A 132,336-nucleotide genomic window follows, 5' to 3' on the forward strand; every position below is an offset into this window, starting at 1 on the left:
TGTTATAATCGCCACCCCAGACGGCAGTGTATTGATTATCGTGGGCATATTGGAAAAATTCTTCTACAAAAGAAAAGAACCGCTCAAAGTTCCCGTTTGGTGGTCGGTAAAAAACAGAGTATACAGTTATGGCACACAAAACGGATATCACTTCATAATCACTTGAAATGCAACTGTACTAGTCAATAGTGCTCGCATTCAAATTTTCCTTTACAAGTAGCGCAACACCACCGCCACGCGATGCTGTTCTGGATTTCGCAAAACATTGGTAATTGGCCAAAACCCAAGGCGTCGAGGCTTGATCGTACCATGTCTCAGACAGCATAATGAAATCAAATTCAACGGTTGGGCTAGTGAAAAACGCGTCTAGTTCATCGGTTTGATTTTTCGCTGACTGACAATTGATCGCTTTCTCATGTCGCTTTCTCATGTTGGGATCCAACAAACGACTGAAATGCTGCGGGAGACACCGAGTCTGCGCATGACCTCACATATGGAAGCAGTTTACCGTGCGTTCTTACTCATCCTACAGTAATCTGTCAAGGTCAGCAAGGTTTTTTTTTTATCCCGCATGCGCGGCCGCCTTCCTCCCTCTTGACGAAAATTTTGCCAGCACGGTGCCAGCAGAACCGAAAGTTATTCTGGTCTGCCCAATCTTTCGCAGTCTTTAGAAGTCGCCTGTTGTGCGCCGTCAGGTTTTCATTCATGTAGTGACCAGGCATCACATCCGGCAGGCAGTTCCTTTGTTCAAGCCACTCGTCTCGGGTTAGCTGACTCGTGAAGCGAACAATGACGCCTGGTATTCTATCATTTTTGGATGGAAGTCGATGCATGGCGGACACATCTTGCTTCGTCAAAGCGTCAATGTTTAGTGCGCTGGCGATGACATTGACCTTGCTGAGGAGAGATTCATTTTTTAGGGGCGAAGCTACTCTTGTTCGGCCCCTGTCCCGTCCCTCGTTGCTGCTGTACACGGCACGGCACCACGATGATGATTGTGGCAGGATCCCTCTAGTGATTGGCCAACCAAAGATTGGCCGAAGAGGTCAAAACGTTCAACGCGTTCGTTGCTACCCAACAAGGAGGAGAGGAAGAAGAAGAGGTTGTGAAACGCTTGGCGGTTGTAAAAAAAAGCCGCTGTTATGCGGGTGCAATACTAAGCAAACGATTCAGAGGCATCCTGCGTGTGGCGTTGCCACGCCACAGACAGCCGGCCACAGGCATCGTCTTCCCGTAGCGGTTATTCGTAAAAGCGTGCAATGCACTCCTCCGCGCGCCTCTACAAAGGTCAGTTCGCGGCGCGCGGCCTCGCCGAGACCGGAACAGCAAACAAAGACATCCACTTAGCCCACAACGCTCAGAAAGCCAGGCGAACCCGACGGCCAGTTTCCGTCAGGCTAGCGGGCAAGGTCGGTCGGTCATTTTTTTTTTTTTTTTTTCTCAGAAGATAACGAAAAATAATCGCGAACTCCTTTTTACTTGTTTCGCATTTTTCAACTGTTTTTTTTTTTCTTTCCCGTCGTAGAGGGAAATAGCGACGGGCTCGCGGCACAGGGCCTAGCTGCCTACGTTCGAGTAGGAGCGGGGATCGACGGTGACGCTGGTCTCCTTTCAAGGAGCGAAACGAGATCACTTTTGTAGTGTGGGACGACGCGTCCGTGGCGCCGGACAACCGGCAAGACACACCGGGCTTGTTTATAGCGTCATGGTGGTGTTGCGCCAACCGTGCCACCAAGGTCGCGCGTCAGGCCCCGGGCGGTTCGCTCCTGTGAATCAGACAACGCCGCCTACGCTGGTTTGAACTTCGCGCGCGCGGGAACGAGCGGCGGGTCCTTCGCGGCCATTCGTTTCAAGCTATAGGTGGCTTCAAGTGCGCCGCAACCTTCGATCCGCAGAGGTGGTAATTGACTCCCACTACGGCTGGCCGCATGATGAATAATCATTAGCGCGGACGGCGCGTGGCTTTGCTACACGGGGACGTGCACGGTCCGAGCGCTGGCCTCGGTGCGGCTTTTTGCGGGCGTCTCGAGAGAGGTAATGACTTGTGCAATGACTCTATCCCGCGAGGTGCAAGAAAATTCAGGGTTAGTTCCTTTTCCGATTGAGTTGATAAGAGCATTTAGTGTAATCGAGAGTTGTTCGGCGCAGAGAGGGAGAGACAGTAGATGTTTATTTGAAAAGGACAATAGTCGAGAAACTGATATTTGCCCTGCTACTTCCCACTGGGGGGAGGGTGCTGGGGACAAAAAGAGAAATGAATGATGAACTGCTCGGGCAATGCTGTTTCGTAAGTGGTTGATGTGAAGGGACCAGTCTAAATATTCATGAAAGACGACACCAAGAAATTTGTGTGATGTAACGGGATCAATATGTTGTCCATCAAAGCTAATAATCTTTTCGCTGCTATACGTTTCATTACGGGGCCTAAATACCATATACTTAGTTTTTTGGTGGTTTAAGTTTAATCGGTTTGCGCTTAGCCAACTAGATAGATTTTCTAGCCACTGATTGGCTTGCGACTTAAAGACGTCAATATCTGGTCCAGAGAAAAATACATTGGTGTCGTCAGAATACAAAGTAATGTCTGGAGTTAGAGGTATGTTTACTATGTCATTAATGTATATAATGAAGAGTAGAGGGCCTAGAATAGACCCTTGCGGAACTCCACATGTGATTTCGCCAAAGTGAGATGTCGCATTGCCAATTTTAGTGTATTGCATACGGTTTTCTAGGTAACTTTTCACGATGTCTAAGGCAATTCCTCTTACATCGTATCTGGAGAGTTTGATCACTAAAACGTCATGCTTGACAGAGTCAAAGGCTTTTTTGAAGTCAAGAAATAACCCAACAGTAAATAGTTTATTTTCTATGTTGTCAATTATTTTATTTTTAATATTCAGTAACGCCATTTCAGTGGATTTTTTCTTTTGAAAGCCATATTGATTTTGTACTATATTCTTCTTCTGCTGCAAGAAGTGAGTAAGTCGCGAGTTTGTTGTTTCTTCAATAACCTCAGAAAACATAGGTAAAACAGAGATTGGCCGCTAATTACCAAGATCGTTTTTATCTCCTCCTTTGAAAATTACAGCTACCCTTGCGATTTTAAGTTGGTTGGGGAACGTTCCTGAGCTTAGAATAAGATTGCATATGTGGGATAGAGGAAAACAGATAACATGAGCGACTGCTTTAGGAGGTGCTGCCATTATTTCGTCCACACCGCAAGCACTACTATTCTTTAGTTTATTTAACAGGCCATACATTTTTTGCGCTGTAGTAGGAGACATAAAAATTGATGCGTCCGAACAATTAATATAGGATGTACAGTTAACACTATTAGTCGATGCAGAGGCGCAGAAACCTGTCTTTAGGAAATAATTATTGAATTTGTTTGCTAGGAAAGTGCCCGAATATGGTATGCCCTCGATTACTATTTCTGATATTGTTTCTCTCTCGTTCTTGTTCCGTAGTGCATTTACGCAATTCCACACTTTTCTAGAATCATTAGAGATACTGACAAACCTATTCTCATAATACAAGTTACGTGCGTGTTTAATATCGTATGTCAACTTATTTTTAATTTGTTTATACTCAGCTAACTGGTCGACGTTTTTGGTTCGAATAAATGATGCGAACAGTTTGTCCGTCCTTTTATTCTCTTCAGTAAAGAGGCATCAATCCATGGTTTTCTAGATTTTTTGTCTTTTTAGCTGTTCTAGAGGAAATGCACTATCATATAGTTCCTTAAATAGTTTTACAAAAAAGGTCATAGGAAAGAGTGGGATGATTTGTCTGCATTACAGGGTCCCAGCTGGCTTCCTGAACTAAATGCTTAAAAAAATCGATCTTTTCTGCAGATAATATTCTGCACAGAATAGGTGCGTGGTTTGTATGTTTGTTGTGCTAGGTTATGTAGGGTGAAAAAAAAACAGAAAGAACGCCATGTGATCACTTATATCTGGTATTAACACTCCGGCATCGGATTGGTCAATTTTAAAATTCATAAAACATACGTCTAGTAACGTTTCGGACGTACTTGTTACCCGTGTCGGTATTTCAATAATACTCCGACCGCCAAAACAAAGAAAAACACCAAGTAGCTTTGGACAGAGGAACCCACCAAAAACAAATTAATATTGAAATCACCGGTAACGATGGTAGGTAGACCAACGCACGCACAACACTCTAGAATACGCTCAAGAAATTCTATAAATGGGGTTGTAGCACCATTTGGAGGTCGGTAAAGTACTACCAACATTGTATTCAAACACTTTACAAGCACACATTCGTAGTGAGCATCTATGAATGAGTATTTTGGAACCACTTCGTAATTGAAGGTGTTTTTTTTTTTTACATATATAGCAACACCCCCTCCCCTTTTGCTAGTTCGCGAAACTGAGATTCAGTTGTAACCTGAAAAATTTACAACGGGGCATTCGTTAGAAAACCAGGTTTCAGTGAATGTTAAAATGTCCAATGGATGACCTAAGGCATCTAAAAAAAAAGTTGACGGAATCATGCTTGTTCCTTAAACTTCGCGCGTTGAGATAAAGTAAAGAAAATTGCTTGGTGCCATGAAGAGAAAATACAAGTTGGGTTTATTAGAAAGACTGCTTAGTCCCGATAACAATGATACCAATATCATCGCAATCTTCGAAAAAATAACGGAGATATTAACGAAAACGTGTGAAGCCGTGGCGACCCCCTAGCCAATTTCCCGCAACTTTTCTATGACGTCACGGAACCTTGTTTGTGCAATTGGCGCCCCCCTAACTGACCTGTCGCGACGACACATGACTGGACGTCTGTAATGGGGTCTCTAGTTCCATTTTACCGCATCACTTGAATGCTAAGGTGCAGTTAACGGACTGAAAATTATGCTTTATTGTTGGCCCGTATGACGTCATCTCGCTCATAACACGTCACTGTGGCGCAAAATTTGAAAGTTATTAAATACTTCTTGCTTTTTTTTTTCGTTAAAAAACATCTTTTGGGGCTGCAATGGAGCTGAGTGAGATACTGTATCCTAGTTCTTTCAAATTAAACGAATTTGTATTTTCTCTTCATGGCTCCTTTAAGGCCCTGCGTTGTCTAAACTAAGCAGCATCATGATAACTACATGTTTTATCACGTGTAGGTATGTGCCTGTATGGCTTAAGAAAATTAGTGAAGTCCTGGTGCTATCTTATTTGGTCGAGGTGACTGGCTGCATTAATCCTTGGTATTCTGTCATGTTGACTGCACCGAACAAAGAATTTTCCGTCCTTGACCCACGTGAACTGATATTCCATTTCCCTTGCCTTTGTTTTCATCTGCCAGAACAAGCGTTTGTTTTGAGCAGTCAAGTTTTCGTTGATGAAAACCTTTGATTTCTTTCTTCTTAGTTCACTTCGTTTTGCAAGCCAAGGGTCACGGGTATAGCGGGCTGAAAAACCATAATAATAGGCTATGGCTTATCTTTCCCGTCTGCGCCTGACCTAGAACGCAGCCGGTGGGCGGCTTCAATATCGTTTTCAGATAGTCTAGGAAGTTCCAGTTCATCTGCCAGAAGATTCAGTTTTTCCATCACTTTTTCATTAGTTTGTTCGGCAAGTCCATGGATTTCTAGGTTAAGACGTCTGCTGTATTGATCAAGGTTATTAACTTCTTGCCTAAGCATTTCCACTTCTCGTTCGTTTGTCTGTTTTCCACCCGCTTTCTTAAACTGCTCACGTCAGCATTTTGACGCTTCATTTCGGCAAGCGCCTCATTATACTTCCTTCACATTTCCTGCATTGACCTTTCAATGGCATGCACAGTGGCAGCAACGCCTTCCAGAGCGTCGACTTGCGATTTCACCGTAAGTAGTAAAGACACTTTTCCGTGAATTTCACCTATTTCCTTCGTAAGGTTCATTCCTTTTTCCGTTTTTTTCGGGTTCAGTGCTCTGACTGCTTCGATTTTTTTGCCGTTTTACAGGTTGCACAGTTCCATGTGTTCTTCGCTGCTGCAGATTTCTTTTTGTAGGCTGCTTCTGTAACTCTTGAGCATGCACCTACCTGACAGCTGTATTTACAATCCGAGCACAACAAATGTGTCGTGTCCCTCACAGATTCGTGACAAGAAATACTCGTGTGAGCCATGGTAGTTATTCAGCAACAGTGGCGAACGTATATTCAACTGACACGCTAGCTTTTACATACAGGTAAGCACTAACCTGGGAAAAGGAAGACGGAAATTTAGGAGCCAATCGATGAAACACACGGCGCCACTGTTGCTGAATATGTGTGTGCCGGGATACACGATGTCTTCTGCTTTTATGCGTTATTGGCGATGACGCCAGGTTTGTTATCCGTCGTGGGCGCCACGGTCGTCGCATCGGTGGATATATGTCCAAGTTTGTGGATAGATTGTAGATTGAGCTCGGCCGGCCCTTGAAAACACTCGACAGTGGATCCCACTGGTGTCTCGCCGCATGTCGGAGGTGCATGCAAAGAGGTTCTTGCGCGAAGTGGACTTGGACTGGGCAGGCTCGAGCTTCTCCGATCGTCCCACATGATGATGTGCATCGAGGCAACGCCAGATTCGTAAGGCTTGTGCCTGGGCACTTTGAAGCACGCGTAGTGACGATCGCCGAAGGCTACAAAGTATAGGGGCGCTGTACTCTAAACAGCCTATAAAAAGCGCCTGGTAAAGGAGCAACAGCTACGAAATCGATGGGCCCCGGAGGAGTGTCTAAATAATCACACTGCCAGGTGGCGGTATGGTAGGTTGTATAAATTGCGGCCCACTCAAGAGGAGTGGAGGGGGAGGGGGGCGTGCATGGTATACAGCTACAATCGGGGCCATTGAGGGAGCTAGAGGGGTGAGGGGAGATCATCTTCGCTATTTTACCAAACTGAGAGCTACGATACACCACATTGTCTACATACCGTATTTAGTCGCAGAATTATGGCACTCACGTAATGATCGCACCCCTGAAGTCCGTCGTCAAAATACGACATTTTTATTTCCCGCGCAAAGATCGCACCCTGAATTTGCCGCAGCCATATGTGGTATGTGTGCCAAGTCTAGTTGACGATGGTCGTGCTTACCGATGCATCCTCCTCTTTCAAAGGGGACGTGGCTACGTTGTTGCCGCAGACTTGCCGATATTAGCGATATCGGCAAGCATGAGTTCATTATTGGTGCGGAACAAACTCTCACTAAATGCACATAATGTACTCACAAGACAAAGAGAAAAACGCGCTCAGATTGCTGCGTCGGCAGCCGTGTCTGCTTTGATGTCCCGCACTGTGACAGCAGAAGCCACTTATTGGTCGACCTGTTCTCACCTAGCAGCAAGCTCGTTCCGGCGCGTTCCGTAATTAATGAAAACACTGCATTTGGCGTCACTGACCTGCAACTTGCTTGCGTTTTCTGAGCTCAAACTGTTTTCGTGAAAAATTTACCTCGCATAATAAACGCACCCCTAAATCGACATCATATTTTTGGGGGAAAAAGTGCGATCATTACGCGAGCAAATACGGTACTTAGGCGCTTCGTTTGCGGGATTTCTTCGTTTCCGGGATCTCTTAAACCCTAGCGGAGTTAGTGCACAGGTAACTTGCGGCATGATCGATTTCGATGATTCGGCAAAAAAATTTCCTCGGGGCGGTTACGTAGTTTGTCTGAGCCTTATGACTTGGTTTGCGATCCTTGTGAAAGACTCGTGCACTGCTGCATCGTGTTGTATACGTCGGTTCGAAGATGGGGTGTGTCGGGCGCTTCGACGCACGAACTGGCGCGGGCCCTGGGGCGAGCAGCGCGGAAATGGAAAGCACGTGTGGCGCGGCGCTTTCGAACGCCGCGCATTCCGACAAAGGCCGCGCCTGCTCGCATCGGATGTCCTAACCACCACCACATGGGATGGCCACCGACGAAGATGACTGGCTTTTCCTTCTTCCCCGGCCATCAGCGAAATGAGGAATGGAAGATGAGACAAGAGAGACGCGGTCCGGGCGCAGGAGAGCTGGGCCCGTCGTCTTCGGGGTCCGCCTGAGCAGTGTTTTTTAGCCGCCCGCCGGGCTGTAAATAAATGTACAGTTTTGTATCGGAGGCCGAGTCTGACGGTTGAGGATAACCGGGGTCAGATCCTCAGCGCTACTGCGGCTTGGAGGAGAAGCCCCGGGGAAAAGAACACCCACGAAGATAACTGGGTGGCACTAAATTCCATGCGCAGGCCATTGTTTCGGTACGAGTCGGTAGGCCAGGCAGCCCACGATACAGGACTTTCGCGTAACGGGGCACACAATGCTTTCCCGCTGAGATACAATGGCTTTCGTAGGCGTTCAGTGTACCTGCATGGTGTCACGTGATGGACAGGGACAGATATGCCTTCCATCTATGTTAAGAATATTAAAACTGGGGCGTAGAGCGACGCTGTTCCCGCTGCTCTCAATACCACACGCGTAGCCACAGGCCTTTTTTTTTGTTTTTTGTTTTTTGCGAGAGGTTGCCTTACGGCATAATCCTGGGGCCAGGGTTGAGGGTCGCTCGGGTTTAGTCCTTAAGGAGAATGCGCCGTCCATTGCAAGGCTCGGAGGCAACAGCTGAAGGGCCTTCGAAGTTCCCGCCGCAATCTTCCTCCTCCCACTTCTGATCTCACATGCCGCGAAGGCACTTACATCCATTAGGCTCAGTCTCTCCCCCTCCCTTGTGACCTAATTCTTCACTATATAATGACCCGACATGGCACGCCAAACTGTCAGGTGCATGCTGCCTATCCCGACGTTAAACGTACTTACTGGACTTGTCCTCGCGCCGGGTGATCACCCCACTTTCTTCATCCACACCTTTTACCATCCCACATTCCATACTCATGGGAAAGCTGGGCCGCTCCAACGCCTTTTCCTTTGGCCTCGTCTCGTTCGGCACAATGACCACGTGCGGGGCCCTGGCACTTGCGGAATACCCGCCTGAACGCACTCCAGGCCCACCAGAACCCCATTTGCGGTAGCCCGGATATGGGCCGCTTTAAATAAAGTTTGATCTCTCTCTCTCTCTCTCTCTCTCTCTCTCTCTCTCTCTCTCTCTCTCTCTCTCTCTCTCTCTCTCTCTCTCTCTCTCTATGGCATAAGATAAAGTTTTCATAGGTACAACACAGCACCCGTTACGCGCAAAAGTCCAAGAGACCGGTGCTGGGGCTCCCATATCCAGCGCTTGAGATCTGGGGGTCTGCCAGGATGGAGCCCTGTGCCTCGGAGGTGTCGCGTTGACCGGGCAAGTCTACAACAGGTGTTCAACCTCAGCTCCTGACGCAGGAGTCACACAGAAGGGGCAGGTGTCCGCAAACGGCGTGTGATAACGGGCAAACCAAGCGCGGGTAACTGCTGGGGATAACGCCTCCCCAACCCGAAGCCTCCGAAGCACGATCTCCTCCCAGCGAGCGAGCCCACTGGGGAGATCAGTTCCACGCGGTGGAAGTAAAACACGCGTGGCGCGACGGAGGGTTTCCTTTTAGATGCGACTGCATCTCATTCACTCGCCTTGTCCCTCCATACGGCGTTGTTGTCCGCGTCCACACCCCTCCCCCATTCTCCTCGCCGTGCGAGCTGCGCTCTCCGCCGCTCACCCCCTCTCCTCTCCGATAGCGAACACTCTCTCGCGAGGGGCATTGGATTGGATTCGATTCGATTGGCTTGGCTCGGCTTGGCTTGGATTTGGATTGGATTAAAGTGGATTGTGTTGGATTGTGTTGCGTCATAGCCGCGGCAGGGGGTTCACGGCACGTTTCGCGCGATGGGAGAATCAACCTAACGGAAACAACAACGGAACCCCCTATGCGTCGCATCTACACAGGGGTTCCCGCGAGGGGAGGTTGGAGAAATTTTTCCACCAGCAGTTCTTCTATGGTGGATACTGGAAGAAGTGGTGTATTACACGGAGTCTTATTGACTGCGACTGTCTAAAGGCTTTGCCGAAGTGTCGGTAGGTAATGTTCGCTGTAAATAATGCTCCCGCTGCTGTGGCGAGCAATTTAGTGCTGGTTAGTTACGGCGGCAGACTTGAATAAACTTTTATTGACGTACAATTAGAGCCGGCGTACCGTGGAGAGAGAAAAAAAATGGCAGCCTATATTCTGAGCGTGAAAAAGGTATCATGGATGTGTATTGAAAAAAAAAATGGGGGGGTCCGAATTTGTAAGACTTGGAGCTACATCTACGTGTTACCGCCTGATCACCGGCCGAGATTCATGCAACAGTAATGGTGTTGGTAGCGTGTAGGCCTTATACATAAATGACCTACCCGACCAACCCGCATGTAATAAGTTCAGCGCCATGAATGTACCCGTGTGTTCACGAAAAGCGAGAACGCCCGTGTGTTCAGGATTTCAGCACACGTTAAAGATCCCCAGGTGGTCAAAATTAATACGGAGCCATCCACTACGGCGCGCCTCATCGTCTGTGCAGCGTCGGCGCGTTCAACCCTACAATCAATCAACAACGAAAAAGAACTGACCGGCCGCGAGTGGTAGAAAAGAAGGAAGACGTTGGTTTCTGCGCGCTATCTGCTTTGTGGTGACCGCTCCCCGTCGCGGGTTCCCTACGCAATGCCCGTTTCATCTGTAATAAAGCCCTATCAATGTAGTACATGAGACTGATTCGCAACTTCTCACCCATAGCAAGGTTCCGAATACTCTGGTCTGGCAACGAACGAAGACGAAGAAAGGAAAGCGAAGGAGACGCAAGCACGCTGTAACAATAAAGGAGGCTCTGTTAAAGGGGCAGTGAAGACAAAATACCAGTTTGGTTCTTTAGAAAGACTGCTTTGTCCTGATAACAATTACACCAATTTTATGGCAAACTTCGAACAAATAATGAATACATTAAGGAAAACATGTGAAGCAGTGGCGACTGCCACTTGCTGGCAACTTTTCTATGACGTCACAGAATCTTGGTCGTGCGATTGGTCGCCGCCTAACAAACACGTGGCTAAGTAACATGACTGGAAGATTGTACCTCTAGTTCCGTTTCATTCATCATTTGAATGCTAAAGTGGAGTTAGCAGAAATTGAGGGAAGATTGCACTCGAGCGCAAGACTTGAATGGCGAAGCTATATATGCATAGGTTAGCATTGCCGGACACGTAGTTAAGTTTCAGTATCATTGCTTATTTGCATAGTAGCGGTGCCAGTAATCGTCGTCATATGCATCGAAGGGGTCGACGTCTTCTATCACAGCGAGTGGTGGATGCAAAGTCATCCTCAACACTGTAGACTTCCACCAGCTCTTTGTCATCGACTCGAGGCAGCGGTGGCAGGTCGCCTCGGGAAGGAGTGGCACACTCGCAGCCACTTCTCCAATTATCTATAGCGGCTTTTAGAGAATGCGGCGGCCGCGGTGACCCCTCCCAAGCAGACTTTTCAACTTTAGCATTAGCGCTGGAGTTTTGTTTTTACATGCGCGCTAGCGCTTGACGACAGTGCCAGTTTTTTTCCCTAAAGCCACTGCGCGAGCCGGGGACTCGGCAGTCGCCGCGAGGCACGCGCTCAACGAGCGCAGGGCATTTTCTCGTTCCGGGAGCTCCTTGCCAGTTTATTGTTGTGCTAAAGCCACCGCGAATGCCGAAGGACGCTCGGCGGTTGCCGCGAGGTACGCGCTCACGGCCGCTCGGCATTTTCTCCCTCCCGGGGAGGGGGGGGTTGGTTCCAGCTTTTTACTTAAAGCCACTGCGCGAGCCGGGGACACTGCGGCCGCCGCGAGGCACGCGCTCAACGAGCGCAGAGCATTTTTTTTGCTCCGAAGGGGGGGGTTGTCAGTTTTTTTTTTTCCCTAAAGCCATTGCGCAAGCAGGGGCCTCGGCGGTCGCCACGAGGGACGCGTTCACGGGCGCTCGGCATTTTCTTGATTTTTTTCCTGCAACGGCGAACTTACGGCCAATAACAACAGCTCCGCTGGTAATACTGAAAAGTATGTGTCAGTGCTGGCTCACATGACGTCACTTTTCCCTATAACACGCCACGTAGCGCGATTTTTGAAAATTTTTAATATTTCTCGTTTTTTTTTTCAGCTAAAATGTCTTTTGTGGTTGGAATGGAGCTGGGTGATGTACTGAGGCTTAGTTCTTTCAAATAAAACACAGCCGCATTTTGTCTTCATGGCTCGTTTAATTAACCAAACGCATTTTGTGCTTATGGCCCCCTTCAGTCTCAAACTTCTAGCACAGGACGAAGCTGTATACCACCTGTCCAGTTGCCCTTCACCGCAATGTTTACGTGTGCTCACCAGCTTAGGTTTCCGATAAATTTGTCACAATAAAAGGCCCGCTACATTTCCCAGGTAATTACAAAGTGAAAAAGCTGCGTATTATAAAGTTAAGTTGGAATTACTTCGCCATGAAGTCTCAGCGCACAACCAGGAAAATGAGACGTGGGGGGTACTACAGATTAGTTTAGCGTGCCCTGGAAGCTGCGGCGTGCACAGAACACTGTAAATTGGGCTAGCGGCCGTGTGCTCAGCGGCACAGGCATCGATCCACCACTGCGAGTATAACTAATAAAGCAGTTTTAATGTGTTTCCTCGGCATGGTGTTACTGCACAGACAAGCAAACACGCTCCCACATCTATCCTTTCTTTTAAACGGTTAAAATGATTGCCTTCTTTTCTCTCTTTTACCGAAACTGTTGGTTTTATGCAGTTTGTATTCTCACTGAGTCATCAGTCATTTGCCCGCAACGAAGAGTCTTTTCAGCAAGTTTAATTAGAAGCCGTATTTTGTCACGATGCTGTTCGACGCTAGGCAATGAGGCGAAGAGGTCCTCAAGCGGTTTCGGAGAGAAATAGTCATTGCCTTGTTCTAACTGCTCCAATGCTGGAGCACACTGCGTCTCAAGGTTTATGTACATAGTTTAGATACAGTTTACTCCCCGTTTTCACTGCACCGTACATGTCTCATGGGAAAGTGACCTTGAATGACCCCGGCGTTAACACGAATGGTACAAAAACCCTAAAATCCACAGGGCCAGAAGCGAACCAAAGCGTGCCAGCAGTGTATGAAATTGTTAACGATTACCAAAGTTATTTAGTGATTGATTAGTGATTAATAATAGTGGTTTAGTGATTAGTAAGTTGGAATAGAGATGATAGCGCGACTTATATGTTTATGGGAGAACGTGTATATAAAAGGTACCCATCACAAAGTACCCATGCTTTCGCCTTTAAAGCATGCAAGAACATAAAGTCTATACGGTCTATACACACGGGTAGCAGAATTGCATGGGTAAATACCGGCCGTGCTTTATAGATTTACTGGTTAACAATTTGTACAGAGGGTATGGGCGCACATTTTTGTAGCGTGAGCTACACTGGCCGAGGTTGAGCAGTTTCGCGTGGCTCCTGGAGAGCCGTGCTGCGCATGCGCGAAGAGCAGTGACGTCTCACGGCGCACAGCTGGAGCGCCGGAGCCGCCACCGCCGCTGCGACTGGATTGGATTGAATTGAATTGGATTGTATTGAATTTGATTAAAGGCCAACTGCACTCAAACTTTCCACCTCTTGAAAACCATATTTCCGTATAGTCTGCTTAAAAACAAAGCGACATGCAAAATACAACAGCTGAAATGCGCGCGTGGACGCCGCAAGCGGTCAGCAAAAATCGACGATTTTGAAACCGAAACCGAGGAGAGCACGGCCATTGCAGTGACGTTGCAGTTGTCCAGCGAGCGGCCGGCCGGTCAGCCGCTCGGAAGAAAGTCTGCGCGCAAGCTCTATGCGCACACGGGGCAGCAAATGGGTGAAGCGTGCGCAGCAGAGGTCGGCCGGTTCACCAGATGCGTGGCTGGCCGGAGGAAGAAGCCCCCGTCGGCTGGAACGTCACGGGCGCGTCATGGCTGTTTACGCGATCCGCCGGCAGGTACAGCGCGGTCTGCGGCGGAGCTTTTTTAAACGCTTCTGGCTGATTAACGAGGCGTTTTACGGGGCTACCACTTGTGTCCCAGCTGATGTGGGGGTACTTACTACGTATTAAAAATAAATTTGGTCAAGGTGAAATTTGAGTGCAGTTGGCCTTTAAATTGGATTGGATTGAAAATCGTTTTAGCAGCAGTAAGCATGATAATCAGCTAATCCTAGACAACCAGGAAACCTAAGAATAACCAGCTGAACCTTAGCACACGCAACGTATATCTTGGCATAGCCGAGCTAAGCCACTGCCAATTTTTTAATTGTGTGCAGGTAACCACGCGTAGCTTAGTTAAAAGATGGGTTTTTGGGTGTATTTACAGATCACATAGGACTGTTAACATTATATATTCATAAAAAATGTGTATATTTTTATACGAAAGTTGACATTAATGCCAGATTTTTTTATTGTCTCACACGCTTGGGACATGCCCTAAAATAGACTCTCCAATGAACGTATAAAAATCCCCTGCACACTTTTTAGAGGAATAATATTTATTGCTAAATCCAGATTATAATTTGACTGCATTTTTTATTCACTTTTGATTTCTTGAAGATATTGCAGGCGGTAATTTTTTGTCATCGACTACGTAGCGCAATTGCACTCTGAAAAATTGATTGATTCATTAATTGCTCGTTGCATGCACCAAGGTTCTAAAACGTTATCCAATTCATTACTGCGGGTATGTGCTACTCTCTGAGTATGTATGTGTGCTAGACTGACAGCAGAAACTTTCGGGTACACGCCGGCTTAGGCCTAACTTTTAGCTTCTATAGACCTTTTAAGACTGGTGCCTGCAGCTTGATGTACAAAGAGTAGCACCTTTTTTTCAGTGGCACCAGCTGACATTAGATTTCAAAGCGTGATGTTAGGCTTAATGTGTTAGGCAAACTTAAAGTAGAGCCTTGCGACGTGAGAAACATCCTCATTTTGCCGCGAACCATGCATTGGGTTTGTTTATTTATGCTTTGCTTTTACTGGCCGGCTGGGCCGGTCTGTGTTATGTGTGCCAAGGGAAGCGCGTGTTCCATTCTTTCTTTCTATGCCGCATGTGTTATCTTTTCTAATAGGGAGAGCGTTCCGAACTAACGTGAACAGCCTAGAATAATCTCTTTTGTTCTGGATGTAAATGCACGGTTCGAGAAACAGTCGCGCCTAAAGATAAAGGTTGAGTCTCCTGCCACGCGCGTGGCACGAGCTGCGCCCCCCTGGTAACGGCTGCTGCCACGCAGAAGTGACGTCAAGCTAAACTAATCACGTGCTTTCCTGTGACGTCACAAACGTTTACGTCATTTGATATTTGATCATGCCGCTTTTTTTTGTGTTAACGACGACGGCAGCCGGGTGTTCACGTCTTGTGTCCCGATGTTCTCCGCCCGTGGTCCGAATGGCAGGCCTGACGCATTGTTACGTCCTTATCTCCCTGTACAGCGGCTGCCGCGGGGCGCTTTTTTCTTGTTGGGAGGTGTGCTTGTAATTATTTAGATTGGGTATTTTTTGCGAACTTGCTGTTGCACGTCTTGGTAAGCCTAACGCATTGTTTTCTGCACGCTCCTTCGCCCCGCTTTTTACATGCTCCTAGAACTGTAGTGTTGTCGATTAATATTTTGTAAGCTTCACGTTGTCTTGCAGTTCGCGTGCTATCGGCTTTAAGCGCCTGCATTCGTTGTCTACTTGTGCCTCGCTTCTTCCATGCCAAGCCTTGTGTTGTAATTCTAGAGTGGTGGCTCAATTATAAAACGTGGGGATCAGTATTTTCCATCGCGTCGCGCCGTGTCTAACGAGGTAGCTGTCTTTGATGACATGCCAACGCGAGCGACGTAGTGTCAGCGTGTGCACGAATCGAGTGTCGTCAGGTAGCGCACGGCATCATCGAACGCAATCCGACCTCGCATGTAGCTTCTGCAATTTTTCCCCCGGGGCAGTTGTACTATCGCCGAGAAATGTATCCTGACTATTCCGCAGAAACGATCTGTGCACGCGGCGCTGCAGAATCCGTGCAGGGAGCGCAGCTTCACTTCCGTGGGTAGAGCCCAACTGCCCGTCCAAAGATATATCTACTGAAGATACCACTGAAACCATTCGCTGACTGGCTGGCTTCTTGTGCAAGGAGGCTCAAGCTCCAACTGTGCAAGCATGGGAGAAGTGCAGCCGATAAGATCGCCGTGTGAGCCAAGTTTGGAACTTCTGCTAATAGTCCTTTAAAAGTCTGGTGTGCGCTAGGTTATCAAGTGACAGTTCAGTTATTGTTCATCTATGCTCAGATTTGTTGCTTAGAGTACCATTGTGCTTTCAACTTAGGAAGTCTTAATGAAATGATAGGCAAGGCTTAAAATTGCTGCTTGGCTTTTATTTCCCTTTCCTTTGCTCCAGTACCTTTCGCCTCCTCTAACGTGGTTAGGCAACAAAACTGCCTCCTGCATCTGCTTTGAGTATGTATTTTGATAGGCTCGTTCCCTCTTTACTCTTGTGTTTGGCTTGGTTGGAATTGAACATAACCAGCCACAATACTTCCATTCACTCTCAGCAGGATGGGCTAATGATGATGAGAGCTTTTCTCGGTGGCTTGCAGTCTATGCACAAATTCCAAGTGGCTGTGACATCTATATGTTCATCTCAAGCACTCTGCGGAGTCCAACTTGACACTAATGCTTGTATTCGCAACTGATGAAGCGTGCTTAAGCGTCTACTGTCCAAGCCTTTGGGGTAGTGAACAGGAAGAGTTTCCAATTGTGAGGGGACGTTTCACATTCTATTGCTTTTTAACTCCGCACTGTGTAAACTGTTTTGTAAAATTGCTCAAGTGAATTTACTTAGTGGTAAGGGGCATTATAAAATGTCCCACATTTCGTTCACAATGATGCAAGTCTCGTCAGAAGCCAGCTGCTAGAAAACACATTCACGGGTTGTGTGTTGTGTGTCCATTAGCTGTTTCTTTTTCTTCCACAAAACGGGCACTTAAACAATCCTTTAAGCCAACAGGCTTAAAAGATAGTTTATCAAGTACAACTTCGGGGTAATGGTTGGTGTCGAGCGTGACATTGCCCACTACCGAGAGTACTTCTTAATACCTTGTGCAAGAACTGGAGCCAAGGCCACGTGCGTGGATGTGAATGCCTGTCGGTGTTTGCGAAAGTTTCAGTACAGCTGGAAGGTGTATGGATCATGGGTGGCTTTAACAATAAAATGACTGCTGCACGTACTTTGGCTCTGGTATCAATGAGCAGCATGTGAGCATTGATAAGTGCTTCACTGTTGACATTTTTGTTATACAAAATCAGGCCATGTTAAGGCCCCCTGGCAAATATTCATGAAAAACACTGGTCCAAAAAGCTGCCAACACATAGAAACCATGTTGATCACGGCACCTTTCCTAGTACTTCAGTACCGTTTATCAGTGCTGCGTTTTCTCCCCCCAACTAGTAAACTATCCCAGCGTTGCATCTTAAGCCAGAAATCAAACACTTGCTTGTCAATGACAAGTGATCTGCCAAACTTCCGTGTCTATTCAAAAAGTGAGTAGCTCTACTTTCTGTGCACTGTTTGTGGTGTGAAGCTCCATTTCTAAACAAAATGTCAGGGTTCTTCTGGAAGATGCACAGCATTACAACCTCAACAAAAAAGGAATAAGCAAGCGATACTCTCTTGCACTATACTAAAGTCCTGCGGGAAAGCCAAACCAGCAAGTGATCTTTTTCTACAAAGCGCTGCAGACGAGCCAAGAAAAAGATTCCTTTTTGCGGACACCAAAGCTACGCTGAAAAGCCAAAATGTGTGGTGTCTGTTACTGCAGATTAGCTGCAAGACAAGCATGTTCATGCAAAGATTTATAAACCAGGCTGGCGGGGTAACAAAATCATTGAATGAGGTTACAACAAAATGTGTTATGAAAAATGATATAATACTGTTTGCTATAAATAGCAATTAAATGTATAAAATGGTTTTTACACTAGTTAAGTGGCCTGTTGGAAATCATTGGCAAAACCTAAAGAGCAACATTTCATACAGCTGCAAAAGTGAAATAGCAAAGCGTGGTTGGGGCCTGAATTCAGCAGGCATGCTCCAGCTGAGAATGTATAATTGCAGAGCAAAATAATTATAAAGGCCTAGGGTAAAGGTGAGCTTAGTTGAGTTACCACCAAGGTATTTGGTAGAGAGAATAGTTACAAAAATAAAGAAGCAACATGGGAAGCTTTATTTTCCCTGATTTAAGTTTATCAGCACTGAGCTTCATGTTCTGCATGTCCCCCATTGAAGAATGTTACACCTGCATGCACTCGGCACATCACATTTTACGGTATAACACAGTTTACTTCGAACATAGGTAAATAAGAGAATATTGCATAAGCAGTTCATTTATACGTGAAATAGAAACAGCAGGGTTTTTAAAACGAAGCCCGTAAGTGTGCAGAATGAAAGGGACCAATGATGAGTTTATGTTGTTACTAATAACAAATTTCAACGACCTTGTCCGAAACAAACCCCTTCTATGGAGGGACTGTGTGTAATTATAAGATTTTTTTTTATAAAAGGTTGTAAATGCCCTGTAAATGTATGTCAAAAGGTATTTTAATGCCCTAGTCGTGGCCTGTGAATCATCGGTGCTTTTTTATGGTGTTTAGATGATCAAGGGCTGTTGTACGGGATCCACCTTCTCTTCTCACTTTGGTCACCATCTTTCTTAGTCATTGCATTCATGTGTTTGGTCAGGGAGCTAGCAAGCGAGGACGACAGTCGGCACCAACTATCAGCCGAGTTCCTTCAGGCTGGGACAATTGCTGGAGAGGCTAAGCAATGTTTTTAAAATCCCTAACTGAGAGCTTTCACTTCTTGTTTTGTTAAAGAACATTTAGGCAACCCTTCAAGAACTGTCCGAAATAACAAAAATGACTATTGTGCCCATTAAATAGTTAATCTACGCACAGTGAACGATGGCATAAAATCTATCAATGCGAACCTACCCTTTGAACCTGCTTAATATTTAGCAGAGACACTCCGTTCATTAGCTATTTTATGGCACTGTGTGGGTGGGCTACTGGTTTCCACCTATGGAGCGTGTGGGCTGCGCTAGTTTCCAGTCGTCCTGTCAAATGTTTTTGGAGACTAGCACTACCCTGCAGTGTACGAGCCATGGATTCCTTGGGTTGGCCGTGTGAAATTCTAGTGAATCGTTACAGGCCACCAAAGAAAGTGAGCATTTGTTTATCGACCACTGTTTTGTGGCCACGAAAAGTTTCGTTCATTAAAAAGACTAACAAATGACATCAATTTTATTGCAAACTTCAAACAAATAACTGGTATTACAGAAAATGTGTAAAGCAGCTGGAGCTCCATAGCCACTTTCCAGCTATTTCTCCATGCCATCAGAGAATCTTGTTTGTGCGACTAAGATACCGACCTATTCCACTGCAAAGAAACATAACTGGGCGATTGTAGTGGGGCCTCTAGTTCCGTTTGATCATATCACTTTAGTGTTTACGTACAGTTAACATATTGATGACTGTGTTTATAGTGCATGCACATATAACATCAATGTAGTTTGAAATTGGGATCTTTTTCACCATTTCTTTTTGTTAAATTCGCCCCATGACAGCCTTGACGTTTGCCTATCAATTACATTTGCAGCATGCTCGCTGCTTATACCTGTTTACACAAACAATCCGCAGATGCTTTCACGTTCCAGGCACATCTTAAGATTCTCTTTGACGTTGCTTATTGAGCCTCTGCAGAACCCATAGGTTTTCATATGCTGGAGTGCATGTAGGTGTATTAGACATGATGGCCGGCCAAGCGTACACCCTTCCTATTACCGTCTGTACAGCCTCTTCTCTGACCCTATCGTCTGGGTGTCCTGTATTAACTTCCTTTGCATGAGGCACTCAGTCAAGTCTGGCCAACATAGCGTACACCACGGTACAGTGAGACGTGAAAGTTATACCAGTGCAGTAGCTATGAGATGAAGCGTCTAGCTAGTCTACCTTTTGAAGGTCGCAGGTCCTAAACTGTCGTAGAATCATGTATTCTACTACGAAATCTTTGGTTTCTACTAGGAAATCTTTTTAAGCGCTGAATATTACGCAATTATGATGCTTGTGGCGCATGCTCACAAGACTTTTCTGCTCATAAAACGTATCGTGGGTGTAAAACAAAATTTAAGCTACAATTTCGCAAACTAGAAAATAAGAACTTCCCGATTTTCGGAAGTTTTCCTTGCTAATATTTCAGAAGAGGAGATCTACTGTAGTGGTACGTACGTACGTGGTACATGTGTGGGGACACCAAATATTACCTTTCCTATTCTTGACGCAATTGTCTGTAATTGTAATGCGCACATGTGCCTTGTAAAAAACAGTTGCCGCCACTACCCTTCGTTCTCGGCACTGTACATTCTGATTATCTTTTGGAGCTGCTAAGTTGTCTTCATTTCGAGAACACACACCGCGATTTCAGGTCGCCCATTTAAGCATTCTGAACTTGCCGTGGTGCAAACTGTTGATAGCAGATGCCGCCGCGCCGGCATGCGTCGGAAGGTTCACAGAATTACGCTCGGACGATGTCTTTTCTTGTGTGGAACGTAGCTTGTTCGAACGGGGCCAGTCGGCTGTGCGATGTCGTCTCACGTACGCTGAAACTGTACGCAGGTACCATCGGCGTACACCAAGCATAACCAAGCGGTCACAGGTCAACATTACTCGAGAGCGGCTATTTTGCTGCGGTCTGGAAAGGCTGGCTGGGTCCCCACGCAATACATAATCACAAGCAACTTTCTCACGTTTTCAGATAGTGCTTCCAACAATATGAACTCCGGTTTATCTACGTTGTCGGCCCGAGAAAATCGGAGCTTCGTCCCGCTTTCGGATAGGCGACTCCATGTACGCGATACGGCAGCTGGCAGCAGCAGCAGCATCGCCGGCTGCTCCCGCAAGAACAAAAATTATTTGTTTAGAAAAGTTTTAGCAGTTCAATGGTGCGTTATTTTGTACTGCAAATAAAAAAAATGTGTATTTCGGACTACACTACACAAAATAATGACAATTAATAGTGTTATGACGTCATTCTGACGTCACGCGTGGCAGCAGCCGTTGCCAGGGGGGCGTGGCTGCTGCCACGCGCGTGGCAGAAGACGCTGCCAAAGATAAAAAGCCTGCAGAGCAGACGCCGCGGCATTCCCTTCCACTCTCCGACGCTCGCCGACGCACGTCCCTTTTTTTGCTGCTGTCTCGCCGCCCGTGTATTCTTTGAGAATTGTTAGGGGAGCACAAGTTCGCTCCAATAAACTCGTTTTCTTTGGAGACAACTGCGTCGTCTTTGACTTCGTGACACTATTCATACTAACTCTACATCAATGTGGGGACACCGCGGTTGGTAGCACTAGAACTCATAGCATGACGTTAGGCCTAACACGGGGCCATCAACACGCCTGCGTCTCCTCTTCCTTTTGCTGTGATCAACCTTTGAGCAAATGAGTTATAAACTGGAACATATGGGAGGCTTCCCGTATTTTATGTGAAACCATAAAAAGCATTCTGCTGTACCAACTTCATTTTCTACGAAGCTAAAAAAATAAAAAAACCGGCAGATGCAGTGGCATAGTGTGCGCTGTGTGTGTGCGTGTTTGTGGTTTGTGTGTCAGTGCGTGTGTTCGGGTCCCAGGTTGTGTACGCAAGCCTGACTAGGTATGGGCAATTCTGCCTTCTGCGGCCCTGTACGCCTGGTTCCACCCACCATGAGTACAAATAAGGCATTATTATTATTATTAAGTTGTCTATAAATCTATAAAATGCAGGATTACCATCTGTGCAATGAAAAGCACATATTTGTCTCCACATTCACACTACCTGGTGGGAAAAAGTCTACACATAAGTCGTGTACAACACAAGACGGGAAAGGCAAAACTGCTTGGCTCAGAGAGGTACCACTGCTCACTGCTTTTATACCTGGCACAAAAAAGATCACCTAATGGGTCAGTGACTTGCTGGCAAAAAGTAAAAAGATAAGAGCCAATTTTCACAATATACAGATGACTTTATGTGCACAATTTAGAATTTGGACATGTAATTCTTTCTAATAAAACGGAATGACTGCATGTTTACTAAAAAAAAGGCTTGAGACCTCCAAGTGAAGTAACTCATCGCTTATCGATTTTGTGTCTAATTTAGGGTCTTTGTTTGACGTTCTGTGGGTATTTAGTTTGTACATGAGCTGACACTATTCCGGAACCCAGAAACATACATCTGATGATGGATGTGCATTGTATGTCCACAAATGTATGTCCAAACAAGGACATACAGCTGTTTAAGCTCAGATTGGATGTTCTGTTGTTTTTCAGACATCTCTGGTTGCTTGGGTTCTTTTTGACATTTTACAATTTAATCTAAAATCTTTTGCTCGATGCACTCATTAAAAATAATCTTATCTCAACTAATTTTGTTACCAAAATGTAAAAACAGGATGAAATGATTCAGTTCACCCTGAATGATTACTATTACTGCCTGAAAAATTGAGCATTTATTATATTTTATTTCATCCTTTTGTGTGCATGCGACGTGGATGTGCGTTTGTACGAATGTCTAGGTTCATGATTTTGTGTATTCTACATTGCAGACTCACTTCAATTAATGATGTTTCCGTGAAGTTTAGTCCTACCATCCATCGCTACAAGCATAAAAGTTACGTCAATCGAGCCAGGCACACAGACTGGAAACCAGCGATGTTTGCGTTTTTTGGGTACGCGTTTTAAAAATTTTGATTAAAAAAAACTGCCATTTTGATTAGCTCAAGGGAGTGTTCTACACGAGACAAACAGTTTTGTGTATAAACTAGGGGTGTGCGAATATCAATTTTTTAATTTCGAAGCGAATTCGAATAATAAAAACAAAGTACGAATCGAATCGAATATTTTTCGAATATTTTTCGAATACGAATACTTATTGTTTTTTGTAAAATTAAAGTTTTCACCATCTAGAGATACAAAAACTGCAACTTTATTACAGAACAAATCACACAAAGTAAAATTAGGAATTACACAATACCATTGCACTCAACAACAGGTTAAGGTCTGCACTCACTTAAATGTTAACATGGAGAAAGGTTAACTGCTCGACATGTTCGGGGAGCAGTGACAGCTCGTCACGACTCCACCAGATACCGAAAACAGCCGCTCACTTGAGACACTAGTGGCTGGCATGCCCGAGCCCGTGCACATTTCTGCGCGCTGATACAGTAAAATCTCGATGATACTAATCTCGCGGGACCGCGAAAAATATTCGTATCATCCTAAATTCGTATGAGCCAACACAGACCAAAAAACTGAGCGCTGAAAAAAGTTTTCGTTTATTTCTTTTCTTACTTTCGCGTGAAGAAATTCGTGATTTTTTCTGCTTTTTTTTAACCCCCATGTCGCAAAGCAGTCCTTTCTGGAGCACGTAAAGCTTCGCGCTCGTCTCCTCACTCGCTGTGCCCAAGCTCGCTACACACCGCAACAGTCAAGCGTGAACCGCATGGTGCGTTTTTGCACGCGATTCGCTCGCCTCGGATCTGCGAGCGCCGTATTTTCACGCCCGCATCGACGATTTCGCGCCCGCGGTAGCGCCTACCTCGGTCAGAAAATGACGCACGACGCGCGCGACAGAATGGAGGAGATCGAGACAGCCGGCTTGGCTCCGCCGGAGATGGTTAGGCTTAGCACCCCGGCAAATATTTTATGGGCGCTTTCACTAGCGGCGCGGATGATGTTTTATAGTACCGTTTTCGCATGCATTATCAGCTCCTTTACCGCACAAGCAACTTCGTGTCTCCCTTGAGCCGCATTTTAAAGAGCGGTTAGAAGCGGTCGCTCGTGCGCCCGCGCCACTTCGCGGCTGGAGCCGACGCCATGTTGACGCCGCCGGCCGTGCTGCGCGCAGCGTAGGGGCGGTTTCGCGGCGGTGTCAGCGCGCGTTGGGCGTGCGCAGAGCGTTTTCGCGAGCAGAAAACAACAGCCCGGCCGTTTCTGGAGAAAGAGTGACAAACTGGGGAGCGAGAGCCGTCACTTGCCCGTTCGGCAGTTGGGTGCCTCGCCGGCTCGTTCGTATTTTCCGCCGGGCCGCGCAGGTCCGTTCGTAACAGCCGAAATTTTAAACAATGCAATTCCGCCGGGACTTTTCGGAAATTCGTATCATCCCGAAATTTGCACCCCAGAATCGTATCATCGACAGTCCACTGTAGGTAGCTACGAATAAACACCGATACAGTCTGCGAAAGCACGTACCGTTCGCCGTGTATATGCTTTGCGACTTTGCTGCTGAGACACGCTCTGAATTTTTTTTTTTTAGTTTTGGGTGCTTCGAATATTTCGAACAATAAAAGTGTCGTTCGAATCGAATCGAATACCAAAAAATTCGAATCGAATATTCGAAGTTTCGAATATTCGCACACCCCTAGTATAAACATTCAAGGCGTGCTCTTTTACTACTGGACTGGACTGGAAAGGACTTTATTCACATCGATCCTGCAGTGGGCGGGGGTTTGTTATGACCCCCGTCCCGACGCGGCCGGTCGTCGCATCGTCTTCACTACCCTAATAGGCGCAGGCCCCTTTACGGAGTCCGTGCTTTTGCCGAAGGAATCAACATCAAAATGTGACTAACTTTGTGTTCAAATATACGAATCTCAGACAGCTACGTGTTGACGGTGTGGAAGTATGAAGTGGCACAAACAAAAGATCAGATTAGCCTGACCAACACATGAAAAAACAAAGCTTGTTGCGTTATTAGAAAATATTGCCCTTACTGAATAGTGAGTGAAAGGCGAGGCCTGCTCAATCTTTCCCACAATTGTTTAACCACACTACATGATTACATAGGCCACTTTCAGATCAACATTTATTCTCCAGGAAAAACTGAGAATCGGACATACACACACACACACACACACAAAAAAAAAGAAATCTTGAACTTTCACATGAATCCCGTGTCCACAAAACTACACTCGGCAAATCTAAAGGCTCGGAGCATGTAGTCACGCAGAAAGTCACAACAGCTGCTTTTAGCTCGATTGAAGCGCTTGCCAAAACGTTTATGTCATATTTGAAAATCACCAAGCAGTGATGCGCCAACACGTCGCCAACACGTTGCACCATTACACTCACGCAAACGCATGAAGTGTTCACAAAGCCATCAAAAACAGCACCTGAGCTGGAGATGTCAAGCAAGTAACTTTGGCAATGGTCACTCCTGGCACTGTTTCGGACGTCGCGCTTACAGCAATCACTCAAACAAAGAACAGCATTGGGAAGTAAAAAAGAAATAAGTAGTAGGAAGAAATGAACAACACAAACATCTGTGTAACACTACATCCCAATGACCATTGTTCCTAAGCCCCTCACACGATACAATTGCGTGTCATTTTAGACAAATCGAGCTGCTGGCCTCCAAATGACATTTTTGAATAAGAAAAACATACTTTATCCGGCAATAAAAGTGGCAGGTGCGGGCAGAAGTCGCAATATTCCGGACATCTTTCAAATCTACATTCACGTTAAGCACAACTGCCAGTCCTTATTGACGTTTTTCGGTTGTTCTCTTTTAACACAGATATACAAAATTTTCAAAAAAAAATTTCTCGTCGAATATTTATGCTTTGTGTCATTTCAATGACCATCAAAAAAACTATGTCCTGATATACAAAAGCACATTCTGTGCTCCGTAACTCTTGACACAAACCGTGACTTTTAAAATTGCCCGCTCAGAGTCTTTTCCGGTATGACAAGGCTAATATGATGCGATAAATACTGAATTATTAACTGAAATGAACATACAAAGCCACAAACTGTAATCAAACAAAAATTCAACACAATTAAGAAATTGACTAACTGAGGCTGAGCAAACGCAAGCCACCCATTCATTCAAGTTAATTTGAATAACCAGGTTGGCACGTTAATGTAATAATTACAATCATAATGTTGCTCAAATCACAGCTTCTTTAGGTGAGGGGATAATCACAAAATTCAAAACTTGACTCTACGCTGCCCTTGTTAGTGGCACATATAATCGACCAGCAACACCAAGTGCCCTACGAAAATGACTAAAATTTTTTATAGGGTTATTGTTGCAGCTATGCAAGTTCTTGCCAGAAATGGGGTATGTATCAGCCATGTTATAAATCAGGAATCACAATCAAAACCAATCTAAAATGTGTCTTCCTAGTCCCCACATTGTATGTTTCCTGGTCTCATAGGGTGTATCAAAATTTCGAAACTGGAGAGAGATCGTGGAAAAGTTCCTTTCACACTCCATTCATTTTGTTCACTCATTCGTAACAAGACGGGGGGAAAAAAAAAAAAAAACTCTCCCTTCCTCTTTTTTTTCACAATAAGTGACAATAAGAGCACAAGACTGCTACTCGTAGCATGGAGGAAGCTGCTTTCAGAAACCGTGCAAAATAACAGCAACAAGAGGAAGTACTTAGGCTCAATAACAACTTAAAAAAAAAAAAACGAACAATTTTTCACCAGGTTTATAGGCAAAAGAAAAAAGGACCACACTTTTTCTAGTGCAGATAGTTATATACGTGCCCAGAAAACGTCTCATCAGATGTGCTTCATGAATCCCAACGAACGCAAAATGTGCTTACAAAAAAAAAAAAAAAAACAAACAAAAAAAAAACATGCAAAAACAAACAAACAAAAAAATTCAGTCACAGCATCATACACTCGCATGATGAATCAAGTACGGAAAGGAATACATGATGTGCGCAAAGACACGCCCCCAACGTACTGCTTTCTCTTGTGGAAAATCTGAAAAAACTGTAGCAACAACAACGCGTGATAGCTGGCATACACTTCGTCAAATGGCGTGCCAACCGGGGCATTAAGCAGTAAAACTGGACAAGGAGAAGTAACGGCACTTGACTAAGGCAATCCAAGCCTGGTCGCTCTGTTGGTGCCAGCAAAAAGTATCTCGATCAATCCTTCCTATTGGAAGAATGCTACAACATTCGGAGCGCTGCCGAAGGGACTACGCTAAAGAGTGGGGAATGTTTTTACAATGGCCCTATTTAGAGAAACGCGTGAAATCGGACGTTCGGTCACAATGAGGGAGGGAAGCGTGGACCCTCGAGTTTCGAAATCAGCGCTCGGCACAAAGCAAGTCCATCACACAGTGAGCCACACACCAGATTAAAGCTTGAGGCGTCTACCCAGTCCTTCCGTACAGCACATCTTTCTTCAAAAATCGCTACCAAACCTCGCTCCTTCCTCCAACCACATCACAAAGCACAAGTAAAGCACCAATCTTGAAGGATGTTTCAGCATCCCCTTTTGGACTGCCGCTCGAGAAATAGGCCCTTGGGAAGCTCTTGAAATCCCCAGTGCCTCCAATTGAAAAAGCTCAGCACTCCCTCCTTTGGCATCTTGTAAAAATCGTAGACAGTTTGGTACTTGGCGTGCGGGCACGGAAGGGGTCATGGTTCAAGAGTTGGCGGCCTCCGTGGGAAGGGCTTGCAGGCCAAAGTACTTGAGTGCTTCCACGGCGTTCTCCATGCCAATGTTGTACATGGGGTGAACTGTGACCTATTAGGGGGAGGGAGAGGGGGAGAGGGAGAATAGTTAACAGTATTAATCGCTGTGCAGAGATACAGCAAGATCGAGGGGGGGCATCTTGTGAAACTTGCGGTCGCGAACTGACGTCACGCGTAAAGAGACAGTCCTGGCCCTGAAACGTGCAAAATCCTTTTCTTTTTTTTCTCCAGCACCCCACTTTTTTCAAGGTGATTTCTGGCTACGTGGTCATCACTGACTCAATTGCAGGCAAGATAAACGCAGCTTGACAGCCACTAAAAAATGGAGGGCTAGCTCAGTACTTGCTTAGACAGTTAAGGGTCTTTGGTGAAAAAGTTCATTTTCACAGTGATGAGGATGAAATTGGGGGACATGAGTAGCGTTTCATTCTAACTGTAGATATGCAATTTGTTTTTGTGCAAAATGACTACATTCAAAGTTATTGAGAATTTTATACTTGATTTCTTACAGCTTTTGTGAAAAAACTGCTGTAGTGATGCAGCTGAACAAGGTACCAGTGAACTGCGCACAATTCAAAGAGTGCAATAAGACCAACATTCTTATTCTAGTCTGGCCTGTAGCAGAAGTTACGACCGTTTGAAGTTTGGGCTTCAAAGGCGGGAACCAGAAAAAAACGGTCGTGCCTTCCAAGCCCGAGGTTTACCTGGTCGTAGCTTCTGCTACAGACCACACAGAACGATGACCACACAGAATTGCACTCCTTGATTTGTGCACAGTTCACTGATACCTTCTTCAGCTGCATCACTACAGCAGTTTTTTTTCACAAAAGCTCTAAAAAAATCAAATATAAAAATCTGAATAAATTTGAATGTAGTCATTTTGTACAAAAACAAATTGCGTGTTTACAGTTCGAATGAAAAACTACATACATCCCTCAATTTTCATCCTCATCACCGTAAAAATGAACATTTTGGTTTAATTAAGACCAGTGTGCCCCCTTAAGCAAAGCAAGGAGCTTTCGCTTTTTAAAAACAAACCTTCAAACACTACCTTCGAATCCCCCTCAAGCATGAACAAGTCCCTTATTAAAGGGACACTGAAGTGATTTGTAAACACTGAGGGATTACTTGCGGAAATTGTAGTCTGTAGTCTCTAGGCCATGTTTCAACCCTTCATGCTGCATTTACGCAACTTTATTTAGTAGAAAATCAGTTCGAAAGTGCTGTCCTCCTCTCCGCATCCTCCTGTTTGCTGATTTCCTGCGACATTTTGTATGGCGCTCAAACGAGATGGCTTCGACTGACTGCACTACTGCACGGCTGAACGACCCTCCGACAGAATCAGTCGGCCCGGCGTTTAGTCGGCCGGCCACTGGCCGGTCGTCGCAATTCGTTCACTCAGTTGAAACTCAGCCACAAAACGATGTGCGCCTGGAAGAATGTGCCTTTAGTTTGCAAGTTTGTAGGCTGCATCAAGCTCCAAGTCCTAGTCGCTCCACACGAACGCACATGCGATGCTTTGCTGACTGGTAAGCTGTACTCGGTGACAACTTAAGAACGGCACCGGAAGTTGCCGCTGTGCCTTATCACCGTAGCCGGCTGTTTCTCCGCGCAGCGCAAGTAGGGCGTTACTGGGAATATTGTGAACATGGCGTGAGCCGTTCCCGTGATTTTTTGGACCCAATATGCTTATAAATGACTCCAGTGACGACAAACAAACTGCGCGAGACAAGGCAGACGATATCACGCATTCATAGCAAACCCCTTTCAAAATGCGCGTGCACTGACGTCACGGGTCCGGCGCTTCGGCGGAATGATACACTACATGAGGTGGTGCCGTTCTTGAGTTGCAACCGAGTATAGTAGAAAAATCTAAGGCCAATTGAAAGTGGAAGAAGAGTTAGCAAAGTTAATATGGGTACTGAGGAATCAAAAGCAACCAACTTTTATCGCACAGCGTACCATATTTACACGGCCGTAGGTCGGCCCATTTCTTCAAATTTGAAAATCTGAAGTTGAAGGGTCGACCTACAATCGAAACTGAAACTTGCACCATCGCCAATGGCATGCGAAACGACAAATTGGGGACGCAACGATGTAGTTGCAATGCCAACTTTGGCTGCTGGAGTGTGTTTTTGCATCTCGATTGGCAGGAAGAGAGCGACAGAAAATCATGCTCGCCAGAGAAGGACAGAGCGTGAGCTGCATGTATGCAGAGAGGGAAGCCGTCATAATCAAGCATGGAACGCTCACTTTAACCAGCACGGAGGAAAGGTTTTCTGCATGATCAACACGAAGGAAAGAGTGACTATCGGCATACAGTGCTAGAATAATATGCAGTGCGTAATATAAAACTCGGTGACGTCCCACAACCAGCATCTGCTCTTCGTTAACGCCGGATAGAGGTAGCTATAGTGATTCGAAAGCCGACAATAAATGATAAAAAAATTCAGCGTCCTTTTACTCCGCGAATCCGGGCGCAGTCCAAGAAGTGGACGAAACAAACCCCGTTTATTTCTAATGTGCGATCGAGCATGATGCATAATTATTTTATAAGGGGAACAAAACTTGGAAGGACGCTAGTTTTAGTGCAGTGGGCAAACACAGGCATGGCCGTTTCTCTCCCGTAGAGGCCTGTCTATTGACAGCAGAGGGCAATTTCCAAATATTTACAACTTCACTGTTTAATACGCAATCGGGAAAATTAAATGAATCTCGGCGTAGTGTGAGAGCCGTTTTAGCACTTAGCAGGTAATCGCTATAAAATGTTCTTCGGGATAGTTTTGATTACGGAAAAGTTGCAGCTGTTTTCTGTAACCGTTCTATCAGGATGCTTTGCATCGGTGAGTGTATAAAACCTGACTGCGCGTGCAAGCCCCCCACCCCCACTATGCCCCCCACCCCCACTATGCAGATAAGACCTTACAGGCAGACTGCCTGGCGGCAACGCCAGTGACAGAGACGGAAATTCGTGAAGCCCTTAGAAAAATGAAGGCCAAAAAATCATGTGGCCACGACGGCATCCCTAGCTTCATTGTTAAGGGCTGCGGACCGTTACTTACACCCTTATTGAGACACATCTTCAACCTCTGTATAAAATCTGGAGTCTTTCCAACCACTTGGAAACACTCAATTGTTGCACCCATATTTAAGTCTGGCGACCCTTCCCTTGTGGTCAATTATCGACCTGTGTCACTGATTTGCTCTCTGTCCAAAGTTCTGGAGCTTATTTTGTACAGCCGTCTCTACTCTTACTTCTCCCAGAAGCTGTGTACACAACAACATGGCTTTATTCCTCATCGTTCACCTGTGACAAATCTGTGTGCTTTTCTTAGCAAAGTGGTCCCTGCAGTGCATTCAAGACACCAAATTGATGTAATCTACTTTGATTTGTCAAAGGCATTCGACACTGTGTCACACTCCTTGCTGTTACAGAAACTGGACAACTATGGAATATGTAAGATGTACTTGATGCTTTTTGAAAGTTACTTGTCTAACCGTACAAACGTTGTGCGAGTTTCGGGCTGTTTCTCTGGTGAATTTCGCTCAACTTCTGGAGTGCCTCAGGGAAGCAACCTGGGCCCCTTGTTGTTCTTGATTTTTATCAATGACTTGGCTGAGCGCATGCAACACTCTGAAATGCTCCTCTTTGCTGATGACATTAAGATCTTTCGGCCTATAGACAGGGCTAGCGAGTGCTCGCTTCTACAGGATGACATCAACACCGTGTCAGCATGGTGTTCAGCAAACATGCTTCGCATCAACCCATCAAAGACCAATGTGATATCATACCATCGTCGACAGGTGCCGATTCAATTTTTGTATAAGCTGCACGGGGGTTCCATTACTCGAGCGTCAACAGTGCGGGACTTGGGTGTGCACATTGACTCATCACTAAGTTTTAAACACCACATTGAAAAAACAGCCAGCGATGCAATGAAATCCCTTGGACTCGTAACACGTGTCACGAAAGAGTTCACTGATCCTACCTGCTATTTGTCCCTGTTTCGGGCTATTGTACGTTCCCGGCTAGAGTACTGCTCGGTTGTATGGAACTCTGTTCCTCAATACTTGTCACTGTCTCTGGAACGAGTCCAGATGAGATTTCAGGAAAATATATTACACGTATGACAGAATACTTGACCACACTGGATTAAGCAGACTGAGTGACAGAAGAACACTCCTCGATATGTGCTTTCTTCATAAGCTCATTCATGGAGCTGTTGACTCTGCCGATTTGCTAACTTCCATCAATTTTCATGTCCCCACACGATGCCGTTCCTCGCCGCTATTTTATCCTGACGTCAATCATAAAAGTCCTGTCCAGAGAATGCAACTCCTTTACAACTCACTTGAAGTGCCTGATCTGAGTATCTTTGATCGTTACAGCACTTTTGTGCAAGCTGTTAAAAATTCATCTAAAGCCTGAGTGTGTACTTATGTGTTGTAAAATCAGGCGAGTCAGCCATGTAATGCTTGTTCCATTCAGGTTATTTTCATTTCTCATGCTCTTTTTTCGCTATGGTACACATCTTCTGAGTGTGTTCTGAGTGTCTTCTTTTGCGTTGTAGAATCGTGTGAGTCAGCCTCATAATGTTTGATCCATTGATGTTATTTTTACTATACTCTTTTTTCCCCATTGTACACATCTCCCTTTTCTATCCTTTCCCTTGTTTCTTCTGTGCACCACGCTGAAGGCGTCATGCTGTTTGTGGGCAAGAGCCTGAGGAACAAGAGCCTGAGGAAGTGTCGGTGAAACCGAAGGCCACCGAAGTGATGGGTGCCATCGACGTTCTGCGGAGGCACGCGGGCGCACGCGAATGTTTAATTAAGAGCAAGCCTTGTTAACGGTGTCAGCATACGAGCGTCATGTAAAGCCCACCCTGGTCAAGAAACGCCAAGCACTGCTTACGGACTTCTTCACGACGGCTTGAACATCGAATGCTGGTGGCAATAAATTGCTCTCCGAACGTGGTCAAAACGTGTTCATTAGACAGCTGCAATGTGGAGAAATCGGTTTCTTTAGGGCTCAGTGGGCATAAAAGTAATAATCAAATTTGGCCAGAAGATATTTAATGTAAGCTTCCCGCTTTTGCGGGAGCACGTAAGTGCTGCTCCACAAAGTGAAGCGGTCCGTGTGTACTCTGCTCAACTCTCAATCATGGCTTTATCTCTAGTGTCGCGGTGGCATCACGCGCCCATACTGCAGAGCCTTTGTGCATCAAAAAAGTATTTCGAAAGCTTCTTCCGCTGTTGGCCCGCCGCACCCCTCAACGCTGCGCCTAAGCCTACCACTGAACGGACGAAAAGAGGCATAACTTCGAACCAGCACCTCGCCGAGGTGAAGTTCACGGGGCATGGACGCGGGTTCAATTGACTAACAGCGGCGTTTAGTAGTGACTGAAATGAAAAAAAGAAGAAGTGGAAATCTAGTCTTCTATCATATTTAATGAGGCGTTGCAGAAAAAGCACCGGTTTTACGATGACATGAACTACTGTCGGGTATCCGAATTCCATTGCCTAAGTGTTGAAGCTCTTCACTCACACAATTTTCACGGCCAGTTTTAGTACAAATTTCGGTTTAAGTGGAGAGGTAACTACATAGCAGTTGTTTCTGAGCGATGCGTAAGGTTTTGAAACCTCAATAACTAGTTAAATTAACTGTAAAATCGAAACCTCGATTTTACGAAATTCTCGATTTAACGAAATTTTCGCCCACAAGTACGACTTTGTTATATCGAGGCTTAACTGTACACCAAACACTATGGTGGTTTACAGAGAGATGCATGAGCAAAAGGGAAGGTGCAAAGTGTTTGCGAAACAGTTGTCAACGAAACTGCTTTTCAAAATAGAAGCACAGTAGGAGCGAGCATCGTGTTAACTGCTCTTAAAACAGCTTTCTTTAATTTTTAAGTAAACTCTGTGAAACTTGTCAATCTTATCGCTTTTTTGTTCCCACTGATTTCAAAAATGTCATTATTTTTTTAGTAAGTCAATTACTTCCCAAGCTAATTAGAGATAATTAGTCATTGTTGGAAGAACAATAGACAAGACAGTGTTAGCCATAAAACTGTGATCTTTATATTTTCCGATACTATTGAACCCCGCGGAATGCAACAAGAGAAGGGGTTTTTTGACGCGCTGCTTGGAACTAATTTTAGTTCAACTTTGGTGGCATCAGTGGCAAGGAACCATTTTGAATGCCCATAGCAAACACCAAAGTTTAATGAGCTGTCAAATTAGTTCCAAGTGGTGCATCAAAAAAGATTCTCTTATTGCATTCACCAGGGTTCATTGGATATGAAGATCGCAGTTTTATGGCTGACACTGTTTTGTCTATAGTTCCTCCAAAAATGACTAATTATCTCTATCTTGGTAACTAATTGACTGACATAAAAATAATGCCACATTTGAAGTCGGTGGGGAAAAAGCAGCGAGACTGAGAAGTTTCACAGTGTTTACTTTTAAACATTAAAATAAATTGTTTTAAGATGTCCCCCCTTAAACCTCCATATAACGAACTAAGGGAATGCACACGCAATACCAAAGCAGCGCAGCAATGGTACGGTGCGCAACACCCTTGTCTATAACACTGAGTTCAACTGCAATTAGTTACAACGCAAAACTGCGGACTCAAACTTGTCACAAAAAACGTTGAGGCCAAAATTATATGGTCAACACTTCAGAATGACACAACAGTTTTCTTCAAATGTTTTTCAGCTGAGGCAATATAAGGCTTCAAGTACAAAACCTGCGTTATAGACAAAGGTGTTGCCCTCTGTACTAAAAGGCCGCGAAGGAATGAGAAACGCAGGAGACAAAAGGACAATACCCAGAAGACTCGCTCTCGAAAAATGTTTAGTTGCAATATGCATGAAGCAGGCAAGGACACGCTCTAAGTTTTCAAAAATGAGTACACAACAAAGCGAGAGGGATTAAAAAAAAAACGAAGAGTGGGGGGAGACGTGAGGGGAACTCACGAGTTCGTTCTTGGGGTCCCCGAGGATGCACGTTGTGCCCAGGATTCCTCCGCCGAAGTGCTGCGCGACGCTGAGCCCGCTCAGCAGGTAGCAGGTGTGGTAGTAGTCCCTCGGCCTTCGTTTCCAGGCGGCAGCATTGGCAAAGTGGGGCGGGCGAGAGTGAGAGCCAAAACACGTAATTCTAAACTCTGACCGAGGCTAGAAAAATGCGCAGGGTTTATAGTCATGAGAGCAGTCAAGCTCGTTTAGCACACACACAAAAAAAAGGGGGAGAGACCAGTTCAGAGGCACCCTCATAAACTTATAAACAACCACGTCGGAATAACAAACTCACCGATTTCTATCAAGACAGTGTTTAATTAGGCTAGACAGTAAAGAAAACAAACAAGCACAAAAGCTTCAGCATCCCTTCGTAAAGAAAATTGAGAGAAGCGCGAAAGCTAAAAGTGCATCCAATAGATCGTCAAACCTTCAAGGACACAAATTGCAAGCGAAGAACGAACCCATGCATTGACGATTTTTCACGCACGAAGTAAGTGCATCTCCGGACGATCTAAATGCATAATAATACGTGACTTATGAGATCAAGGTGTACTATTGCACTCCTTTTTTCATGATCGATGCAAGAGTTGTCTTACCTAGAAGCATTTCTTTCTCACGATTTTTGAGTAATGGTTTTCACATAGAGGAAGCCCGGTTGTTTCACGCACGCGCCATGTGTCATGCAGAGATCTCATCAGAGCTTTTTGGTCGACCAACCGGTGTACGGGGAAATGCATTAGTTCTTTCGACATGACACCATCAGTCCCACTAAGAAAGCTTCCGCTTTGAAAGTGGGGCAATGACTCCCTCCCGCTTTTTTGAGGCAAAAGTGTATGGCTGGCTGGCCGCAAGAGAAAAACGATTAGCTTCAAATTGGGGATTGTACCTGCCAAACCTACACTCGGGCTACGTGGCGTAGCTTGGTGGCAGGCTATGGATCAGCCTGGACGTGTAGCCTGATGATTAGCCTGACTAGGCGTTCCCTAGTAAGCACAGCCAAGCGACACATGGCGCCATCGAGGGGCATGCTTGAAGCTACAGTAAAACCTCGTTAGAAGAGACCCTCTTACAAGAGACAAAATACCGTTTCGTTGAAATTGAAAGAACCTAGTTTTTGGTAACTCACTAGGCTCGATTCCCGCCACGAAAGCCGCTTTTGTAAGTGAAAACACACAACAATTGTGAAACAACTTCCAAATTTCATGTCAGTGGTGTAATATGCACAGGAAAAACGTAGAATGAGACAGCCCTAAAAAAAGTTATCTATGCGTCAAATGCACATTAGCATTCAATAGAAACGATCAAAGGAAACCACACGCCCCACTATAGTAACCCAGTTGTGTTTCTCGGTGGTGGCTTAGCTTGGCGGCCGTTAATCTCGCAAACGAAACTCTGCGACGTCATCCCAGAAAAATTGCCACAAAATGACAGGAGAGTCGCCGCTGCTTCATATGCTTTCTTTAACACCTCGATTATTAGTTTGATGCTTGTGGCAACATTGGTCTTCTGTCTTCGTGGCCCTTTTAAAACAAGAGCATAACGACAGAGTCCCACTCGTGCCTCATCTCTTTCCCTTAATGTATCTGGACCACTTGCTTGAAGCTTGCGATAAAGATGGCACGACTGTCATCGGGACAGAGCATTTCCTTCAACGAACCAAACTCGCAATGAATCTACAAGCCCCGTTAATTACCCAAAATTAATGAGAACTCAATTCAGAGTCTCATTATAGGCCTTTTTAGGGGCTGCGGCATTCTCTCTCGACTACTTTCAGTATTAATGCCAGTCTGACCCTTAAACTAGTCAAGAGAGGCTGATACTGAAAGTTGTCAAGAGAGGGCACCAGTGCCCCTCTCGGAGGGCTCCGCACTTTCGGACAGCTTTCACACTGAGTGCAACTACCGTACTTACCCGATTCTAATGCGCCCCCGATTTTACTGGCAAAAAAAACCCAAAAAAACTTGCACCTCCGATTGTAACGCGCACGGAACTTTATGACCCAGACAAACGAATGCGGGAGAAATGCGCGATTTATTTCCCGAAGTAATCTCACTCATCTCACTCCTCGTCGCTTTCCGCTGACCACAGCTTCTCGTCCTCGGTGCCGCCAAGAGCGTTCGCGATGCCACACTTCTGAACGAACGTTCAACCATGGTCGATGGGATCGTGGCCTACGCCTCGCACGCCCATCTTGCGAGCTTCTCCAGAGCCGCACGCTTCAGCAGACCGCTCGTTTTGAACGCGTGAGAGCCGCTGCTGCCATTGCTGTTATTAAGAGCGCAAGTGAAACGATTTGACGATTTGTGTGAACGCCGATAGAAAATCGTAGGCGCTTATGCTTAATGCGTTCGAAAAAATGTTACTAAACATGGAGGAAGTCTTCCTCCATGTTGCTAAACGCTTTGACGCCATCTTGTGATGGCGATGGTGATGGGTTGTACGAAATTTTTGCTGTTTCGGCAGTTTCGGTTTCGTATCCGATTCTAACGCGCATGCGATTTTTCGGCCTATTTTTTCGGAAAAAAGGTGCGGTTAGAACCGGGTAATTACGGTACTTTAATTTCTTTTAATATTGCTGCGAACCATGAATTGCGTTTGTTTATTTATGTTTTGCTTTTACCGCCCGGCTGCGCTGGTCTGTGTTATCGGTGTTATCTCTGTTATCTGTGTGCCAAGGAAAGCGCGTGTTGCGTTCTTTCTTTCTTTGCCACATGTGTTATCTCTTCTGATAGGGAGAGCGTTCCGAACTAACGTGAACAGCCTAGAAAAATCTTTGTTCTGGATGTACAGTGTAGACCGCTTATAACGTATGTCGCGGGAGCCGCAAAAAACCGCATTATAAGCGGTACCACACTATAACCAAAACAGGCGCGAATTCAACCCCATCGCCACCTATCTCTCAAGTCAACCTGTATTTATCATCACTCAAACGCACAGCACTTAAAAACGAAGGCGCGGTCTATATTTCGTATTATTTTTAACATCAGCCGCTGCTGCAGGGCAAAAGCGCAGTCTCACAAACGGCGAGCGCGGCTTTAACTTCCGTTGTGTTTGTTTTGAAAGACCATGGCTGCGTTTTTAGCGTCTATGAACAGATGCCGCAAGACGTGATAAGAACGCAAGCGGGTTTTTTTTTTTTTGCCCCACCTTGTGTTCACAATGCTGAAGGCGGCTGCTTATCAGTGCAACGTACTGGTGGAGGAAATCTTCGGCTTCGCGCGGCCCGAATGTTCGGAAAGGGAAAGAGCGGTGGCTTATCTGCAACAACGTTCTAAAGCGTGAACCGCGTGGTAGATTTGGTATCGCGAAAACGTGCAGTGCACGCCAGCGCGGATACAACTGGCGTGGTGTGGGCGGCGCGGTAAGAGGCGGCAACATGGCGTCGGCACTGGCCGTGAAGCGGTGCAGGCAGTTCCAGTAAGTTCCAGCGACCGCTTCTAACCGCTCACTGAAATGCCGCACGGGGCGCAAGAGAAGATGCTCATGCAAGAAAAGAGCTAATAATGTGGGCGAAAAGTGGAATATAAACTGCCATCCACGCTGCTTGTGAAAGCGCCCATCAAAAAATAACGCGGTGGTAAGCCTAAACATCTCTGGCGCGGCTTGCCGGCTCGGAGCGCTTCGAATCTCCCGCCATTAGGTACGCGTCTTCACATTGGTGCAAGTCGTCAGGCTCCTCCCACTGCCACGCGAAGAAGCCACCGCGAGCGCGGAATCGTCGATACGAGCACGAAAAAAAAAAAAAAAAAAAAAAAAAAAAACTGACGCGCAACGCCGATGTGCACGATTCGTGCGCGAAAACGGGCCATGCGGTTCACGACTAATAAAATCAACTTGCCGCGCGCGGTGAGGAGTCTGTCGCTATCTTCCGAGGTGTATCAAGCAAGGTCAGTTGTGGTTATCAGGTACGCGCGAACTAAAGGGTGCCTATTTTTTTTTTCTTTGGGTGTCTACGTTAGAGGAGGGCAAGGGGTGCACGCTGCGTCAGATGGCCGATTTCATCCTTTCTTTTTTCTTTTGCTACCCTAAAACGATGCCTCAGCTGCGCCGGTCGATCAGCAGACCCGCCGAAAAACCGCACTATAAACGGTATTGTGCTTCGGCCAACCGCATCTTAAGCGGTATGCTTATGCATTGAGTTCTATGGGAGGCAAACCGGTGGTCGCAAAAACCAGCGTTATATCCGGTCCCGCACTATAAGCGGTTACGTTATAAATGGTCTACACTGTAATTCGACGGTTCCAGAAACAAAGATAAATTCCTGTGGAGCCGACGCCGCAGCATTCAAATCGCCGACGCTCGCCTATGCACGTCACTTTGTTGACTGCTGCTTCGCCGCCTGTGTATTCTTTGAGTTGTTAGGGGAGCACAAGTTCGCTGAAATAAACTTGTTATCTTCGAAGACAACTGCGCCGTCTTTGGCTTCGTGACAATATGCCTCTTGTTTGTTTAGAGTTTGCAATAACTGGTATCCCTGCGATCGAGACGCACCATTCTTTTCAACGAACCAAGCTTGTACCTTGTCTTTGTGTCCCCTTTTCATAGGTGCAGAATGCCCAAGGCCAACGCTCCAGCAGCGCACTCACTTGCCGGGCTTGTCGACGAGTCCCCCCTGGGGTTCCTGGCAGCAGAGCAGCACGTACTCCTGGAGGGCCAGCTGGTCGAAGAGCCAGCGCTCCATGCTGAGCGATTCGCGCCCGCCCTGCAGGGCAAAGAGCACCTTGTGCAGGAGCGGGAAGGCCCCGCCCTGCCAGAAGGAGTAGCAGCCGTCCACCAGCTTGTTGGTGCGCCCCTGGAAGCCACCCTCGAAGCGCATCTGGCGGTTCACCAGCCACCGCTGTGGGAGAGGGGGAGAGGGATTCACAGCGGTTGATTTCTTCACCTTCCAGAGGAACAGGAGAGAACAGTGGAATAGGGCAATGGGTGCATTCATTCACTCTTGTTGTTCCTCTCAAAGGGACAGAGATGGAGGCTCCAGTTTTCATTCCGCTACATCACACCGTCGCTGCCCCCAATGGCCCTCAACCTGCTCTTAGCTGATTTGCTGAGCCTGGTCACTCGGTACAGAATTTCTTAAAGGAACACTGAAACCAAAATACACGTTGTTCTAGATGAATAGATTAGCTCACCGAGACCACGAATATACCATTTTTACGCGTAGATTTTTTTCAAAGTAAGGCAGAAAATAGCGAGAATGTGAGGACAGGTGCTCCACCACTGGCTATACTGCACAGCTTGCACTGGAAGTGTTAAAATTCTCCGGTATGCACGACATCTTTCCTGGCTGCCACTGGATGGTGCTGGGGGCGGCGGTACCGCTTTTTGAGGAAGCATGCAAGCTACGCGTGGGCGGTTGGTTCAACGCCAACATTCGAGGGGCCTCAAAAGGACAATATGTTTTCCTTCAACAAAGTGTTCATACTGATCAAAGGTCCCACAAAGAAACATATCGTTTAGTGGTCCGGAGCTGCAAAGGACATGAGAAAGCATTACCAATTTGACCAAAACTGACCAAACCGCTCGGTACATGGTAGCTTTGTATTCAATTGCTTCTATACTGCTAGTATACAGTACCGTTGCCAATTGCTTCCGGCTTATGGCGACACGAACAGCAACTGCAGTTGCTGTTTATATCACGTTTGATCAGCATTTGATCAGTGATTTCTCAGTAATTAATTTTAAGGCATCTTTCGGCACTGAACCAACGCTAAAATGACCGTGGGAAGGTCAGACTTTCATTTGAAACCAACTTTACGGTTGCCCTCGGTGTCACGTCAAGGTATGGGGTAATGATACCGCTTGTCATATTTTACTTATCGCCAACGTAAGCAGCAGATTGTGATGGTGATGACATAGACGGGGTCTAGGAAGTAGTAAAGTCCTTTAGCACAGAAATGTCCTCCTCTATTTGTCCCACACGCGAAGAATGAAATAAAGAGTGGGACAATTGTCATGCTCGTCATTCGTGGCACACAGAGGCACACACACACACACATGCATATCAAATTCTTAAACAGCAGCCACTCCGCTGCTGCATGAAAAAGCAAAAAGGGTCGGGTCAAACAGGAGAAGAAAAACCCCGGAATGACTCTGCATTAGGCAGCCCTCTCAGTCCTCTCGAAGCCATCGTGTCATTTCATCCCCGGTTCTGCCAAAGGCAGCTCAGTCACCCATATTGAACTGTGAGCCAGCATGCTGAGCAAGGAAAAAGCTGCTGGCATTCTCATGGTTGTGGTCCATGCCACGCTTAGGGGGCAGGCGCAATTTCAGCGATGAGCCTGCCAGCATCAGCAAAGCCAGCGTGAAAACCAGGATTGCTGAACGATCTAAGCATATGAGGGATGCTGTGAGCGAACATCAGCACTACATTTAAGGCCCCTGCAGGAGAAGAAATTCGACACTCCTTGAAAAATATGGTGTTTTTTGCTTCTTTTTTTTTTGCAAAGAAATAAAAACGGCTGACGATTACTATACTCCCTAATGCGAAATTTGTGCTCAGCATGAACTGCAGTCTTCTCGGTCACGGCGCATAGCTGCTGCGTCTGGGAAAGTAATCGCGTGATCAGTGTTGACCAGCATGTTGTTGTAAACCGTGTTTGAACCTCCCACTTAGGTGTCGCGTGGTTCAGACGTGCCATGCAATGAGCAGGACGCCGAAGGACCGATGTACGTGCAGCACGCAGCGCATGCTGGTCTCCTGCAGCGCGGCCTCGGCATACAGCCCTCCCCACCCCACTTTCCCCATGCTTTCATCCTCCGCTTTCCTGCGGGCTCATATTACCGTATTTACTCGCATAATCCTTGCACTTTTTTTTCGGAAAAGTCAATGCGAAGATAGGGGTGCGAGAATTATGCAGGAAAAAAAATAATCCGGTGCACAGTGTTGTGTTGCCAATTTGCCTTCTTCCAGTCCCGCTAAATGTAGCGGTCATTTTTTGTATATGTAAGCTCAGTGTTGCCAACAGCAGCTATTTCTTTTTATTGTATTATTTACAACGTAAACAGTCTCCCGTCGATCAGCGATCATGAAATTGCCGCCTTTGGTTTCTGGCGCGCGCCCTATCTCCTCGTCGTCATGTGCGTGCCCTACTCCAGTAATGCACGTTGAAGTCGGTGACGCCGAAGTGCCTGCCTGCGGCGCGGTTGCCGTATTCGATGGCGTACTCCATCGCTTTCAATTTGAAAGCGGCAGTGTAGCTGGTGTTCTTCCCAATGGCGAAGCGGCACCAAGCACAAAACAAAGAGATCAAAAAGTTCTCAAAATGGCAGCGAGCTATCCACCACTGACGCGAGTGACTCACTGACTGCTGCTGCTCAACGACGGGACACAACGGCGACACGACGACACGACAGCGGGCTGCGCGAACGCCGTCTAGTTGCGCGCACGCGAAACCGGCTCAAGGACAGTGTGAGTAGCGTGTTAGGGCGCCTGTTAGCATGGAGGAAGAAAAATGTTTCTTTCCTCCATGCCTGTTAGGGGGTAGCCATGCAGGTTGTTAGGGCGCCTGGATGGCCTTGGATACACAGCGCTCTCCGCCGAACGGAGAGGCGGCGGGGGAGGGCGCGCGTTGGAGCGCGCGTGCACCATGCTGGTTTCGCGAGCAGGCAACTTTCGCCGCTGCAAAGTTGGGGGTGCGAGGATTATGCGAGGAACCAAAAAATTCAAGTTTTGGTGGCTCACATTAGGGGTGCGAGGGTAACGCGAGTGCGAGGATTACGCGAGTAAATACGGTAGGTGGCCTCTTCATTCTCTCGGTTATCTTTAAGCGCGTCGCTGCCGGAGAGCGCCTCGTGCCACCTCGGCATACCGCCCTCCCCCTCACACTGTTCTCCTCCGTTTTCCTTCTGTCTTTGGTGTTCCCTTCTTTCACTCAGTTACGATGCTGGCGCCACCGCCAAACCACAGTAGCAGACACTTAAGTGCTCCACAATAAAAAATCATCGATAGTCATGGCAAGAAAAGCGTCGATGCCTGTGAAACTCTGATGAAATCCAACAGCAGCTGAACAAAGGGGGAAATAGCCAGTGCAGTATCCGTTCAAGATCTCGAAACACCAGCCAAAGTTCGCAGGTGAGCCGCTAACCACTCAAGCCAACCACCCGAACTACAGTGTGCACTATAAGCTAAAGGTGCGTAGTTTGGGCACGGTATGGGGGTTTTATTTTGCAATAAAAATTTCTGAGTGGGACTTCTACAGTGAGCAGTGCCTCTAGAGGCCACTGCGCACCGGCGGTAGGTTCCAGGAGTTTCGTCTGTTACACTCTATTTTTATTTACTGCAGTTACCAGTCTTACTTCTTTACTTCATGGCATCACAATTTCTGAAATAGTTTGAATGAGCGGGGGCTACACTGGCGTACGAATGCAATTCAAACGGAGTGTCGTTTTTAACTCAAATGCGGGACTTTGAATGACATTCAGAATCCACCGTGCTCCACTACAATTTCAATGGCATTTCAAAGCTTTAAACAATCTTTTGCATTTGAAAGCTTTAAGCATGTTCGCCACGAATGAAAGCTTCTCGAACATACGGTGACTGTTTACATTTCGGCTTTTGCCTGTAACTTTACCAAAAATGCACCTAGCGAGCTGATTTAATAACTTGTCAAACTATCGGAAACAGCAACTATCGGAAACAGCAACGTGCCAATGCGAGTATCGCCACCTTGTCGCTGAAGTTAGGTAGGTTTGTTTTGTTGCAATGATAAAAGAAAAATAACTGTAAAACAATTGATGCTACGAGGTATAAATTCGGTACAAAGGTGTTCTAGAACTTTATGAAAGGCGAGAGCAAAAGGATTAGAACTTACATGGCAGATTTCCTGACGAAAATATGAAAATTCGCACCACCCCATCCAAACACAAACACCATTAATGGAAGCTTCTCGAACGCTCCAGTCTTTGCAGAATTTATTCATTTTTTACTCTACGACACCTTTGAGTCATTTTCCCTGACTGCTTTTTGACAGCATTCCCTGGCGATTCCCTGATATTTCCTGGTAGATAACATTTCCCTGAGAATTCCCAGTTTTCCCCGTTGCCAGACACCCTGCAGACCGTCGCCAAATTCCAGGCAGAGTGGTGTGCATTTAGTTCCACATTCTTAATTCAGACCAAAGCGCCTCAGACCAGCCTCTAATGCTGGGACAACAGTAGTTAGTAACAGCAACAAAGCAGTCAAACAATGAAATATGAGGTAAGCAAAGAAAAAATCAAAGCCTGTTAAGCGCAAGACAGACACTGACCAGTAACTTCCTGAGGTTGCAGGTCGTCTCACTGTCGAGAAACACGAGAGCCGCAAAACCACAAAAGGTGTAGCCGCCGTGGGCCTCCATGCCCGGAACACCTCCAAAACCGCCTTCGTAAGTTTGGCACCTGCGAAGAGGGCAAAACAGTACACATGGTATGAATACCACGAAGAAAAAAATAAACCACAAGAAATATAGGGAACACTATGCCAGAACACAACAAATTCCCATCAGGTGGAACATTCATTTTTTTCATTTAATGTGCCAACGCTGATGATTGATCATAGGGTTCAACGTGCCGACACAACGCAGGTGATGAGGCACACCGTAGTGGAGGGCTCCGGATTAATTTTGACCACCTGCAGGGGATCTTTAACGTGCGCCGAAATCTCGTGCACACACGGGAATTTTCGCTTTTCACCTCCATCGGAAAAGCGGCTTGAGCGGACTGAGCAGCACAACACCTTAGTCACTGAACCACCTTTGTGGTACGAGCCAAATTCTCGATTATGCTGAAAACTCTTGTGCACTGCTCTTTAGTAGCTTGTTGTTTCCTGCTTGGGCAATGCAGACAAGATGCATTTATGCCCGAACCATTTTGGAGCCCATTTTTGCCTCACCCAAGCAGGGTCCCACTAGTTTGCACGGGGAGAACATAACAACTAAGGGTGCGGGAATAAAGACTTTACCACCCCATCCTAAAAAAAGATCAGAGAAGAGTGAAAGCTTTCGCACATACAACACTGCGTCAAAAACCTTCGCCAAAAGTGCGTTCAACCTTCACTGGTAGTGCACCCAATCGATCGTCGAACGTTCAAACACCCAAATCACAAATGAAGAACGAAGAACCCATGCGACGATTTTTTGCGCACTAAGTTTTAAATGTAGCTGCGAGCGATCTAGTTGCATACTGATACGTGGTTTATGCAATACAGCAAAACCTCGTTACAAGAGACACTCAAGGGACTCGGGATATGTGTCTCTAGTAACCAAGGTCTCTTATGTGCAATGTTGCTAACATGGCGAACATAGGAAAACCAGCCAAGCGGACTCCATTAAAATGTCTCTTATAACCAAGTGCCTCTTGTAACAGTGTCTCTTGTAATAAGGTTTTACTGTAAAGGTATACTATTGTACTACTTCATCATGACCAATGCGTGTGCTGTCTTATCTAGAACCGTTCCTCTTTCTTATTTTTAAGTAACACTTTTGACGCAATGGAAGCCCGGTTTCACGCATGTGCCGTGTGTCATGCAGGCATCTTATCAGAACTTCTCGGTCAAGCAACCAGTCAATGGGGAAATGCATTAGTTTTTTTGACAGGATGCCAGCGGTCCCACTAGGAACGCTTCTGCTTCAAAAAAAAAAAAAAGAGGGTAGGGTGGGGGAGGCTTACCACACACTGTGCGGTGCACAGGCAGCACTGGTGTTGTACCGATCGTACTAGTACGACCAAACTCTACCGGATGTCAAAACGTAAGTGCAAGTTCTCTCGGGGAGGAGTCGGAGAGACTGGCGGAAGACGCAAAGGCTGGCCAACTCTCATAAAGATTGCCAGCAAGGCGCACAAATACAACGTGAAAAAGTGACCCTTTCCCCTTGTCAAGAAAGCTTCTCGTCAAGAAAGCTTTATTTCAGCGTCCAGCAGTACAAAGGATATAATTTTTCCCATAAATAAGAAGAAACAAAAGGGGTTAAAAACAAGGTCAACGTTTCATATCATTTGATCATAAAACCAGGGGCATGCGACTATCTCAGTATGCAGCTGGGCTTTCCTATCTAGATTGTGCGACTAGGGGAGTTTGAGCACCTTCTTCTTGCCTTTCAGCACGCATGTCACTAAAGCATTGCGGGAAATCGTGTCATTGCAAACAGAGGAAGCCGAGGCAAGTTTGTTGCGGTCAATAACAGGCCCTCAAAGTGCGATACATCTGGTGCCAAATGAGCAGTTCTAATTCACTGCAAATAAAACATTCCGCACATCCACGTTTACCGTAACCACCGCCCATTTGCATTTTTGAACTCGAAGATACTTCGAAAAAATAATAATCAAATTTTGCTAATTGTGCTGTTCGATTGAAAGCCAAATTGAGTAGTGCACTGCGTGTTTCAACAATTGAAAGTTTCGAATATTTGCACACATTTAGAAGCTACCCCTGTCACATCTCACCACATTTTCGTTTGACAAGAAACACCGCCAACTTCACTGAAAGATCAATGTTCGAAGCTGTGGATTTCGAATTACCCGCTTCCTGCCCCATATCAGGACTTGCCAAGGGCTTTGCGCTGTACTTGGTGGAGTGGCCAAGACTGAACAGTAAGTACAATGGCTCGCAATGCTGTGCGGACATTGTAATCATGCATCAAACGTGGTAAAACCCAGCTGGGTTTTTAAAGTGACAGCTTTCTTAGTGGGACCGGTGGTGTCCTGCCAAAAAAATTAATGCACTTCCCCACAGACCGGTTGGTTGACCGAAAAGCTCTCATAAGACCGCTGGACATACGGTGCAATCATTCAACCGGGCTTGCATTGTGCCAAAACTGTTACTGGAAAATCGCAAAGGAACGGTTCAAGAAAAGAAAATACACGCATTGATCATGAAGGAGTACAATAGCATACCTTCATCACATAAACCACATATCAGTATACATTTAGATCGTTCGTAGATGCGTTTACTTGGTACGCGAAAAATCGTCACGTCACACATGGGTTCGTTCTTTTTTTGCAATTTGGGTATTTGAAGGTCAATAGGACACACTTTTAACAAAGGTTTTTGACGCACTTTTGATGTGAGAAAACTTTCACACTTCTCCCAACTTCTTTAGGAAGGGATCGTAAATTTTTTACCATGAAGTTTCACAATGTAAGTACCCACGAGTTCCGCTCTTTCTTTGTGCAATGAAAGCGACCAGACCAGAATTAATTGAGCTCATTTTAACCTTGAACGCTCCTCTGAGAAGACAGGCATTTTCATTGGTTTGATTACGACCACTGTCGCACTGTTACGAGAGCCACTCAAACAACAGCCAAGTGTTCTCGGTGCCAGTTTCGAGAAATAGTAATACGTAAATAAATAACTGGGACCAAAATGAGCTGTGCACTGGCCCAGCCATTTCACGTCCAATTTGCTTTGATGGAGCACTTACTTGACAACCCACTTTGCGGTGCCCTCAAATAAGGACGGCGTGAAGACATTGGTCAGTTTGGCAACCGACAAGGCGCAGTAGGCACCCCTGCAATGACAACAGGCAGCCATTAAAGGGAGCAGGAAGACAAAATACAACAGTAGACTCTCGATAAACGGAACTTCGAGGGACCGAAAAAATTAGTGCCATTTAACAGGAGTCCCGTATACTGCGAGATATGTGCAATAGTGCAAATTTATGTGCGTGCACTCTCTTAATATTATTTCATGGAACCTTAAGCACTAGAAGGTGAACGTAGCTGATAGTTTTTCAGAAAGCAAGAAAACTACAAGAGGTTTAGACACAGCATTCGCGAAGAGTTCATTTGGCAACAATAATACACTGAGCACTTGTATAAAAAATGCCTCAATTTGTTTGAGCCCTTGCAACTGCATATTCAGGATCAGGATCTTCAGCAGCTGATGCACATGGCAATGGGTCTGACAAGCAGTTCCATTTTCAGTTCCGTTTACACGGTGACGCGGCAATTTTAGTTCTGATTACAGAGTGTTTTTTAACGTTATCTGAATACAAAACCAACCAACTTACAGGCTACTGTTCTGTTTAACTCTTTCGTTACCATGCCTATTCAAAATCGTTCAACTAGAACGATACTATGGGAGCGCCTTTTCATACATTCCAGGCGTTGCTCGAACAAGTAAAGCTGTTTGGAGTTAGATCAGGAAATGGCCTTTCAAAATCAGCTTTGTTTTCATTTTTGCAACAAAAACATTATTTTTGACCTGCGTTTTAATCACCTGGGTGTGGAAAAGGGGCGTGGCCATCGCGCGTCACTGCTATGAAAGAAGAATGCGTGCCACTCATAATTACTCTGCATCAGCGTTTGGTTTTTTTGTTATCAGGGCATGAATGGTGAACCAGCAAACGATGTTCAATCGTAAGGTTTGCACTCTGACAGTAATAATAACAGAAACTGGCTGAAAATGTCAAGCAGTGCCTGTTTGCAAAGCTACTTTATGATTTAAGGCAGTTTTATTGCCTTTGCGCACGTTGTTCTAAGTTCTGTGGTAGTTCTACTTACCCCAAAACCATTCGCAAACAGTTTACAACAGTTTCGGTTTCATTTCTGCATCGCGAAATTCATATTTAGCGCTACTACGCAGTTACCCAGCTTTAAGGCTACCTGCAATGGCGCCTTGAGCATCTGCAACTGATCCTAGAGCCAAGCATGCTGCTCTTGATTTCACTGAACCCTAACCCGATTTCTGCGATAAGAACTTCAGATGCAAGTCGAAAGATAACACCCAGTCGCCAGATATCTGTTCCAACGAGGACAGCGCTTCAAACCGGACTTACACACTGCCAGCTGTTCACCTTCCAGTTTCATTTCCATACAAGGGCATCTCCGGGGGTCTAAAGTTGCTGCTTAGTTGAACTGTCTATTCGGACGGAGCCTTGGATAAGTTTTTGTAGTGTTTCATTTCAAAAATGTTACGTGGCGCTGCAATAGAGGAGGCTCGTTGTGCTGATCTTTTTCATCGCGCAACTGCTACTCGGCCAGTTTGCAGGGCAAGATTCTAGCGCATCGCACCTCATTCCTGCAAGCAAGGCTACAATTGCGAGTCAGAAATTGCGAGTCAGCTCAACTTTATGTTTTGAGAGATAACTGACTGTGAACGTCAACAAGCATCAACCACGGAGTTCCGTTTTCAACTTAATGTTTTTCCGCATCGCATGCTTGTCCCAAATATTGTGCTGGCTGTCAGCGCAAAGTCAGTCATTGGATGTTTTTGCATTATGTGGGGGAAAATTGGTGCCTCTGATAATGTGAAACCGTTAGATTTCTTCCATGGAACCACCCGAAATTGCACATTTTTAATTGGAGATTGGGCTTCGCCGTATGACACGAGCACCACGCGTGCTAACATTTTTTTTAAACCTGAAAAACTGTTCCGCGCACTTCAATATTGTTTTCTAGAGCGTTTTTTTTAAATGTTTCCCTACAAAAAGTATATTCTAATTTTTTTCAACTTCCGGTGGCTGGTTATATACACAACTCATTTTTTATCATTTTTTTTCGACATTTTGACAAAAATTTTGATTTTGATCTTTTTTTCGCAAATATGATATATGAAAAACATTTAAAAAACTGGTGTTATTGGAAAGGCCGTTAAATATTCTGCACTTTGTGTTCCTGTAATTAGTGCCTAACCAATATTTTTAGTAGAAAAAAATTGTTTTCTTGGACCCCTAAAAATCAGTCAATTTTCCCGCGGTAACGAGAGAGTTAAGCGGCAATTCCGTTTAAGCGATTTCCATTCATCTAGATTCTACCGTAGTTTGGTTCAGTAAAAAAAAAGTGCTCTGACCCAATAGCAATGATACGATACAAACTTTATCGCAAAGTTCAAACAAATAATTGAGATATTGATGAAAATATTATGCAGCGGTGGCTCGCCCGCCACTTGCCAGCAATTTGTCAGACATCACAGCGCCAACCAAAGCCACTGCCAAGAAACACGACCGAGCGACTGCAGTGGTGCCTTTAGTTCCACTTGATTGCATCACTTGAATGCTAACGTGCAGTTTTAAAAAACTGATCAAAATGTTTCTAGCGTTAGGAGCACATTATGTCACTCCTACCCATATACATCACTGTAGCGCAAAATTCAAAAGTTTTTCAATATTTCTTGCATTTTTTCTGGTTAAAAAGCACCTTCCGTGGCTGCAATGTAGCTGAGTGAGTTACTAAAGGCTAGTAATTTCAAACTGGACAAAAGTGTATTTGGCCTTCATGGCCCTTTTAGTAGCCATAACTTGTTAATACAGCGTCATGAACAAGTTCCGTTACCAAGCTGTAAACTCTTCAAACAGCTGCAAAACAATGCCAAATGAAAGGTTCCAAATTTGTTTTTTTGTTTTTGCTCAAGTGGCCAACAGTGCATGGTGTATGGTCAGTCATCGCCAACCGATAACTTTGAGATGTGCATGAGGCCCTTGGAACAGAGAAAAGAAAAACGTTAAAAACAACAGCACTCAGCTGTACTAGGCATACTGAAAAGTCTCAAAATGAAAGATCTCCATTTCTATGTTTTACAATTTCATAAAATCGGGCAGAAAATATTTTTCGAAGTTGCAAACCAGGCAGAAATCCGGTTTTTTAAGGGGTACTTTTTTTCCGAACAGAAAAAAAAGTTTCCGAAAAGAAAAAAACAGTTTTGCCTAATTTTCATGTGGAAGAAAATAGTATTCCTTATCACCAATATCTTTATGGCTCAAAATGTTTTGATAAAAATCATGCATATGAACGAAATCTTAAAAGCAAAATAAATAGTGTTGGAGAACTCCATGTTGAAGTTTTGGACAGGTCGTCTTCAATATATAATGGCTCAAAGAGCTGCAGTATGCAATTGTAAATAGCATCAGCGTGCCAGTTGCTATAAGCTCGTGTGAGGGCAACTGTTAAACTTCCTCCAATGTCATATGTTACACCTAAAGTGTGCTATTTGAGCCAGTTAATGCTTAGACAGCACACCTACAATTACGCATTAAAAAGACAAGGAACTAACACACACTTGCCAGTCTACTGTTTGCTTTTGACCCTTGTCTTTCCGTTTTCAGCTCTAATTATACTGTTGCTGTTATGTTTCGCAACTGTATTTAGATAAACACAGTTGGAAACCCCCTCCCAAGCAAGTTCTCATGGCCCACAAACAAAGTAAATAGAATCTTGTAATGACCAACGATTCTTTTTCAAGTTATGTATATTGGTTCTTGAGCAGGAATTCCTGCTAAGCGCTTTCAGCGGTCATTCACTTTGCCCGAAGAATTTCGTTTAATGCTACTGTTCAAGGGACAATCTCGGGTTTCAGCCAAAGACAGAAGACACCCCCATGGAATTCTCTATTCTCAAGATGGATGGCATTAGTGTACCACCAGTGTACCACCAGTGCATCACCAGTGTGGCCCAAAAGTGCCAGAGAACTTTATGTTGTGCCCCAACAAGTACTGAGTGTCATCCCCTAAATATCTCCTGCACCATCTACTACACGAAACATACTGACGACACACGATGGCCACTCAGAGTAGCACAGCTTTCAAATTTCAAACAAGCATTTAACATTTCTAGCACGCGTAGTTGTTATCAACGTTCGTTTCCTACTATACTCCAAAAGATTCCTTCATGAGTCAATATTCTGACACAGTCTACCTCACACACTGTGAAGTTTTGTAAGACAAGCCTGTCTTGCAGCACAGACAACTCTTATTTTTCCATTATTTGTTTATTTAGAGCACTTGGGAAATGAAAAAAGAAATCGGTGCGGACCGAGTTCACTGCGAAATCAAATAGCAAATACCAATTGGGAAAATTCCACGTTTTTCACACACTTCTAGAGAAACACGCACGCTAAAAGCTGCCTTCTGCATTAGTTCAAATGCATTACGTCAGCTTGTGGACGGAGTGTACGCACATGTGAGTGTGTACTTACCTCACATCCGATTCTCCCCCATCGTGCATTATAAAAGAACCGTCGGGCTGCTTCATTCGCTTCAGGAAGCTGTACAGCGTCTCCCTGCAAGAAACAAGGACAGTCCTTAGCGCATGCCAGTGTGATGCGGCTACGTCACATTGGCTGACAAGTGTTAATGTTAAGTTATTGTAAGCCACACACTGCAATGGCAGTCACAAAGCTCACCTCGATTGATTGATCGATCGATCGATTGATGGATTGATTGATTGATTGATCGATCGATTGATTGACTGTGGAGCTTAACAGGCTGAAGCTACACCTTCAATTAATTTTTACCACCTGGGGATCTTGAATGTGCGTCAAAATCTTGACACACGGGTGTTTTTACTTTTCACCTCTATCAGCAAAGCAGACACCGCGACCGGGATGAACTTCACAACAATGACCTTCCTTGGGCAGAGCTTCACAACGCCATGGCTACTGTGTCCCCACGACAAGTAATTCACCACGTTGACGTAACGTAATGCAAAGCCAATGCTTTTAACGTACTCGTGGCATCCGTTGTTTGCTGCTATTTCAGCCATCTGACCTTAAAAAAAAAAAAAAAAAAAAAGAAAGAAGGAAAGAACACACAATAGAACAAATACACATGCTGTGTTTCACATTGCGGCACCATTCTTTTTGCACCACTGCTGTGGTAGACGGTGTGGGGACGCAAACTTCTTTACTCGCCCTCCTCCTTAGTAGGGCGAGGAGGGCGTGCCTCCCTTTTCTCCCCACAGGGCGACTGGGGCGTGTGCAAACGACCACTGGCGAGACCGCCGTTGGACACGCATCGCATAGGCATGGTACTAGCGTCACTAAATAAAGGCTTTTAGAGTATCGGCACTCTTTTCTCTCATTGTTATGTGCCGCCAGGATTTTCATTGGTCGGTTGGCACCACGTGATATTTGTTTACATGTGGACGCAGCCATTTTGTTTCTGGGCGCCTCTCCTGTCTCTCTCTCTCTCTTCTGCGCGGACGCTAGAGCAGTTGATCACACTCTGCCCATCACAACCGGCGGAGGTTTCGTTGGGAGAGATGGCCACACTGCAAGCCAGAAACAAAATGGCCCCAGACACTTCTGGGTGCCCGAAGTGGCAGTAATCTTAAGCGTAGCTTATTTAGTGACGCTACATGGTATGCAAATGCCTTTTGGGGCCACTTTTGGCCGTTCCTGCATTGGCCGTTGTTCCCTTTAAGCGTGGGTCACAGCACCCACCGCGTTGATTTGTGCACGCATTGATTGCGTCAGTGCGTTTATCTAGGATGTCCAGTGAGTCTCCGGGCATATCCCACGTCTTTGGTGGGTTGCCCGCATCTGCGATGCGACGGCTCGCGCCGTCTATGGTCAGCAGACGACAGTCCATGCCGCCCGGTCGAGAGCCACTGTGAGCCCCCTTCCCCCACCTCACCGAGCATCGCAGCCAGCCAACGCTGGCGTATGCTGACTGCCGCCCGTAGACGAGCTGGGCACACGCTGATGGGTGTATGCCCCTGGGGCGTAGTGCTGCGTAGTGTTTGTATTGTGGTTGCCCGTGTAATAAACCCCTGTACTATGAAAGTTATTGCTCCCTTTCGAAGTGACTGACGACGAACCCGCACGGCGAGAGCTGCGGCTCGCTCTCGAGCCCCGTTGAGGGCAGAGTCTCTCAGCCATTCAGCGCCGCGCGAGAGCAGTGAGAATAACAACGGCGCATCATTCTGTTCCTTATTATTAAGAAAGGATGCCTACAATGGACATACAGAAAATTTTTTTTTTCTGTAATAATTTGAAGTAAAAGGCAGATATGGCCTTGGTATCAGAGAGTAAAACGTACTGAAATGGCTGAAGTTGACACGATAATGATCGGTTCTTTTTTTTTTTTGCAACCAATTTAGTGTTTTAAGGAACCTCCCCCAATTTTTCTGTACTTTTTTTTTTTTTTGCGTTGACAGCACGCACCGGAAGCAATTTTCCTTAGCTACGCTACACAGCTGTCAGCACTGTCAACTTGAGGTAGCCATTTTTACAACTGTCTTAGAGCATTCGAAGTTTTTGCACCAGCACGGTGTTTGCTCAATCAATTGCCATCATCACTGTGTAGTTTCCATTGCACGTTTCCACAAAAATAGGTGTTTCTTTCCCAACTCCAGTTTTGTTGTTAACTTAACCAACCACTCAGGTTGGTCCAGTTAAGCACTAACGATAAACTAACAATAGTTAGACCTCGAGTAATTATAAAGTGCATGGTAATGGCAGATAGAAACAATTCCTTTCCACTTCTGTCTTCGTGCCTCCCAGACAGCATTTTGGCAGTTTCCTCTTTCAAAACTGAAGATGCTAGAGCTCTGTTCAACAAAGCACAGAAAATGCCAGCCAGGGGCCCTTGTATGCCACTCTTGCAAGCATAACACTGCTCTTTCACAATACTGGACAACTACCCCAACTACCAAGATCTGCAAGGTGACAATGCTTCTAAGACTCACAGCACTACAGAGATCAGTGATAGGTGATAAGTGCCTTAGTATGTGTGCGTCTAAAGTGTAAGATTTTGAAATTGACAGGAGACCTGGCATAGGGGAAAGAAAGTTGGGAAACTGACAAGGGAAATATGGAGAGAGCAATTCCACCCAGGATTTCCTCACACTCGTTTCCAAGGTTTCTCGCATGATTGGAAAGGTGTGCAAGCTTGGTGACAGCTCACACATTTTCCGCTGCCGCAATGTCTTAATTAACGGAAACAAAAGGGTGTGACAAGAAGAAGAGGTTTGTTTAGGTGCAAACATTTGAGAGGAAAATACGTCATTTGAGAGAAAACAAGTACAAAATGTTACATTCTACCAAGGTGCTGTATCTACCCCAATACTTGAATAAATCCTACACAAACCAATTGAAAACTTGGTTTCCACTAACACCACACCTGAACAAGATACCTAAAAGAAAACATTTGCAGTGCATGAAATAGCACACATGAAGAGAACTGTGGCCTAATATGTGGACACTACTTGTGCCTACTTTACAGCCTTGATGATGATTTCGGGATTAATGGCGCAAGGCCGACAAACGCAAAGACAGCCATGACAATGGTGAAATAGATGAGAAGGATTTGTAAAGGAGGCACTAGTTTAAAAAACTTTATACTCAGGGGGTTGGTGTATAAGGCCATAATTAAAGCATAGTGAGTATACTAAGAGAAATGGTGTATAGGGTCATATTAAAACAGTGGGTGCAAGCACCGAAAGTGTAAGGCCCGAGGTTGCACCATCGTTTTAAAACACATAATGAACACAGGTGAGGTTATGGGCTATATGATATGTATTTTCCAAAGTCTACATCTGCTGGGTAACTAAAAACTTTTTTGTAAGAGAACATTGGACTATTTGATAAAAATAACGAAGGGTGCAAGTGAATGTTGTATGTGTAAGCTTTATTAAAATGACAGTTCCTTTCAATGTTGCGCATGTCACAATCAATAAGCATATGAAGGACAGAAAGCTGACCCCCACATCGATGGCACTGTGGCTTGTTTGCGTCTCTTAAAAGGTATGTGTGTGATGTGTGTGTGGCCAATTCTTAATCTGCATAATGCTACCTCTACAAATCTGTCATGTTTTTCAGCAGGAGGCTTTTCTATTTTGGGTTTAACGACATGTATAGTTTATTCTTTCCTTCTCTGTCCCATTGTTGCTGCCAGTGGTCCCGCAGCTTCCTTTTTACAAAGGGTTTCAGATCACGATATGGGAGCTCATTTACGTCTATGCTGCTTTGAAGGGCGGCAGCTGCAGCACTACGGTAAGCCGCTTCATTTCCAGCATGCTGCAGTGGCCAGGAACCCAGCAGGCTGTGACAACGAGTTTCAGGTCATAAGCCGAGTAGAGAGCTCTTAAAACATAATTAAAAGTAGGGTTTCTACTGACCTTCCGAGATAAAAGACTTGAGACGACACTTAGAGAGTCCGTGTATATAACTGAGTTCTTAATTTTGTTTTGAAGAATGTGGTTCAAAGCCAGTAGAATACCGTGCGCCTCTGCAGTGAATATACTTCTGTTCCCGTTCATTGTTTTGGACATATTAAGTAGGGGGCCATTTGCAGCACAGGACACTTGAAGCGTCCGTGTAAAACTCAGCTGCCCTGCTACTTTACAGACTTAGTTACACTACGTGGATACACAAGTGACAACAGGTACAAATTGTAAGCTAAAACGGCTCGCTAGTTAAAATCCCCTCCTACAATTGTTTTCCCCTGTTTTTACAATAAATTCAAAATGAAAGCAGCTTCCCAGCAACTTTCAGATGAGGCTCAACAGTGACGCTTTTCTGAGGTCTGTGATCAAAGTTTCTTCAATGCGGTCAGAGCTTCTTCAAAAATGCGAACAGCTTACAGGACAGTTAAAACGTACAAATATAATGAAAGCTCAATCAATCCATTTTGCACGTTGGTACAGAATGAATACTGCCTTGAAGTAAGCACTCCCTTTTGTCCAAAAAAAATAAAAATGTTTTCACGATTTGTTCCTAGCCAGCACCTCTCAGTTGGCTATTCAGTTGCTGTTTCCGAAATCTGGGATACCGCACCATTTAGGATCTTCAGTGTCCAGCCCCTTCACATAACGAGGAGCTCACCATTCCATTATTTTTTGCTTTTTTTAAAATAAATAATGCTTTAAAGCCGCCAACACCCCTCTGTAATGCCCTTGGACACAGAAGGCAGGTAATAAAATTGAAGTACATTAATAAAATTGATGAAGTGAAGTCTTTTTCCCCACAATACAGAGCGCACACAATTCAGCACCCACACACCAGATGTCTGTTGCCTCCCATACCTGTTGACAACCTTGTAGGCTTCTTCACAGCCCAGTATACAGAGGGCGTTCACGGCAGCATAAGTTGGGGCTAGATGGGCTTGCTGGCCAGGGCCACCTTTCAAGGGGAAGGACCAAAGCAAAAAACGGGAACACAGTGAGGCAGTCATCCAACCTAGAGCCACTATATCAGTTTTAGAGTATCGGCACTCTCTAAGCTCATTGCTGTATGCCACCGGCAGCAGACATTGGTCGAACCGCGTCATGTGACATTTGTTTACCCCAGAAGAGCCATGGGCAATGACATTTTGGTGCCTCTGTGTTGCCGCGTGCGCACGTTCTTCGATAAATTGTGATTTTCGGAGAGCAGTGCCGCTGTGTGACACGTTGAGAGTGAATTTTTAAGCCCCAGACAGAGTAGCGATGCCATGCTGCTCTGTACCGGGTTATTTCAACCGGCTGGGAGGTGGAAGCGCCTGCTTCACTTCCCGTGTGAAAGAATGACAGTGGCCTAGCATTGCCTACAGCCACTAGAAAAGCGTAGCATGTTTAGTGGCTCTAGTGTAATCTAGAACCACTAAATAAGCTACCCCAGCGTAACCAAGCCTGACCCTGTCGTGCCGGCGCACTGTCCCAAAATCTTTGAAAAGTAAACGCAGCTGTCACGGTTGCCAAGCGGCGCCCGGACCAATTCTTCCCATCAATGTCGGCCGCAATAGAGCGCATAAAGCTGGCCACCCTGGCGTCAGGCATCAAAATGGTTGCCGCCGTGCATCAGTGTCATTACTCTACAGCGTAGCTCATTTAGTGGCTCTAGTGCCAACCCACACAACAAAGACCATTTTGCCTCGCACAGTTTCGGGCGATGCAATAATACCATCTACGCATGCCAGGTGGAAAATATCGAAAAATGCAAGACAATGATCCATCGATATTCCCAAGGCATTTGCACCATAAACATGCTACCAGAAGCGGAATCCCACTACATACATATAAATGTATAACCAGTGCATGTTACTTGTGCTAATAGTCTGGAGCCCTGGGTAGGTAATACACGATGGCCAATCAAAGGGGGTGGATGCATTTGCAGATTCGTTCCCTATACCTCTGCTTCAATGGGTGGCACACTTCAAAAGTGTGCTACATCGGACAATCAGCTCATTGCCTCATAGCACGATTGCCCCAAGAAAAGCTACATGCTCGATAACACCACTGAGGCTGTAATCCAAAGACAACTGGCAAATAAAGGCAAGACCACAAAAAAAGATAAAACACAAATACCCATCTTCCACTCACATGTACAGCTGAACCTCATTATAAGAGACATGGATGTAAGAAACAAATGGGTATAAGAGACACTATTCACCCACATGGTTCGCTGCCCTATCTTTCCCATTAAATTGACCTCTTTTATAACAGACATCGGATATAAAAGATTGGTTATAAGGGACAAGTCATCCTGGAACTTTAATCAATAATCTCACTTGTAACAGACATTTTAACTTCAGATGCAGTGCCACCAGTCACCAATTGCAGTTGCTTCCATTGTGGAAACACAGGTGGATGACAGACGCCTGCAGTCGCTATTTATTATAACTTCAGCAAACACACAGTAATTCAGGCAGCTATGAAATGACGATGAGAAGCCCTGCCAATGGAAATGCAACTTACAGAAGTGGTTGAAGCTTACTGCCATCCATTGGAGCGCGACCCCACATGCGGGCTCTCCCACTCACTTAACTCCCAATCAAGAAGCATCGCAAATGTTGAGTCCTGCAAGCGTAATGAATAGCCTGAGCACACAGCGGAAGAAGTTGTGTGCTCTGGCTATTCATCAGGCATGTGAACTCAACATCTACGATTCATCTCCCACAAATAGTGAAGGGAGAGAAAGCTTGTAGAATTGGTTGTAAAAAACAGTGTAAACACAGTCATGAAGCAAACAAAGATTCAGAACTGTTTCATTAATCCTGGGGGCCAAACATAAATTAGAATGAATCTTTTGCAACATGCTGTAGCGTTCTTTTGAGCTTATTTTAGTCATACGGTGCCCACATTGAACTATGGGTTGATCAGTTAGAGAAAACATGGTACCCTGCATATAAGAGACAGAAACTGCTCCCCCGTACGTGTCTCTTATAAAGGGGTTCAACTGTATCTTGTCTCTGTTTCGCCATGTGCTCAAGTCTGTCTTGTCTCTCTTTTTTTTTTCCAGTTATTTTAGTTACCCCCGAACATCACACCACGGGGCAAGACAATGAAGACACCCTCGAGGAAAACTGCCAGAGCTTACCACTGAAGCCTCCATCCGGATGCTGGCACTTTTCCAAGAACTTGGCAACACTGTAACAGAGCGGCCACAAAAATTCAAGCCTTTGCTCATCAATTCAACAAAATTAACATCAGGAGCTGGCCGCTTTCCCCTATCTGAATATCCGAACCTTCACTAATTCATTTTTTTGTTAATTAAATCAATACTTGAGTGGAATTGGCTCTCAAATGCCCAAGTGCCCTCTGTGAATAAGAATTTGTTTTGTCTTTTTTTCTAGAACCTTTTTTTTAGAACCTTCGAGCACCGCAGGTATATGTTGAACAGAAAATAAAGAATAAAGAAAATTTAAAAGCTTAACATGCCACGGAAACAACTGAAGTGACACTGTAACATGAAGTGACCCTTAAGTGCAGGTCTAGGCATTCATTTTCATCCTCTCGGATTAACTACCGAGCACTCAAATCTTATAGTAGAGGTCTAGTTTAGTAGAGGTTTAGTAGACGTTTAGTTAATCACCTCACCAAACATACTGCCAGCCAGGAATCAAAATTTTCTATGTTGTACCCAACAGTTCAGACACTCGGGGAGCTTTCCCGATAGCAGGACTTGCATTCAAAACAAAAGCAACGGCAGTAAGACACTAACCTCCCCTATGGGCATCATCAGCTGTCTACTGAACACTCTGAAAAGGACACAGGTTTGTTCTTTGCACTGCTGCCATGGTTGAGAGACGCATCCAAGAGATGCAAGGTTAAGAGGCTTGTTCGCGAATAAAGAACCATCAATGATGAGAAACCACTGCAGCCTTGAGCATAAAACAACTTTAAATTCAAAAGAGCACGAACTTGGGCACTTTGGTATGTTCCAACTTGAGAGAGAATCAGTACACAGACAAAGCAGGACAGGATGAGATAACGCAAGCCACTCCATGTCATGAATTCTGTTCCAGCTTGTATGGGTGTTGCTTCCCAAAACAGGCTCTCAATCTCTGAGTGACCACGCTTCAATCAACAAGTGATTAAAGTCACTCCAAGTAAACGTTCTCTTTGTCAGCGACTGCTCATTGGGGATGTTTGATTAAACAGTAAAGTTGTAGTCAAGTTGAACTCGAACATAGGAAAATAAAAATAGGGGTACAGGCTTTGAATATTGAATTGAATATTTTTTCAACTATACTGCCCCAAACCAAGCTGTGTTAATGGTTTGTTCTTTGTTTTGATGCCAGCGCCTAGCCATGCACGGCTGTCTCAACTTGTGCTGAAAGCAGATAACGTAGATATTGTATTTGATTTTTAAGACAAGCAATGGTGCACTCTCAAGTATAAATCAGATCGAACAACCTAAAATGTCTGCATCTACATTTATCAATGTGTTACACTCACTCTATCTCTCCCCAGTCACCTGAAGTAGCAAGCCAAGCACTGTGCAGAGCTGACTTCTTCAGTTCCATTAAATAATTCACTCACTCCCCTTGGCATACAACATTTTTTGATGCTTAGTACCTACAGCATGTTTAATACTCACTGCCATCTTCAATAATTGCACTATGCTTGAATACCATACTTACCCGATTCTAACACGCACCTTTTTTCCGCAAAAGTAGACCGAAAAATCGCGTGCGCGTTAGAATCGGATACGAAACCGAAACTGCCGAAACAGCTGAAATTTCGTTCCACCCATCGCCATCACCATCTCAAGATGGCGCCAAAGCTTTTAGCAACAATTTTTCGGATCTAGACACCTCGGCTTTTCTATCGGCGTTCACACAAATCGTCAAATTATTCCAGTTGCGCGCTTGGTAACAGCAATGGCAGCAGCGGCAATGAAGGTGCGCCGCTTCTGCGGCTTACAAGCGGCTCCCATGCGTTCACAACGAGCGGTTGGCTGAAGCGTACGCCTCTAGAGAAGCTCGCGGGATGGGCATGCGAGGCGTGGGCCACGATCCCATCGAACATGGTTGAACGTTCGTTCAGAAGTGTGGCATCGCGAACGCGCTTGACGGCACCGATGACGAGATGTTGCGGTCAGCGGAAGGCGACAAGGAGCTCTCTGAGAGCGATGAGGAATGAGATGAGTGAGATTACTTTGGGAAATAAATCGCCCGTTTCTCTCGTATTCGTTTTTCTTGCTCACAATGTTCCTTGCGCGTTGCAATCGGAGGTGCAAGTTTTTTCGGTTTTTAGCCTGGAAAATCGGGTGCGCATTAGAATCGGGGGCGCGTTAGAATCGGGTAATTACGGTATTTGAATTCTTCAAGCCCAACACCTGAAGGTATGAAATCTCTGTAATCGCATACTCAGAGCTATTAAATTTATATATAAAATTTCGGATCTTTGCACATGCCTACTGCCTCTTGTTTTTGTTACTTCAGCATGCAAAGGCTGGGAAGCTAGGGCAAACAATAGCAGTGTTGTACTTACCTTGACTTCATTTCTGCGTAGATTGGAACATCCAGGAGCTCTAGGCTGTGGAGGATCCAGTAGCATAACCATGGGCGGCTGGCATCAAGGTCCTAGAAATTGTAAACTTTCCGTGAATCTTCATATACGTGCAAAAGAGGGGAAAAAAAGAACCGAAGCTAGATAAAAACAGTTTCTTTTTCAGCTTGGGAGGTCCCTATGATGCGCAGCTTTCAGGGCAAGAATACCATTAAGAGTAGGCGGCTACTTGATCATGGTGTTCACAGCACAAACAAATGCAGATGAAGGAGAAGGCACAAACCTGGACACAAAGTGCTGACTAAACATTTTTTCCCCGTTTTTATCTTTATTATTTTGCAGCTTTTCTTGCCCTCCCCCTCTTTCCCCTCCTCCAACTGCATTAAGCATTTCTGAAATGCATGTGTGAAGTTCTGTCTCATCCTCGTAAACAGATGCTTCTTCCAAAGGAAAATAAAAAATAAATACTGCAAGCCAGAATATAAGCTATACTATTCTCTATTTATGTCTCTTTTCTTTTTACTCCATGTTCCTCATGAATAGTTGCAAGAAACACGGTTCATTTTAAATTTAGCTTGGCACACATGATCAAGATATGGAAAAACCGTTCCACCATCTGCTTTAGAAAACTATAAAGGTTATTGTACACCCATTCTATAGTTTCTCAATACAGGGCAGGTTACCATTAAAGGGGCCCTAAATAGGCTGCCAAATGTTACGATTTTGCGTGCGCAGTCACTGGAGTACTATCCAAGGAACGTCATCCCGCAAAAATTGTTTAAATGCGTTAAGTATTAGCCGAGTTATCGCTCATTAAAAGGGGCCACCCATAAGGCCTGGGGCTCTCCTCCTCTAGTAGCTCCTCCGAAGCACTGTGGAAGCCGCGACGTCATCGACCCGGCGCAAGACCACCCAGAGAAACAGGGCAATCCATCACCCTCCTTGATGTACGTGCAGTCATTGGCTGCGCCAAGCCCTGCGCGCGCTTTTTTTTTTTTTAGCACTCGACGCGCATGCTCCGCCCACCAGATTCCGGTTGCACGGTGGGCGCTGTCGCTGTGGTTCGCGTTCGCGGCGCCGCACTGGGCAGTGTCTCGTGCGTCATAGAGGCGCGTCAGAGCCGGAAAGAACTGCGTCAGAGCGCACAAGTGTGGCGGCAAGGTATGGTTGGTGAGCCAGGGGAGGAAGTGAAATCTTTTTTTCGTCTTTGTGCGGCCACTGCTTTACGCAGAGGTGTAATATTTGGTACACGTTGTCGTGAAGGGGTACTCTAGCGATTGCGCGATTGAAATGGCGACATTCGGAAGCCTATTTAGGGCCCCTTTAAGGCTTTTATAAAGTTGGGCTAGTTGGTTATCTGACTGCATTTTACTAGCGAAAAATAGACACGGACGAAGAAGAGGTACACAGGACACTTGCTAGACTACAACTGAAATTTTACCTAGCGTCTGAGAAATAAAGAAAGATAACATATCACCACAACCTACCCCTACACATCCCCACACACGCCAGCCTATGTGTCAAACATGCGCCCTCGTAGGTAGCGACTGACAGCTGGCGATGGTGACCAGGTTGACGTAGGTTGCAGACGGGTTGACACACAAGGAAGAAGGAAGGACAGGGCCCATACAATTAGAAAGTGTCACAGTTAAGGCATAAAGTTGGGCTAGTTGGTTATCTGACTGCATTTTACTAGCAAAAAAAATTTCGCTAGTAAAATGCAGGCAGGTTACCGGGGTACCTGTCAAAGAAAGGTAGGTGTGCCTCCGTCTCTGAATATGCGGCGAAATAAAGATTCCCCTCGTTGCTGGCTTCTTCGTAGTACTAGTGACAAAGGGATGAAATTTCGTCGTTCTCGTAGTGCGATATGTGAAAATGTGATAACAGCGGTAGTCTCCCCTCTTAACAGCATTGCGGAGAGGGATGAGATGCCAATGTTGTCCCTTACCGCAACATACACCATCCCCCGCCTCCTGAAATCCTGTTAAACGCTTCTGGCATTGCAAATCCATATTGCCAGAAGGGCTGCGAATACCTGCCAATTTTTTTATTCTAACTTTTTTCGTCTGTCTCTTTTTAGCAGCACTGAGCTCTTCGAACACAGCCAACTATACAGGTATTTTTTCTGGGAACACTGTTGCATCAGCAAGCTTCCATGAAGCACTCCTTAGAGGCAATAAAGGGGGATCCCTGTTGGCTTGAAAGTCTGGAAAGGGATTGCAAATAATGGAGGTGGAGAGCTGGAGAATCACGCTCTTGGATGTATCCCGAGCCTGTCCTCTACTCTGTGTGTTTTTTCAAGGGTGGAGGATCCCGCAATGCTTTTACATGCAAGAGTAGCTCTCAAGAATCTCCTCGACTGTAGGCCTGAGTGACGTAGGAAGTCGGAATACCAGCGTCTGTTTCTTTTTTTCCTGCCTCCCCACCCCCTCTCTTGTCCTTACTTTCTATTACCTTACGGATAAATGGAACCGCAACCAGAGTTGAATGGAAGGAAAAGTCGTCGGTGCACCTGAAACGCAGCTGCGTATTTAAAAACTCAGTGTGCAAGGCGTCGTTGGGCGTTCTGGCGGTAACTTTTGCGCACTCGATACGGGGACACAGAAAAAGGTGACACGAAGACAAGCGCAGTATCGAGTATAGGGACCGGGCAGCTGGACGGGTGGCGCCACCACTCGGCGCTCCCCTCGTCAGTGGAATGAGCCGGTGCATTGGACTACACAGCCTCCCGTTGTTCTTGTCGTGTTTGCTTCGGTGCTTTGTATGTTTTGGTGGCGTTGTGAGCAGACATGTGAGATGAAACGAAGTCTAGACAGATGTGTTGGGTTCTTAGATGCAGTAATGACTACGTAAACTTGTAGGACGCGTCTAAAGTTGGGTATCGGCTGCAATGACATGAGCGCTTTTTACAGCAACCTGCGCTTGGCTACACCCGTTCTGAGTACGAATAAAACTACTATTAGTAGTATTATTTCCTTCTTAAATGCACAAACAGCTACGCAAACTTATTGGATGCTTGTAAGGTTGGGGAAGGGCTACTTTGACCCGAGCGCTTTTTGCAGCGCTCTGCACCTGGCTCCGCGTGATCTGAGTAGGAATAAAACTATTAGCAATATTACAATTCATTTCTACCACTTTAACTTATCTTCACTGGTTTCAATGACTATGGTTTCCACGCCAGCCTTAGCGCTGGGATACCTCGATACGTGTGCTTTAAATAGCAAGGCACCTGCATGCATACGAGATGGATTACCGTGTAGTAGAAATGTTGCAGTAGTTTACACTTTCTGTAACCGTGAGCTTTGTACCTTCGGTTTTGGTGAGCGACACTGTGACAGTATGGGAGCCTGATAGCCGAAGTGGAAATCCCACGTTTCTGGTGGTCATTTTATCAAGAGCCAAAGTTATTCACCAACTCAACAGCCCAAGCTATAAAACCATCCCTCCTCCCCATCCCGTTTTACCACCTGCGTAGAATAAAGGCTGTCACCGATAGTTAAAAAATGTCGCAGTGTTAACGTCAGCCGGTGTTTTTTAATGCTTAAGTAGTCTCTACAGATTACCTAAAAAATCGTGTAATGCCTGGTGAAGACACCAAAAACGCGCGATAGTTGCCTCAAATATGGGTACATGAGCCCGAGTCCTCCACCACAGACACATTTCCGACACGCTAGAAAAAGTTTAGATTTGGAGAGGGGGCATGGAAGTTCAAAATTACACAAATTATTACGTCACAAAATATTACGTCACAATTTCTGTTTTGAGGTAAATCTTGGAAGACACCCCCCAACTTTGTCTTTCGCTTGTGCACGACGTCGATGCCGTTTCGTCATCAACTGCCAAAGGCCAGCACCGCAGCATTCATAGATCGGTTGCACACACCGGCTTTGTGGGAGCATTTAGCGGCAATATACTCCTCGATTCGCGAAACTGCATGCAGGCATGAAAAGATTGCATGAAGCAACGAACTTTCACTTCCAGCTTGGCGCATTGAGCGTCGTCTGTTATTTGTAAATACTGAGTATGGGCGTAAATAACACACATGGCATGCCTCGTAAACGTCACATCTACGCTCCAGATTTACCGATCTGAAAAATGCACGTGGGGTTGCGCACGCTTTGCAAGCCGCACCGCAGAAAAACGACAGAAAACCATGCACAACTACGCTGCGCTGACCGCCACCGGCATTCCACTGACGAGCAGTTCGCCACGGGCGGCGCTGTTCGCTGAAACGACGGTGGTGCCATACAACGGCCGCCCGGTCCCTATCGAGTGCGTATCGAGTGCGCAAAAGTTACCGTCAAGATGTCACACCAACTAGCCCGCCTATCCGTATTATTACATATGGCATTGTTTTCCACTGCCAGTCATACTTCACACTTGAGAGCACTTTGCTTTCTGTAACATGATGCCGGCCTTTCGAGCAAATTGGACACCTGCGCTCACTCAAGTGTTCAAACTGCAGTTCACAGCTGCACAGTCGAAGTCATTTAATGTCGGCAACATGGGGTGGCCCATGTTATCCGGTTTTTGGACGCGAGTGAGATGAAGGACTAAAGACAGGAGTAACTGTGCACTGGACAAGTTGAAACAGGTTCATTGTACTACTGCACGGAACCATGAGGACTAAAGGAGAGGCACATGTGACACACGACAAAGCACGCAGTTCTGTATGTGCCTTTTTGTAGTTTTCATTGTTCCGCGCAGTAGTAGAATGAACTACAAATGAGGCAACTGAAGCGCAACAAATAAAAAGTACAATTTAAACACACAAACATCTAAAAACAAAAACATGAAGCAGCCACATCAAAAGTTTCTCTCCCTGCACAACAAAATGGGGAGAGAGAGAGAGAGAGAGAGAGAGAGAGAGAGAGAGAGAGAGAGAGAGAGAGAGAGAGAGAGAGAGAGAGAGAGAGAGAGAGCTCTTTATTAGAAAAGAAAGCTGAAATATTTGCCAGAATTTCGACACCAACACGCTACTAGGCGAGGGAAGGGAGGAAACAAAAGGCTCGATACATAACAGAGAAAAAGAAAGAAAGAAAGTTTTTAAGAAATCGGAGCATTCAGTTTGTGTGAGTAATGTTACCCCTACACTACTGCACCGACAGGCATGGCGACAGTTTGCTCAGTGTTTATATGTTTATATGTGTATAACAACCTAGCAAAACAGACTTCAAGGTACCTCGAAGGCAACATACACTTTATTCGGAAGACTGGGCCCGCTCCCATCTCACCACAATTTTGTTCCACGCGAAATGTTGCTGCCACCTTCACTGAGAACGTAATGCCTAAAGTTGAGGATTTTAAATCCTCAACTTTAAACTAATGTGCTAATATTTTGTTCCACGGGCTTTGCAATGTATTTCAGTGAGAAGAAAAAAACAGGACAGTACGTACAACCCGACGACACTGTCGCGCAACAACTAGAAGTTGGTAGCCAGTTATCAGAGCTTTTCAGTGCTTCACTATGCTGTGCGAGTTCTTCAGCTTCTGGCAATGAAACTTATTTCAACTAGATAACTTGAGATCAGCCGAAGCCTCAGTGATCCTCTAAAAAAAAATTTTTGGGATTGTCCTGCTTTTGAATGATGTGATATCGCTACAAGATCTCCCCAGAGATGGGGCATCAGCATCCTCCACACTCGTTCTGTCTGCCTCCAACTCAAGTCGATTACCCACACCTTTTCACATTTGTAGCAATTCGCCTCGCGCCATATTGCCGTAAAATAGCAGTACTTTGGATTTTGACTACAATGAGTTTAAACTGCAAGCCCACAAAACTATTTCCATTTGCAGTGCCTTCATTGGCATCAGCCCAATGGGCAAGTTATTCTTACGGTGTCACCATGAGCGAATTTCCACCTCCAGCTATGTTTTTAAAGCGAAACTTTACATGGCTTGGCGAAAGGAAAATCCCGCGGTCTCGTGTGCACAGAACACTCCTACAGCGCAACTCCATGACTGAAAAAACTGAGTTGAAGAGGAGTTAGAAGTAAGGGGGGGAGAGAGAGATTGGCTGGGTTTAAGGATGACGTGGCTACCCTCTCACATATAGCTCTACCAGTATGGGAGAGTGGAAAATGGTCCCTCTCTCAGCAGGAAGCCACTGCATGCAACGCAGCTCAGGTGACAGCAGCAGGTGGAGCAGCCCCAACACGGCAAAACACTGGCCACACATTACTTCAAAATGGGTAGGCCGCACGTGATACGTAACATGCAACACACTGGCCCCACGGTACAGCTATCTGTATGGAATGCATGGGTACATTTTTTTAAATTTTCTGTGCAGCTTGCTCTATTGCAGCCTGTATTAAAATTGGCTCGAGTGTTGTACCAATAACGCTACCTTTCAAAGGAAGCAGGGTTGCATGTTGCCTGTAAGGTCGCTTCGTGCTAACCTATCACAATTAATCCTTATCTAACATTTACCATGCTGTGGTTAAACACATGCTCGCACCGCACTTCACCATTGAGCAGGAGCGCTGACGCATGGCACACCCGACACTGCATTTCAAAAAACAAAAAAAGAAAAGAAAAAGGCAACATTTGTTTCAGATTTTGTAATTATACACAACTGCAGTGCATGTAGTGCCACGGTGAAACAGAGACGCGTGCGAGCGCTTACACCATAGGTGAAAAGTTTACATTTTGCCAGGTAGGGGGGCTGGCCCCCTTTCTTCGTTTGTGTACGTATGTATGTACGTGTTATATATATATATATACATCACAACCATTACAATATGGTGGTTAGTAGGCTACGTCCTTCTCCTTAAAAAATATAATTTATTGTTGCTCCACATTTCCGGTGATATTGGCCGCTACGTGCTGAAAAGCAGTCTTTAGATCAGTCTCGGGCAAGCCTGACAAACCCTTCAAGATGGCATCCATTGACTGAGGGCGCAAAGGCGTGCCACCCAGCTATCCCCTTCCTGTAATCACTAACCCCCCTTGGGCTACCAGCTTCTCCTCGATCTCTGTGCGTATATTTAAAGGTATTTAGCGTGTACATGGCATTCTCAGTCAAAAGTAAAAAAAAAAAAAAAAACTATGGATTACGCAATCGCTGCTGGCGCTTCTGTGTGCTTGTCCTTCTATGGTAAGAATTTGATGGAATAAATTGGAAGTATGAAATTAAGCTACGCACGTCTGCACCAACAACGATGCAGTAAGCTTTTAGCCTAAATAAAATTTTAAGTGAAAGGGTGGAGACAACTCAAAAGAAATCTCAACTGATAATGGCACTTTGGAGAGTAAATGAGGCGGGGGACCCGCCGCGGTGGCTCAGTGGCTAAGGCGTTGCACTGCTGAGCACGAGGTCGCGGGTTCGATTCCCGGCCGCGGCGGCTGCTTTTCTGATGGAGGCGAAAAGCAAAAACGCCCGTGTGTACGAGATTTCGGCGCACGATAAAGATCCCCAGGTGGTCAAAATTAATCCGGAGCCCTCCACTATGGCGCGCCTCATCGCTTGCGTTGCGTCGGCGTGTTAAACCCCACAATCAATCAAATGAGGCGGGGGGTCTGCCCGCCCCCGGGAAGCACGGGAGGAGGCTCGAGCCTCCTGTAGTTGGCGCCTATTGCTCACACCACAATCAATAGCACAAGTCCTGTGCTGCTGAATGCACACTTTCTGTATGGGATGCGTCTTGTTGCAGGCAGCTACTACGAACCTGTTATCGAAAGTCGCTTGCATTAAAGAAGTACTGACACAAAACTTTCGTGCTTTGTTTTTTCCTTTGCTATGGGTGCCAACCAGCCCACTAATCATAGATTGGCACATTAGAAGGTCGACTGCAGCATAAATAACTGTTTACAGCCTTGTTTATTCATGTCAGCTTCGGTTTCGGTGAAACAAACACTGAGGCAGCCACTGTTACAGGAGGGCGCACTTCACGTCACTGTTCTCGTCGCACCACAACCAGTCTGGGCGCACGCGAGACCGGTCGTGGTTCTACCCACCCGAGCAGCATGACATCAGTTCCAAAACTACAATGTGATGCCCAAGGCGAAACAGCAAGCGCCAACAGCCAACAGCACTTCGGCTATATCAAGTGAGCCCTGACACCAGCAATTTGGGGCCAGGCGCACGTGGTGTGATGCTGATGCCAATGTTGAAAGTGTAGCTGTTCTGAGCTTTCTCACCTGTGCAAAGATTAAGACTGATTTAAAACATGTCATACTAAACGGTTAGGATTGAAGCTTACTGAAAGGTATCTCCACAAAAAGAAGAAGCTATTTACATAGTTATCTCAGCTTTGAAATTTCGTGTCAGTGCTCCTTTAAGAATCATAAAAAGTGAATGACTTGCGATACCTGGTAACCTTGAGACAAATGACTCAGGCCTTTCATACAGAAGGCGATGTGGCGTTCTCTCTGGAGGGTAGGGCACCTGAAACAAACAATAACATCACAAGTCTGTAAAGAGCATGATTGCTTGGACAAGTTTAGAGGAGCAGGCTAACCAGAAAGTAAGTAAAAACACGTTTGTGGGGACACAGATGAAGTCTGCTTTAAATTTGAATGAGGCTCACACAAGCGGTACCTTCTCAGATGCGTTCACAGGGACATTTTTGAAACTTAAAAACGGTGCCAGAAGGACCCCGACGATTTTATTTTTTGTTTGTTTTTTGAGAACGAAGCCTTTTTCCTGTTTGGCGCTGTTATCCACAAATCAAAACTGCATTTGTATTTGGAAAATAATACGCATTTCAAGCATGCCGGCTTGAGACGTTTTATTAGCCGGTTCGATGCTAAAAGTTAGGTTCACCGAAGTGCGCGAAACGAAAATATTTGTCTTACCCTTCTCCAATATTGACCAGGGACCTGGTGTTCTTGAAGAAGCAGTCCACGGAATTCTCAACGTTTTTCTGGAAGCGAGACACGAAGGGAGGGCTGAGGCGCTTTCACAGATTCGCGTCTCGTGAACTCAGACATCGCAAGTATTGTCCGACACGTCACGTTCTTAATAGTTGTAGTTATGAACAAGTGGTACGCCAACGATTCTTGAAGGATAACAGCAGTGTGCGACGGACAACTATGGAACGAAGTCGCAAATGACATTTACGCCGGTTCGAATAGCAGCCAGCGTCTCGGATAACAATACCTGCTCTTCGGACGACGCCGTCGGGTAGCCGTCGTCGTTGTACCGCTGAGCATCTATCGAAGGACTGCAGCAGCGCGTAGGAAGCATCGTGCAACCGCTGTCTTCAGCCATAGCGATTTCAGTTTACCGGCACTACTCTACGGACACCAACCGCAACTCGTAAAAAGTCGCACTGTCAGCTGCCATTTTCGGCTGAAACGCGACCTTTCGGATTTGGCTCTGGATTGCGATAGGCTGGCTGGTTTTAGATTGGAGTGGATTAGATTGGATAAGGTGGCTAAATAATTGTTTTTGCAGTTTCGGTTTTCTTTTCCGGGGTTTTCTTTTTCCACAACGGAAATAGTGTTTGTTAGCAAGAATTGTAGCCAGAAACATTTAGAAAGAGGAAGCAAAAATGATTCCACACATAAGGCACTGGAGTGAGTCGTCTAAGCCATGGCAGAGTCCTTCAACGCATAGAGTTTCATACTAAACTCTATGCTTCAACGGACTTTGCCCGTGGTAAGGTAGCCACCTTACCCGTGGCGAGTGCACTACAGAGAAATTTCGCGAGTGTCTGTCTTGCTACCATCAAATCAGGAGAACACTAATTGCGTAGTTCTTTTTTTTTGTTGTTTTTTTTTCTCCTTGTAAGTATAAGTACAGTTGTCGAGAGGTCACCTACAAGTCTCGTCTCTGCGTGCTGGCCACTGCCACGCGTTGTGTAATGATGATGACCTTACGCCGCTGACTTCTGATGTAGTTGAGCCTGAACCCGCTGAGCAAAGCGCTGTGAATGCTATGAATCTATTGTAGTGTTCGCGGAGCGCGAGAAACGTACAACCGACACGTCTGGCGTTCAGTCTGAGAGTGCCTTTATTTTTCGGCTCCCCTCCCCGGGTCGCGCCCTCGCAATTCCTTCGTCGGGCCGAGCCGCCGGCTGCGCGCCGTCGGCTCGGGTTTCCATTGCGTCTCGGCATAAACACACACACAGCACATCTTCCCCTCTCAGCCTTCCCTTTTACAAGCGTTGGACAGGCTTGACTGTGCGTCCACTCCGTGTCTTGTAGCCTTGTGGGGCGCATGAGCTCTCTTCGGTTCATTTGTTTCTGGCGGCTTTTGGTCGTCGTAAACCGGCGCTTCTCCCACCTCACGTCTCCTCGCATCTTGCGAAGCTGGCGGATTTCTCCCAGGCGTTGATTCATATTAGACGAGTGTGGAACCTCAACTTCAGGGACTGGGGCTAAGTGGATTCGGTTTCTTCTCAGTTTGTCTGTTTCTGTCTCCACAATGTAAGACCTCGGAGACCCCGCCGATGAAAGCACCGTTCCAGTCTTGTTCTGGTTCTTTATCCACACCGTTTCTCCCGGCTCTAAATCACGCGTAGGATCCGAGCCCCATGCCTTCTGTCGTGGTTTCTCTTCTGCTGGGCTGCTCGGCGCAGTTCCCACGCCTGGAGCGCTGTATTGTCGACAACAGCGGGTTCTAGCTAACTAGACACTGCCGGAACAGACGTTCTCAGACGCCGTCCCATTAACAACTCGGCAGGGCTAAAGCCATTTGCAAGTGGCGTGGCTCTGTACGCCTGAAGAGAAATATAACTGTCCCCCGTTTTCTGTAGGCTCTTCTTTATGATCCGCACGGCTGCCTCAACGAAGCCATTGCTTTGCGGAAACCTGGGGCTTGATGTTACGTGTTCGAAGCCCCATTCTTCCGCGAACTGGCGGAAAGCAGAGCCATCAAGTTTTTTGAACTGAGGTCCATTGTCGCTGAAAACTGTCTCAGGCGTGCCATGCCTTGCGAAAATAGACTTCACGTGCTTGATGACTTCTTGCGCTGTCATACTCGGAAGCAGGGCGATCTCGGGATACCTTGAATAATAATCGGTCACAAGCAAGTAGTTCTTCCCTGTTCCCTCCACAGTGAAACATGTCCATGGCAACTTTCTGCCATGGTCGATCGGGGAAATCAGATGGCATCAACGGCCCATGTCTGTATCCCTGTTCTTTAACGCACTGTGTACATCGGCGAACAAGCTCTTCGATTTCTGTCGATACACCCTGCCACCATACCGACTCTCGGGCTCTTGCTCGACACTTAACAATTCCTTGATGTCCCTGGTGTATCTTCGCGAGTATTTCTTTGCGCATGGGCCCAGGAATTATAATCCTTGATCCTTTCATGAGAAGGCCATCTTGAACAGCTATGTCTGACCTGTGCTGCCAATAATCTTTACATTCGAAAGGGAGCTCTTTGCGGTCTGGCCATCCATCATTGCAGTAGCTGCTCAACTTGCTGCAAATTGGATCTGCCGCTTGCTCTCGTCGAATTTCCGCAAGTCTCTTGTCAGTTGACGGAAGATTGGCAATTACGCTTCTTACGTAGCATGAAACTTCTTCTTCAAGCTCAGTGCTATCTCGGTGAAGCAGCGGCTGTCGAGACAGAGCGTCAGCAGCAACAAGGTCCTTACCCGGCACATGTGTAATTTTATAGGAAAAACGCATCATGCGCATTTTTAGCCTTTGTAGCCTGGGAGTGATATCCGACAAATGTTTCGATATGAAAATCGGAACTAACGGCTTATGGTCAGTTTCAATGGTAAACTGTAAGCCAGTGACATACTCTTGAAACTTCTCACATGCCCAGGTCACAGCAAGGCCTTCTTTCTCAATCTGAGCGTACCTCCTTTCTGTCTCTGACAGGCTACGGGATGCGTACGCTACAGGTCGATAGACTCCATCTTTCTGCTTCTGTCGCAGAACTGCACCTAACCCGAACGATGAGGCATCTGCTGAAACTACAGTCATGTTCTCTGGGTCGAATACTGATAGAGCTGGACTTTCAGACAGCTTTTTCTTCAGCAGTTCGAAGCTTTTCTGTTGGGCTGAGGTCCATACCCACTCGCTTTTCGCGTTTAGAAGAGCGTTCATGGGGTGAGCTATTTCTGACATGTTCGGGACAGACTTCATCAGGTAGTTTGCCATTCCGAGAAACCTTCTCAGCTCCTGAGTGTTTGATGGTGGTCTCATGTCAATGATAGCCTGCACTTTTGATGGGTCGGCATGAATTCCTTGGTTATCAACGATGTGTCCCAAGAACTTTACCCTTTGAACATTGAACTCGCACTTTTCGCGGTTCAACGTGACGCCATGTTTCTGTAATCCTTCCAGAACCTCTCTGAGACGGGCGTTATGCTCTGCTTGTGTCCTGCCGTAGATCAGGATCTCATCCATGGTACACACGACGCCTTCCAGGTTATCCAAAAACTGTGACATCTTCCTTTGGAAGAATTCAGGCGCTGAACTGATTCCGAACGGTAGTCTCTTGAACCAGTACCTGCCAAATGGCGTTATGAACGTGGTCATGCTTCGAGACTATTCCGCAAGCTCAAACTGCCAAAATCCTGAATTGGCGTCGACTTTGGAGAAGTACTGGACTCCGGCAAGTTGCGCAAGGACAGGCAGAGTGTGAACTTCTCGCTCTACAAACTTGTTTAGCTCAGTCAGGTCTACGCATATGCGTACATCTCCGTCAGGTTTCTGAACAATGACCATTCCAGAACACCATTCTGTTGGCTCCTCAACTGGCTCGATAACATCAAGCTGAACCATCTCTTGAAGTTTCGCTTTGGCCTTCGACGTTAATGGTATGGCAACTTTTCGAGGAGTGGTCAACGCTAACGGTACAGCATCTTCTTTAAGCTTGATCTTGTATGCGAGCTTAATTTTACCAAGACCGGAGAACAGCTTGGGAAACTCACCCTGTGGGTTGACAGCTTCGCTTTTCTGAATGATGACTTGATGAAGACGTTTTACAATGCCTAGTTCTTCGCTAGCTTTCCTTGACAGGAGAGGCATCTGAAGACCATTCACAACGCAGATGCTTCCTTTCATCGACGTGTCGCGGTATGACATGTCTGCCGTTATCATGCCGGAAACAGGAAGCTGTCGCTCATTGGGTCCCTTCAAAACCTTGTCTGGCTTCTGGAGATGAAGATCCCTGAAATATCTGCGGTACGTTTTCACAGGAATCACAGTCACATCAGCTCCATTGTCCACTTTGAAGGTGACGGGCGACCCATTGATGTTCACAGTAGCCATCCACTTGTCGTCACAGCTGGATGAGACGGCTCCGAGAAATTCATCGTTGCTACCGACGATCTCGCGGACTGATGCTCCTCCTTTGCAGACACGGGCAAAATGTCCCTTTTTGCGGCACTTGTTGCACGTCGCGGTTTGTGCAGGGCACTTCCCTGTAGTGTGCTGCGAGCAGCCACAGAACATACACTGTTTTGCTTCGGGTTCAGGCGGCTTCTTGTCTCGTGTTGCAGACCCCTTGCGATTTCTTGGAGGTACAGTCATTTTACGAGTCTGGCCGACTCTGTCCACGTTTTCTTCTTGTCTCCGTGGAGCTTAGCAGCTTGTTCTTTTACGACTTCAGACTGTCGCGCCATGTTGGTGGCCTTTTCGAGGGTCAGCTCCGCATCCAGCTGCATTCGTTCAGATAGCTTGCGGTCCCTGATGCCCACTACTATCCGGTCCCGGATCATCTCGTCATGCAGTTCTCCGAAACTGCACAACTTGGCCAGTCGGTGTAGCTCAGTGACGAACTCTTCGACACCTTCTCCTTGCCGCTGGTCTCTTCTGAAGAATGTCGCTCTTTCGTACACGACATTTCTTTGAACTACGAAGTGGTTCTCGAACGCCTGCAAAACATCGTTGTAGCTGTTCTTCTGTTCTTCTGTCAACCTGAATGAGACAAGGATGTCTTCTGCCTTGTCGCCCATAAAGTAGACCAATGCGTAGACTTGTTTCACCGCGCATTTCGAGGCGAGGCCACTCACGATGCGAAAACGTTCAACACGCCGCTTCCATTGCGGCCACTCACTTGGGCTTGCGAAAGTAAATTTCTCCGGAGGCTTGCATTGAAAACTGGACATGGCCATTTTTCCTTCCTCGGTTAGCGACCCCTCCATCGGTGCCTTCGTAGTAGGTTCGAACGTACGCTGCCACCATGTAGTGTTCGCGGAGCGCGAGAAACGTACAACTGACAGGTCTGGCGTTCAGTCTGAGAGTGCCTTAAATTTTTCGGTTCCCCTCCCCGAGTCGCGCCCTCGTAATTCCTTCGTCGGGCGGGCCGAGCCGCCGGCTGTGCGCCGTCGGCTCGGGTTTCCCTTGCGTCTCGGCATAAACACACACAGCACATCTATGATCGCCAAAAAACAATCCAGTGTGGTGAATTCCGTTCTGGAAGTCAAGCGGCGCTATCATGCGGAGCAAGAGACAAGACAACAGTAAGACAGCTACGCCGCAGTGCCAGCCGCATGCACGAAGGCGGCAGCTGTCTTTCAACAAGCCCACAGTAAGACAGCTACGCCGCAGTGCCAGCCAGTTGTAGTTGTAGTTGTAGTTGTAGTTGTAGTTGTAGTCGTATCGCGAGGCTACTCGTCGAGTAGCGCGAGGCTACTCAACGCTGAAAAAAAAAACAACCCAACTAAGGCACCACAGAGCGAACCCCGGGTTCGTGAGCCTGACTATGCTCTACAAACAACGGCAACTCGCAACAAACATCAGTTTTATGCTAGGACAAACGAAATGATATGCACCAACGCAAAAGAGGAAATAAATAATGGCACGGAATCAACATAACTGCGCCGTTTGTGCAGAATACCAAGTGGCGCATCTCGCGACAGTCTCCGATTGTGTAGGCAAGGCCTTACGCACTCACCGCAGGTGCAAGCTAGTCATCTCTGGCTGACGGTCGTTGTTGCAGCTGGCCATCACCGGCCGCTATGAGAGACTGGGTAGCTGTGTGCATGTTCACGGCTTCACGCGCATACACATACACACTTGTTCACTGCGCACTATCGGCCCCACACAAACACACGAGGCCCATAACATTTAGGGGCCTGAATTCCTTGACTGTCTGTTGCGGCCTCACTGTACTGTAATTCACCACGCACCGAGCAAAAAGCACGCAGTAGTTGCGTCCCTGAATTCGTTCTCACATAATACCGGACGACTGAAAAAAAATAATCGTGAAAAATTTAACAAAATTACCTAATGGTGACGATAACATCACGTTTAATGGCGCAAGGCCGACAAAGGGCAAGAGCGCTATGACAATGGTCAATGAGATGAACTAAATTACCTGTTTTTTATACAGCGGTTGGTTCATATTATGCCTCAACCTAATAAAAGCCAGCCAAGGTGTGTGCTTTGTCGCCTCGTATGCACGTTGTGGGGTTCTACATTTCACACACAAGTTATTTCCCACCCTGCAGCCATCCGCGCTCAGCAAACATGCCTTGCGAGCGCCGGTTGCGGACGGGTCCGTTGTTTGCGGAGACAGACAAAGGCAGGAGGCGGCGAGGGCAAAACATCAATGGCAGCATTTAATGCAAAGGGCGAATCAAATACACTGCATACAGACTGATCGTAGGCCATAACGGTAACACTGGGAGCGAGACATTAAACAACGCTAGAGATCGAGATGGCTCGACTCACCGATGGCATACCGGAGCCGCGGAGCGCTGCGCGTGCGAGCACGGTTGCAGTCTCCCAGCTCGCCCGGACGCGTCCCATTGTGGCGCGTTCCCCAGGTACGGACCGGCGCACCGAAACGTCCGCTCGCTACCGCATCCCCAAGACAAGAGAGCGTCCTCTTGTCATGCGACAACCCACCAGACATCGCCGAACCGTGGCGCTAGTGCAGAGGAAGAAGTGGTTCTCGGGTAAGCCAGAGGGGAAAAGGTCAACGCCTCCAGCCTGGCGACAACGAACCCTCTGGTTGCTGGCGCCCTCCCGTATGGCTCCCGTCAAGCGAGCGAGACGCAGTTGTGCAACGCCGGCCGTGATGGGAAGCTAGCCAGAAAGGGGTTCGCGTGCAAGTCGCGATCCCCACATCCCTCCCTCCTAAATTCCTTGCGTACGCTGGCGAGAGCTGGTTACAGGAGTAGAGGCGACGGAAAGTTCGTTCGTCGATTAAATCGTTAGTCACTGCATCGCGTTGCCTACGCCGGCTTCCGCTTGTCCAATGCCACCGCTGGTAGTGTACCAGCAGGCCCGGTCGTCACCCGCTGATGTCTGCAGGCAGGTAGATCCGGGAAGAATCGCACCAGCCAGCACAAGCAAGCGTTGCTCAGGTGGCGGTACATCCGTGATGGCCCCTGGCCGCAAAGTGGCCAGAGTCTGCCGACTCCCCCGGCCAGGCTGGAGGCGGCATGCTGCACTGCGCCGCTTCAGCAGGCTCGCCAGCGGCAGACGACCCGTCGTCCGGAGCAGTAGTCAGCAGCATAAACACGCTCCGTCATGTAGTCCAAGCATTGGGTCATGTATTGCCCCTATACTCAGTAATATGGTACTTGCACGGTGTGATACGGTGTTTTCAACGCGTCTGGTATCATCACGGGTGACGAAGGTGTTCCGGTCGATGATTTCCTTGTGTTTCTGGATTGTAGTGACAATCATTTGACACGTGTGTCGCTGATACCCTTGGTCTGTTTAAGGAATGTTTAGCCCCCTTAGACATTACGCATGAGGTTCCGGAGAATGGATCGATTAGATTTTTGGACTTGTCTATCGCCTTGTGTGTGAATCATGTGTGTTGGCAGTATGAGCCACGTGCTAACAAGCCGCTTTTTCCATATCACTCGGCACACTCAAAGCTGGTGAAGAGGGGAATTGTTAAATTGTGCATTTCGGACGCCTTGACCAAGTCGTGCCCCCATGCGGTGCAAACCGCTTTCAAAAAACAAGTTAGTCGGTTCGACGCGGCTGGATACCCCCGACACCTGATCGTATCAGTGACTGAGGGCATCCTCAGGAAACTGAAATCGTGCCATCGGAAAGATTAGGGTGCCTGGATGTTCCTCCTCGCCCGCCCGGAACATCCAGGCACCCTAGGAAAGATGGGCATGACGAGCCTCCCCGTGAGAGCGAAAAGAAAAAGGTAGCGGTTGTACCGTACTACCGTACATTCACGGCTTGTCGCACGGATTAAAGAAGATCGCTAACCGTGTGAACGTGAGGGTAGCCCTTAGTGCTCCCCACAAGCTTATGAACATCGCTAAGGCGACTACTAAGACAGGTGTGAATAACTTGGGGTGCCTACAAACCACCGTGTGCCGTACGTTCTGTGCACTGAGCGTGTCGTATATCATATGCCACTAACTTGTGGGTCATCCTACGTCGGTAAAACCGGCAGGTCTTTTGAATGACCGGTTGAGGGAGCACAATAACAATGTTCGAAATGGCAAGGAGGGTTTTCTGGCCCTTCATTGCAAGGATTGCACACGTAAGTGCAAACCACACCTTGACAAGTGCACAGTGATAGGAAGAAGTGGCAATGAAACTACGCGGGAGATCATTGAAGCACTTGAAATTGGGCGTTTGGGCAGTAAATGTGTCAGCAAGACTTCAATAACGCTGTCACAAAAAGAAATTAGGTTCCTTTCCAACACGCGTTGTAGTTCGGGTGAGACATGAAGTATCTGTATAGATAGGGACACGTGCGTGATGTGTGTGAGGTGGCAGAGTGTTAACTTATTTATATTTTTTTGTCTGACGTGAATGTTTTTGGTTTTTGTGGTGGTGCATATAAAAGGTGCAAGTTTTCCGGATTAAAATTTCAGTTGGAAGTTAGCGCTCGTCCCGTCGCCTTACTTGTCTTCGTTTCCCGTCACTTTGCGCTATAGTATTATAATGAAGTCGCTATACATTGAAGCTAAGGTAAATTATTAGCTGCCCCAATTTCTGAATATTTAATTAAAATGTGAATTTGAACTTAATCCTTCAAATGAAGACATGCTTGAACAATAAAAATGTCATCATATCAAAACATACATGTTCTCAGCCTGTGTGTAACCTGACAAAAAAGTCAACAGTGAAACAGTGCTCCCAATTTTATTAATGCAACAAGTGTACATCATACAGATGTCATACATTTATGAGTATCACACATGTACTCCTACTGTAGACCGAGAAGAAGCCTTGGTGCTTGGCAGCGCTACGCCTGCAGATGGCCACGGCTGCTTGAACCTGCATGGATATTAAGAGAAACATGGCAGCACATAGAAGAAATGTAGAAACTACTGGCATGAGATAAAACTCACCTGCAATTATGTGCCACACAATTTACAAAGAATGTCGTGCACAAGTGCATACTGAAGTGCATACGGGCAATAATACTTTGGAGCAGCCTTTCTTGGTCCACGTGAGCGCAGAGGTTAATACTGCAGCGAACCCACTTGGGGCTGCCAGGTGGACAATTTCGAATAAAGTGAAGGCCATTACAGACGCGCAAGGAATGCATTATTATGAGAATTTGGTGTGCATTGGACTCCTGCTACAAGCAAGGCCGGAGCACTGCAGTTGGTGGCTAGTGCTGCTTGTATAGCAACCACCTGATTTTTCAAATGGCCCAGATTACCGCACGAGGTGAACATGATAGAAAGTTCCCCTATGGCTGTCATTCACACGAGAACTGAGACACTTCACTGCTCAGTGAACATCCGATAAACTTCACTGAGCGTATCTTGCTACCCAGCAAGAGCCGTACACCGTGAGTAAAATTTGTCTGATTCACGCTCCCCTCCTTTCCCCACTTTGGTCCAACAAAATCTCTTAATTGTCTGTACAAAGAGTAACTTTGCTGCTTAATTTGTCATGTGCCTTGGATGGTTTGCCATCATACGCATTCTACCATAAAAGGAAAATTTTCCAAGTGTATTACTTGAGCTAGAAAGGTGTAACTTTAGTTATTCATTCAGTATAGCCATAGTCATCACATTTATGCAATAACTTGATAAACATACATCATTAGGAGAATGTTTCATCAAGGCTCACCATCGTGCCAGTTTGCCACATCTGAAACAAGTGGGCTCAACTGTATAGCACTTCTGTAGGCCTCAAAATCAGGCTCAAACAGATCGCAACTTTTCACATGCTGGGCAAGCATGCTGCTGGTAGTGGATGCATCGCCCCGTCTGACCAATGTATGACTGTGGGATAGTGGAACTTCGTATACGACTTCCTCGTCGCATTTGACAGAGGGTGTTGCCCATTTCTTAGTACAGCTCTTACGCACGTTCTCTAGGTTAACTCGTCTGCACAGCCCCCTCAGCTTGTTGGTCGATGAGATAAATAGACGTACGGGATGACTGCTGTCATTGTGCCCTTGAGGTGGGATTTCCTTTAGAGTCGTATACAGTCAAACGCCGCTACAACGAAGCATGCCATATGGCCTGGCCAGATTCTTATGTTTCTTATGTATTGTGAAGACCACTACAGCAAATTTGCCTGTTTAACAGAAGAATTATTGCATTCCCAAATGCTGAATTGTGGTTTGATAATGAATACCACACATCACCATGTGTGCGGTTGCACACGTGGTAACACGCAGCTGATAAGTGTGCCGTGAGTCATCCAGTTCAGCCAGGTAGCTGTAGGAATCGATTAACACGTACACTGTGTGTTGCATGGTAGCATCGGTTGTGACGGCCGACAAAAACGCCTCGGTGGAAGACCAGGCCCTGGTTTGCTCTGACCTGACAACTGACCACATCGTGGAGGCCATCATAAGAGAAAAGGGACTCCACAAATGATCAGGTGAGCAGTGACGAATAGCTTGCAGAGGAGCTAAGCGTTATGACTACCGCGAAGCGGTAGCAGCGTTTGATGTGCTGCAGATGTAGATCTGCAGCACATCAATCAATGGGAATATCAATCAGAACTAGATCAGCTGGTCTTTCAAATGGTTTTTGTGTGTGTGCTGCAAAGCGATGCCTCACGGTAGCTCCATAGTGTTCAAAAGTGGCCGCACAGTCTGCCACATTAAAGGGGCCATGCAGACAAAATACAAGTTTGTTTTGTTCGAAAGATTTGGGGTTTTGTAGTGCCCTTAGCGCGGGTCGGGCAGCAAATGATGCTTTATTCGCCACGAAATTAATCAATTCAAGTTGAAATTTTGATTCCCCCGACAAATCGTATGTTTTGTGCCGTCTGCCATGACAACACAAGGAAGGGTCTTGAAGCGAATTTCAAGTGTGCCGTCCCGTCTTCAGCGGGCTGCGAAGCCTTGTTTACCATCAATCCTAGGTGTCGCCACCGTACTGCTCCGCACCGCTCTTCACCCTTGCTTTGTTTTTGACTGTATTTGCACCTGGCTTGGTTTATAGGTGCTAATCGTTTCGTGAAACACGTACGTCGACAATTAAAGTCACAAGACAATGTCGCTTACACCGATCGGCCAGCGTCGTCTGAGACAATCCCAAAGTGCCGCACTGCTGTGCTGCCATAACAAGCATAGTACGCGCAGTACCAACAACAGTATGCACTGGTTCTTCTTTCGTAACTTCCATTGTTTCACCCCACCATTCTAACTGCTATAAAATGAATATGCATTACACTTAAGCGAAAATAGCTCATTCTGCAAGCTTATAAGCCCTGCCTAACTTGCATCTGCTTTTGCTGGCCGCAGCTAATTGCACGGCTGTGCGTATGGTGTCATATGTCCTAGTGCGGGAAGTGAGCTAGTGAGTCGCATGGCCATTCCCTTTCTTCCTAATTATATAGCTTATTTGAGCGAAGTTTACACTTAAAGGGGACATGAAGACAAAATTCAAGTTTGGTTCATTCAAAAGATTGCCTCGTTTGAATCATGCGGACACCACTTTTAACCTAAACTTCACTCAAATATGGGGAATTGGGGGAAAAAGAATGGCCAAGCGACCCACTAGCTTATTTCCCGCAACAAAACCGATGATGTCATAGCAGCCAGCTGTGCGATTGGCAGAGGCCGGCAAAAAGAACTTATAAGCTTGCCGAACGAGCTATTCGAGCTTAAATTTAGGGCACATTCTTTTTATATCAGTAAGAATGGTGGGACAAACAGTGGAAGTAACAAAACCACACATAAACATAGAAGTACCGATGCGCACTGCTGTCGGTACTGCGAGCAGTATGCTTGGTTTAGATGCACAGCACTGCGGGGCTTTGGCGTTGTCTCAGACTATACTGGCCGATTGACGCAAGCTATGGTGTCTTGCGTGACCATATTTGTCGAGCAGTCACCATGTTTCATGAAATGATTATTTTCTCCATGAACAAAAACAAGCCATGTTTTAATACGGTCACAAACAAACCACAAACCAAAAACAGATAACTGCTCGCCGTGGTTTTGGTGGCGCCATCTAGGTCGACTAACAGTAAACAAGTCTCCTCTCCACACTAAGTTTAGCTGAAAGACCTATTATGATATCAGTGCAAATGTCATTCAAACACACGTTTTGGCATGAGAATCAAAATTTTAGCTTAAATTAGTTAATTTCACTGTGAATAAAGCATCGTTTGCTTCTGGACAAGCACTTGAGGCACTATAGAACACGAAATATTTCAAATAAAACAAACTTGTATTTTGTCTTCATGGCCCCTTTAAAAGTTGTGTCAGTATGATTCTATCGAGGCAATCTTTATTTATTTATTTACACAGTACCAACAGCGCCTGAGGCATTACAGTGGGGGGGGGGGGGGGTAGTACAACTTAGATCAGAAAAATATGAACCAAACTTTCTAATGAACCAAACTTGTGTTTCGTCTGCATGGCCCTTTTTATGGTTTTCAGTAACTTTTTGTGCACTAATGTGCTTTTCCTGTGTTGTGAAACATGTTTGACCTTTTGGTATTTCAGAAAGTACAGCACTTTCAGACCTCATTCTTTATGCCATAAATTGCTTAGAGATTAGGCTGACCCTATTTTGTAAAAGAATTATTCAGGTACATGGCGCATTTCTGATGTATAAGAGAAGAGACTATTCTTATCTTTCTGTGCGTAACTCGTGCTACCTTTAGAAATTTTTCATGTGAAGTTTCACTTCTGCTTCAGCTAGTCGAATTTATTGTCAGAAACAGAAGCAAAGTCATGCATGAAGCTATAAAGAACATTTATTTGTGGTGTTAGAAGAGTATAGTCTACCTTTAAGACTTGAGTGCTGCTTGATTTTGCCACTGATCGCTGTTATGTACGAAATTCGTCCAATAAAACTGTTTTGCAAGGTTTTGCAGAGTTCTAATTGTGCACCTGAGTGGAGGAAAAGTTCCATTGCAATGGAATGTTCAGCTATAACCACAAGCATTAATCAAACGTGTCCTGAAAAGGACCAACGAGCACCTTTTTGGAACATCCCAAAAATTTCCTTTCTTTGTTCTACGTGGGATGTCAGACCTCCCAGCAAAGTCCTAGTCTGGGACATCCCAGCGAGGTTTTTTTTTTATCACGGGATGTTTTTGGAACTTAAGCGGGATGTCCCTGAGATTTCCCAAACTCCCAGGTGGGACATCCCTAGCACTTACCTAGGATGTATGTGCGTTGTCTGGGATGGTCTCCCGCGTGCGCCGAAATTTCGACAGACGGGCGCTTTCGCTCTTCGCTTCCATCTGAAAAGTAGCCTCCGGGGCCGGGATCGAACCAGCATCTTTGGGCTAAGCAGCACAATGCCATAGTCACTCCGTCACCGCAGAGGGCGTGTCCCTGAGTCATAACTTCACAAGGGCAGACAAAGAAAGTGGCTGGTATAAGTCGTTTTCTTATTATCTGGCTTAATTCTCCTAATTAAGCTTGCGTTAAAATTGGTATGGTTGTGGTACTGACGCAATATTCTTTCGAATGAGCCAAGCTGGTATTTTGTCCTCATGATCAAGACAAAATACAACTTTGTTCCATTTGAAAGAACTGACCTTCGCTTACTTTTATGACCCAACGAAACGCAGGAAATACTGCAACATTTTCAAATTTCGCGCTACAATGACGTGATATGGGCAGAAATGATGCACCATGAGCCAGCACCCAAAACATAACCATTATTGTGTTAACTGCACGTTAGCAATCAAGTGATTCGATCAGACGGACCTGGAGTCCCGCCTATGCCCAGTTATGTTTCTTGGCAATGGTTTATGCCGGCGGCCGCCAATCGAACAAACAAGGCCTGTGACGTCATAGAAAAGTTGCCGGAAAGTGGAGGTAGAGTCGCCACTGCTCCACATGTTTTCCCTAATATCTCCGTTACTTCGAAGTTTGCGATAAGATGGACGTCATTGTTATCGGGACAAAGCAGGCTTTTTAATAAACCTAAACTTGCATTTGTTTTCGTGGCAAGGTTATTGCCTCCCCTCCTTATACTATCCTTACCTATTGGTTGTATTCACTGGCGAGGCACGCATGCAGGCAACCATGTGAGTGCGCCGTCACTGGTTACGTCGGGCTCCGCGGGATGGCGGTACTTGTCCGTGCTGAGCTCATGATGTGTGTTGGACGTTCCAAACTCTATCACACCAAACGCAAAGTAATGCCTTTACTGCAATGTGAGTGCGAATAATAACATCTGTGTTGACACCACCGTTGAGAATCGGGTTGCAATGGAGCATACGACGCACGCCGGTGTTCTTTTCTTTTCTGCGGCGTGTGGGCGCAGTGGCACAGGCCGCGCCATGTTCGTCGCCGTTTACAGTGTTGCAAAGCGAATAAATTGACAGCTAATCTTTTCAGTGAATATCATCTAAAATCCGAAGTTTTGAGCAAGTGGCCCTGCAACTCACTTCGGCTTCGCAGAACTCTATGCGGTGCATGGAAAGGCACATGCCAGATACAAGCATACAGAGAGGAACATGTCGCATCGTCATTTGCATCATTGCAGGCCTTGCTTTATTGTGCCAAGCAGGTTTTGACGAGCCCGAACAAGGTTTCCGGCATCGACATTTTAGAGGTTGTTTTCAGCTTCTGGGAACCGTAAACCTTCGCAAAAGTTATCTCTGCCGAAGCATGACGAAGTGAATGTGTAGGCAGTCGGACCTTTGCGAAGTAATGGACAAATGAAACGCCATCGCGAAAATATGAACCAGGACACACGAATAGCGTGATTTATGTCCATGCCGGTTAATTTGACACGTGCATTAATTACAGTAACAAGGTTAAGAAATCTGGCTTTCCAAATATACTAATAGCACGCCATTACTTCGCCTACACGAACGGCATTTTTTTAAATTCTGTTTGTTGTGGTTAATATTTTTGTGTTCGCATTTCCTTGGTCCATGACTGTCCATACGTGCAGATCTTCAGCTGGAGCCACGCGCGATAAAAAGTTGTTGGGACATTACACTGTAAAACAGACTAAGCGACCGGGAAGGCAGACACGGGTTTAGTCGAAAGACTGCCGGCAAAATATCGGTCACAAGACTTTTAACGAAAACTTCAAAATTATGGTAGATAATGAGGAAAAGTTGCGAAAATTCGGCGACTCACCAGACGTTTTCTCTCCCTGCGCCCATGATGTCACAGGGAGTAGAGCTCTTTTTTCTGTTTTTTTTTTTTTGCTGGTGGCAGCCCACAAAAGCTGCCATCAATTAACATTAATGTGTGATTGTAGCGGAGCCTTTGGTTCCTTTTTATCGCGCCGCTTATAGATGCATGCCGGCATAGAATTAACACGTTGATCGCTCCATTTTTTTGGTACCTCTGTGGTGACGTCACCGCTGACGTAGTGAGCGTGGCGGCAAACTTGGAAGTCTGTCTGGAATCTCTTTTTAGTGCTAACAACGCTCCTCAAATACGAAATTGAGCTTTGCCAGTTACCAAAGTCTAGTTATACCCCTGTCACACGGGCACTTTCAATCGCGATTAAGTTGATCTGGATCGAGCTCAATCCGGATCGGGCGCTGCTACACGGCAGTTTCAATCTCGATCGAGCTCGGTCCCGCTCGAACTCAATCCTGGTTTCTCAAACGCGATCGAGGCTTCCAAGCTCGATCGAACGAAAGCGGCGATACTATCGTCCCCGCTCAGTAATGGCACAGAAGGTGACAACTTCAACTAACGCCACAAATTGTGTCAAATAACTTGGTCCAAATAAGTGTGCGGTAACATTTGAACAGTTACGTATACCTACGATCGCACGAAGTTACCACACGCCGGCCGCGAGTGCTTTGTTAGCGCCATCGGGCGTACACGAGTGCAACCGGTGCAGCTTCTCGATCACGATTGAATCGTGCCGTGTAGCAGTGGCAGTGCGTCGAGTGCGCTCGAACACTCGATCTCGATTCACCTCAATCGCAAGGGTGGATCAGTGCATCGTAACGAAAAAAGTACCGGTTGGGTTGCGGTTCGGGTTCGGGTTCGGGTGAATTCATTGCGTTCCGGTTCAGTTTCTTGTTCGACTAAATCACAACGCGAACCGGTTCGCGAGCCGGTTCGCAAGCTGGAACCGATTCGCGAACCGTCTCGTTTATTACTGCGGCGCGAAAAAAAATGTTTTTTAGTTTAAAGCGACCACTAAAATAAATACAATTCTGCTGCATTCAAAATACTGCTTAACCAACAAGGGTCCTTAAAACCAGCCTAAAACCAACAAAGGCTTAAAACCAACAAGGGTCCTAACTGTTCGTGGGACACACTTTCTCCCGCTGTCTTCTTTGTTTTGTTTTGTTGAAATCGCAATCTCCTCTCTGGAACCATTCGTCACCCTGAACGTAAAAACCCAGGGCTAGGCCTGGGTACCTTCGAGACCCCTCCATGCGTTAGCAGGGGACGTGTGTAAATCCCAGCGGTGTACCTTGTTTATTCTGCTGCAGCGTAAAAAAAAAAAAAATCTTACAGCAGCCAGGTAAACGCTACCTATGAATTCCATTGTTTGGTCACCTAGGATAACTAGTTAAGTTTTATACTCGAGGGTGTGAGACGAACTTTAGTTAACGCTCAGTCACTCATTATTACTTTTATCACTGGGCTGAATATTGAGGTAGCCATGTGGGTAGCACTTCGGCAGGCGTACCCGCAAATTTTCCCGCCATTTTTTCATGGGGCTACCATGGTTGCCAGACCAGGACTGCCATGTGTTGATTAGCTTGCATCATCCGTAAAGGCCACGGATCTGTCAGCTTGCTCTGGTTACAAACCCCTGCGCGATCGCGCCGCGGGCTCGGGCTCGAGCCGGGTTTTTTTTTTTTTGCCTCCGGCAGTCCTGGTCTGGCAACCATGGGGACGAGAGAGAGAAAGAAAACGTTTATTGAAACAACAGGGACGGGGTAGGGGAGAAAAAGAGTTAGGAGCTGTGGGCGGCCATCCTATTCCGGTAGGCCGCGTGCCGCGGCTGCCATCTTCGCCCGAGAGATCAGGGCCTCCTGGTCTTCGAGCTGGCAGCTCTGCAACGCGCACTCCCACTGCTCAAGCAACCATGGGGACGAGGCGAAAAAAAAAAAAACCCGGGCTCGAGCTCAAGCCCGCGGCGCGATCGCGCAGGGGTTTGTAACCAGAGCAGGCTGACAGATCCGTGGCCTTTACGGATGATGCGAGCTAATCAACACAGGACACTCCTAGTCTGGCAACCATGGTAGCCCCACGAAAAAAAGGCGGGAAAATTTGCGGGTACGCCAGCCGAAATGCTACCGCCATGGGTGCGTAGATATATGAATACGTCCCCGTTACGCCTGACCACAGCCCCCGTTCCGTCCACTGAGCTGCGAAATTTTTTAACAGATTATGCAATTACAAATTGAAGGGTGCTTAGGTTGCCGTTGTTGTGGTTTCAGGGAAAGGAAAAGGAAAGGAAGTGCACTGGGGATATTGTAGATAGAGCTCAACATGGAGCTCACCAGCGTACAACCCAGGGCGGAGAGGGAAAGTAGGGGGAGGGACTCGTAAAGGACAAGATGGAACTCTTTTGACAAGGCGCGCTCTTTAATTTGCCGACAGCAGTGCCCCCCCCCCCCCTTCTTACCACCACCTCGGAACCAGTAGCTGTAGCAGAGAACAGTGAGTTGGACTACTAGTCAGTGAAGCGCATATCCGAAAACAAAGCATCTCTGAAAAGACAAAACAGCAGAAAAGCGAGAGAAGTATTAGCGCTCGGCAAATGAAATAATGCGGGGCCGGCCTACCTTTCTGTATGTCTCGTCTACTTCTGTAGTGCCGTTTTTTATCCAAGTCGAAGTACGTGGCGCATGCAAGGTCGAGGTTAAAGTTTCCTGCAGAAGGAGAACGTGCGCGCCATATGCTAACATCTTTCTCTGCTATATCATTAGTATTTCAAATCCGTTAAACAACGCGAAGTTGTCCGCTCTATACGCGTCCTTAAAAATTCGCTATTATACCAGACATTACGGCGTTCGCTACATTCGCCGCGATGACGCGTTAGGATGTGTCGAAGGTTGGACAAAGGAAGGGGTTTCTAGAGCAAAATCTGCGTTTTGCTGTTTCGCTTATTTGATGGCTGAATGCAGCAAAAAAGAGCATAAATTATTCGTGCGGGAACTGTGGGTGCGGTATAATTTAGGATTCCGAGAGATGTTTCATGTCGCCTGCAGACTGCCGAGTTTGATATTTCGTTTGTTCAGCCTCGCACTCTGCTCGCGCTACCAGCAGTACCTTCGCAACTTTGGTGCGCATATACCTTCCCTCATGTTGTGACGACGAAGATAGCTTTGATAGTGTTGGGACTGATCTGAAGGGGAAAGTGCGTGAGAAGTTGCGCAGTTGATGGTGCGTGAAATACAAAAGCGCCGTATGGTGTTGACCGCACATTATAAACTGCGGATGGCCGAACCTTTTCGTCGTGAACCGTTAACCGTTGTTTACTTTTTCGCTTCAGTTCCGGTTCGGGTTCAGCGTGCTCAAAAATAACGGTTCGGGTTTGGGTTCAGTTCCGACAGAAATACCGCTTTGGTTCGGTTTCGGTTTGGTTCGATTACGGTTCCACACCCTGCTTTAAAAAGGGCTTACAGCCGAAAATAGTTTACGAGCGTGAAAGCCTGCACGTTAAAACGCATTTAACCACGTCTAGGAAGCAGCGCTTGCTTCGAATTAAGCGTAGTATGCGCAGGCATTCATACGGGGCAATGGGGCACTGGATTCTATAGAGGAAATAAACAACTCCTGGTCGCCATGCGGCTCACTTTATTTGAAACAGAATACGTTAACAACCACTCACGGTGACCGCTCTTCACGCGATAGAAACAGGCTTCCCTGGAGCAGCAACCATACGGGTGGATTTTTTTCTTCTATATTGATTTTTTTTTGTGCCCGCATTCGACGGTTCTTTGTGCGGCGTCTTGCTCCGACCTACAATTTCCGCCTCTCAAAATATCGGGCGTAGATATTTAAACATCTGCGCGCCGTGCTTCTTTCTCCGTTTAGAGAGAGAGAGACAGAGAGAGAGAGAACAACTTTATTAGGAGCATCAATCCGAAGATCGCGTTGAAGTGGGTTCCTATTCACGGGAATCCATGTGCCGTCTTGACCATGGCTGCCCTCTCGACGAGGATGAGCTCTTCCGGGCACGTTCTCTCCGTCGGATAATTCCCGCATCCTCCTCTTGGACAAATACACCGAATCCTCTTTATAACTAAATTTCTTTACTCGAAGTGTGCAATGTATAGAGGGCACATCATGTTCGCTTGTAATGAAGTATTGCTTATAGCGAAAACAGTTTCCTGCCCCGAGGACTTCGTTATAGCGAGAGTTTACTGTGTGAGACTTCCCTTATAGGTATACCAGGCACTTCACACAGCCCGCCAGCGGTATACGTGCTTGTATTATTACTATGGCCGTTTAGGCGTTGTTTATAGGCACTAAAAACTGTCGTTTAGGAACATATAGTATCAAATCGTATTTACTCACAGCATAATTTACGACAAATGTGTGACTTGTAGAAAAAAAAAAAAAACAGCGGACACTTGTGCTGTGGGAAAGTAATTTTATTTTTTTCCCCTTAAAATTAGCCACACAAGAGTTGCTATTTTTGGATTTACCTAAAATGCAGGGGGATTCGACAAAACAAAAAGCAGCCTAAAAGCCATCACAAGCCAGACCCATCTTAATGATTTGCGGCTTAAAGTTGTATATAATTTCGGTCGATAATTCTGTGAGAAAAAGCAACACTCAACGTTCGTGAAGTTTAAAGAGCGTGCTTGTTCTTCGGGGCGCTCCATGACCTGATTCCATCTGGAATATAAGAATGTTTGCTGCTCAAAACCTTCGGCAGTTCTTTTATCACAGAGAACCGAGGAATTTCATGTCAGACAGAATGGCAGATTGTAAGGCTGGAATGGCTGTATGTATAACCCGTCCTTTGAGGATGGAGGCGGGTGTGTCCAGGACCGTCTAAATGAGCTCAGAATTAGTCAGAAGGGCACCCAAGCTCTCAGCTGCGGAAATGCTTTCAGCTAAGAATGCGAAATCAGCACACGAATGTGACAAGTCAGAGTTCAGGTGTTGCGCGGTATAAATAATTTCGGCTGCCGCGCTTTTGTCGTCTGCAATGCTGTTAGTACCATCGGTGAGTGTGCTTAAAGTAGTTTTCCGCCCTTAGCCGAGTTTTTTAAGGGGTAACAACGGGCTCTAGTGTAAGAGGAACAGTCGGTAACTGCTGCTTGAAGGCACAACTGCGCCTCGAAGAAAGATCTTAATTGCGGGTATTCATTCGTTGACAAAGCAGGACGACTTCCTCCTCTTCACAACAGCGATGTGTCCCATGGACAGTGGGATGCTCAGGACGATACACAACTGACTGCACAACAAACACAATGAAGTTGCCTTAGCTCGATTACGGATAGACCACACACATGTAACCCACTCCCATCTGCTCAGTAGATCTCCAAGACTACCATGTAGCAGTTGTGGAGTTGGCCCAGGGCCGTACCCAGAGGGGGGGTTTAGGGGTTCGAACCCCTCCCGAAATCTTTTCCAGGCAGCGCGTAAGCAATACTTACTGTTGCTTTCGGCAAAACTACCCCCCTCCCGAAACCCATAACCCCCTCCGAAAAAAATTTCTGGCTACGGCCCTGAGTTGGCCTATCCGTAAGCGCACATCCTCATCCGATACAAAGCACCCCACACAACAAAACGGAAACACTTTCCAGAGCTGTACAGACACAACTTTCCACTGCAACCATCATACTCTTTAGCAGACAATCCCATGTTTTCTGTTAAGCGTGTTTTTAATTTTTCGCCAGACATTTAATTTTTACACCTCCTTTCATATCACCCAAAATCATAACCTGGCCCTCTACACCAGCCACCTTCATTGCCCTTGATTGAATTCGCTTTAACTCTTGATTGCTTATTTTAGTATTTACCTTTGCATCTGTCTTAACCCCTTTTTTGGAGCTATTTGCCCTAGTTGGCCTTGCGCCTCCAAAAAAACAAACCATCATCATCATTGATAAAGCTACGTCTCTGATTGGTGGATTTTTTTCTGGGAGTACCTGACGCCACGGATATTTCAAGGAACAAGCTTAGGTTCGAAGCCGTACATCCCGAACCCTAATAATTATAACTTGATCGACTAACAAGCAGCGTAAAAGTGCCCCTCCCCCCCTTTTTTTCTTTTTTTTTCTGAAATCTGCATCAATGTTCCTGCGAACGCAAGGACGAAGTGTTCAAGGCCGGAACACTAGCTGGCTTTCTGTTTGGCTTGAAATCGTTGCTCCTATCTTCCTTTCCACCTCCATTTCTCGCTGGCTTCCTCTCCCGTTCATCCTTGCGTCTACACTAATGCGCATTGCGGAAAGGGCATCCAAGCAGGGAGAGGCGGGCGCCAAGAAACGAACAATGAAAAACGGGGGGAATCAAAGAGAGTCGTACGTCACTCAACGCGTGGTTTCAAGACTGGCGTGTTGGCTATACAAAGGAATGAATGGTCAGTGACATAAATGAATGGCCTCCTCCTTATCTTCGACGGAACCCCCAAGCGGTCCTCTACTTGCGGCACAGGACGCACAAGTAGCGAATGCGAGCAGCGAACACACATAAACACAGGGCCAACAAGCGTGCGAAGAGTGAGGGAAACGTAACGCGTTTCTGGCGGCTGTCCCCAGGCCATTCGGGACAAAAGTCAGCTTTCGACGGCGCGTTCCCCTGGCCCTCTCTCCCTTGATTCTTTAGAGTGTGTTCTTTCTTTACGGCTTCCTTTAGAGGTCGGCTTGCTCTTTACGGTGGTTTTACGGTTTTATGGCCCACTGCCCCGGTCAAATTTTTGTACGTTCTTGGTAACTCCACAAGTGTTCCTTGTTCCTCCCGGAGGTGACGACATCAGTGAACGTTCGTCGAGCCGGTGGTTCCTAGCTTGCCGTCTGAAATGGCGCGCTTTTCGAGTTTTTGCTTTATTTTTTCCCTTCTCAACTTCGACGAAACGGAGGGAAGGCGGCGCCGTTTCGTCTTTAGTTAAACGAAAACCAATCTCTCTAGATTGCTTTTTTCTCGCACATTTTAGTGGTCGCGTCTCGTTACGACAAAAAATACCAATAAAAATAAACGCTGCCAAACTGGACATTGCCATTTCATACTCCCCGCTATACAAGAACAGCAAGAAGATGGCTGTGCGTTTTCTGCGCTTTAGTTGGCGCATTTTAGCGGCTTCTATTCCGTTTCCTCTGGGTGTGACGGTGATGCCCCATCTAAACGACGGAAACTGAAGTTGCCTCTGTGTTCCAGGGAGAACACAAACGCGCTTACACTCGCGTTTAGAAACAAGACTGTCCGTCCGTCGCTGTGCGTCTGCGGCGGAGGTTGCGAATCGTGGCGTGAGACAGCTTTGCGTGGGATTTCAGCGTGACTCTTCGTTCATCCCACAGTTGTGCGGACCGTCCAAAGCAAGGAATCGTCTCACACGGCTCCGGATGCGTCGACTGCACCCTGGTCGCAAGCCCTTGAAGACTTACGTGAGTAACATTAGCATCTGCGGCTCGTCCGCGGCTTTGCGAACGGCGAGTTTCGAAAACCTTACGTTGTGGAGTGAAGCTAAATAGTGACAGTCAGGAGCCATCGGTGAAAAAGGAATCGAGCGAACGTCGACTGGAGTCGTTTAAAGAAAAAAAAAAAACATGCATTCAAATTGCACAGACCACTCGCAAGCGTAACGGAATTGTTGCGAACTGCCATGGCGACGTCTGGTGAGAAGCCGCTAACCTTTATATTCCTGCGACGAACCGAAAACAGCGTAAACTTGACAAAAAAAAAAGACAATTGGATCCAAATGTTCGGCTATCAGTTGTACAGTGATGATGTACTACTACAGGAATTGAACCGTCGAACTAAATGCGTTTGCTTATTTAGCTGTAATTAGAATTTTATTTTCTTCCTTGTTATAACACTGGTATTCAGTGTTTAATAATTGGACTGCAAAGGCCTGCTAACCTCCCTTACCCCCTTCCCTATCCGGAAAATCACTTCTGTATGCAACGTTAACGCTCATTACAGGAATCTCACAAGTAATCTCGTGACTGCCTCGCGTTGGCGATAAGCCAACGCGTCTTTATCTGCAATCAGATAATTCATTCATCGGATTCACATGTCATCCAAATTTTTGGAGCAGCGCGCCCGATGAGGACGCTTGCACGTAGTTGCGTTCCGTTGGCGCTTTGAAAACACTCTTAAAGGGACCCTGCAACACTTACCATCGACTACTCGGAATGTATTTTGCACTCTAAATAAAAAAGGTCGTAAAAAGGTAGTAACGGCCGTATTTACTAACTCCTTACGACCCTTAATACCCCGCGGTTTTGTACGTAGGCTCTGGCACTAACAACGGCATGGTTAGTAAATTAACTGAGTGTAGGAAGTAGTGTGCACTAGATTAAGGTCGTGCTAATGACTAGGTTATGCATGACCAGTTAGTAAACGCATGTAGCTCAGAACAGTGCTATCGCTGGGACTTTACTAGTGGGGGTAGTGGTGCTTACTGCCTGCTTCGGTTAGTAATTTTGACAAGTGCTACATTTACTACCTCCAGTTACTAAGTACCTAGTGTATACTGGGACAAGTAACTTGTTAGTATTCCATTAGTGAATGCTCCGACCTTTTTTTTTAAGAGTGTGGGGTAAAGTCTATTGTCCCAGCAATTTCCTCCCGCAAGAATTATGAAAATCCGTTCACTATCACCAAAACAACGCGCGATGAAAAATCGTGCATAAATGTTCCCTCTCAACTCAATCGCGGACAGCGCGACGAAAGCTGCGTGCTCTCCCCCGGAGAGAGAGGGGCGGCGCGCGGCGTTTTGTTCGGCGGCCTTCGATATGTCACAGGCCGGGGAGTTTCGTCCTTTTCGCCGCAACGTGGACGCGTCTATTTCCGGTCTGGTGCCACAAAAAAGGAGGCATGGCGGCCTGCTCACAAGCAAGCGCTCATGCTGGTAGGGCGTTTTTGAAGCAATAAACGTTTGTTGTAGAGTGGGCTTGTTGAAAGTGGAATATTTAGTTCGTCACTCAAGCTCCGCGCGCACTCAAAACAAAAACGCCGAAAGCATGCGGGCAGGCTCAGACATAGAAGAGGTTGATACACAGCGCCGACGACGGCGGATCGTCACAGGAAATGCCAGAATTTAGCCGCGAAGTTTACCAGCGACAGCCAATAGCACAGCCAGGACAGCCATGGCCCGATTGACGTCGGAGAGGCCATGCCAGGAGTTGCATAATGAGGAGAATTGAAGAGAAGCGGTTCGTTTTTCGGCGTCTTTCACGGCGATTTGCGCGCTTACCGCTTCACGTGCACGTGTAATATTTTGCTCGGGTGTTCGTGGAAGTGTAATCTAAATGTCGCTCAGGTTTACTTGCACTGCCCGAAGAGTGTTGCAGGGTCCCTTTAAAGCAACAATGAGGAGATTGATTGATTGTCGGGTTTAACGCGGCGACGCTACGCAGGCGATGAGGCGCGCCGTAGTGGAGGGCTCCGAATTCATTTTGACCACTTCGGGATCTTTAACGTGCGCCGAAATATTGTACAACAATGAGGAGGAAGAGGAAAAAACTTTATTTATCCTATCCGTTGTTATTGCGGTCCCTCGGGACCAGTGTGAGGGAGGTCCTCAGTCCAGGACTCCCTGGCTGTAGCCAGCCTTCCGTGCCCTTTTCACCAGCCGAAGCTGGGAGCAGGGGTCGGAGCTGGTCAGCGTCGCCGCCCACTGTGAAGGGGTAGGGTTGGGATTGGAAGGGAGATCTGGGGTGTTTGGGCATGTCCGCGCAATAGTGTTCCTTATGTGAAGCAAAAGATGCGCTGAGGTGAGTATTAGGTGGGGAATATTTTGTGTCAGAGCGTGTTGTGGGGGAAGGTGTTTGTTTGGAGCTATCGAAGTATGACTCCTTCCTCTTTGGTGAGTCGCTAATGTGGGGGAGGAAACTGTTGGCGGGATAGTCGGTAGTGAGAGAGTATATCATTGTATGTTAGTAGTGGTTGGGGCGTGTAGTGTGTGGGGATGGCTGGCATAGGGTTTTGGCTGCCCGCAACGGCCCGGTGTACTGCTTCTCGAGCCACGGTATGTGCCGCTTCATTGCCGACTGTGCCTGTATGATTTGATGCCCAGATAATGCAGAGGTCAGGTAGGTGACTTTTGTTTTCGGGAATATGGAGGGCTGTTGGGAAGAGAGTGCCTCGCAGCAAGTTGCGACAATTGCTTCTTGAGAATCTGTCAGTATGGTCAGGTAGTCTCTTTGTGTTGTGGTGGCTGCCATGGCTACTGCTGGTTCGTCAGCTATGGCGGTTTCAGTGGTGAGGACAGTGGCTCCGGCTACGGTCCGAAGTTTATTGTTAACCACTGATATCGCATAGGCGTTCTGGGTTACGTAGGAAGAGGCGTCTGTGTACAGCAGATCCTTTTGATGTTGATATTGTGCCCGAATATAGTTGGCGCAGGCCCTTCGTAGTACAATGTGATAAGTAGGGTGCATATTTCGAGGAATCGTGGTAACGCGGACGAATGTTTGCGCATAGACAGTGGGATACGTATTCTGCATCTGGAGACAGGAGGTGATGAATATCGAAGGTGCACCAGGGTCGCACGTCCAGCATTAGTGAGTTGAAGCCGTCGGAGTTGTGAAGTGCGTTGCGCCTCAAAGAGCTCTTTCCAGCTGTTGTGCAAGCCCAGTTGTAACAGCAACTGTTCGCAAGAAGAAAAAAAATACTATTAGATCCAAATGTTCGACTATCGGTCGCGTGGAGATAATGGACGTATACTCCAACAATCAAACCGTCGCACTAATGCGTTTGATTTTTTTTTACACTCTTCATAAAAAAGGTCGTAAAAATGTAGTAACGGCAGTATTTGCTAACTCCTTACGAACCTTACTACCCCGCATGCAGTTTTGTACGTATACGCTCTGCCATTAGCAACTGCGTGGTTATGAAATTACCTGAGTGTAGGAAGTAGTATGCACTAGATTAAGGTCGTTCTTATTACTAGGTTATGCACGGCCAGTTAGTAAACGCATGTAGCTCGGGAGAGTGTTATCGCTAGGACTTTACTAGTAGAGGTAGTGGTGCTTACTGCCTTCTTCAGGTAGTGACCCTGACTAGTATTAAATTTACTACCTCCAGTTACTGAGTACCTAGTGTTTACACAAGTAACTTGTTAGCATTCCATTAGTGAATGCCCCGCGCTTTTTTAAAGAGTGGAGCTTTAATTAAAATTCCATTATTTTTTGTTATAACATTGGTATTCAATGTTTAATAATTACCCGGCCCGGTAGCTCATTGGCTAAGGCGTTGCACTGCTGAGTACGAGGACGCGTATTCGATTCCCTGCCGAGGCGGCCGTTTTTCTGATGGAGGCGAAAAGCAAAAAACACCCGTGTGTACGAGATTTCGGCGCACGATAAAGATCCAAAGGCGGTCAAAATTAATCCGGAGCCCTCCACCACGGTGCGCCTCATCGCCTGCGTTTCCTCAGTGCTTTAAACACTTCAATCAATCAATGTTTAATGATTGAGCCGGAAAGACCTGCTAGCAACCGTTCCCTCCCCACTCCCCCATAGCCGGCAAATGAACAATGCTATCACTCGTTACAGGAATCTCACGTGTTCCCGTGACTGCCTCGCGTGTTCGGCTGCATTTCAGATAATTCTTTCATCGGATTCACATAAGTCATCCACATTTCTTGGGCAGCGTGCCCGATGCGAGCGCTTGCACGTAGTTGCGTTCCGTTGGCGCTTTAGAAACACTGTTCAAGCAACAAAAAAAAAAAAACTTTAGGACTGAGCATTATCTTAGAGATACTTGCATCTCTGTGTCCTCATAGGAACACATCGGCCACACGTGTTTGTGTCTCCGAAACGAGCTACTTTCATGATGCAGTGCATACGTAATACGTATCTCGTGTCAATTATTGTCGGAAATGCGCTCACGCATTGTTGCTGCGGTGATAGCATCTGATCTCGCGCAGTGTTTTAGCAGTGGAATAACCTTCTGTTGCTTTTACTTTTTCTCTCCTTAGCGGCGGAACTTATCCACGGCTCAATGTTTTTCGTTACCTCCATATTCCCCTAACGATATCACCATAATCCAGGACTTTCGAACAATGCAGGTATCATTTATTCTTCACAAGAATGCGTCGCCGGGCAATCTTTTGCCCTATCGACATTCCTCATCGTAAACTATTTGTATGATCTCTGTTTCAATTTTTATTATGAAGTTTACTCATGTACCATTTGTGTTGTGAAATTTTCGGTTGTCTGAAACAAACAAACAAACAAACAAACAAACAAACAAACAAACAAACAAAAACAACGTGAACTTATGCTCCTCCACAGCGGTAGAAAGATTTCTCCTTTGCGAGTTTTGTCAGTTGAGCCGAGACCGAGATAATGCCGTCAAAAAACTTTTCTAAAGGTGGTGTTGCTGAAAGAAAATAATCCACGGTTATAACTAGCAATTTTGGCTGTACAGGGTTGGGGCATATATTCTTTGAGTAATTACCTTCTGTTTATTAATCGACCATTATTTTTTTCTTTGCAATGCCTAGCCCATCACATGAAATTACGGGAATGTTGAATACCTTTTGGGAAGATCCGTTTCCCGAAATATATGAAAAAAAGTATTTCAATGTCCATATATTCTTGTATCTGTGTCCTCAGACACTTTTGTTTGCAGAAGTATCTTGGAGATATACCACTGCACAGGAAATGAATGTATCTCACTTTCTGTGTTCATTACTTTCAGCAGATGGCGATATATTTATATTCCGCGATACTTTATTTTGCATCTTTTCCCGGGTGTAAGCATTCGTTCATTCTGCCCTGCTGACGCTGAATCCCGGCCTTTAAAGTTGGCTTTACTAATAATACGCAAAATCGTTGCTGAAAAAACATTTTTTCATGGGCAATATCACAGACACTACTCCTTTAAAAGCCTAGGTTCAGGCAGAATATGAAGGTATATGTATCTTATTATGCACGTTTGTGACACCTCCTGTCTAGTGCTATACAAGGAGCCCATACTCAGTTTCGATACAGAACACAACACCATTGCTGTAAAAAAAATTCAGGGGCAATATGAGGAGTTGGACATAAGTAGGGAGGCTTTAGAGCCTTTTAATTTTTCAATAAATACCTTCCTAATAGCCCGTATACCTTCCTAACACCCTTACAAAAAGCGATACACCTAGGTCTCCTGAAGTGGTCTTTACCACTGTACCCAAATGCATTGCTGGGAAAGAATGTTTGCCGTCAGTATTATAAAAGGTTTGGGTCAATAAAGTGGTCTAATATTATACACCAAACCCTATTAACGTCGGCTTTGCTACTATACCGGAATGTATTGCCGAGAAGACATTTTAGGAGCAATATAAGCGGTCTTTGGTCATATAAGCAGCCTGATAATACAGTATTAAGGCTCTAGGGCTTGTTACTAAGTGCCTCCTGTTTTCCCTTGACCCTGTTTCCCCTGGAGCGCTGCAGCCCGAGTTGCTTTGAAGTCGGCTTCACTACTTCACTGCTAAACTTCTCTACTACAGAAAAAAAAATCACACTGCTGGTATTGCGCCTAAATGTTCTCTTCCCAGAAATTCATGGGTGTAGTTTCTGCGAACGTTTTCTGATTTCTTCCCTTAATCTTGCTTCACCTCCACTGGGTTCAACATGTGGTGTTCCGGGTGACGTCAAGCGTTTTATCATGGACGGCCCCCATCATACCATGGAGCACTCGCTTGAAGAACTGCGAGGGAGTGGCCGCCCCGCATGAGCATTTATAGGACGTAATACACCAGAACGGATACCGGATTCCTCGGCGAGACGCATTGCACCTGGTTCTCCTCTGTCTGAAGGACACAAGCGTCGGTGACTCTTGGTGATGTGCAGCGAGTAGTTTTGAGAACGGGCGGCTCGGGCAGAGAATCTACCGGCGCGCTTTGCAAAGTGCACCTGTTCGCCCACAGAGCATCATCTACAGCGATGGCGTACGCAGGATCTAGTTTCGGAGGGAGCCGGAACCCAGAGAAACAAGGGAAAAAGCAAAAAGAAGCACAACGCAAAAACAAGTAAAAACGAACAAAGAACTTCGTCATTCGTTGGGGATGCGACTGTGTAATCAATTGCTTTTATTATTAACCACATCGCACAATGGCTGATCGTGTTGAGAGCAGACGTCCAATTTGCGCACTTTCGTTGGGTTGTCACTTGCGAACGAACAATAATTTTCAATTGTCTTAATTCGACTATAAGTCGAGTGAGCGCCCTAGCGTGTTGTCCCCCCCCCCCCCCCCCCATCCGCTCCCCGCTAACCCGGAAATATCGCAGGGGACTGCGGCCCCCTCGGCTCCCCCTTCTGTACGCCAGTGATAGCATGAAGTTATCGAGATCCCCCTCTGCAACTTTTGCGCGATGTCAGCTTCACACTTACGAAGTTTATCAGCCAAATTAAACTCTGAACGAGCAAAAATTTTAACACGAAGGTAAAATTAACAAGTGCACAAAACTAAAACAGTCAGATCGTCTGGCAGGTATAGGCATTCATCGCTCGCCAGCAGCGATAAAAAAAAACGAAATCAGGACGTTCAGACACCTCCTCATCTGTATTTCATGTCTTTAGCGCTCCCCGCTAATTATGCATCGCACACAATCGGGCTGCCGAAAGCGGCCTCTATTGTCTGTTTCTCAATTCTATTCGGCCTCGATTCTATATACCCGACTTCGCGAGCGCTACATGCAAGCTGCGGGCACCGATAAGGGTAGTTCTGGTGCAGATACAAGCCAAGTCTCTGTCTTCGTAACATGGATGGTTGTGCTTTAAATATCTAAAACTGCTATATGCAAAAAAGTACAAAGTTGGGGATGAATAGAAAAAAGTTCCCGCAACTGACCTATTTATTTTTTTAATTGTGTGTGGAGGTCAAATATAAGAAAGGAGGAGGTAACTGACTGTACTAAGCTGAAAACATGCAGAATTTCAGTACATTTCGCGTACCTTCTCTGCGTTGAAGTGGCATCAAACGCCTCGGCGTTGACTCTGTTGCCTACGAAGCATCTGTTGGTCGTGTTACACTGCCTTTCAGACGTGGACTGCCCGATGGCTCTTGTGGAAAGCCAGATGGTTCTTCCACCATCCACCATCTGGTGGAAAGCCAGATGGCTCTTCGCTTATCTCTAATCCCTGCTTTCTTAAATTTTCATACGTTCTGCTTTGTCTTATAAAGTAGCCGAATAAACGTATTACTAAACTCCGAATTTCCAATATGGAAGCAAAGTTTTCTGATTTTTTTTTTTGGCTTCTTAGCACAACCGCAACGTCGTACGGAGTAGCCAATAAAATTTGTGTTGTTTCACGTGGTAATTTCGAAATTGTGGCATGGTTATAATTGCTTTAGCATGGTTATACGTAGTTATGCTCATCATCATCAGCAGCAACCTACACAGGTCCACTGCAGGACAAAGGCCTCTCCCATTGACCTCCAACCGCTCCTGCTCTGCGATGCTCGATTCCACTCCTTGCCTCTGAAATTTTTAGGTGCGAAGTACCTTAGGACAGCACAATGTCCGTCCGCGTCCGTGCGCATAGCATTTGCGATCACAAAAAATCACACAGGCACCGGCAGCATTCGAGCCTGTGTCTGGTAGACCAGATAGACTTAGTGCCAGTCGTCTTACCCGTTGGGCTACGACCGTTAGTTAGCACCCCAGAGTCAAACGGCTTACTCCCTCGCCTGAAACAGTGCGGAGTATCTTAGGACCTCCTGATGACCGTCCGCGTCCATCCGTGCGCACACCACCATCAAGTGAAAATCGAGCGAAATTCGATTTGAGCCGTGAGTTGCAGTTTCGTTTAGGAAATAATCACGGTGCAACTCATGACTCAGATCGATTGACGGGTCGGGGCGCAAATCGGAGGTCACTCGGGGCGCAACTTGGAGGTCATTTCGAGTCCCCGTAATCCGCACCCTCGCCATCATCCACGGGGTGGAGATGCTGCCATTTTTTTATTTCGTCCCTCCATCGTGTTTTTTGGCCTTCCCTTTCTCCTATACCAATCTCTCGGTGCCACTCTGCTGTGCTTGTCATTTAGTCTCACAACATGGCCAGCCTAAATCAAGTTCTTTTTTATTTATTTGAACTATGTCATCTACTCGGGTTTGTTCCCTGATCCAGGAAGCTTGTTTCCTGTCCTTAAAATCTTATCATTATTTGTTCCATGGCCCGTTGAGTTCACTTAATTTTGCTTTCCAGTTGTTTAGTTAGGCGCCAAGCTTCCGCTCCATATTCATTCATTCATTCATTCATTCATTCATTCATTCATTCATTCATTCATTCATTCATTCATTCATTCATTCATATTTTGGGGGGAGGGGGTGGGAAGGGGAGGCGGAAACATGGCTTGTTTAATCGCGTGGGGCCTTAGCTTCTTTTTGATGAAAGCACAAATATCCCTTCTCCCGCCCACCTCCATCTTCCTGCATTGGAGGTCTTTCTTTAGGCACGAACAAAACGAAGACGCTACACATATGAACTATCCGACATGGCGTAGTGAAAGGCTACTGATTAAAATTTAGACCTTACGTGTGCGGAGAATCGCACGCACGGGCGTTTGCGCCTTTCGCTTCGGAAAGCAGGCGAATAACGAAGTGGCGACTACTTTTTGCTCCAAGTGGTTTGGATGTTTTCATCGGCGTTAATGCGGTTTAGTTTGTTTCTGGTTATCTTCTGCTATATGATATTTAAAGAAACACATTTTGAATCCGGAAAACATTTCCGGTGCAGGGTTAATCTGCCGATATATTTACTTACGACGGGATTATGTTTAGAACTAGCGCGTGTTTTTTTGCGTTTATTGGCACGCAACACTGAGAGATCCTTAAATACATATGACGGCAGTTTTATTGTTTGTCTCTATAAGGAATGTCGGACAGGATTCACAATTTTTTGCCTTCGCGATGGCGTATACGAAGTCAGAACAGGTGTTCGCCTTCGTCGTTAGCTACCCTGCAATTGCTTGGACCGTCGTGATCAGATTGCTTCACCTAGCATATTAACACCTATTATGGTGCCTCCTTTTTTTATATCTTGTCGATGCCTTTAGGCAGCATTCAGGCGAAACTAGAAACAACAGGAACGAAGACGTTGCAGAAATTTTGAGAATTGTCCACTAATTCGTGAGCTTCCTTTCTAACCGCTCTGCTTTACAGCGAGACCTTCTAAAGAAATTTTCACGACTATAAATCAATGCATTGAAAAAAAAAATATGCTTTGCCAGTGGTAACGTAAAAAGTCTTCTATCAAAGTTTTAAGACTACAAAATGCTGTAGACTGAGATTTCTTAAAGTTAACTTCACTACTAAACACAAATGCATTGCTTACGCATTGTGTCAGGGGCGATTTTTTTTTTTTTTTTGAAAAAAAAACGATAGTCTTTTTATCAGTCTGTCTGTAAGTTTGCATGTCTGTCTGTCTATAAATTCAGCCTTCCTGCAAAAAGTTAACACGAGTACTTGAACGACAGGTTTATGTGGGCAGAGCATTTCCAAACCGCAAAATCTGATTGATTGATTATAGGGTTTAACGCGATGACGATGAGGCGGGCCGTAGTGGAGCGCTCCAGATTAATTTTGACCAGCTGGATATCATTAACGTGCTCCGAAATATCGAACACACAGGTGTTCTTTCAACATTGTCCAAGAAAAAGAAAACATAACATATTTAGGAGAGAATATCCACACATAAAGGGTATTCGCAGTGTTCTTTTAATTAAATATAAATGGCTGCTTGATGTTTGCGATAGCAACCTAAAATTGGCGTTGAAAACAATGTTTCCACCCGGAAATATAAAAAAATACAAAAAAAGAAGAAAAAAACAGCTGATGTTTGCAAAGGCACGAATTTTTTTTTTTTTTTGCGTCATTATGCCACAGGGCAGGCCCGCATCATTGTTTTTTTTTCTTTCTTTCTTTCCTTCTGTGTCGCCCGGGATTTACACGATGTCGCGCGTTCCGCTGTTGTAGCAGCTGTAGCAGCCGACGCGAGGTTGAGGATTAAACCCAGCGCCACCTGGCGAGGCGCATCGTCCACATCGCGGCATTTCTCGGACCGCGTAGCGCCGTAGCAGCAGTGCGCGTGCGCAGCTCGCTATTCATAAAGCCGTTCGGGGTCACGTGGCACATCTCAGAAGGGAAACAACTGTCCCGGTGTTTTTTTGCGCGCTCACCATGGAAGTTGTCGGCCGTCGGAAAAGTGGTGTAGACCCAAGCAAGGGGCTCGGAGCGGAGAAGAAGACTGGAGGGAGGGAGCAGGCGAGAGAACGCTGAGGTCCACGCGGGCACCTGCGTTTTCTGCTCCCTTTCCCCCCCAAAGTAATCCAAAGTAAGATTCACTCACCACGCTTTCCCAACCCGCCCTACCTATAGGGCGGCATTGAAGAAAATTCTGGTTGCAGGATCTGACCGCGAAAGCATTACGGCAATAAGAATTGGTTAATGGAATGATTTGATTTATAGGATTGGTTTCGGGGTTTAACGCGCCGACGCTACAGTGATGAGGGGCGCCGTAGTGGAGGGCTTCGGATTCATTTTGACCACTTGCAGGGCATCTTAAAGGTGCGCCGAAATCTCGAACACAAGGACGTTTTCACTTTCCGCTGATCAGAAAAGCGGCCGAGGCGGCCGGGAATCGAACCCGCGTCCTTAATTGTGCTCAGCAGCACAACGACTTGGCCACTGAACCACCTCCGCCGGTGAGAAAGAATTGGTTTATCAGCCGTGAGCCTCTGGCGGCATCTGTTACCTTCACTAACTAATTCCTGGGTTGTTTCGTGCGGATTGTGGGTGGGTATGCCCTGTCGTCTCAGCCGGAAATTGGCAGATCGGCCTTGAGCTTATAAAGGCAGCCATCATTAGTCATTGGCAAATCCCCTTGAGTGGGTATGTGACCCGTCTCAAGACAATTGGAAACTACGCAGTAGAAGTTCAAGAATCTGAATTATGATACCTTCATGGAACCAGCATGACGCACGCAATTTAGCAGTAAAATTTCTCCAGGAGAAGCGATAATGCTTTCGCATCCAAAACACATCAGGAGATTTAAACGCAACACCTCAATGGCTGTGTTATCGTTCCTGGCTAATCCGCTGAGTGGCTGTGTAAACAGTCCGAAAGCCATTCGAAACTCCGCGCTGAAAAGCTGCGAACTTGTGTCGTGAACCTTCATCTAATCATTATGACACACACCCGATGTTACAGTAAAGTTTCGCTCGGGCAAGTTGTAATGATTTCGCATTCAAAGCCTGGAAGCAGACTTAACTCGAAAACGGTGTTGCGTGCACGTATACGTGTAGAGTCACAATAGTAACTTACACGCCGAGCTAACGAGGCCTTCTCAAAGGATCCGTTGACACTTTCTCTTTGTGGCAGGATTGGTTCAGCATTATACGTGTGCATTCAATGCTTCGCGCGAGTATATTCTGTATGCCGGAATTTCTGCCTTCGTTATCCCATTTTTTCTCCTTTATTCTGAAGGTGCCTATAATGAACATGTGCACCGTTATAGCGATCACATATGTCAACTTGACCTATTACACATATATTTTGCCCATATAAAGTATAATGCGCCACCCAAAAAGCATCGCCCATTTCCTTTTTTTTTTTTTTTTTTTTGCTGGGTACTCGCCAAAGAAGTCCGGGTCCTCGCCAAAGAACCAAACGTAACCAGGTTCGTAACAGCGGCTATTCTTAGGCAGAAGCACGTTCAGACCCGAAGGCGAGACATCTGCTCATGGTCAGTGGGATGAAATCCCTTCACACACATACACACACAAAAAAAAAAGCACGGTGCGATCGTAAACAACATTCGCCTATTCAGTAGCGAAGTACTTGAAAAGGGGATGGCGGAGGGGTCGTTCGTCCCACGCAGCGCCTTGCGGTTGTGTGACGCGTCTTTTCGTAAGTCCGCCAGAGGGAAATACAAAATAGGAAAACCCTTCAAAAAGGGAAATAAGAAAAAAAGAACGACATGTTGTCCCGTGAAAGGGGTGGCGGGTCCCGAAATCCGTCATCTTTTCCGATTCCCAGGACCTTCCAGTGCTGTTTTCGTATCCGCGGCTGGCCTCCTCGCACGCACGGCGCCCTTGTCGACGACGGAAGGGTTGAGCCGGTTGACCGAGCCTTTTGCACCGGGCCGAAAAGGAAGTTGAGGGGGGGAGCTGGATGGACGCTGCGGTTGTTCCCAAAGACCGCTCATCGCTGGCACAACACCACTACATCCGGTATGCATATGCGCACGAGAGAGAGGAAAAAAATGGGACGAAATAAGAAGCAAGACACAAGAAGAAGAGCGAGAGACATCTCAGCAACACCGCCGACCTAGCAGGCCAGACACGTGATCACAGTTTAGCTAGTGGGGCGTCACTAGCTCTGCTTATCCGTGACGTTTGTGGGTCTCTCCAAAACTGAAATTAATACTCTGGAGCTTGATAAACACGTTAGAGGGGTCTTGAGGCACTCAGCAGGCATTTTGGGCTAGGTGGCGTTGAAACAGCGAAGGAGCTAGAGGCACGTGGAAGGTCGCTTCCTCTTCCCTTCTACTCCCTTTGCCGCTCGTCAAAACTGAGCCGTCATAACGCCGCCGCTCCCCGTTCTCAGCCTGACCTTGAACGGACCATGTTTGGGCCAGAGCTGGGGTTGTGGGCTTAGGAAGTCCCCGCTGGGCTTGCGAATGTTTGGGAAGGAAAGGGTTCGCCTCCCGCTGGCGCAGATGCTCGGGCGTAACACAAGCCGCAGCGGCGCGTGCAATCTGAGCAGCGTTTGCTGGCTGCTTTGGCCGCGCCGCATGGCCGGATGGCAGGGCGAGATTGCGCCGAAAAGGAGCGCTCAGAAGGAACGGGATGTATGCACGCTGGGCCGCAGTATCGCGGTCTCTGCGTTTGCGACGGGTGCAGATGTCAAACGACGTCGTTCTAAGTAAGATCATGCAGGCGTAAGGAGTAAGGTCTTCCTCTTTTAATAGCCGATGTTTTCAAGGTCGCCGAGAGTAAGATGAAATTATTCGAATCAGTTTGTTAAGGAGAAAAGAGAACCTACGTTGTGTCAGGCCAGTGAAGAGTTTGGCGGAAGCGTTCAGCAAACGACGATATTTAATGTTTAAAACCGTTTATTGTGCTGTGCCCTTTTGGTACTTAGGTGCATATGCCCACGCGTATAAAGGGATAGCCGCAGGCAGTGATGAGCGATGCGAAAAAAGAACTCAATGGGTGCAGCAAACAGGTAATGTGGGCGACAGCGTCAAGCAAAAAAAATCCCGGGCCATCTCCACTAACGTGACACAACGGAGAGGGGCGAAGCATGCAGTGTATAAATATATTCCTGGTGCCTTGGCGTTTTTGCCAACGGAGGGGAAATGGTTAGGGGGTAGAGGTATACAGCTTTGCTGTAAAATTCTCGTGTCTTTGATGCACGAGTTGGGTTCTAGCGCTAAGAGTAAACGAGTGTCCCCGGGTTTTCTTAGTACGCGTTACGAAGTGTTCCAGCGCGAGGCGTAAACGAGTGACCCGGTGTTTTTTAGCACGCGTTACGTTCTAGCGCGAGGCGAAAACGAGTGACCCGGAGTTTTAGTACCCTGATGACGTGATAAGACGGTGACGACGACGATAACATGAGACGCCGACAGCCCGAGCCCTTGAGGGGCTTCGCCCCTAAAAAATTAGTACACTGCCGCCAATGCCCTCCGTCGCCGTCGCTCGCTTGTGGGCTGCTTCTGGTCGTCAAAAAGCGAGCGACGGCTCGTCGCTGTCGCTGCCGCCGTTCCCGAAGGCCTGTGTAAATTATTTTTCGCTAGTCGCTGTAGCCCACACTACCTACTTGCTGTACTTATTGAATTACGTTTTTCGCGTCGATCGTCGCCGTCGTTGCGTGCGGATGCCCCTTAAATGACGTAAGTATCGCGAATGGCCGATTGACACACTGTTATTACTGATATATAGATCAAATTAAATGAAACATTCTATATGGCTTTCCAGCAGGACACCCAAATAGCAAAAATCAGCTTGACTAAGGTGCGACAGTCACATCTTTCCGCAGCGTTCCTTGCAAGGTGTCCCAGAAAAATGCAGCATCCCGGGAGTATACGAAGCGGTGATATACTTATTTACCCTGCACGTAAACAGAAGCGGCGATGTGCAACCGCGCTGTACAAGTACCAGGGGTACTGCATCCAGGTTAATTTGGGCAGCGTGCCAGTGTGCAATTTAAAAAAAAAAGCGTTTAAAATATTTAAAAAATGCCAATTTCCTGCTGAGGCGACAACACATACCCACTCAAAAACCCCCCGAAACAACCCAGGAATTAGTCAGTGAAGATAACAGATGCCGCCAGAGGCTCACGGCTGATAAACGGTGGCTCACTGGCTAAGGCGCTGTGCTGCTCGAGGACGCGGGTTCGATTTCCGGCAGTGGAGGCCGTTTTAAATGCAGAGCATTTCAGTAACTCACGATGTCACCCGCGTTGACTTCCGTAGTCGTAGTCGTCCGTAGTCGTAGTCCTACACTATTGTGACGAGATGCCAAGTCAATTCCCCGTGCGCGGGTATGTGCCACGAGGCCATGCGCGCTGATGATGAGAAGGCAGCGACAGTGCGAGAAGGGGGACGAAACGGACATCGGCTCGAGCTCGGGGTCACGCTTGGAATCGCGAAGAAACCCTTTAACGGCGCCCGTGCTACCGCGCCGGGACGTCGACAGCTCTTGCCGGGGCTACGGGGCCATCGCCACAGCGCCGGATACCCGTGTCTGCCGCTGCGCCGGGCATCCGCGCCTTGCGCCGGGTCGCCTGGTCGTCGAACCAACCAGGAGGGGGCCGCAACCTCTTCGGGCAGACCACCCGTTGGATCCACCCCTATTACCTGTGCCTGCTGCCGCTTCTACCGTGCCTGGCGCCACTGGACCTCATCGGACGCTGCGCAGCAACGTGAACACGTTCGGTTGGCATTAGGCGCTGACGCCGCACCCGACTAAGGTTACTGGACTAGCGCGACTAGGACTGACAAGGACTGCTGTCCTCTTTCCTTTCTCCTAGTCTTATTATTTGTTTTTTTTTTTCGTTCCGCGCACCACGTGTCTCACGTTCCGACAATACAACCACCGCATTCTTCATCCATGCCATGTCTCCGACCCTTATGACTTCTGGCACGTGTCTCGGCTAACCCGATTCATCACAACTATATAAAAAAAATACTATCCGGCGCCTGGTTTCGATCCCTCGACCCTGCGGGCGGAACGCAATGTACATGGCGCTCTACCCACTGCGCCACAAAGCCGACACAGAATGGGAGGCTACGAACGCGCCTTATATCCTTGACTCATTCAAACTACGTCAAGAAGCTGCTGATACAACGCATTCACTACCACCAACTCCCCAAACACTAAACGTTAACGCAATACACCCACCCCCTATGTGACGCATTTGCTCGAGTCCCCCTCGCGGTGAGATGGGCCCAATTTCTTTTCTGATGGAGGCGGAAAGCGAACACGCCCGTGTCTTCGAGATTCCGGCGCACCTTTCAGATCCCCTGCAGGTGGTCAAAATGAATCCGGAGCCCTCCACTACGGCGCCGCATATCGGCGCGTTAAACCCCGCAAACAATCCTATAAATCAATTGACCAATTCTTATTGTCATAATGCTTTCGCATTCAGATCCTGCAACCAGCATTTTCTTCAAGGCCACCCTCTGTGTGGGGCGCGTTGGGAAAGCGCGGTGAGTTAATCTTACTTTGGATTATTTTTTGGGGGGAGGGAGCAGAAAACGCAGGTGCCCGCCTGCTCCCTCCAGTCTTCTTCTTCGCTCCGAGCCCCTTGCGTGGGTCTACACCACCTTTCCAACGGCCGACAACTTCCATGGTGAGCGCGCAAGAAAACACCGGGACAGTCGTTTCCCTCCCGAGATGTGCCACGTGACCCCGAATAGCGAGCTGCGCACGCGCCCTTCTCCTACGGCGCTACGCGGCCCGAGAAATGCCGCGATGTTGACGACGCGCCTCACCAGGTGGCGCTGGGTTTAATCCCCAACTAAGTTGCCTCGACGCGCATCGAGGCGCCCTATCCCCAACTACGCGTCGGCTGCTACCGCTACTGCAACAGCGGAAGGCGTGACATCGTGCAAACCCCGTGGCTTTGGAAACAACAGCGGTTTTTTTTTTTGTTATTTGTTTTGCCTACCATGCCGTGAAACAAGACAGTGAATACTTGGATCCAAAATAAAAAGGAAATATAGAAATGTGAGCACTCACAACGGTGGCTTGCTGTGTAGGGCCCGCCAATCGGTCTATAGCTTTTCCTGGCAGCCTAGAAAACATTCTCAAAGAGCGTTACTTTCCGTGCCATGCTGGTTCTATCTAATGACGTATGTTTAGTATATCGGAGGCGTTTTTTTTTTCGAAATGAGCCAGAGCCATCTAACACGAATTCGAGGAACATGCGGAAGTTCGTTACCTGACCTATATGCACCGCCGTCAAGGCAATTATATGATATATTTTAAAGGTCAACTCGCGAAAGCTTATGGCCACAAGAAATTAAAAATTATGCCGTAAATTCAAGCAATGTTGGGATCATAAGTTTGGATTTGGCTCTTATTGAAATGCCGGTGTCCACCCCTAGGTGTGACAATTTACGCCTGGTGGTGGTCTTTACTTTCCTTTTCCTTGTCAATAAATTCATTCATTCATTCAATCAAGTTGATGCGGCATTCTTATAAAAACTTCACCTAAATTGACTTTCAAGAATGGCGCGATTTCGTTTTGGCGGGAAAGGCATTAACCATATGCAACAAGGCTTCAAGAACAGTAGAACTATACACGGAGAGCGGGTGAGTCGTCTTGGCGCCATTAGCAGCTCTTTTAGAATTCATCCCCGCGATAATTTTCTTGGGCACGCGTGTAGGCATTCACGAAGTAAGCAAGCGATTCATTGTTTTGCAATGAATTTCCAAAATGCTTCGCGAGAAGGCTGTTCATATCTTCTTCTTCACCTTAATGAATTGGTTCATACTTTCAGAAGGCGAGGTGGGGTGGGGGGTGGGGGGGGGGGGGCGGATTTGCCAGGGCTTGTAACTATGACGAGAGTTATTTCGAGGGACGCGGGAGACGAGATAAAATCATTGTTTATCATCTCTCAGTTTCATTCCGTTCACTTTGCTGCTGACATCATGGGACAGATCTTTCGCTGATCTGCTAATTGACGTCTGAAAAGCGGCCGCCGCGTCCGGGAATCGAACCCGCGACCTCGTGCTCAGCAGCACAACTCCTTAGCAAAACGTGTTTGTGATGACTTCCTTGATCGCTAATGTGGTGCTTTTCTCCCTTCTCCCGCTTCCGGCCCCTGGGCCCTCCTTGTGTTAATAAAGACTTTCATTCACTCACTGATTTGGTACTCTATAGGGCGTTTCCGTGTCGCAATGCAACTCTTCATAAATAACATACAGAATTAATTTCCAGTGATTGTATTTAAATGCAAAGCGCTATTTGCTTGGGAGAATTACTCGATAACTTCCTCGAAATTGTTTGAGAGAATTACTCATTCCAATACGACTGCAAAAGAAAGCTGTACAGCTTTCCTGTGTAGCCGTACGGCTGCATTGGGGTGGAAGTCAAATGTTCCTTCGCAGAAGCTTACTCCACCTGGGGGATTTCCCCTAAATCTGGTAGATTAATTACTTATGCTGTTTATTCGAGCGCATTTTGGATAGGAGGCCAGCTAGGCCTCTAAAAGAGGGGTGCGTTGGGAAGGGATCTTCGGGTTAAAAATGGGCAACCATGAAACCAACCACGAAGGGAGAGATGGAAGAGAGAGAGGGAAGTCCAGTAGCGTCCGTTGGCCTTCATACATGACCACCGCCAATAAAATAGACGATGCAAAAACAACGTTAGCAACGTGTGCGTTTGTGTGGCTTCAGTTATATAAAAAAACATTATTCGTTTATTTACATTCAGTGATTCAGACTATCCTCCACCTATTTGGCGTTCACCGGGTGCCCATTGAAAGTGACGTCCAATTATCTGTGCTTATGCTGGTGCACGCTTTTCTGATGGAGGCGAAACGCAAAAAAAACGCCCGTGTGTACGAGATTTCAGCGCACGTTAAAGATCCCCAGGCAGCCAAAATTAATCCGGAGCCCACTACTACAGCGTGCCCCGTCGCCTGCGTTGCGTCGGTGGTGTAACCCTACAATCAATCAATCAATCAATCAATCAATCAATCAATCAATCAATCAATCAATCAATCAATCAATCAATCAATCAATCAATCAATCAATCAATATGCTGGTGCACATGAACAAAGACACTGACGTTCTCATGTGCTCTGATGGAAAATGTTTTTAAACGAAAATAACACCAAAGTTTGCGGGCAACGCAATATATTACTACCCCTGGTCATAACTCCATATATATTAATTTTAAAAACAAACCCTGTTACGTTATGCTGCTTCAATTTGGTGTTCCCTACCTTCGAACTTAAGCTATACCCCAAACAGCACTCTTTTTATAGGTTTGTGAAAGATTACGTGCTTAGTACAATCTTGCACTCAAGATATATGAGCATCCTTTATGCCCCCCTCCCCCCCTCCCCCCCCTCACATACTCGTTTGCTGTTTTTTTTTTATATATCATCATTTTTAACTTCTTCTTCGCTACTATTTAAAAGGAGGAAAGAGCTCTTACACAATATTTCTTGCAGTACTTACTGTACACATTCTAAATATCCGTTTACAACCTATCAATACATAACGTTTCAACTAATTCGAATTATTTCCTTTTGGATTATATACTCCCTATAATTACTGAACAGAGAGAGAGAGAGAGAGAGAGAGAGAGAGAGAGAGAGAGAGAGAGAGAGAGAGAGAGAGAGAGAGAGAGAGAGAGAGAGAGAGAGAGAGAGAGAGAGGATGTCGCCATGTAGAATTCTAGAATTAGACCTCCCTCTGTAATAGCCTGTGTAAAAAATGTATCAAACTACACAATAAACCAAAGCTAATGTGAAACACTGATGTTCGGGCTTAACATAATATAAAAGATATAGAGTCCTTTAATAGTGACAAAACGCATATTCCAGCTCCTATTCCTACCACGTAGTCGCTGTTATGATGGCAGTGACACGGGCTGTGTGCCAAGAAGGTGTTACCGTACTTTCATGATTCTAACGCGCCCCGATTGTAACGCGCGCAGACTTCAACACCCTGAAACCCCTAAAATATCTCGGCACCGATTCTGCCGAGCGCGCGATATATTGCCATTAACAGACGCCTCAAAACTTCACGAAAAATTTAATTCAACAAATTGGCACACGCTCCGGGAAGATGGAGTTGTTTCGTGAAGCTCTGCAGTTAATAATGCGGTCCTTTCTTTTCGCCAATTTCGAACACACGACTCCGGGGCAACTTATGCATGGGACGTTGCCCGGTTACCTTGCGCTTCCACCAAGACGATTACTTTGAGTTTAAACGAAGCCTCCATAATTCATTGCGCCGCTTCGTTTTGGTTTCGAGTTGGCGGTTTCTGTTTCGAAATCTTTCGAGTTTTGCGTCAGATTGTAACGCGCACTTATTTTTGAACGCCTATTTTCATAAAAAACCGGTGAGCGTTAGAATCGTTCAATTGCGGTATGTTTCCAACTTACGGCGAGCAATGTATCGAAAGGGGCGGGTTTTAGGGTTATTTTGGCACGCACAACGTACTCTTCCGCTTCACTACAAGGGCACCCACTTTGTGGAGAAGCCGACTTACCAAACAGACCACCGTATCTTTGTGGAGGCCACAGATTACCATAGATAGGTTCGTAGTCTCTTCCCGGCTGTTTTAGGGGCGAATCCCCTTAGGGGCTCTGGCTGTCGGCGCCTGATGTCGTCGTCGTAATCGTCGTCTCATGTAGTCACGGCACTAAAACACCGGGACACTCGTTTACGCCTCGCTGGAACGCTTCGTGCTTCCAAGACACGATACTTTTACAGCAAAGCTGGATACTTCTACCCATCAATGGTTTCATCTCCATTGGCAAAAACGCCAAGGCGCAAAGAATACACATATACACTGCATGCTCCGCCCCTCCCCAGGTTTCACGTTAGTGGAGATGGCCTGTTTCACTATTGAGCGAAAAAAAAAAAAGCGCGAGAGCGAAAGCAACCGCCTGCGTTGATTCAATAGTGGCGATACCAATCGCGCCGCTGTTGCCAACTTATTCAAACCTTCTCGTTATGCCTCGTGTTTGTGACCTCTCTTACCTCCTTTGAGCTTTCGAGGCCTTTGAGTATGTGATTTGATTGATTGAATAAACTGGAGTATGTGAATTATGAGCTTTGAAGTCGGCGAGTTAGCTTTAGAGCACTTTAGAGCACTTCTGGAGATATCAGCATTCGCAAAAAAAAAAAAAGTCTTTGCCGCAGAGAGAGAGAGAGAGAGAGAGAGAGAGAGAGAGAGAGAGAGAGAGAGAGAGAGAGAGAGAGAGAGAGAGAGAGCTTTAATGAATACTGAAGAGGTTAGCCCCACAAACGGTGGGGTTTGCTACTTCAGAAAGAATGAACATAGTGAGGTGAAAAAAGAAAAGAAAAGGGGCAAGAAGTACGAACCAACAATGAATAAGAAGGAGAAGAAAACGAAATGCAAAGCTTCTCCTTTCGGCTGGCACAATTCAGCTACTGGGGCTACGCGGTGTTTTTTCACAGCTTCGCTGCGAAATAACACTGCGAATCCCGTTCCAATGCTGCGTAGGATTTTTTTCAAGCTATCGTACTTCTTCCAGGTATTGTTCCTTGCACGAATACTTGCTGGTTTCCAACAATCTTTCCTAGTCTGCAATGGGCTGAGACGCGCTCCAAGGTCTGCAACCCCAACCGACCGACGCTTTGCAGCAAAGCAGCCAGCCTCGTGAGCGCGAAGGGGGCAAAGGGGGAGAGGAACGGGCAAAGACATCGCCAGACCAGCCAACGTGGCGTCCAGAGCCGTCAGAACGGTTATGGATCACTGTTCGGAAGAGCGGATGTTTCCCACTCGTGATTGCCTGGTGCGGGCAGACCGACTCCTCCTGGCTTTCGTTCACGTGCCATCCGTTAGCCATGTATGCCGCATGCACGTAGACGGCAACACAGCCTCGCACCGTCGAATGTGAGCTGGGAATACGCCCGTTCTAAAGTTATTATATGCATCCGGGAAAATTGTGATGAAAAGGATGATGGAAATGTTTTTGTTTTCTTTTCGAACATTTCTGTACTTTCTTTCTTTACTTGCTTTCTTTTTTTCTTTACGAACATTTCTTTACTTCGGTCATGAGAATTAAGTAGAAATGTCCACAAGATTTTCACGGAATTTGTTTCATGAATGAAGAACATGTAAACAGGTCGATCGATCGATCACTCACTCACTCACTCACTCACTCACTCACTCACTCACTCACTCACTCACTCACTCACTCACTCACTCACTCACTCACTCACTCACTCACTCACTCACTCACTCACTCACTCACTCACTCACTCACTCACTCACTGTCCCTCCCCCTCCTTGACATAACCCCTCTCTGCGTATGCGAACCTGCGGAGGACGTTACGCGTGTGCGCCTGTTGCGTGAGCGTGTGCTTGAATATATTAGAGCGAAGATGAAACGGAACATTTTTTTTTTATTTCGTGTGTCACCCCATCGGTAGACAGCGTCAGTTTTGCGGCCCGTCGTAGCGATACCTGTCTAACTGCGTATGCTTCTGTCTGAAGCAAGAAAGGATATATACAAGAAAGGATGACAAGTTGTCGAGGATATATAGTCGATGTATTTTTATGTCGGTTCTTCAATTTTGACACTATGACCTGTGGAATCACAATACATCGCTTCGTCTCTATTTTTGGTTATTTTCACTACCTCAGACAGCGAAAAATGCGCCGACAACACAGGCAATCAGGACAAGGACCGAAAAGACAGTTTGTGCATTCTTGTTCCGAACGAGTGTAATGCCATTTTCCGCAGATCCTACCTTCAGGATCGAAAGCCGCGAATTGAATTCAACTTCAAAAAGAAAAAGAAAAAAAAAATCCCAACAGAAATACTCGAGGAGGGGGGGGTCCCCGTCTTATGCTTCGCGTATTAAAAAAAACAAACAGAAAACACACGGCGCACGTGATCTGAATGCACATGAGGAGTTCCGGTGTAGCCCATACCTACCGGGACGAAACTATTTCAAAGCAACGACACAGGAACAGCCGACACGCCTGAGAGGAACTGCCCACGGCAAACAAGAGAACTTGCGGCGTGGAATGAAAAAAGGAATAAATTCAGGGAGAGAGAGCAAAGCAGTCGAGTGGGGATCGGCGAACGGAATGAGGGAGCGAACAAGACAATTTCTTCCCAGCGGTGGTCCCAGCGTTCGATCCCCATCGTCCAGCTTTTCGGGCCCTTCTGCTCAACCCCGAGCAAATCCTGCAGACCTCGCCGTCTGGCGCTCGAGTGCTGTCCGTCCAGTCCGAGCCAGTTTCAATTATTCGCGCTCTATCCCCGCACGGGGAGGAGAGGGAAGAGGAACCCTTTGAACCCGGCCGCCGTTGCTGCCGCGCAACACCCGCCAGACAAGAAGGCCTTAGTGTTGTGTCTTCACGCAAATTCGACTCCAGTAAGGTAACAAGCTTTAACAAGGGACCGGAGGGTCAGAACCGAATGGCGTAGAGATAAATCCGTATGCTTGAAAGTGGTACAGCTGCTAGTGGTAACTATCAGGCCTTCCTATCAGGTGGGTGGGGTTGCGCCAGTAGTGGACAGAGGCCGGCAAAAGAGCGGAGGGGGATGTTGTTACGGGGGAGACTCGGCAGCAATCAGCCGCTCCGTGGCCGCAGCGGTAGTGGCAGTGACAACATGGCAGACTGCATTTTCCATCTCGAGGCGCACGTGCGCACGTGTGGTGTGCGGTAAGCTGCAGGGACCCAAAGGGTTGCGCCGAACGGGTTGTGAGGGGGGTTTACGTCCACCGGTCGTCAGACCTCACGGGGATGCAAACGCGCGCTGCAGACGGAGCGGGGACAAGGGGCTTTGCACTTCCACCTTCCCTTTTGGCGGGTCCTTATTACTTTTCTTTTTCTTTCAATGTCGCATAAAAGCCAAGGCTTCCCAATACTAAAACTGATGTTGTGGTCTCTAACCCAGGCTGCTACTGGCACTTTGTATCATGAAACCGAAGAAGGAACTCATGGCACTAGTGCTCTTGAACGTTCGCTCTGATCAGGAGCAGTGGTCGAAAATAACGATACTCGCTGCGCTACTGCGAGTTGCAGTGTTGGTTGGTCGCACAGGGTTCCTCCGCCTACGACAACTAAAAAACTCCGGAGATCAAGCACAGCGGCTTAAGATAAACCAGTTAAAGCAGCGGTTCGCAGATTATCCCTAACGAAATTGCTGTATTCGCATTTTCGGTTTATTCAATGTCATCCACGGTCTCAACTATTCAGTGCAGGAAATAATCGCCCCTTTTATCGAAGTATCGCTTATAATGAAGTCAGTTCCCTGACCCGAAGACGTCGTTATAACGGGCAATTACTGTAATTAAAAATAACAGCTCCATAGCTCCTACCATATGCTCTGACAAGATCCTGGTGGTGCTCGCGTGCCGCTGGTTGGTTGAGTCGGTCTGCTTGCATGCAGGAGCGAGAGCAGGGCAGTATAAAAACGAGGGCATAGTTGTTTCGTGGAAGGTACATTTTGGAAGGTTGCTCGAAAGCAGTGAAAACGGTTTTTTAAAGCGAAGCTTTGAGGGCTCACTGATGGCGTTCTATGTTGCGCCAAAATGCGCTGCAGGAGAGCCAACTTTACACAATGGGTTTCATGCAACGATGATGATGATAATGAGCGATGGAACATCAAGCGCCTCACGAAAAAGCCGCTTCCCGTGGTCGGGATAGAACCTGGGTGGACTCTTGCGTTATGAAACCGACGTTTACCCGTCTGCGCCATTCGGACTTTATGTCGAAGAACTTGGATTTTGTACTTCGACATAGACTCCGGTTGCACGGGAGAAAGCTTTGCGTTTTAACAATCTTTCTCTTAAGAAAGCATCCGTGATTTTTTTACCTCTATTGCCTAATTCGCGAAGTGCTGTGACGACGTGAGTAGGAAAGTCCTTAGTTATAACTCGAACGGGGCCGTAGATCCTTTGTTAATCGGCAATCGAAGGTTCGAATTATTGCTGAATGCGATAAAGGTTTTAAAAGCTAGAGCCTACATAATTTCAAAAAATACGGAATTTTTAATTGGAAGAACTTTTGCGGTGATTCCAAACTTCAACGCCGACATTTCCCTATAAACTAAAGTATAAACTATTATTCTGCTGAGAATAAGGTGTTCTGCCTTGCCGCTGGTTTTAATTGCCCAATGTGAAACTAGCTCATGAAGTTGACACTGAATATCGACTACCCCCCCCCCCCCCCCTTTTTTTTTTTGTTCGCATTCGGACTTTTATTTCGGAGTTTAGGACAGTTCCGACGGTTTTTCGCGAACTCAGTTGTGGTTATTATGCTTTCATTGCTCGGGCTGTCCTGTATCTCTTCCACATGAGCTCCGTCGCCGTGATTTGGTGGCATTCTACATTCGAAACTAAACTTGGCACTGTAAGCAACCGTCGACAGGGTTATCGCAACTTCGTTAATTTCCCAGCCAAATCCGACAGCGATTCTAAAATCTAGATTTCTCTCCCAGCTTAACCGTGCAGAGTACGCGCACGTGGCTAGCGTGAAGCCACTGCACTCGGGAACAGTTTAAGAACGGTAGTAACTCACGCACGGTATCACTTCGCCTAAGCGACGGACCCAGATGTCAAAGGGCACGCGCGTTTTGAAAGGAGATTGCTACGAATGCGTGATATCGTCTGCCTTTACTCACGTAGTTTGTTTGTCATCGCTGCAGTAGTTTACAAGCATATTAGTTGCGAAAAATCGCGTAAACTGCTCCTGCCACGTTCAAAATATTTCCAGTAACGCTTTACTTGCTCCGCGTGGAGTGACATCCGGGTACGGTGAAGAGGCACAGCGACAACTTCCGCTGCCGTTCTTAAGTTGCACCCGAGTACAGATGAAATGGAGAGCCCCGAGGGCAAAAGGTCGGCGGAAGAATGGCATTAGAAGGTCTGGTCAAAAAGGGAGGGGAGCATACTGCAGCAGCCCATGTCGCGTGCGTCCTTCCAAGACAGACAGACAGACAGACAGACAGACAGACAGACAGACAGACAGACAGACAGACAGACAGACAGACAGACAGACGGACGGACGGACGGACGGACGGACGGACGGACGGACGGACGGACGGACGGACGGACGGACAGACGGACGGACGGACGGACGGACGGATAGGTCAAAATTTTCGCATTTAGATAGCTCTGGAAAGACTTTGACACCGAACGTCACGCCTGTGTAGCACAGTGTTTCACGTACAACGTAGGACGGCCGTTCCACTTGCGCTGATGCACCACGGCTTTTCCGTGTTATAAGTGCATTGATGGGGCGGGGAAGCAGCGAGGTAAAGCGAAAAAGGAGGAGCGAGAGAGACAAGAGAGAGAGGGAGAGCTGCTTGCAGGAGACTTGCATCTCGTGTGAGCCAAGCCGGCGCAAGAGGTATCCTCCTCCACTCTGTTTTCGGTGCCCAAAGGGTTTCAGCAAAGCCGACGGGGATGGAGTGACGAGGGGTCCGGGAGTGTGGTGGACGCTAGTGCGTCACTCGGGATATCACTCTAGATGGAGAGCTTCGGGGAAGCGATTGCGCTGGGGGGGGGGGGGACTCAAACTACTACGGGACGGGGATGTCAAAGGACGGGGGAAAACTGACAGAAGAAGAAGGGGAAAAAAAGTAGCTTTGGGAGGGAGGATGTAGAGTAGAGCTGGGTGCCGGGGGGACGTCAGAGGGGACTGAGAGGATTCCGGAGTGACCAGGAGAGGTTGGTGAGTGACCGAACGCTCTGCGTTTGGCTGGGCCGTTCAAGAAGGTGTGACGGAAGGGAAGGGTTAAAGGGCGGAAACGAGGACGGCTGGAAGAAGGAAATAATATGCGCACGTACGTTTATTATGTATTCGTTTGCTACAAGGTTGTAAAAGTATATGCGCCGTGAAAGAGTCAGTTTGGCGCCAGCGGCATCACACGTCTGTGATGGTCACTCGCGATGCAACGTTATCGGTGAAAAGTGCGCTCCGCACGTTATTTTTCATAAACCTTCTGTTACCGGGATGTCGCTGGTGTTAACAGATTTTTCGGGGTCGACACAAAGCGACCAACGATAAACTGGTTCTGAAGAAATCTCATTTTACATGGTAGCATGCTTATCCCGCGTTCTGGTAAGTCTCGCGGTTACTCTATAGATCACTCGCTCGCTCTGTCGGTAGGCACAAAACAGTCACCGACATTGGGGTTGGAATAATCGTCGGTGTAGAATACCGAGCAAAACAGCTAACTGTTGGAGATCATAAGTGCCGCCGTCGTCTTCATGAACGAGTAAGGAGTCAATAGCCATACAGTAATCTTGAAACTTCTGTAAGTGTGGCGCCTTTCATTTCGTCCATTACAGAGTCCATTACAGAGAAGCGGTATTGGTACGGTACACGGCAGTAGACAGGCGCGACTGCGCGTGCGCAGCACTTAAACAAGCCGTGCGCATGCGCAGGTGCGGGTTCACTGCGTAGTGGCCGCAGAACCGGGGCAAGTTCTCCGCTCTTCTTCTATAACTATTTCAGCATATAACTATGGGTCGCAGTACAAAAAGGAATGACACGACGCTCCCAGTTTCGGCGGCTTCGGATTGCGCAAAGCTGATGAGAGACGAATCATGGGTGATTCGTTCTTCTTTAACTGAATTACAGTGTATTTGGTGTTTAGGTTGATCCAATGAAATTCGATTTTTTTGTTCATCGGGTTCAAATCTGAACACAATGGTAATTTAGAAATCCAGGCCGAGATGCCACGACGGCACAATGCCACGGCACCTATTTATTTATTTATTTATTTATTTATTTATTTATTTATTTATTTATTTATTTATTTGTTTGTTTGTTTGTTTGTTTGTTTGTTTGTTTGTTTGTTTGTTTGTTTGTTTGTTTGTTTGTTTGTTTGTTTGTTTGTTTGTTTGTTTGTTTGTTTGTTTGTTTGTTTGTTTGTTTGTTTGTTTGTTTGTTTGTTTGTTTGTTTTGTAACGGGAATCAGAAAAATGACATTCGCACATAGCTCCAGGGGATCCACGCCGAAGACGATGAAGCAGTGTGTGGCGCGGACTCAGCTCGAGTAGTCATGGCCGCTTGTACATAGTTCATCCATGTAAATACATCGCTGCTCCATCATTCAATATTCGTCTCAACTTTACCTTGTCGCCACGTATTTATTTATTTATTTATAAAGCATTTAGCTTAACCACAACGCACTTCAGCTGTGTAAGAAAGTCAGCCCAACGTGTTTTCGTTCTCGCTACATGCACGCGAGATAAGCGGCTTGTGGTCAGTGCGGAAGAAAACACATTCGCAGGGCCCAGGGTGGCTGCGAAGTGTGAGGAGTTCGAACGGCAAAAAAATTCCCTGCATTTCCCCGAGGGGAAGAATGTGAAAGTGCGAATGCACGAGTTGAATTTGCGCGGTTCGGTAATGTTCGCGAAAGAGAGATCACACACACACACACACACAACTACAAAGAAAGAAAGATGCATTTATTCACAGACACCTATTTGTGTTGTCGTTGTACTTGATTGCTAGAGCGGATCTCAGCTTTGAAATTTCCTGTCAGTACTCCTTTAAGCAGGTGCATTAGCCCTTCTCACGCCCGATTTTTGCCCAATCCCCCACGTGGGTATGTGCCATGTCAGCGGCCAGGCAGCGCGCGCCCATCTCCCCCCGTTGCCAAGGAAGACGAGGAGATTCCTGGCCAATCCCCCACGTGGGTATGTGCCATGTCAGCTCGCACGAGCGCGGACATCGCCGGTGGACGCAGGTTCAGGGTCGCTTAAGAAGTGCATTCGCAATTAAAAAATCAGAACACTTCTACGCCGGGCAGTGAGAAGCCCAGAGAACCTGGTGGTCTGGTTGGATTCGCCATGTTGGGATCTAGCAATATTGGGAATTTGCTATGTAGATTTTACGAGGATAGTGGCCCGATCGCTACGTCACAGACGAAGGACAAACGCGATTGGTGGGTAGAGACAGTGACGTTTTATTATAGCGCGGCTACGCCAATCACAGCGCAGGACGGCCCCACAGGTTGTCGCCGCGAAGCGCGCGGCATTGAGCAATGTCAGGGAGCAAAGAGACGCCGGGCGTGGCGAGGAAAGAGGAAGCGGTGATGTAGAGGGGAATAAAGTGGGGCTCTAACCCTAACCCCGCCGTAGACGGCGATGTTTCACTGCGCAACACCAATGTGGGAAAGCCGGCTTACAAAAACCAAGCTCACCCCAATCGTCCTAAAGTGGGCTTCACGTTTAGGCACAAATGGATTTCTGGGAAAACAATTATTTAGGGGCACTATCAGACAAATCAAAATATGGAGGCCCTAAGCCATTTTTTTTTTCATTTTGTAAGAATTTTTGCGTACGCTGAACGCACGCCGTTGAGTAGCGAACCAAGTGCGCGAGTTTTCGTTCCACACGGGTGCGAGAATTGGGGGATTGGGCATGTATAGCTTCGCTGCAATAAATGACCGCGTTATTACGGATGAGAAACGTAGTTGGTCCGAAGGACAGTGCAAGAAGAACACACGCAGAAACTTTCACTTTACGTCCTTGTATGCAGCGAACGAGGCGGCCACTTTCCAGTCAAGTCGACCCTGCGGCGACCCCGTATCACTGCCCTCCACCCCTTCCGTCCTCAACTCTTCCTGTCCACGATCGGCACACTGACCCTTTGTACCGACGCGTGGGGTCCGCTTTTGCGTTCACCGATAACGGCGCCCCGTCTTGTAGGGTGTTTACAGCCTCGGTTGCCCAGCGCGGTGCCGATAAGACGTCGTAAACGCCTGGCAGTCATTGCGGTCGTCTGGTGCACGCAAACGGCAAGGCATCCCCGCATCACCACCAAGCGGTGCTGCTGCCCTAATCAGGGTTCGCGCAGTTGATAGTGGTTTGCCGTCGGGGCGCCGCAAGACGTGTGTCAACACGATCTGGTGGGACCCGGTTTTGGTCCCGGGCGGTTTTCGAAGCGTAAGTTAGGCGAGTTGGCGACAAGGGCGGACTTTGTTGACGCTGTGATAGCTTCGAAAGACGGGGCCCCGCTCTTATTCGGAGTGAGCGAACGGGGAAAGGGCGGTTGTACTGACCGTGGGAGCTTGTGCGAGATCTTGAAATGACGTCGCCGTTTTGCGGGACGACGAAAACAGTTCAAGGACGAAGAAGACCGGCTGATAAGGAGACACGGTTCTTCGCTGTCGGGAACCGCTGGATTAGAGAAACACGTAGCGAGTTTCACTCGCCGGTATTCTCGGCGACGTTCTTATTGTATGCGAATCATAACATTTACAACCTCGACAGGTTTCTTCTGGTGCTGCATTTTCGAAGCCGATTGCAGCTGATCGCGACCATATGAAGTGAATTCCCGTTATAATAAAATCGCTTCATACGAATTCTCGCTTTAGCAAAGTTTTCCACAATCCGCACTGCATGCCGGGAAATTTGATTGTCTCCCCCTTTGAACGAACTATACTGCACAAAAAAACCAAACTAGATTTCTCTGTTAGGGTCTAATTTTCCTCGCCGTATTATTTTTGTAGTTATTCTTTACTTTAAATAGGCAGCGCAACAATCACAGCTGCACATAAAAGATCCCAGGTGAATTTTTCATGTGTTCAATGTGTTTTTATACAGCCGAGCATGCTTATAAAGAACACATCGGGAAACTGAAATCAGTTCGTTATATCCGCCTTTCACTATATCTGGACAGAAAATCAATGTGTACATAAGGCAAGGGGAAAAGAAGATTTGTTCGTTATAGCCGCTTTTTTGTTAAAACCGGGTTAGCTATAAGTGGGCTATACTGTATAACTTTTTCCCCCTTTGGAAGTCCTTTAGCGAGCTCCACAAACCTGCCTTTAATATTTGTGGTGCCATAAATTCTTAAAATGTGTTGAAGCGGTGCACCTTAACTAAGTCACATCGCGCAGACACGTGGCCTTGACATGTGGGTTCACACCAAACTCGTCAAGTATACAATGTACGTGAAGTGGAACAATCGAGCGACCGGGAAGACAGCCAAGGAAAGCAGTAACGAAACAGCGAGTAAAAATCGCTGCGCCTACGCGAAACGAGACTCGGAAAAGGAGGCGTCCACCACCACGCTCACGCGGCGAACGGAAGTTCCGGTGGCAGCTTCCGGCCTTTCTGCATGCCCCGGGAGACCCTTCCTCGCACTGGCGTGTGAACTTCGTGCCACGCTTTATTGCGCCGCTCCGTCGGCTTTTAGCGCGCTCACACCGCGTCAGAGGGCCATTTGCTAAGCGTGACCGATGGTTGCACGAACGCCACGGGTGCTACACCGCCGTGCATCGCTCGATTCTCAGATTGGCGTCGCCAGGTCCGGCGCGCGAAATGCGTGCGTCAAAAACGCGCACGTGTTTCACTCAACACGACAACGGGAGAAAAGTTATCCTACAGACATTTTATTGCTCCCGCTTTTTTTTTTTTTTTTGCCTTGAGTTTCAGTATTAATGTTGTCACGGAAGGGCAGTTTCATCGACTGCTTTGCTATCGAGAGGTCCTTTCGCACCACATTTCAGAAACAAAAGGCGGTAGGAGTCAGACCACCCGTTCAGGGCAGACAGCGTCGCTTTAACGGTGCCAATAATATAGGTTCATGAGGCGGTTTTCTCTACAGCGTCCACACTTCATTACAGCGATAATTGTGCTTATAAGGAATGATGATGAGGTGTTCGAGGTTACGGGTTTGTCTCCAGGCGTGCGGAGACTTCGCTGGTGGGCTGTAAAAACGTCGGTTTACCTGGCAGTGAACGGGTGAATAAAATGTTACGAGGCATACCGCTGTTCACAAGCTTATTTGGAAACTGAGGAAGAGAAGGAGGAAATGTGTTCAAGGAAGGGTGCCGCTCAATTTCTCGTCTTGTGAAATCGGGTTATGGAAGTGGGTGACTAAGTCCTGTGCACTATGGCTGTCTCTTGGGTGAATCACCGCAATGCAAGCATGATCTCGTTTCAGTAATTCACCGGCCCTCCTTACCCCTTGAAAGAGGAGACCTTCGATGGTCGTGCTTGAGTCGTGGGTCTTACCCGAGGCCCTTGCAAACCCTGCGCTAAATGCCGTAGTGTAGTGGCTGAGCGCGTTTTGCAGTACGTTATTGGTGGGGACTGAGGATCCACGCCCTTATCATAGTACCTAGATTATATTCTAAACACAGCTGGTGGAGCCTCGACGTTTCCAACAGGATCTCCGTGAAGCCAAAGCTTTGGTGATGAGCACTTGGGCCTCTTGAGGCAAATCATTGGCCAGAGTGTTTAAAGAGCGGGCATTTATTCTGTTATTGTTGCACTAGCAGTTGTTTCAGGCTTGTCCTTTCTTCAGAGATGCGGTGGAGGGAAGCCTTATTCCGAAGGCGGTGCACAGCCTCATTGTTTAGCTGACCAATGGGGCCCAGCACTCGTTGGATGTCAACATCTACACCCTTCGAGTTCTTAATGTTGCGACAATCTGATTGTATCGTGTATGCAGTAGTTCTCTGCCTATAGGTGGGCAAGGAAGTGTTATTAGTGCGGCATTGCCGTCTGTGAGTATTGAAATCTTGATGCGCTCGTTTTAAGTGCAATGCACTTCTTAAGCGACCCTGAACCTGCGTCCACCGGCGATGTCCGCATCACATACCCACGTGGGGGATTGGCCCGGAATCTCCTCGTCTTCCTTTGCAACGGGGGGAGATGGGCGCGCGCTGCCTGGCCGCTGACATGGCACATACCCACGTGGGGGATTGGCCAGGAATCGGGCGTGAGAAGGGCTAATGCACCCGCTTAAATGCATCTTTCTTTCTTTGTAGTTGTGTGTGTGTGTGATCTCTCTTTCGCGAACATTACCGAACCGCGCAAATTCAACTCGTGCATTCGCACTTTCACATTCTTCCCCTCGGGGAAATGCGGGGAATTTTTTTATAGACGATAGTCTTTCTTGGGCTACTTAAACCCAGACATTTTGGTCTGTCTGTAAAGACATGTCTTTATGTCTGTCTGTCTGTCCGTCTGTCTGTCTGTGACTCGATTAAGCCACCCGGCCAAAGCAAAACAATGCCTGCGCAATAGTCTTATATATTCACAGCTAAATCTACCCGTCTATGTCCGGTGTAATGTTCATACTTGTCAACATTGTTGAAGAAGAACAAGAAATTACGCAAATATGAGACAACAAATCAATACAGAAGTGATATTTGCAGTGTTCCTTTATAAAAAATTCCCACATTCTTGACTTTTGCGAAATTAAATACTTCATCAACTGCAGAAAAAGAATTCACTCCGCCGTCGCCTGCTGTCGCCCGCGCCACTATAGCTCCTGGCGCCATTTTAAGAAATCAACCGGCAACAGTTATGCAAGGTTCCACTAGATAGGTTCCACGTTCTGCTTGCAACGCACGTGAAGTAGGGAAACGCGGTTCTATAAACGTTGAAGTAGGGCGCCTCGATTAACGCGCGTCTTCGCCGTACGGCAGCGTTCGCATCGAGACACCCGGTTTGGAGCAGTGGAACGCGGGAAATTTAAAATGATTTAAGCAAACCTTTGGCGTCTTTACCTTGGGAGGAGCGCGACGCAAGAGGAACAACATGAGAGGTGAGCGGGAGAGCGAAGGGAGGCATTTACTTCGCAAAAGCCGATAAAGACTATCGTCTTTTGACGGCATTTGCAACGAAAGGAGCAGATACGCGGCCAATTTTTTAACTTGCGGAGCCGAGAGAACCTAAGGAAAAGAAGGTGCAGCGTAGTACCTCGCCTTCGCATCGCGCCACGTCGATCTACTAAAATTGGTATTAATTAGATTGTGCACCACTTCATGTCCCAGTTCACATACCAATCCAAAGGGGTTTCCAAAAATATCAAAGACGGAATTCATCTTTTATTCTTGTCTTGAAATGCGATGCCATCCCTGGCTTGGGCAAATAGCTCACAGAAATTCCTGAAAGTAATTTTTTTTTCTATTATGCACATGATTTGGCAATTACACACTTGTTGTGCTTTAACCTAGCTGACGCTAAAAGTTACTTTGTGCAGTCGAGTAGTCCAAAATTACCCCGACGCCTTTTCTGTCTACGGACGACGGGTGCACGGTGATGTATCAGTATACCAGCATGTATTGATAACAAAAAGTATTTTCCGGCTTATGCAAGAGGGCCATGCGTGAAATTCCGGACGTTGCAACGTTTCCACTGCTGTTACGAGGCGGCCACCACGGCTTGCCGTAGAAAACTTAGACCTGCTTTTTTACAGGATTTCGAACAAACTGACTCCCAAACAGTCAATTTATTCTATGACCTGTACACCATTTCCATACAGCCTGCATAAAAGTTATGTGCCCCCATTCTTAGCGGGCGACTATGCTTTGAAAAAAAAAGCAACGCTTTATCGCAAGGGTTCCACTGCTGTTACGAGGCGGCCACCACGGCTTGCCGTAGAAAACTTAGACCTGCTTTTTTACAGGATTTCGAACAAACTGACTCCCAAACAGTCAATTTATTCTATGACCTGTACACCATTTCCATACAGCCTGCATAAAAGTTATGTGCCCCCATTCTTAGCGGGCAACTATGCTTTGAAAAAAAAAGCAACGCTTTATCGCAAGGGTTCCACTGCTGTTACGAGGCGGCCACCACGGCTTGCCGTAGAAAACTTAGACCTGCTTTTTTACAGGATTTCGAACAAACTGACTCCCAAACAGTCAATTTATTCTATGACCTGTACACCATTTCCATACAGCCTGCATAAAAGTTATGTGCCCCCATTCTTAGCGGGCGACTATGCTTTGAAAAAAAAAGCAACGCTTTATCGCAAGGGTTCCACTGCTGTTACGAGGCGGCCACCACGGCTTGCCGTAGAAAACTTAGACCTGCTTTTTTACAGGATTTCGAACAAACTGACTCCCAAACAGTCAATTTATTCTATGACCTGTACACCATTTCCATACAGCCTGCATAAAAGTTATGTGCCCCCATTCTTAGCGGGCAACTATGCTTTGAAAAAAAAAGCAACGCTTTATCGCAAGGGTTCCACTGCTGTTACGAGGCGGCCACCACGGCTTGCCGTAGAAAACTTAGACCTGCTTTTTTACAGGATTTCGAACAAACTGACTCCCAAACAGTCAATTTATTCTATGACCTGTACACCATTTCCATACAGCCTGCATAAAAGTTATGTGCCCCCATTCTTAGCGGGCAACTATGCTTTGAAAAAAAAAGCAACGCTTTATCGCAAGGGTTCCACTGCTGTTACGAGGCGGCCACCACGGCTTGCCGTAGAAAACTTAGACCTGCTTTTTTACAGGATTTCGAACAAACTGACTCCCAAACAGTCAATTTATTCTATGACCTGTACACCATTTCCATACAGCCTGCATAAAAGTTATGTGCCCCCATTCTTAGCGGGCAACTATGCTTTGAAAAAAAAAAGCAACGCTTTATCGCAAGGGTTCCCAAGAGGCTGTCCCCTTACCTTAGGTTGTTTGCCTCTACAAAAGAAATTAGCAGTGGTGTTGCTCTGCTATGCCAGGATATACGTACGGTGAGCTAAGGTTCAGGTGGTTATTCTTAGGTTTCCTGGTTGTCTAGGATTAGCTTATTATCATGCTTACTGCTGCTAATACGATTTCCAATCCAATACAATCCACTCTAATGCAGTCCAATCCAATTCAATTCAATCCAATCCAATCCAATCCAATCCAATCCAATCCAATCCAATCCAATCCGATCCAAATCCAAATTCAATTCAATTCAATTCGATTCAATTCAAATCAATTCAGTCGCGGCCGCAGCGGCTCAGGCGCGCCAGCTGTGCGCCGTGAGACGTCACTGCTCCTCGCGCATGCGCCGCACGGCTATCCAGGAGCCGCGTGAAACTGCTCAATCTAGGCGAGTGTAGCTCACGCTACAAAATCCCGGGCCATCTCCACTAACGTGAAACCTGGTGAGGAGCGAAGCATGCAGTGTACAAGTGTATTATTGGTGCTTTGGCCTTTTTTTCCCACGGAGATGAAACCGTAGCGGGGGTATAGGTGTACAGCTTTACTGTAAAAGTCTCGTGTCTTTGCAGAACGAAGCGTTCTAGCACGAGGCGCAGGAGAACGAGTGTCCCGGTGTGTTCTTTTAGTACGCGTTTTTGCCCACAGAGATGAAATTCTCTAGCGCGAGACGTTGTAAGTGGTGGTGGCAAAACATTATTTCCAGAAATGGTGCTCAAAGACAACTGACGGACCGTGTCAAGTTGTAGAGGCTATCAGGCTTCTACGTCGGGTCAGGGAGCCCGAGGCTGTCCGCCACTATACGCGGGCCTTGTGTGATCTTGAAGTTCGCTGCTTCTGAGAGCACTGTCCCACTTGACCTTATCCTCCAGATAGGAGGCTCGCATAGCACAACCACACAGCATGTGACCCAAGTTCACACGCCCATCACACTTCGTACACGTAGCAGTTCCGTCGTAGTCCGAGTCGTGTGGCTCATCCTCCAAGGATTGGCGTATGAGTCCGTTTGTAGCATGCGGGGAGTGACTGAGTGCACCCTGTTGAGTCCTTTGGAAGCGCAAATTCACGCCGGTTTAAGTAGAAGTGCTTGGTGAGCTCGTTGTAGGCCTGAAGTTGATCCTTAAAAGCCCTGTGTGGGGACGGGGGTGGTTGGGGAGGGAGCGCGGCTGATGAGTGTTCACTCCGCCTCGTGTGCGGATTCATGGTGAGTGTCCCAGCGCTTTAGTACTGTGACTACATGAAAGTACGACGACGAAGGAAACGGTGACAGCCCGAGCCTCTAAGGGACTTGCCCCTAAAATCAAACGAGAAACGTAGAGAAAAAAAATTAAAACAATCGTCGTTGAAACCGCCATGTTAGTGTTAGCTGCGGTTCACGTCTGAAGGTTTTATTCGACACTGAGGTAGGCTACTGCAACAAAGCTCTGGCACTGGAACGAACTTTCATTGACTTTAATAATAACACCCGTCGCAACCCATGCACTTTGTGAAGTTGGCTTTCTTTCAATAGGCAAGTGCTTGCGGCGAAGTATTCTTTCCGGAAAGCTTCTCGAATCGAATGTTATTGTTGTTTCTCGGGATGTCTTTTGATAGCCTACTACCTTTATTACATCTTAAAGCGAAGATTTTAATGCCTCACGGATGGCGTTCGATGCTGCGCCAAAACGCACTGCAGAAAAGCCAACTTTACCCACTGGGTATCAAAAAAACTGATTGATTTTTTTTTATTCTGATTTTTATTCCTTGGCAAAACCAAGGGGAGGCTGAGACTAAAGGCGGAGGTGGCCTGACAGAGGCCTCAGCCACCCGATTTACAGTGGACGTATTCACTGTGCTGTTCACAAATTTAAACATAATAGCACAATCGTAATAAAAAAATTGCGCAAAGTCATTACTACATTTTTTTATGTATTATACAAAGCATAAGTCTAAAATGCACAGGAGGACCAAAGTGTACACACAAACGCAGTAATTCGGGTGCATTAACTTTCAACAATTACATTACTGTGTCACAATTACGTATTAATATATTTTAGTTCGTAATTGTTCTTAACTTCTACCTTAAGGGGAACATATAGACATATACTTCAAACACTTAATTATACATCAGTATTGCAAGCGTTTTGCTTAAGTGACATTTATTTGACCTTCTTTTCAAACGTGGGTTCACTGGGGTCGAAGTTTAATTTTTTTTTCCCCACTTTATTTATTATTTCAGTTGACTGGCACAGGAAAGATTGCTCACCATAGTTCGTTCTTACTTTTGGAGTGTGCCGTATTGTGTGCCTGAGGTGGTAGCCAGAAGATTTATTGTTAACTTGATTGTGGGTCTCTTGCTCTGATGATAAACGAAGGCACATCAAGCGCCTCAAAAAGAAAAAAAAACGCTTCCGTGGTCGGCGTCGAACCTGGGTTCCTTCCTTGGTGCTATGAAACCGACGTCTATCCCGTCAGGCTTTGGGTTTTGACTTTGACTCACGTTGCAAGCGAGAAAGCTTCCCTTTTTAATCATCTTCCTCTTAATAAACGGGCCTTAGTTTTTTATGAGGGGCGTGGTACATTTGAACATAAGACAAAACAGTATCCAGAAAACAATTCTTGGTTTGATGCATTTGCCATTATTACGGGGGGTCCCGACAGATATTGCTTTTCTTTTAGACCTGTGGGCATAAGAATCAGAAATACACTCCTAATAAAGCGTTAAACATCCAATCCTGCCAATAAATATCTGCTGCGTGTGCTGCTCTGTGGGCGTGTAACATTGCGAAAGGATTCAAAGTACGAGTACAGGTGTCTTGTGATGAACTCTGGTAAAGCTTGCGCACAAGCACGGAAAGTTTATTCTAGTGTCACTAACTTTCGGTGGGTTTAGAACGCAGGTTATAACCGTTACTACGCGCCTGCAACGCATCGCACACATTTTTTCTGATGTTCTAAGCGAAATAAGCATCATGCTTTTTAGGACACCATAACGGTAACGCATGCGACATTCATCGCGATAATGATCATCCTATGTGCGTCTAGTTTTTCGTCCTCTCTACACCCCATCGCAGCCCGCCCCTCGGTGGTAGTAATTATCATTATGACGATGACGTAAGACTTTTTTTTCTTAAATCAGGGGGATGTCAAGCGCCATTTTGTCTACTGCTGGTTTTCTTTTCTTAACTATGACTGATATTTTTTCTTCAATTATTCGCCGAAGGTATTAATGGTTCTTACGGCCCTGTATAGGCTTCTTCCCAGTTTTTTTTTTTTTCTGCACAATCGCTTTTTGCTAATTCTCCCTGCCGACCCCTTAATGCTTCCCCCGGCGATAAAACCCAGTGCTTCGGGAAGGAGGACTTTCTTTCGGGTTTGATGCATCCCTTGGCATTTCATTGCCAAGTTCTCGAAAGTTTCCTTATCCTTCAGACAGTCTACACAGGCCTCAACCTGTAGCGGAAATTTGCTCAATTAGGTTCTTGTCCTTGAGAAGACAGCTCGAGCCTCAAAAGCAGCAGAATTCTTTAAGGGTTAGCGTAAAAGGTTTCTTCCTCGATCCCTTGTTTGCGGGCTGTGAACCTTCGCGAATTTTTCCTTTCTATTGTTTCCTTTCTGTTACTGGACCGGACCATCAATTGTCAGGGCTCCGAGTTACATGGGCAGCCTAACTTTACTTCGTTCTTCTAAAGCGGCCACACACGCACATACACACACCAAAGAAATTAGATGAAAGAAGCAGGGACAAAATGCTAATATGACTGTTTAACACAGCGCGTTCCATTACACCAAACCAGTCACTGCCACTCTCAACGTGATGACCTTGTCCGAAACGACCATCTGGCTTCGCTTATCTTACGGAACTCGGCCAAGTGTTTTTCCATTTGTTCTCGGAATATTTCGGCTTTTCAGCCGGCCGCTCCCGTCTTGCCGCCTCAATGATCGCTCTCCCTTTCCTTTTCACTGCTCCCCCTTCGCGCTCTCTTACAGTTCAACATTCCTTGCCCTAGAAAAACAAAAAGGGAAGGGGGGAAGGAGTTCACCCGTTGCCCACATGTGTTTCGTGCGTGTCCTCGCAAGGCCGCCTTTCCGCGAAGCCACTTTTCCCTCCTAGTCGCTCGGAAGCAGTGCGCGGCCCTTGGGGCGACCGAGTCGACCGCCGGCATCGCAGCGGGGTGTCCAACGCTGGTCAGGACACGCCCTTCGCGTTTTCGGCTCCGAAAACCAAAACCCGTTTCCCCTAAAAGACGGCGTTGCAGAATGCGCGCCTGTTCGACCATCTGCGAGAGGACTGCTGCCGAAGGGATACATCGCGGCGAGTTAGTTGCACTGGCCGGTGCGCGGCAACAAGTGGTTCACTCTGTTGAGGCCTTTCCGGAACGAACGAAGGGAAGAAAGAGAAACAAGAGCTTGAGAGCGTGTATGATTGTTTCCAAACTGCCTGAACATTTGTCAAAGGGGCGGACTCGGTTACAACGAATTTCCGGGTACGCGGAACTAATGTTTAGGCTGTTTATTTTTTTTTTATCAC

General features: G+C 46.6%; 1 protein-coding gene and 1 pseudogene across 2 annotated transcripts; both read right to left on the minus strand.

The window, feature by feature from the left end:
* Positions 1–5,177: 5,177 nt before the first annotated feature.
* Positions 5,178–6,119, minus strand: LOC144150050 (uncharacterized; annotated as a pseudogene).
* An 18,840-nt stretch (positions 6,120–24,959) lies between these two features.
* Fntb (Farnesyl transferase beta subunit) lies at positions 24,960–70,160 on the minus strand. Of its 2 annotated transcripts, XM_077681704.1 has the most exons (13): positions 69,940–70,160; positions 69,636–69,703; positions 69,150–69,225; positions 67,269–67,343; positions 60,822–60,913; positions 58,423–58,472; positions 56,151–56,247; positions 51,322–51,405; positions 46,832–46,918; positions 43,682–43,811; positions 39,023–39,273; positions 34,395–34,509; positions 24,960–27,466 (listed from the first exon to the last, which is right to left on the minus strand). In XM_077681704.1, exons 1-13 carry the CDS (start codon positions 70,048–70,050, stop codon positions 27,365–27,367), a joined length of 1,338 nt encoding a protein of 445 aa, XP_077537830.1. In that variant the 5' UTR covers positions 70,051–70,160; the 3' UTR covers positions 24,960–27,364. The 2 variants fall into 2 exon arrangements, with proteins under 2 accessions (XP_077537830.1, XP_077537831.1); XM_077681705.1 differs by lacking the exon at positions 67,269–67,343 and having other exon boundaries at positions 69,940–70,159.
* Positions 70,161–132,336: the final 62,176 nt, after the last annotated feature.

Source organism: Haemaphysalis longicornis, unplaced genomic scaffold (genome assembly GCF_048455015.1).
Source record: "Haemaphysalis longicornis isolate Haplotype H1 unplaced genomic scaffold, Haemaphysalis longicornis Haplotype H1 scaffold_8, whole genome shotgun sequence".
Lineage (NCBI taxonomy): Eukaryota > Metazoa > Arthropoda > Arachnida > Ixodida > Ixodidae > Haemaphysalis > Haemaphysalis longicornis.

Bases quoted from the DNA above. Each gene is read 5' to 3' on its own strand.
- Fntb (XM_077681704.1), bottom strand. From the start codon at position 70,050: ATGGCTGAAGACAGCGGTTGCACGATGCTTCCTACGCGCTGCTGCAGT. The intron at 56,248-58,422 runs GTAAGCTCTGGC...TCCCCTTGAAAG, and splicing joins TCCGGATGGAGGCTTCAGTG to GTGGCCCTGGCCAGCAAGCC. The intron at 43,812-46,831 runs GTAAGTGCTCCA...CCCTCTTCGCAG, and splicing joins ACCGCAAAGTGGGTTGTCAA to GTGCCAAACTTACGAAGGCG.